This window comes from Tinamus guttatus, unplaced genomic scaffold, assembly GCF_059628265.1.
Source record: "Tinamus guttatus ecotype Peru unplaced genomic scaffold, ASM5962826v1 Tinamus_guttatus_pri_ptg000369l, whole genome shotgun sequence".
NCBI lineage: Eukaryota > Metazoa > Chordata > Aves > Tinamiformes > Tinamidae > Tinamus > Tinamus guttatus.
Window position 1 is genome coordinate 332,336 of NW_028288903.1, and position 141,498 is coordinate 473,833.

The window sequence follows — 141,498 nt, forward strand, 5'->3', positions numbered from 1 at the left end:
AACATAATAAAGTACATAATCTTTTTATGTTGCTATGTTACTTTAATTTCTAGACACCCTGAGAAATGTGGCAACTCTAAAGGAAGGATGTATGTGTGACTAAGGGTATGTTAAAGCTATCCTGAATCATACTTGGAAAAACAGTACCGAGATACAATGCCTTGAAATAGTAATAATCTGCATCTGAAGAAAAATATATCTCGGTGGATGTTCCACGGGTCAGTAGGTTATCTGCAAAAATACACAGCTCACAGAGGAAAAGATTCTCTGGAAAAGTGTACATTGGTGGATTCTCCACAGAACATATGTGTTATCAAATTAAAGCAGGATATTCTATGGGAAAGCTAACTAACCTTGCATAGGGATGACATATGTTAATCACATAAAGAATCATCAGAGTGGATCAGAACTAATAGATTGTGCCTATAAGACTCTAATACACATGACTAAGTACATATGACAGGGTAGACACCACTTTTCTTCAGAGCTGGGCTTGAAGAACTGTTCCCTCTCATATCCCATACTGTATTGCTATATATGTCAGTATTAGTTTCATAAGATTAAAGGAAAATGCGCTTTTATTGCTGGTTTTTGTTCTGTTACCCACCCCTTGAGACTTGGTAGTAATTTGGATGCAACAGAGGGATTTCTTCTGCATTATTTCCATGCTTGCAGATCCTGTGTCACACAATGCAGCCCTGAAGGAATATAAAGAACTAGTTTGGACCTACATTTCAACCCTTCTTTTTTCACTTTCTTTGCTTCTGTGCCGAGTTTTCTGGCCATCACCAAGACCCAGGCCCCTATTCCTGAAGGCACCTCAAGAGGCATTATCAAAAGCTCTTGATGCAGATTCCAGGACTCAGCATCCCTCCACAGACAAGCAGTTATAATTCCCCTTGGGTGTCTCTAATTGTAATGTATGGCTCGTTAAAGATGACAACAGAGTTCATTGAGCCTGCATTCTTGTGATTAATTGCCGCATACTCCTAATCAGTTGTTGTTATTTATACTTCTGCCTCTTTGCAGCTGATGATGCTGTGCATTTGCGCCATTCAGAGAACAGCAGAAGGGACACGAAGGGCATGTTTACACGGTGCAATGGAGCATGGCACGGATGTGCCTGAACTAGCGGTGACCCAAGCTGCAAGCTCACACCGCACAGTGCTGCGCTGTGCGAGGGACACTAGTCTGGGTCTTGGTCTCAGAGCTACAAGGAAACCAAGCCAAGCTCATAAGCTCTGCCTCTCAGAAGGGTTTATTAGACTGTATGGAGAGCTGTGGATACATCTTTTTTTTTTCTGCTTCCACTTCCAGAGCTAGTGCTGTCTCTAGTTGGTGAGCAATCAAACACAGCTCAGTGGAGACATTTCTCCATAAATCTGTCTGAGAGTTGGTACATGTATATTCTGCTATGCAAATATACATATGTACATATATACATACATATTTACATATATTAGATATCAGATTTTGTCAAACAGAAGCTAAAGTTTTCGTTTAAGTCTACCCAAAATATCTTTAAAATATCCTAGGTCCACTGATGAAGCAAAGCTGGATATTGGAGAACTTGCTGGAGAAAACTAAAAAATCTCTGAAAATCTGCTCCTGTTCATAAAAAGGAGTAGAAATTTTGAGGGTGCAAAGCTCAGTGGTAAGTTGCCAATATCAAGGCTGTAACTTGATCTCCTTTGAGTTTACATTTGTGTGTAAAAGATTTTGGGTTGTTCTTTATAATAGCAACTAAAGGGACAAGCAATGTGGGGGGATCCCCAGCTTGAAACCAAGAGTTGTAATCAGATTTCTGGAGAAGATGCAGAGCAGCTCTCTGTGTTGAGTATGTTGGATGTGAGTACAAAAATTATGGCACTGAAGTGATATCTCAGTTTTTCAGAGCCTTTGTGTGGGGAAACCACAAGCTTGCTGTGTTGCTATAGACCTTTCTCAGGTCCTCCTTCTCTTCTGCTTCTGTTTGCTGCACATCTGCTCAGCAGTCCTCCTTTTTTTCCTCAGTTTCAGGCTTGTAGTTTCAGCTTAGTGGTATTTGCACAGCGTTATTGCCCAGAGGCCTAACCCAACTTTGGCAAGTGTCCTACTGGCATGTTATATTAATAAGTGATTGGTTTTGTTTGCGGCAAGAGCAATTCGTTCCAACAACTGGTATCTATCCCACTTTTTTAGCAAGTACACAGATATACTCTGTCAGTAACATTAGGGGCCAAAATCTTTGAAAATAGAAAGGGAGGGACCACCAGCATTACTACATCTAACCCAACAGCCTCAGATGGCCATGGACAAGTTGCCCAGCCTAAGCCATGCACCCATACCTAGTCCCACAGTCGCAGAGACTTTCCTAGCTCCTCATGACAAATTTACATTTTTAGACATCTGACTGGTTTCCTGAAATTTTTGAGCATCCAAGTGCCACCGGCTCCAAGGGTTTAGACTTTTTAGTTATATAGTTTTTAAAACTTTGGACCAATCTTTTGCGTAGATGCTGCACAAAACCCAAAATCATGCAGATCAGGACCTTCAACTAATTGCATTTATGGGAATGAAGGTAGTGGAGGGCATGCCTAGTCTGCAGTGTGTTTGTTCTTCAGTATGTTTAAAGTATGTTCCTAGTTTTCACAGATATTTGTATTTGTCAATACAAGGATGTATCTCCATGGTCTAAGTAAGTGAGGCATTTTAACTGCCAGATTTCTAAACTGGGAAGTTTCAAAAAAGCCCCCAGACAAACAAAAAACTCTACTCTTGAGCAACAACAGCAAAAAAACAGTATGGGAAAATTACTTTGTCATCACATGCAATTTGCATTTTTAAAATGTGACTGTGGAATTTTACAGTCATTTGCATTTCGAGTCAGCAATTAGATTTAAAAACCCCACAACTGCAGCTGTGACAAGTACTCTGTTATGTGAAAAGCTGTAAACAATCCTCTTGTCCTCCAGTAATAGCCCTGATGCAAATGCTTTTTTGCATCACCTTCAGATTTTGCATCTTTGCGGCTGCTCCCTTCCTTGATAATAGATACCTGGAACACCTGAGAGAATGAGGATCTGAACAAGATTTGTATCTAATAATAAAAATTTGCTCTTGGTAGTGCACTTGAGCCTTTATCCACCCTGGAGCCACAGCAAGGCTTTTTTGGGCATGTGAGGTGGGACAGGGTTGTTGCTGCTGCCCTCACACTGCCCTTGCTGCCACTGCTGCCTGGGGTTTTACTCTGTGCTAGACCATAGAATGGACAGGGACAGTGTCTTGGCCACCATCATTACCTGCAGAGAGCATCTGCCACGCACCAGAGCTCCCTTCTGCGTGAAGGTGCCGGACACTTGGCATGGAGAGGACTGGCAACTCAGTCATTGAAGAGTTGCTCAGGTTACCATACTGCATGGCCCTTCTCCTTTGCTCTGCAGTCTGTTTCTTTCCTCTTAGGTAGAGCATCCCCCTGTTTTGCATGAGAATTGTGCAGAGACTACGAGCTGTGGGTTCACAGATTACCTTGATTTTTGGCAGGGACATTTGAGAAATTGGGTCCACATACAGCGCTGCAAGTGGAGTACCAAAAAAGAGAAGGGAAGGGCAGCCAGTTTTAATCATTTTGGAAATCACCATCTAGTATTCAGCTGTGGGTTTTAAAACACGTCTCTGCATAAGGAGGAAACCTTTGGCTGTGTGAAACACTCCTGCACTGCCTGAGCTTGCAGGGCACTGCACTCGGGGCAGCTGGAGGTGACAGCGATTTGCTCTAACTGAAGCGTGCTGCTCTACTTCGTGCTTTGTTGTTGTCGCCGATTTTTCCCATGGTGGTTATTAAGCAGAACATTTGTGAGCAATTTTTATGCTCAGCTGAGCTAGTGCAAATAGGTGCTTTGGTCTGCGCGCTGCCCTGCGCCCCTCCAGCAGCACTTACACAGGCAGCTCGTGTCACACACGTGCGACGGCTTCGGCTGCAAATCCCGAGACACTTCAGCGTTTAAAGTCTCCCCTGCAGACAACTTCATGCCAGAGTGTTAGTGTTTGTATTGTAATGGACTGTGTTAAACCTGAGCCCCGGGACTTTACAGAAGAAATGTAGCACCTTGAAAACTACCCGTCACCTGTAGTCTGGGTTTCTGTGCACTTCAAAACCTATTCTTGTTTTATTTGCCAGTGGGGCTTCATGAAAGATACAGGAGAGGTAGTATTTATTCCTCATCTCTGAGATGAAATGCAGGCTTTTATTACACCTTTAATTCAGAAGTTCTCCTGCCCTGTAGGTGCTGTTAATTCTGATGCTGACATCACAAGGCAAGTGGATAGCGTAGAGAGAAGAGACTCAGAGGCACAAAAGAAGAATGGAAACAAACAATGAGATAAGAAAAGAGGCGCTGACAGTGGTTATTAGGAGAATGTGTTCAAATACGGCAAAACAGAGGAAAAGATCAGATAAAACAAAGAGAATAGGGCATATTATTTTGTAATTTATGATTTGGAAAGAGGTTTTTTTTTTTTAAATTCTGCAACAGATCAGATGCTAAAAGAGTAATGGTGGTCAGGGGAAAGAAAAGCATGTTGTGACTAAAAATAGCTAAACTTGTTTGAGCTCAGCAAAGTAAAGGTTGAGAAAGATGTGATTTCTCTCTAGAAATATATCAGAAGAGTAAATGCCAGATAGGGAAGTGCTATTTGAGCTAAAGAACAATTTTGGCAGAAGAACAAAGGGGGGAAAATCAGCCATAAATATATTCAGCCTGGAAAGCTTTCTAACCATCTGAGCAGAGAGAAGCTGCAACCTCCTCTCAGCTGGAATCACCAGGGCAATCTCACCACCTCAGAGCTAGAGTTTGATCACTTCATGAAAAAGAGCGAATGACATGGCTGAGCTGACAAGGGACACTGACTCTATTCCTAATGTTCACGTTCTGTTCTTGAAAAAAAGCCAATGAAACTGGAAATTAGTGCAGAAGTTGATGGCAACCTTTTTGTTACAAACTGCAGGTACAAAGAACAGAATGCACTAAAAATGTCCATAGCAAGGTATTAGACCCTTCATCCAGCTGGCCCTCTAAAGCTCTTACAGTCATTTTTGTCACTAACTTTACCATGGAAGAAGGTGGGTTTCAGTAAAAAGCAAATCCTTCCATACTTGGCAACCATTTTTATTCTTATATTCCTATATAAGAATATTCTTTTATTCCTATACTTGAAGATGTTTAGCAGGGTTTTCAAGATCATTTGATATATCAGCTGGAGTTGAATTCCAAACTGGTCCCTTAACTTTTAAACAGAAATTCTTCCCAAAATGCTCCCTTCCCTGCCCCATGATGGTAGGTCCCCTTATCTGCCTGCATTTGAGGTTCTCACCCTTTCCAGCTGTCATGATTTCTCAGTCCTTATTTAAGTGTAGGAACTCACCATCGGACTGCCAGGCAGGTGTCAGTGAGCAGCAAGTGCAATAGGGATCAGGCCTTATTTTAACTTTTGTACATCTGAGAGCAATTTCTGCTCAAAACTTCCTCATTTCCTAGATGAGAGTTGCCTCACACCCCCGGGCTACTGTAGCCTCGTTCAACAAAGTCAGCACTTGAATAAGGTTTCTTTGCCCACAAAACATGTAATATGTTTACATTATTATCAAAGAACTATAATGTTGTCAATATTGAGCTCCAGAGATCATTCCCACAGGGCCTTAAAAGTCAGGGCTCTGAAAGCTTCAGTTTGCTGCTGATAAAGCTGTCCCACCTGCCAGAGATGATCCGCACTCTATTTTTTTGGAGTCAAATTTTTTTGGTTTATTGCTGCTTTTTGCTGTAAAGGAACAAGCCTATGTTTTGTGGACATTTGTGAACAAATGAAAATGTAGTGTGGCTATTTGCCTATTGGCAGTAGCAATGTACTCAGTTAATTTAAACTTGCACAAACTTCTGTCCCTTGTGTCTATTGCAATTTCAGGTTTTCCATCCTCTGGTCTACTTTGCTCTTTTCCATAAATGCCTTAAGTTCTGGCTTAAATTTTATGTAATCAAGTAAGATGGAAGTTTTCCATCAGTCTGGCTAGTATTAACTTTAGGCCTTAAGCAAAACCTGTTGAAACCTCCCAGAGCTCTTCTGTCTACTTTAATGGGCTTTGGATCAGGACTCTTGATAGCAGTCATTTGTTTGAATCTGTTCTAGTTTAATGAGTGATTAGCAGATGGTTTTTGTACTCTTTACCTAACAGTTGATAAACCAGAATGCATGAGGAGCTGTGTACTAAATAATGGTATGATTTTACAGCCCTCCAATTGCTTTAGAAAATAGATTTATAAATCATGCACATAAAAGCAAAGAATATTGACAAATTCTCTGCTATAAAAGAGGAGGCTTGCTGTGTTTTATGTGAGTCTCTCAGCAATAAAGTGTTGCCTACCATTGGACACTGGGACGAACTACAGTTCTTTATATATATTAGGGATCTTGTGTACCTCTTTTTTCTGATGCCTGTTATTTGAGGTAAATTATGTGTCTTCAGCACTCCAGCATGAATTCCTGCATCTTTAGGACCAGATTCTTATTTAAACAAAAACTTTTCACAGCGAGAGGTGTGCAAAGGAAAAAGTCCTTGATTTTCCAATTACTTGTTGCTATTTTTAAGATACCTCCCAATTCAAGCAGTGGTCCTAATACCAAAAGATACCAACTATCAGGATTTGTTCTACTCGACCTTTCTTGATATTTAGGCATCTGGCTTTCCAGCTCAAGTAATCAAGATGATAATTAAACCTACATCTTTGTGAATGTCAAAACTGTCATCTGCATTCAGAATGTTACAGGTCTGCAAGAAATGATGATCAAGAGAAATTTAGCATCAGTGAGGTCATTAGGAAATTGCTCCAGCACTGACTTAACCAAAAGCTGCCTTGTCGAAGCAAATGATACCTCCAGATGTATGCTTTATTAAATGCCTGTATGGAATATCATCTAATCAGTGTCATTATAAAATGAGAATGCTTTGCCGATGTAATTGCTGACAAAATAATGCTCAGATAGTAATAACATGTTACAAGTATCCTTACATTGTTTCACAATACTTTACATTATGTTGTATACACATTTATTATACAGATTAATTACTTTCCTCCTGAAGATGGGTATTACATTTTTAGTAAACCAAAACAACACAGACTCTGTCTGCTTCCTATTAAGAGAGGAAAAACTCAATGGTAATTCCAAAACAAAACAAAAAAAGAGTGCAGTAGTTTCTAGCTTGTAATAAGCAAATACAAAAGCACTGATTTCATGGGAAAAATATTTCTTTGGATTATTCACTTTTGCACTTAAAGTCAAGTCACAATTTTCTTAGGAAGACTACAGCCACACTGATTCCAGGGAAGCTCCTTATGCAGCTGATCCGGTGGCTTCTCAGCCTGCTGTGAGAGCAGCTCTGCTTATTTCTTGTTTGCGCTCCCTGCCACAAGCAAACTTCACGTGCTGCGACTGCAGCTCCCGGGCACTGTGCAGCAGCTGTGCGCACGGATCCCTCTGCATCCTGCACAAGTTTGCCTGGAAGCTTACGAGAATTAACACCCCAGATTTTCTCTTGGAATTCCAAAGCGACGGCTTTAAAGAGCCCTAGGGATGATCATTTATATTTCCCTTGATTATAAACAGAGTCTACAATGACCAAGGGTCTACCTGTGCAATGTGCTGTAGGTGCCCCTGCTTGAGCAATATGCTCTAGATGACCTCTAGAGGTCCCTTCCAACTGCAACCGTTCCGTGATACCCAGGACACCTAAATTAAATGTATCATGTAAGATTAACCAATTTTGGGCCCCTCTATCTCTCTGCAGTGGATGGCTCTGAATTTAGCAGCTCTGAATGGCAGACCTAACCAGGCAGCACGAGCAGTCCATAGCTGTCCAGATACAGGAAATACAAAGATGAAAAAAATGGAAATACAAAGCCTAAGGAGAATCTGGTGCCTGGAAGGCACTCACAGCTACTTGAGACCCAAACCATTTCTGTGACAGGAGGCTTCAGTTTTGAAAATGCAGTTGTCTGTAGTGCCTTTGCCCAGTCTGTGCATTGCAGGCTAAAGCCTAGAGCACTTGTGAGATGGGCAGTCTCGGCCACGTCCTGGGAGATTCCTTGGCTGGTGAAGTCCAGCCGAGAATTTCTGCCAAAATCGTCCAGCTGCTCAGCCAGGAAACCATCTCTGAAGCCATGAGGAGCCCAAGGGCCTGACTCCAAATTAGTCCCCTGGCTGTGTGCACTGGGAGAGGCCTGAGTGCTGCTGCCTGCTCGCACAATAATTTGTGCACATTAAATGTCCATAGGGCAAAAGAAAAAAAAAAAAAAAAAGATGGAAAGACCTCATTGCTCATAATTTTAAATACCTTCACATATGCCTTCATTACTGGTTTATGGCATTGCAAACACTTAAGAGAAGCCGTAAGCAGGAAGAATTTTGTACTAAATTACTTCTATCCCTGTGGACTGAATGCATAACCTGGAGCAAGATTTAAGCCTGGATGTAGGGAGGGACTCTTAGTTGCCTGGCAGCCTGAAGATTTCCCCATTTTTTCTACTAATTTTCAAAGGATGAGAAAACAGAGTCTCTAGTGGCAGTGCTGAAATTTTAGATGGAAGAAGTGTGGAGCTGCAGTCAGCTATGACTACTAGCACCTCTACTCCGTGAGACACTTTCCTAACAGAGAATTTAATGTCTGTTGAGGCGAATGAGAGAAATAAACCTTTGGCAGCACATCTACAGGCTTGAGCTTGGGGTCACCTGCAGATGGATACTCAGCCCTGTACAGTGGTAACCCAAACTCTGACATACGGTATGGATGTAACAAGGAGGGGAAGGCTGTAGGGATCCGACAGAACTGATTTAAAGCCATTAGAAAACCCCCAGTGCTCAGCCCCAGACACCCTAGTGTGTACATGTAAAAAACATCAGCACCTGGAGACAACTGTGCTAACACTCAAAAGCCACAGCAGAGAGGGAAATATATTTAAATACAGCATTAGAACGAGGTATCGTAGCCCCAGCACACATGCTGTTTGCCTGCATGCCGCCTGACAACCAGGATAAGAGCTAGGTAAGGCACGTTGTCCAAACCGATAACCCCCCTTTATAAATATCACCTTACCTAAAATTCAGCTAATTTGAACTCCAGGTGATTTTAAGGGAAGTAGTTGTTCTTTTATGCTATTATATATACCATGCCTATGTCTTTAGCTTTCAAGTGCAACAAGTGATGCTGTGTGTTTGGTAAGCTGCCAAAAGGTTGAATTTTCAGAAGAAATGTATGGCTGTACAAATTTGAGCATCATAAGCCATATGAACCACAGAAATGGAAACATTCAGAAACTAAAATCATCTTAGAAAAATTCATTCCCTGTAGGGAGTTTGAATGTACTCAGGAAAGATTCTTTGTTCCCCCCCGCCCCAATAAAAAACAAAACAGAACAGGGAGGTTTCAGGATTCCCACTGCTTTTAGTTCAATTTTCAGTTGTAGACCTTCCTTCTTTTACTAGCACTTCTCAGTATTTCACTGGGATTCTTTTGCAGGCCACGTTTCCGCTTGTGACAGTTGTGATTGTAAAACATTTACGGAAATAGATTTCATACTAAGAATCTTGTTTATGTTAAGACAACATCCAATCATTTCTCATAGATCTTGAAGCCTTTTAATGGAATGAGAGGTGCCTAAGCAATTAATCAGTAATATTTGATACATCAGCTCTAAAGTACACAACAAATATAGCTCTGACCAGATACGCCCAATCACAAAACTAAGCTTAGTGTATCGGTAAATCTCCCCAGCTGACGATTTGGGCTGGGCTGAAATAAATAGATTATTGGTATTATCTGCGATCTCAGAAAAGTTGATAGAACTAAATAGAAGCTTGCTAAAACCAGAGGGAGTCTTGCAATCAAATCTACTGTGCTGAATATTTTATCTATTTAAAGTTGTGTCATGTATCATTAGATACTGTGAGATTTAAACAAGTGCCTGACAGCTTGTTTTAATGCATAACACAGCATTTGGGTTTACAGACTCTGCTTTATGAATATCCTTTTGGTTTTAGATTTTTTTTGAGGTATCTTTCTGTTTTTGAGGAAGGGGATTACTATACTATTATCAAGATGACCTCAACACCTCTTCCCTATTGGAATCTTATCAGTATCCTAACTCCTCTAAAATAACTTAGTAACAGCTAGTAATAAAAACTGTAATGAACAGAATTTGCATTCCTGACCCAATTAGCGTAATTGAATAAGGGGTGGGTTGTGACTTATTTATTAATGAAAGAGACAAATGGGACATCACTGTCTTATTTGGATAACAAAAGCTCCTTTGTCTCCTACACTGGTAGAGATTATATAGTTTAAGATGAACTTTCTGCTCTTAACAGGTTATGCCCCAAACTGAGGGTAGGTTTGTTTGCAAATAAGAATCTTACCAAGTCAGTGGATGTAATTTTTCCCTCTTCCTTCCCCTACAACAGAAGCCACTAGGTCATATGGCAGATTCAGGCTTCAGAAATCCTATTCCTTTTGTGAATTAATTTGAAAATATTTTCATCTAATTTTTTAAAAATCTTGTATGACATTACATGACATTTAAAAGCTACATAAACATTAAAGTTTAGCCAAATATACAGTCATCATCTTTCCTGCACCCCCAGAAAACAAAAAGGAAAGCAATTAATCTTTAAATCCTTTTTAATAAATGAATATTCATTCATCAATATTTTCATAAAGCATCTCTTCATCATTCCATTTTACTGTCCTTCTTTTTTTTCCACTGCTGAAGAATACCAAAAATACAGAAATATGCCTGAAGCAAAAACGACTGGGTTTTAGTATATCTTTACAATGGGATGAAATCAACTTAAGAGTTAAACCACCATCATATTTCTACTGTTTATTGACCCTTAGGGCTATAACACAAGATAATTCCAGTTTTCTTTAATGTCTTTTACAAACAAATGATGTGTAAATGTTATTTATAGCAGTGTGAGTTAGAAACGAGTTAATTAGCTATGAAATACATCACGCTGGTGCAATTTGGTTGGAATTGCCATTTTCAGTCTTAAAGCCACCTATAGTTAAAATCACACACGGCAGTTAGCACAAAGTGACAAGAGCCAGAAAATGAGAGGTCAAGGCAAACACTATTCTTAACACATGGTTGTGTGTCCGTCTGTGTGTAAGAAGTGATGTGAGGACCGGAGGAAGGGAGTTGGCAAAAAAGGCACAAGAATGTGTGTTAAGGATGTAGTGTTAACCTTAAGTGAAAATTTCCTGGCGTTTTTCAAGTCAAACCCCTATGTGATTCTGCTCAGGGTTCACGCTGATTGTGCCCCATGGAACTTGGCTAGACTTGTGGGAATGAAATCTGATGAAAAAGGTGAAATGTCCAACTGCCTATTTTTGGCAAGGAGAAGAGAAGGTGGTGGTATAAAGTAGTGCTTTGTGAAAGGGGATGCAGGAACATGCATCTGGCTGTGCAAAGAGGGAGACAGAGGAACCTCCTCAAACATGTATTTATTTTCCCTCCCAATCCCGGTTCCTGAAAATGCCTAGTGCTTCTTTATGCAGTCAAGACTACAGTTTTTCCCACTTGCTTGAAAATCCCAACTGAAGTCACTGTTGATTTCAATAGAATTCGGAATACACATTTCTATCACAAATAAAATAGTCATTCTTTTTTTTCTTCTTCATATCTGACCATAGGATTCCAGGAGCCGGGACTTTAAGAAAAGTGAGAACTGTGATTAAACCATGAGTGTGAGACCACTGTCTTCCTGAGTCCCATTTTCAGCGTAGTCATTCAGAGCACTTACTGAAGGACTTGCTCCAAAATTGTTTTATTAAGGTAATTTTTCTCAACAAAAGCTACAGGTTTTTAAAGTCATTTTTAAGTCAGTTTTTTTAAAATTATATTTTGATATCAGGAAAAAAATGCTTGGAAAAAATTTTTAATAATTTTACTGAATATGTACATAGGGAGGGGGTTAGTTGTTCAACTATTTTCTTTATAATGGTGACAATGTGCTCTATAATTCCTTCACAGTTTGAATAGGCATTCGCAAGCTTGTAATACGTTACGGTTTACCAATAGGAGCTAATTCTGAGAAGTTTTCAAAAACCGCTCTTTTTTCTGCCCCAGCTTCGTGGGTTATTTTGAAGCTCTTCATCCTGCACCCTTATTTGCAGACGCGGTGCTTGCCGACCGCAGTCGCGCGTGCTTTGCAGCCGTGCGGCGACGCAGCGGGCCTGCAGCGCGGGTCCCGCACGCGTGGACGTGGCAGCGTTGCTACTGCTGCGAGCGCGCCCGGCTGGGGATCGCAGGTCAGAGCAGCGTGGAGCGCGCTGCTCCTCTTCACGGAGCAGCCCCGAGGCTGGAGTGACCGCGCAGACTTGCAACCCAAGACTTCCTACGCTGGCTTTCAGCCCACGGCAAAGTTTCACAGTTCAGCTGCAAATAGCTGGGGATGGAAACGACGGGCTGTATGCTGCAGCACCACCAGTATCAGAGCTTTACTCGCAGACAAACCAGGTATACTGAGAATACAGGTCATTACAGAGCCAAGGCGGCCGTTTCAGTTTCACCCCATCTGATTTTTTTTTGGGGGGGTAGATGCATATCTACACATTTTTCTCTCATAGATGTCTCTGGCATTCAAAGCTCTCTATCTGCCAAAAATTCCCATTGATTTCCACAGGAACTCTATATGCAGAGAACTGTCAGCTGTCAGGGCCACACCTGACATTATTAACTTTTTAGATCTATTTATGCTACTGTATCTGTTGTTATTTGTGAATGTACATGGTAGAAAGACCATTTACAAAAAAATATATCTTATTTTCTTTAGAAAGGTTCAGTTCCGATAAATAACAAATTAAGTTTTACAGATTTGAAATTGGCATACCTTGACAACTACAATCTACTAGGCTGAAAAAGTTAGAATCCTGGCGAGCGAATGACCTGGAATGAAAACAAAACTGGCCACATTCACATGAAGAAGATGTTTGAACATAGTTAATGCTGGAACAAGAAATACTGTTTGATATCGTTTGTGATCTGTGACTGCAGCACACTAGTTTTGTAAGTGTATGTGTATATACTGTAAGTATATAAACGAAATATGAAAATGCTCCGTTACTGAATCAAAGTTTTCAAAGAAGTGCTCTATTTGCTCAAGTCTAGAGAATAAAAAGTTGTAACACCACAGAAACAAAAAGTATGACATAGCATGCGGTCACGATAGCAAGCACAGAAAAGAAAAATATTGAGAAAATATACTTATATATGCATATTATGCAAACATATTTTACATTAACATACAATGTTATAAGAATGTTAAATGATGTGGATGCATGTTTAAAAAAGACTACATCTAGGTGGTTTCACGTTGAAGTAGCAAATAACCTGAGACATCTTCTATGCTTTCACTGGAATAACAATCTTTAAATCTATAGCAGATGTAGAACACATTGACAGTAGTTGAATTCTCAGCTAAATTACACTAAAAATGTGCTGTTCTCTTTCAAAATGACATGGCAGCTGGAGTCAGTCCAAGGGAAGGAAGATGTTCTGCACATTTACAGTACTTACTTACAAAAGATTCTTTTCACTGTTGTTGGACACTTAAAATGCTTGTTTGAAATATTATGAACATGTATGTGTCTCCAGAGACCTAGCGCAACACTCCTGTGATCAGCTTGCTTACTGCAGAAGAGAAAGCAAGAGATCACTAAAAAATGACGTCCGTTCATGACTGGGAAAGAACCTATTACAACATATATAAACTCAAAAATTTTAGTAAACAAATTTGGCTTGATGAAATTACAGTCAATGGACCTGCAATATAAATGACTTATTTTAAACTCAACAGTGTAGCTCTATTGTTTTATGATTAGGGTGTATGGCAGCATTTACAAACAATGTACTAAATACTGACTATATACACATTACATCTGTTTGAAAATTTCTATGACAATCAAGGTTTTGTAGTGAGAATATACAACACTTACTTTCTCAAGGCTTGTTCTTGGGTTGACACCTGCCTTTCAATGTAAAAAGTTCCTTTGAAGTGCATTCTATGATAAATTGTCCGTAACCTCAGAGTGAATGTGTGCATGTATGTGTGCATATATATACACTTTCCTTTCCAGTGTGTGCTTATATATGCACACAATTCTGTGATATATGTATTCACACATACATGAGTCTTCTCTACATAGTAAAAGTTCATATATATATATATTTTTATATATAAATATATATAAACTCTGCAGGCAAATAGTACTTCACTTGTAATTGAAGTCCTTTAAAAAAGTTGAGTCACTCAGTTAACATAGTATAGCCAGTAAATTAAGTTGAAAAGAGAAAATGTGAATGGAAACACCATTCTTGACCATCTGTCGATGGCATTCACATCTGTTAGATCAGGGATTTTTATTTTCAGTTGCGAAGACCTTCTTCGTAAGTGGGTCCTCTTGCTGTGGGTGCCTGTTCTTTCTGATGAACGCCTTCCCAGGCTTTCGCGATGTGAGCTTTGTTTTCTGTACTGGATTCCTGAGCTGTCAAAGGATATTGTTGAATTTCTGGCATCTGTGACACTAGTTGTGACCTCATTGCTTGCCACCTCGTTGTGGATTTCAAGTGATGTTAGCAAAATGTTTCCATGGGTGTCCACCTAGGGGCAAGAATAGAAATAGACATTATTTTAGAAGATTTGACGTGTACTAGCAAAACTTGAGCTTATCTAAATTTTATAAAAACATCTATTTTAGGAAAGCATGTATTCACTTTAAACACACGATAACCTTATAAAAAAGGGACTACTCAGCTGACTGAATGCAAGCATTTGAACACTTTTACAGTTAGGATTATAACTGTATTACCAGCACACAGTTCAAAAACCCATTGGGCATAACCAAGCATTTTCCTCTCCCTCTAAATGCAACATCTTTTAAAGGATGGTGCAGATTTCTACATGGCTGGTGGGGGACAGTAAGAGTGGTGGGTGGAGGGTAAGGCAAGGAATGTAACTGCCGGCTCTTCTACAGTAGGAAATCAAATTAAACCAGAATAGGGGTTTTTGTTTGTTTTTCCATCCAGGATTTAAAAGCAGATGAACAAGGTGTATATAAAGTTTGATAAAATCACAAAAACTGTTCTGGCCTGCTGAACATTTTGATTTTGGGAATCCGCTGAGTTTGTTCATAACTTGTGTGTTACACTTCTCATTCCAGAGAGTTTTGTGATTATGGTAATGCATAACTGCAGGGTCTTTACAGCTGAATGAGTGACCACGACCATAAAGAGCAATGAACTAAGATAGAGAAGAAAGCTGCAGAACTGAATCGTTAGCCCTCTTCCCTTCAAACTCGGTATCCAGCAGGAGCTGCACACAGTTTTGGAGGGCAATGTGCTGATGTTTTGAGTAAACACAAGGAAGCTCCTGATCATTTGGAGTCCTTAACAATTTCAAGGCAGACTCCTTGGCCCGCCCTGGGCATCAGTGCGGTAGGAGAAGCCAAGTTCTGGGCATGCCTCCTTTAATCCTGGAAGTTTCAGTCCTAGTGAGTGGCACTGACAGAACATCTCAAATAAGGACATGTCCATCACTACTGGGTAACTTCAGTGGTGGGGACCCACATGCTTTTGTACCATCTCTCACAAAACTGGTGCAGAGAGCAGCTCCAACCTTCCGGCATGAAAATGACTGATAAATTTACATTTATTTTACAATAAATGTTTGGCTGACTATTTTTGACCAGTTACTGAATGTCTGACTGTTCAAATGAACTCAGTCCCCTATGTCAAAAACAGATTGTGAACCATGGCATACACGATATCTTCCAGTTCTACTTATGCAATTTATTCATCAGTAATTTATTCTCCACTTTTATTCCTTAACACTTTTTTTCTAACCTGCTCTGTGCTGAGTTAAACATCTCATCATAGAAGCACCTGTATAAAAGTGATTGAGAAAACAGACTTTTACCCTGGCTTTAAGTTGGTACGGTCATCTGGTAGCAGTTCCTTTACAAGCTTTGTGAAACGCATTGGGAGTATTCAAACGTATGTGTACAGACATATATAGGTATTCATCTTTTCTTCAGCCCTGCTAAAATTCTGTAAAAGTGATATTTCTTTTATCAAATATAGACACCATAGTTTTGTTTTTTTTTTTCTCAGTGAAAGTCACTATGATAGTATATCACTAAGATCAAAATGCATATAAATGTCATAAGTATATATAAGGCTATGAACAAGAAACAAGCAAGTAGAGAAAAAAGAAAAACCTAAGTGTTGTAGGAAGCTGTGTGTTATACTGCTGAGTGCCTATCAATAAAAATAAAATATGTGGACCAAAATAATGAGATGAAGAAACCTCAGGAGTTATTAAGAGGAATTTATTTTTCCAATTGTTAAAACCCACTGGGTACAGAAGTATGGGCCTGAGGTTCGTAAAAATGAGTTCATGTTTTCGAGTAGGATCTGTAACCAGGGAATACACAGAGCTATAAAATACAACCTTGGGTACCATCATTGCTTACAGTGGTCTCTAAAAATAAGTGATTAAATAACTGATTTGCTCTGTTCTGTTTTTTTTTTTTTTTCTTTTAAGTTGGTACAAATTATGATCAGACTTAGCAGCACCATTGTGTAAAACATCTCTAAGATGAGTGGTTTTCTTTATGAAGCTTAGAACTAATTCTCTCATCCAAGCCTCCACACCATCACATGTCATATCCTTTCCTTTCTCCTCTTAAGCTCTGAGAACTGTAACATCATCTTTCTTTAACTTATTCAAAATGCTGGCAAAGACCATTTTACTGTGCTACTGCTCTGACAGTAGTAGCTGCTCTTTGCAGGTCCCTACACTCTTTCTTTTCCTGCATCCTATAGATGCCATCTGCTTATTTCCTGAGGACTTCCTGACCTCTCTTGATTCTGCCAGCCACCAATATACATAAAGGCATTAGCCTGTCCATGAGTACTTTGTCCTTCTATCCTGAGCACTGGATCTCTGTGAGGTGTCAGCTAAACGCCTGCACTCTGGAGGTGGGAAAACCTACGCAGCCATGGTTCTCCTGTCCCATTAAAGTATTGTTTTGATTTCAATTATTTAATCATATTTCATAGCCCACTTCGCCTTATCTGCCAACATTATACGCCACCCCACTCTACCTTCTGCCTCTGATCTCCCTTTGTACAAGTGATACTGCCAGTTTTCATTGCTAGTCACTGCATCTGTAAATCAAGCCTGAAAGGTGGCCAAGAAAGTTACAGTGATTGTGCAAATGCTCTGTTTGAACAAAACATTATGTCCTATGAGCTTGCATGACAGTATATACTTTCTCAAAATGACAAATGAAATTATTTGGAAATAAACATTTGAAAATATATTTCCTTATTAACAGACTGAGAGACTAGCATGCCAAATTCAAGGAAGAAGCAGACGGAGAGAAGAAGACGTCTGCAGAAACTGAAATGTGGCTTCTGGTCCAGAGATATTCTTGAGACCTGTTACTACAAATTATATTCATTTCTTCTCAGGCTTTGGACAGACCACCTAAACTCCTGACAAAATGAGAGCAACACGCAGTAATGCTTTGTGGCAGTCTTAAGGTGATTTTGTGAAGTATGAATAGTTAATGTATGTAACACGTTAAAAAGTATTTGTACATAAGCATGACTTCTGAACGATTTAAGCAATGATTTAAATGACTTTGAAAAGAAGACAACAACTCTCTCAATGAATAAAAGAAACAAACTGATACTGGCAGGATCCTGTGCAAGTGGATTCATGTTTGCCTGAAGGTACAAGCAAAACGCTCCATGACTGAGCATGAGTGCAGCGCAGTGGCTTTGGGCAAGCTGTACAGTTACTCCAGGTACATATTAAGAGAACTTAGTCACCCATCCTATGATTAAGAATATGACCAGTATCTACAATAAAACTGAAGTTTCAATCCTTGTGAGCCTTAGAATATAATTTTATAATCTGTCTCACAAATATCATTGTTTGTACACTGGAAATTTTCCCCAAAACATTAATGCTAAGCTTTGTTCTCGAACCTTATTAAAAATCGAAGGTGACAGTCTGTATTTAGCTGTCTTCCCCTCATGCCCTGAGATCTTACTTTAACCTAAGGATTTCCTTGTCATGTCTTCTCTGCTGTCCCTGGGCCTCCGCGCGATCTCCTTTCTGCCTCTGAGCGTGGCTCCACCTGACCCCCTTCCTTGCCCTCCTCCCTGCAGCGGGGCTCCACTGCTCACACTCCCATCATTTTCCTGACACAGCCCAGGGTTGGTTGTTTCCATGGAGTGCTTCCCAGCAAGCTCAGCGGAGCAGATGGAGACAGCTGAGCACCAAATCATTAATTAATTCCCTGAATCAGCACAGACCCAGATATGCAAAAATGGTGCTCTTATTTCAGAATCAATTTTAATCAAACCCCATTCCTCCCACCTCTGCATAACTGCAGTTCCTGCACTGGTGTGAAATGGTTGGTTTTCACATAATTCCAGTTAGAAGCTGAGAAGCATGAAACACTGGTAGACATTTTACATACATAAAAACATACATAAAAATACATAAAAAATACATAAAAAGGTTCCTTTTTGAAGGTTTGCCATTTCCAAACCAGACATGCTACAAAAAAAAAACAACAAAAACAAACAAACAAACAAACAAAAAACCCCAAACACTCTAGCCATCTAGCATCATCACAGAAAAATGGTCACTTATCTAATTGAGGCTAAAAAAGGTGGATCAATGAGATGCTCTCATTGAAACTCTGGCTTTACTCTTAGAGAAACGTGACTTCACCAATTTGCTCAACTCTATGCTCTGTTTGGAGTTTGTACTATAGATCTGAAACTTCGACAGCCTTTTTACTCCTGGAAAGCCTCAAATCTACTCTTTAATTATAAATAAAATGATACTGTCTTGTTTAGTTGTTAAGTATTATGTTTTTATAGAAATAAAAGAATGTCATTGAATACCATTCTCTAATCAAGGTAGAGTCTTGGAAAACTTCAGTTTTCAAATATTGAAAATACTTTGTTATGATCAGAAAATTACCATGAGGTTTGATTTACTACTAGATAGTGTCAAGATTATTTCAGGTTCATTTAGCTCTCTGTTTAATACTTAATAAATTTTAAGGAGTACTTTACAATTAAATTTATTTTTTTTTCCTGATAAATCTTTCACTCCATTCTACAACTAGAAAAAGGAACTATTTTGCTCAAACCCCATAGGTATGTTTACGAGTTCATCAATCCCAAACTTTTAAATACCATAGAAACACTTTCCATCATATAAAATAATATAAATGCAAATAGCAGCTTTCAAGAACAGCATGAAAAGCCGCCTCTGTAGGTAATTCTGCATTATTTTACAACAAAATTACTATGCAAACACATTATCCTGCAAAATAAATATTTCTTTAAAATTATTATAAAAAGGAAATTATTTCAGAAGGAAATTGTAATCTGTACTCCTGTTACTTCAAAGTTGTGCAAGTTGGCAGCAGCTTTGATCTTCTTACATGTAAATGGCTTTCCAACATATAAACTAGCAAGCAACTCGGCGTTAAGTGTTATCTGTGCCTAAAGCAAAATTCATTGACCATATTACTCACTAATATTTTTAAATAATCCAGAGCTGCAGGTACGACCTACATGATGCTGCAAAGTATTCTCTCTATTGAGTCTGAAAGTTGATACTTCTCCCATTACCAGCTTAATCTAATTGTTTGTATTAATTAATAAGCACAAATGAATGAAAGAGAGAATTATGCTGCTATTAGCCCAGTAAAACCTAGGGCAGCTAGCAGAAAGAGAAAGATGTAAAGATGCTGAAAATAAAGAAAAGTATGAAGAATAAAAAGCATAGGAAGCTGCATATTAACATTACTGATAACAATCTTAATAAAGAAAAGGAAATAAGTGTATGGTCCTCCTTAGTCCTGTACTTCATATCATCTGTGGATTCATGTAATGTGTGGATTGTACAATGAAGTGTATGTACCTTCTCTCTTATAGCATGTGGATTGGCACCATGCATACTTGCGCAATGTGGTATCAGATCTAAACAAGTGCACATATGACTCTCCAGCGCACATTGAATGCCCCCATCAAAAATGCTGCAGAACCAGACTTCTTCCCACAGGAGCTGTGTTTGTCGCCCTCAGAGATATTTCCCAAAACTTGGCACCTACTCATCACACTCATATTTCAAAAATATTCCACTGTTCAAAATAGCACCAAGAAAAGTATCCAGAAAAGATGAAGATGCACAGGAGAATACTGCCAGCTTTGCTATTCTCATATCTCTCATTTAAATGAATGATAATTCTACCCAGCAGCCAAGATTTTCATCCTCAGAATAAAATCTCACTTGTGAGAATCACTGCTATAATTAACAATTCTTTAAAAGCGCTAAGTAGATGTAAATGGCTTGGGCGTCTAATCTAAGTAATGCCTGATGGGAAGATGCTGCTTTAGCCAACAGTGGGAGTTTGAACTAGGGATCATCAGAACGGAAAGAAAAAAAAAAAAGGCAGTACTGCAGAACTGGAAGATCCTTTTTACAGAGAGTTATGTATTATTTCTGCTCAAAGGAAGCTCTTCCCATGTCTGGCAGCCACAGGGGTTTGAAGCTTGAGTGAGCCTGTGTGATAGTTACCCTCCTGATTGATACCCTGGGGCTGAACTCTTGGTCCCACCAAACGGAAAACGTAAATTGCCACAGCTTGAACTAAGAAACAGTATTTTTAGCAGGGGACTGGAACAAATGATAACCTCTGTGGACTGGCCCAGAAGGAGCAATGCCCAAAACACATGCTCACCAGCTGATTTGCCAGAAGCCTCTACCACAAGAGTGAACAAGTGAGAGCAGGATTGCCTTAGAGCTCTCTCATGCTGATTGAGTTGTAAATTAGGCTGTATCTGAGCCTTATTTAAAAACCACAATTTATGTAACAAATCTGAAAGTGCTGAGAGCTATAAGTGAAACATGAAACTACCAACAAAAACAGGAGAAACAGAGCTGATCTGAGAAACAGGTGACTGGTTTTCATGGGAAACACTTTTGCAGGCCATCCCTTCTTTTGTGTGACATTTTTTCCATACACACAGGACTTTAACTTAGGCACCAACGTCACAGCAGAATTTTTTACGAAAAATGAAGATCCAGTTCTTCCTAGAGTTCATCCTCACACATGAGCCTGGGTATTAAAGTTTTCAGTCCTAAACTGGTACACTAAAAAGTTCATGGAAAGGAAGAGTATCCTATGTGTGTCTCTAGTAACCAGGGTTTACTGGAATAGCTTGGAAAAACTCAGAGAGAAGTACTATTTAAAGTGTGTTATCCAAAATAAAACAGGATCAAAAAGAAGTCAAAAGAAGAAATAGCTCTGCATGAAATTTTCTTTGTAGTCCGTTGCTGATCCATAAATGAGTCACTTGCAAAGGTTCTCTTGGGTTTCATCTCATCACCCTCTTTGAATCTTCTGAAACCGTCCACTGAAATTCGAGTTACTCAGACATGCCTCAGTCACCTCAGGCCCTTCAAACAGGGCCACACATGAGAAAACAGGGCACAGTTTTCCTTTCCCTTTTGCTTTTCTTTGTCGTCTTGGCAACATGGGAACACCGCCGTGCTGGTTCACACGCTGCGAGGGCTCTTGCGCCGGGGGCCATTGCGCGCGTTGGCTTCACCACAGAGGCAGGGCCGGGCGTGAGGCCGCACGGGGTGGCGGGGACGCCACCAGGCAGCTCGGCAGCAGCTGGTGGGGCCTGCTGTCTCGCCGCACGTCCCGGCAACAGCCTGTCAGCAACGCTGTGGAGAAGTGAGCCAAGAAGCTTGTTTCCACCACAGCGTCATTTGCTCAAAACCAGACGCCACTGTGACATGAACAAGTTCATCAGGAAACAGTGTTTCTGCGTGTCAACAGTGGCTGTTTTGACCAGCAATTTTCAGATAAAACAGAATGGTAACCAAATCTGTGAATATTGTGGTCTTGAGCATTTCAGCTACGAAGTTTTCTGCTATCAAATAAGTAGGAAAGCATGCAAACCCCTTTTCCTACGTATATAAGAGCAGTGTTTACAACCAACCCTGGGAGCTTGCATGCCAGACTTCAGTCCTCTAATATGTAAAAAATGAACTGCAGTATCAGCTTTCATGTTGGTTTTACAGGTTTCCGTGGGCTACAGTGCTCCTGAGTGACAAAATCAGGACCTTCTCCCTTGTCCTTCTCCCCTTCTCTTTGCCTAAGGCAGAAATGTGCTGTCTCAGGTGCATTCCCAGCCTCAGCTACCTTCAGACCAATGGTCGAACTGAGGACCTGAACTCCAGGCAATACCTTGTGCTATCTTTGCTCTCTAAGATCTGCCTTTAAAAATAAACAGACTGCCACAGCCACACTGACTCAGGCTGAATGTCTGGACCTGATATAGCACAGAGCTGTTCTGTCATTACAACCACAGGTCACAACCTTGTTATTGCCCAGCACGGGCAATAAATGGAACACTGTTTATTTATTTGTTTGGTCCTTTTTTTTTTTTTTTTTTTTTTTTTTCCCTGATGCTCTGAGCTAGGATTCTAAGTTAATGACAAGTAGTTTGTGCACACAGTTCATATACAAGCAAATTGAATTACTAAAAGATAACAGCAATAAAAATCAGCCAAAAATGGTAGCCTGAGAAACTAATGCCATTTCTGATTTTATATTTGAACCCCTTTTCAACCTGCTTTCCGTCACAGTGAACATTTTGACAGTAACCTAATGGCTGAGTTACCTGCAAATGTACTTCCAGTTTGTTTGGTTTTTTTAAAACAATGCGGCTCAAAAACTTATGTTACAAAGTATTTCACAGGATTAGGCAGCTTGCCCTTCTGATCTGAGAGTCCATTGAAGCCCGAAGCCTCAGTGAAATGACAAAAACTATAATTTCATTGAGCTCACGCAAGATGATAGTCTAAATCTATGGTCTGAGACTCCCTCGCCATGTGACCCTCTCCCAGGACATCCAGATCCTTAGTCACAACTGTACGGTAAGAAGTCAGCAAGAGCCAAGAAGCTGATATTTCTATCAGTGAGACTGAATGATCTTCCAAGACCCACTGCAGTAAAGCTTGGAGACTGATGCCACTATTCCTCCTATAGAGCTCAGAGCCGATGCTATAGCTCTTTCAGGTACTTTCCTTCACGGCAAATATGTTAAAACTCTGTGATGACCACCTATCCTGCTATATCCTTGGGTGGAAGTATGGCATAGTACCTGGTGGGCAGGGCCCAAAACTGGTTTGAAACATATTTCCTGTTTCAGAGCTGAGGTCTCTGGAAGGCCTGATACCCATGTGATCTGGACTTTGTCTAAAGCAGCTCTGCTAAATGGGCTTCTCTTGAGCTGTTAGTACTGAAAACCGTAGAACTCATCCACTCTGAGCAACCTCCTCTGCCTTGGGCTTGTTTAGTGTTTCTCGAACAAGAAATTCAAATTAGACATTCTGTACCCACTGAATCTGCACCTTCTGCCAATTTTTTTGTTCTAACCTAATGTCCCTGTCTGTGTCTGTTTCAGTGATTGCAATGAAGCTCTATTGACTTCACCACCTCGAGACAAAAAAATCAATACATAGAATGGGAACATATCATGTAATTTATCCTAAATGCAAATTCACATTTATGCAAATATTCACATTCATTACTAGTATACATGTTTCAACCAAGTATAGTGAGTTCCCTTTCGTAGCTAGGATCCCTAAGCATGAAAGGATCATACTTCCACCTTAAATCTAGCGTGCTGAAACTGTATCTTAAGTTTGGTCTAAATAACGTTGATATTAAACCAGAAGAAAAATTCAGAACAACCCACAGTACTTCCGTAGGATGGTCCAGAAAGAAAAGGTTGCAAGTCAAAAGTGAGATAAAATGATGATATATGGTATGATCAGGTCTGGGATATACACATGACTCGATCTGGGTATGAAAACCCCTCATTTTCATTAGTTAGGTACTTATGCTTGTACTCATGCTTCTTTTAACTATAAACCCATCGATCTCAATATAGAAGAAAATTCAGACTTAGGGAGATACTGGTCCAATTAACAAGTCTTACACTGAATTATATAAATCATTTAAATGGATGAGATTTGCCAGATGGTTCTCATTGGAAGAACTGAACCTTAGTGCATACATCTGCATTACCTGCTTGCAGCAAAAATCTCTATTGCTTTCAGTTGTGATACTCTCTTTTTCCATCTGCTTTTTTATTATTATGATTATCTATTTTTCAAAGAAAGAGAATTCATTCTTCTTGCTAGCATAGTCCTAAGGAGTGCAGCCAACTGTGATGAGATTCTGGTTTCATAATTCAGTGGACAAAAATGAATTTATTCGTTCAAAATATATTTCACAGAGATGAGCTCTCAACAATCAGGCATAGTTCTGTATAATAGTTGCTATAGAGCAGCCAGTATATAGTTTGCAATTACTTCTGTGATATTTCTGTTTAATAAAGCAGATAGTAGTTTTATCACTGTGAACTCTTTTAATTCATAGATGACAGAAAAAAACAGTCTTGCACCACGGAACTGAATGGAAAAGGTCTAATTGGAATCATTTTAGCCACACAAAAAAAGAAAAAAGACCTTCAATTGAAATTGCCATAGTTTGCTAATATCATATTGTGTTGGTTACTCTTTTTTTTTTTTTTTCTTTATTTCCAAAAGGGAAAAAAAATGTGTTGCATTAACTCATCCTCAAGACAAGGAAATATGCTGGATTTAAATCAGCACTGTCCACTTCGCTTCAGAAATCACACAGAATCACAGAATCCCAGAATGGTTGAGGTTGGAAGGGACCTCTAGAGATCATCTAGTCCAACCCCCCTGCTCCAGCAGGGACACCCAGAGCACATGGCACAGGGTGACATCCAGGCGGGTTTGGAAGATCTCCAGAGAAGGAGACTCCACAGCCTCTCCGGGCAGCCTGTTCCAGTGCTCTGTTACCCTCACAAGAAAGAAGTTCTTCCTCACATGCAGATAAAACTCCCTGGGTTTCAATTTGTACCCAAATAAAGATTTGCTCTTAAGCTAAACCAAATGACCCATCTGGAAGAAATCTGTACTGGTTCTAAAACAGATAATGAAGAAGTTACTGGAGCAATCTGAAAGTTTCTCTAGGAATTATAATATTCTGCTGGCTTTTCACAGAAGCAGATGACAATGCTATACAGCTATGCAGGCCAATTAATTAGCAAGGTAGAACTAATCCCCATTCTAAATACATCTGCTCTAAGAGAAGGGAGAAATGTATGCTCAGATCCAGGATTCCCTCATGTAGGTACTTAGACCAAATCTTGATGAAATTAGATTTAGTCAAATAAAGGCTTTTATTTTCAAGCTAGCTGCACTCCATTTTCTTATTAATTTCTTGTCATGCAAATCATGCTCATTTAGTTTTCTGTATGCCTAAATATATTCTTCTATTTAAATTCTTAGGCAAAAAAAGCTAAAGTTTGCCCACAAAAAAAGGAGTTTGCATTGTTTTTATGCATGATTTTTCTGTTTCTTTCATACAATTACTTTTTTAACAGGAAGAAAAGAAAGATCACATATACATTAAAGAATCCTACCCGATTGCCTTCAAATTTTGCACGATCGTTGTTTGACTTCGCTGTTTTTTCTGCAAGTTTCTTCTGCCTTTGAGGGCCTTTTCCGAAGAAAATGTAGTTGACAAAGGCGTATTCAAGTAAGGCCAAGAAGACAAATACAAAACAGCCCATAAGATACATGTCAATGGCTTTAACGTATGGAATTTTAGGCAAAGTCTCTCTCAGGTGAGTGTTGATCGTTGTCATAGTCAGCACGGTTGTAATTCCTAAATAAAGAAATAGAAGAACGTGTATCTTACAAACCTAAGCAGAACATGCTTCAGTTTGGTTTTCCTTTTTGGCAAACTTACTTCCCTTGTCAATGTGCAGAAGTTTAAAAATTTGTGAAAGAAGTCTCTCAAGTGAGTCTCATGGCAAATGAAAAGAAAATAAAAGCTTGATGCATTATTTTATAATATTATAATATTTTATAATATTTTTTCCACATGATCTGTGAGAATAGCGAACAATGGGGCATAGTATCACTCCAATGAGTTAACATATCTTCATTGAAGCCAGCGTAGCTGTACTGAGCATCTGCTCCATGAAGACCAAGCTGATCTGAGATAGAAAGGCAAATAGTCTGTAAAGCACTAAAAAGGTGCTTGCAGCACCGTGGTAGCATCACACAATGGAGAAAAATTTTTAGGAAGTAACAAAACTCATGAGGGGACTGGATATACAAAGCCATGTGAACATATTAAGGGAGAGCATTTGCAAAGCCCACTACCTTGGCAAGAGATTCCTCTCATCCCATTTGAAATTTCTAACAGTTTAACAGCAGGTTGAAGTCATTTCGTCTATGGTAGATGGAGACAGATAGGCACTTCTCTTGAGCAGTTCATGCCATATATTTTATACACCTATTTCAGGATAAGACAATATGTTCTCTTCATGAAAAGGGACTTGAAACTAATTTTTAGATAGCTAGAAAGAGGTGAAATAAGCAATGAGGAGCAGACCAATATGCAGATTTGAAGAAAGAAAAAGCCAAGCAGGCAGAGCAGCATTTTTAGAGTGTCCACTGGACATTAACAAAGTCCCCAGAAGATCTATTAGGTATGTGAAATCCTCATTTATTTATCTAGGAATGGACATAGCATTTGAAAATATATTACAGAACTCTAATTTTGAAAAGCGGTAAAAAATCAAATTTATTATTAGTCTGCTTGAACATACAATGAACTGTAGATATCTGCTTGGAATTTTATGGGAATCACAAATCACAAAGGGCTGAAAACACTGATTTGTAGAGCAGTTCTGCATTCAAAAAAGATGCAAGCCATTCTAATGGATCTGCTTCTACTACAATTTTCTTTGATTCCATAATTATACAATCAGTTTCTACGTAGACAGTAAAATGTAGGCAAAACAAAAATTAAGAACAAAAGAAAAAATCTGGCATATTGGAAAGCACAGCTCCTTGTACCTGAAGACAGAAATAAAGACTCTCTAACTTAAAATCCATCTGGTTGTGTAAACAGTGTCACTCCAGGGAAGAGCAGTAGTAGCCTAGGAGTGTCTACAAGAGACATTTTGTATAGTTAGTAGGTCACGGTCATGAGGTTTCTAATGCTCTTCCTCTAAACTGTTAAAACAAGTGTCTGCTGATGTCTGATGTTTCATGGCTTGAAACACAGTAGAGCCACGTACAGCACAAGCTTACTTAAAAAAAAAAAAAAAGGGATTGTGTATAATCCATCCAACTCTGCAGTAAAATGAGGAGTATAATTGACATGTGAGAGTCACATTAGATTTATTTTCACCTAAAGAAATTTTGACAAACTCTCTTGGGAACCTCCCTGCCAGCACAGGGAAAAGGGGTGAGAAGGTTGTAGGACTGTGTCTTATATTATCACACATTTGCATCCCATGAGTTTTCTCTAGCCTGAGTTATTTTCTTTCACAGCAGGATTTCCTGCTATTGCTTCCTGCAAGGGATTCCAAGAAAAATAAAATTGACTCCTGTATCAGAAATCCACACATTTATCTGTTGACACACCTTTGGCATCTCACTATCATCCCACAGGTGCTTATCAAAGACTTGATCCACCAAGGGATTTAGAAGTCTGCCCAGAAGGTGTTGCAATGGCCGCAGTTTTGGTGCTGGATTGGTGAAACCTTGATTCTGAAAATAATTCCCTACACACTACCTTGGGAGAGTCCAGTGGCTCTTTGGGTAAAACACTAAATGCCGTGGTGTCTACTACTAGCCAAAATAAGAGATATCACCTGGGAGATCAGGAGATCCTGAGTTATACACTACAGGCACATGCCCCACCCATGGAAAGATGAGTATCTCCCTTCTAAAGATCATGAATTTCTTTCAAAGCACAGCTGGAGGAGAAGCAGGTATCATTTACCCATCATATAAAAAATAGGATAATCTCATGACTACAGCCCTCCCCAAGGATGGTAGGAGCATAAGATTATTTTTCCTCTTGCTCATAGGACTGAATTTAGGAACCTCAAGGGCCAAGTATAAAAAAAGATCTCACAATTTTGAGCACTGGTGCCCCATAATTGAAGGGTCTGAATATTTCTCTTGACATCAGCCTCAATTCATATTGTCTATGGCACAAAGCATTGGAATGAACTGTCCTTTGTTCTAAGCCTGGGTTTCTTTGCTGAAAGAACTACTTGGTTCACCCCAGGCTGGAGCACAGATAATGTGCACATCCAGGGACCACAGGCTGGAGCAAAACATGGAATTGAATGGGTCAGATTCAGGCTTTCAGAGAATACAGCCTTTCTATAGAGGCTGAGTAAATCTTGTCTCCATGTCTATGAGGACTGCACCAGGAATCCTTTCTCTAACAAATACCTAGGCCAGCAGGCCTTACTCTCCTCTGTACTGAGCTTTCCAGAGCCAACACTACCTTTATGCTTTGATAAAATTTCCTGCTAGCTTCAGTCTCATAAAACTGCCTATACAAAGAAGCACGGGATTAGATCTGTGATGCAGAACTTTCTAAAACCAGCACGAAACAATACAAGGCATTAACTGTTTTCTCAGAAGAATCTATTCAATATATTTTCTTCCTCTCCAAAGGATTTTCTATGAATTGGAAATAGAACATCTGGCATCCTGAGAATCCTTTAAATGTACTGACCAACTTTTTTTTCTAGTATCTGTGTTATCACAGTATAGCACTTGATGAACCAGGAACCATTGTGCGAGACAGAAATAGGTCACATTAGATAGTCCTGTTCCTTAAACGAGGGAAAAAATAGAAAAAAAAAAAAGTGAGCCTGTTGTAGGAGGGTGCAGCATTTAATATCTAGATGCTAGCAGATGATTCTGAAGTGTTTCCCTCGCCCCTATCATCCTGTAAGAGACCTGGGGTGGATCTTTCCTATCAGTAGCTCATTTATGAATATAACAGTTGACTGGATTCTATGCCCCACTTTCCATTAAGCTACTACATATCTCCAACCTGCTGAACATGCCTTAGCTGTTGTGTGGTAATGCCATATTGTGTGATATGTACTACGCACATACATACCAGCTAATTCTACAGAATTACTGTAAAAACTGCAGTTAAATTAATCTGCAATATTTCCAGTAACTCCAGTTTAGATATTAGGATGTAACATAATATTGGACATAGGTATAATTGTAGCTGCTCAGCCTGCTTTGGTATGTGGGATCTATGGAGTTAAGGAGTACAGAGATAGGTAAAACATATAGGCAGTCTTGCAGTCTTTGTTTGCTGTGGTACATATCAGAGAAATAAGGGAACTAGAGAACATGCTTCTCTCTTTTTTCCTTTTTTTAGAGAATAGAGCAGAGTCAGAAGTTATTATACAGTACAGGTCTAGTGTCAAGTTTCAGGTGGGAAGGTATGTCCTACTGGGAAACACTGTCTGGAGATCAGATTTGGGATTAGATGAGAAGCAGCAGTAGTCATAAGGATTACTTATGAATCTTCCTTGTCTATAGCTATTCCTTACTAGGCTTCTGTAACAAATGGAATATTTCCTACTGGATATTCTGAGGCTTCCTTCCCCTACCAAAAGGACACTTTGACCTGAAAAAGTCTGGGATTGGTCACCAATTTGTGTTAAATCCATGTTTTTCTGCTATGGGGTAAAAGGCACTTAAAGCTGTCATAAAAATGCGCTCAGCAAACTAGGCATTCTGAGAGTGAGATGGGATGTCATGGTCTGTAGCTGACGTGCTCCTGTGTTCTGATGTTCACAGCTAGCAGAGAAGACCTTGAGGTCTGCTCCTGCCACTCTAAGTTACTACAGTCCCAACAACTTGAGCCAGAACCCCAAGTGGAGGCTTGAAGCCACATTTTTCTTTCCACACTGAGCTGGCTTAGAAGTCCATGCTCAAACCCTTGGAGTATGATTTTGGAGCTGGCACCCTCACTGAAGGTACTGACAATAATATTAACTTTGATGAACAACTTTGATGAACTTTGAGCTGCTTTAAGTAGCAGCTATGTTCTTCTGTGTGGGGAGAACTCATCGCTTTTGACGCAATACTGAAGGACATGAGTTTGACATAAATGATTTTGGAATATCAAAACACTGACATCATGTTGCACTGTTTAACAACCTCCAAAGGCTACATTCAGTCTGACATTTTAATGTCTCACTCATCCTTATCACATACCAAGGGCAACTCTTGCTGCTGATGCATCATAATTGATCCAGAATGACACCCAGGATAAAATGGTGATCAGTATGGAGGGCATGTAGGTTTGAAGAATAAAATATCCAATATTTCTCTTCAACCTGAAGCTCAGTGAGAGTCTTGGATAGGCACCTAGGGAATGGGAGGGAAAACCAACGTTATTTATACTAATGAAAAGACATTTGCAGATATTTGTTTTCAGTTTCCGTAGAAACTAAAGCATGCATATTTTATTGGGTATTATGAAATCCGAGGAACAGCAGGGAAAACACCTTCACCGAATTTCTCCCTGGTATTAAAAGAAGCCTTGCAGAGAATATAGTGATGTCCAAGCAACCTGAATTTGGGAAGAATAGAGTATGTCATTCTAAATTATTGAACAGATGGGTGAGTACTGGTTAGCTTTAAAAACATGCGTCTAAGTCTTCATGTAAAATGCTTATCCAAAGAGATGATTTTTATGTATAGTATTTTATTTAAAGGATTAGTAGAGTTCCAAATATTATGTGCATTTTTTTCCATTTAGATAGAACAGTTATTCTTGACATGGTGATTTTTAATTACACTTGAACTACGAGAAATATGCTACATGAAGTGTTAAAAGTAAATTGCATTGAATCGCAGTGAGAAAAAACCTTCAATCCTGATCCAAAGTTGGTAACATCAATTAGAGCTGGACAGAATTTTTCTTTCAGAACTGTTTCAGCAAAAAATAAGAGAAGCAGGTACTTGAAATATTTCCAGCTATATATAATTCATAAATTGTTGCCATTGAAGCAACTAAATGATGAAAAAATGAATAAGCTCAACATCATTTTTTCCAAACCTTTCTAAACATAATGAAGCTCTCATTCTAGATGGAAGATAATTTCCTGTGTATTCTAATACACACATGTATAAGATGTGATAGATTAGATTTATAAATAATTAATAATTTACAAATTTCACTTAAAGTTATTACATTCATATTTCTGCATATGAGCATAAGAAATTACATACATTTATATATATACAAGAAAGATGGATGTCCTTCAGAAGAAAGAAGGAGTAAAAAACTGCAGCTTTCTCTTCATCATGTTCCTGACAGTTTGGTATATGCTGGATCATGTGACAGGAAAAAATGCTAGTTTTCAGGCAACAGGAGCACCCAGGGAGTATCAAATCTTATGCAACAACACTTGTTTGTTGTATCAAACACATTTCAGAAAAACTCTCACCAAAACTGTGAAATATCTGGTAGATGCACTTGTTTGTTATTTCAATCAATAATATTTTCTCCAGAAATAAATTGAATTGTTTTTAGTTTCACAAATAGATAAATATTGGCAGAGTAAAAGCAATTTATTTCATTATGGAACTCTGACTACAGTCAATATAATTCTTGCCAAAGAATCATTCAGACTTTAGTTTCCTTCTAACTAAACATGTTCATGTTCTGACTGTATCACTGTCTCATTTTTAATGACAAACTGTCTCTTTGAAATCACGTCAGCATCTTTGCTAACAGAGCTTAACTTTTTATTTGAGTTTTCTCATGAAAGTTTCCACCACTTCATGCCTGCAGACTGTGTAAATGAAACAGGAACACCTCCTGCCATGAAACACACTAAAAATTTAGCAGGCACGATCACCTCTTTACAGTAACACGTGTTACTGTAAAGGTGTAACTACATCATGCAGAAATTTCATAAAGCTCTAGTGAGGAAAATTACTTCATAAAATATACCGGCCATGGAAAGGATTTTCTACAAATCTTTTACTTTCAAAAGCCCTATCCAGGTCTGGGGAATACCACTGATAGAGGTGATAACTGGAAATTCCCTCATAAAATACTGCTCCTTCAACAATCTAAAGGATACATTCAAGAATATATGTCAGCTTCAATGGACTGATCACAGAATCAATGCCTCTTCTTGGGCTGTTCCAGTACCACTGAACATGGAAGCACTAGGGAATCTCAGGGAATGAAGAAAGAGATCATTTTGCTTCCAGCAAACTGGGAAGTCTGATTCTCAGACCATTTCAGAATAACTTGGTCTTCGTATAGTTCAACCTGAAACTGAAACGTGTACTCGTAGTCTTGTTTTTGTCAGACAGTTCTACCTCCTGCCACCCCACACAGCACAAATACCATGGTGCCATAGCCTTCCGTTATGTAGCTGTCCCTGAGACTACAGAATTTGCATTACTTTCATCTGCTACTTTTATGCTTTCACAGATGGTTTATGGGTCCTGCCTCCAGCCTGCCTTCCCTGCTGCCCTTCCTCATTTCCAGCAAGCACATGGCTCTGTGGAAAAAAAAAGACCTAAAAGAAGGAACACTCCTGTAAAGGCAGCTTATTTCCCCTCTTTGTCTGGATGACTAAAGCTAATCGAACTGGGTGGGCTTTCACCTGTATGGATCAAAGATTGTAAGCGCAGATCTTTCTTTACCTAAGAAGGAATCATCGTGTGTAATTTCTTTAATAAAAATGAATTTCTTCTTGTTGTACTTGGTGAGTACAACAATGACACTGTTTCTTGCTTTATTATGCATGGATAATGATTTGTCAATTAAAGCTCTATACATTTATAGATTAATTACCAGAAAATCCTAGCTGTTAACATTTCAGCAAAATATGCTTTTTGCCTAAAGAACAGTGGTGCTGGCCAAAGGTAAGATATTCTGCCTTTCCTCTCACATCACATAACATGTGGATGACTTTGGGATAATTTAAATAGCACACAAACAGCAGAATTTGGTCTCCAACATTTTAATCTAACTACAGAATTGAGAATGCAAACATGAAAACAAATACTTAATCAATAACTGAGCTGAAAATTATCCTTCCTTCACATGAATATAGCACTTGGTAAAAAGTAATTACTCGTTTCTGCTTCAATTTCATTAAAAGCTAGCAAGCTGAAATATCTAGCTCCAAGGCTAAATTGGTCTCTTGCTGTTTTATTCAAGTATAAACCAAGATAACAGAGTTGGTCAGTTACAGAATTCTTATATTAATCTGTTCTTCTGGGAAAGTTCTTCAGCTAATTGGAAATGTACTTTACAGACTGATCTTTCAGAATATGCTAAGTAATTAATTTTCAAACCTTTTAGGACTACCTTCCTCTTACAAACAAGTTGCTAATCTAGCTCTAACTGCAATGAATCTTGAAGGTTTTAGGCTGTATATTCTATTTCCCCATTCCTGCTCAGCTTCTTAGGATGCCTGTTTATCATTTAGGAGGGGGATTAAGATCAGAAATTGAAGAATTTCAGGTGTTTGCACAGAGGTATTTACATACAGAAGATGTCTAGGCTCTCAGAATAGACCATGGAGACCTAGATTTACAGCTATCTGATTCTAAGGATTCTAAGGATATGGTTCAATTACCTACATGCAACTATTTAATGCCATTTGAGATGCCTTAGGAGATGACTGAAGGCTAGGGCTTACATACTAATTAAGTAATTAAAACTGACCCACTGGACTAGCACATAAGACACAGGACTCTAAGACTCTTTGGAATGACTGCCTAATTGCTAAGCAGGATATGCCACAGAATTTCAAGTCATACCAGATATATATGCACAGGCAACTGGATAGTGTCCTAGGAGATATTCAGTTGATAAAATAGAGGTGTTAAAGAGCTGAATAGCTCTTTAGACTTCACTTATAGCACTGATTTGACTAAGGGCTTGATTGATGAATAAGCATCGTGTCTTAAGGTCTTAAGGTAGTGTGTATAGTCTTCAACTGCCATTAGGATAGCCAAACCAGATTTTTTTTTTTTTCACAGAAGTCTCATGACAATTACTTTCTGTTCATAGAGCAGGTTATTCCTGTGTTATTCTCTATGCAACATACATGGTCTCTTTTTTTCCTCATGGATTACATTTGTTAGACTTCCATTCATTCTGGCTACTTTTTCCTCGATTGTCTTTTTTTCGTCCACAGCTTCCTACTCAGCTGAGGTCTTAGCAGTGCAAGTCGGACTACTTGCGGGATGTTTGTTTCTTCTCAGACAAGATGGTTCTCAGACAAGTTCATGTTCAACAATAACCCTCATATCCCTACACACAAAAATACTACCTAACCATTTATTCCACCCCTGAATTTGGAAATGTATAATTAGCTGTATAGTTGTATCTTTACTTGCCCACACTGGCTGTTATAGTTTGTTTTTTTTTTTTTTTTTTTTGCTGTTTTTTCTTTTTCAGGTCCTTTTTGTCCATTGTCGAGATTTTTTTTAGCTCCAGTGCTAGGCTTCAGTATGCTTGCAGTTCCTCCAATATTGTTACCATCCCTCCCAGGTTTCTGTCATCAGCTATACTTTTTTTCATGCTTACCACTTCTTCCTAGTAGTAACTATGGGAACAGATTTTTCCATTTGCATAAGTTACACAAGATTATACAGTACTGCTCCTTCATGGAGGACAGGAGAAATAACTACTACAAAAGCAGTTTATGGCATAACTCTGAAGACTTCTTTTGGTTTTATACAATCAAAGTGAAACTGTATCAAAATCTGAAATTTTCACTAGGATTTTGCATGCAAGGAACTAATATCTTCCTTCAAGACTCTAATAATCTCAAAGCCATAAAAAAGAAAGAAAAAAAAAAGCATGCCAGACATTTTCTACAAAAATATATAAACATTCCTGATCACGAGGAACATAAGAAAGAAGGTTCTTGAGAAGAATTGCAAAGGGACTCTGCTGGCTTTATCCATCAGATTGACTGGCATCTTTCAGACTTAGTATTAGATGCATTGTTTTGAGAAATAAATGTGATGATTCCCTTGCATAGAAATATTTGTCATAAAAATTCATATTTCTATATGTTGTACCAAAACAACAGTAGGTGTAACATCCTGTCTTAAACAGTGACAAAAAATATATGCTTCAAAAAAATGATCCAAGAAACAGAGTAGTCTGTTCTCCATGACAGACTCTCATCCTGGTCCCTAGTATCAAGCATGAGATTTTATATCCCTCCAAAAATTTATTGTAAAGAAGTGTTATGATTCTGAATATTTCGTTAGCCATATAAACGTCTACCCCTAGTTGTTATTTGCTCTTCACTCTCTTTTGCATTTGCCTCATAGGTCTTTGGATGTTTTTTTTTCTCTGAATTTAACAGATGTCTCTCACCTTGAAATTACTAGACCATTTCTTTACTGAAACATTTCATACTGAACTAAAAAGTGGCTTTGGACTGTCATCAAAACCTCCCAAATAGGCAGTGTCATTGTTGTCATAAAAGATGCTTCACAAAACACCTCCAGTGCTGTAGAGGATCCTGACTACCAAAGGAGGCAAGAGCTGCAGAAGGGAGAGATACAGGATTAAAGTAGCTGTTTCTCCCTCTGTTAAATAAATAAAAGAAGCTTCCATTCATAAAGATAACCAAAAATGGCAGCAGTTAGCAATATCCCTTATATTAATTTCACTCCCAGCAATATTTATATTTTGTTCTGAAAGATAACTAGTGTTCTATGGGCTTTGAAACAGATGCTATGTCCAAGGAGTGGGTGAAGGGATGCTTACAAACATGAGAGAGCAGCGCTTCATTTGTTCGAGTGCCCTGGGACAGAGGGAACAGCATGCTTTCACTGTCTGGTTTGGACTGAAAATCTAGAGGCCCCAAACAACGGTCCCCACTTGCTGATAATCTTCTGTGTTGCTTTGTGCTTGTCACATATAGCAACATGTTAATAGGCTGTTGCCTTTATCAAGCACATAAATCCATGCTGTGCTTTATCATCTGAAGAGGTCCAAAGTTTTTCTTACTACTTTTTTTTTAGGGGAACAAGAAGGAGATAACCCAGGGATTTAGTTTTTAGTATCTTAACAATTATGACAAAAAGCACTGGCTAGGCATATACTACTATTTAGTAACATCAGTACAAATCAAGGTAAAAAAGGCATTATATTCATTGTACAACAGCAAAACAAACATGCCCTGAAAAGCTGTGTGGAGGCGTTCAAAAATATGTGTCTTTTTGACCTAGAATGCCATAGCATACTCTGTATGATCAGTAACCCTGTAGGCTACAGCTAAACCGATGATTCAGAGGTGAATGACTTCGTATTTACTTAAATCATAGATATTTAAGCGCCTGGTTAAGTATGACACACACACACACACACACACTCACAGACACATAGAAGGAAACACATAAAAAAAGCAGCAAGAAAAGCTTTTTCAAGGATTTCTGGATAAAGGCTTTATGAAGCAAGTAATTTCTTTAACCGAGCACTGCACACAGTGCAAAGATTATGTGTGATAATGATTAATACAGTAGTAATTGTTGTACACAATTAAGCACTGAATAGCCAAATGATAATACTTGCCTGTGGCAAAGACAACATTCTTTGACACCAGTCTATATTCCACAATAGAGAACTGAGGAAGTTCAATCCTTTCTACACCAGTGACTGCATTATCTCCACCTCTCCAATAGAACTCTATGTCATCAGTTGTGTAGCCATCTGCAGACAAAGCAGGAGGAAAAGGTGAAAAAAACAGCAGAATTTAATGGAGCTTCAGGCACAGAATAGGTGGTTTGCCATTTCACACAATTAAAGAATTAAAACAGCTGGAATGGTGTAGAGTATTTTAGTATGGCTGTGATGTGCTAGGATTCTGAGAAGCTCTCTTAAAGAGATGCTCCATTAACATCTACGCAGAAATCTGAGGCAAAGTACTGTTTTCTTCTTTTTTCAGAAGCATTCTCAGGAAATCCACAAAAGATGAATGGCCCCTATGAGCCAGAAAACACCACACATTACCACTTCTAGGGACTGCTGATTGCAATCTGCAAGATCACAGAATAGTGTGAATTAAGACATCACGTGCATCTAGAACCAAAATTCAAGTGCACTCTCATGCCAGTAATTATCAGAAAAACACAGATTTTCTGTGAATGCGGAAAAAAAAACATATTTGGGCAGATATTTTCCACTCTTACTAAATAGTGTGAGTGGCAGCATTTCCATTAGTTTCTGCAGTGAAGAACGCCTGCTGAATACAATTTTCATAAGAGCATAATAATATGTATTTTCTATATAAGACACACACCCTTCAGGCAGCCTCAGAAAAGGAGCAGGAACTCTGCAAGCACAAACATACATCTGAATATTCCACTTATAGGATATGACTAGGTTGAAGAGAGAATCTATTTCTGTGTAGAACAGAATTCCAAACCATAAACGGAGCCTATCTGAAGGCCCAGGGCGTCCTGCAGCAAGACCATCCATGCATAATAAAGCAGATCAGAAAAAAATGTATCAGTGTTTGCTCTCTTTAAAATGAGTCTGATTAAAGTATGAACATTCATTCTCTTGTGTTGAAGATAAGCATCTTCAACATGCCTCTGGAGCAATAAATTGCTTCATTCTGTCCTAAACCCTTTTTTCTATACTATATTTGCAAAACAGAAATGGATGAACCCTTATATATTAGAAACTGCCAAATAAGCAAATTTTTTTTTTTTTAAAAAGAATGCTAATTACATGATATATTTAAAGGTTAAAGACAGTAGTGTAACTATTTTACAGATATATTAAAGGAAAACTGCCCCACATCTGGACTAGGTTTACACACATCTTTGTACATACAGCTTTCTATTTCCAGAGTACAGTTCTGTTCATCTAACGGATATCTTCTCAAGTCCATCATACAAGCTGCAGTGGTTGTGATTCTGAAATACAAATATCAAACAAAATTGCTATACATCCAGCAATACTTTTTTTTTTCTTTCTCTCCAAAGTGAGGACTCTTTGAAGATTGGCTTGCAATAATTGAGAATCTGGTCCACAGTAAAACACTGTGTAGTAGCTTGCCACAAAAATAGTTATGTTCATTTCAATGGAACAACTTGCTGTAACTTTTATTTCTGTGACCAATCCCTTTAGGGTTCAGGAGACCAATCTGTGTGTGTAAATGTATACAAACATTTGCTGAGCTTAAACAGTATGACTTTATATAAGAAAATGAGAAGTGATAAAAGTCTGCTACAAATTCAAAATGATTCAAGTTGTGTGAAGAACTGATTTTATAGTTCTTTGTAGAAGGTTCTTTTGTGGTTTCTCTGTAGAAAAAGAGTAAGTAAACTGCAATGTTGAAAAGAAGTTAGGTCCAACAAAATGCTTTGTTTCAAAAACAAGTATAGTTCTCTTAAAAAAAAATAATTGCGGGGAATTCTATAATGAAGAGTCACCGTGAATTTAAAATTTTCCCCCAAAGTCAGAATATAATTTTGCTTCTTTTATTTTTAGTGTAGGCAATTTAGCAAAATCAAGATGAATTTGCCAAACATTTCAATATTGATGAATCTACATTTTTCACCCAGCTCTTGTGTGTCAAGAGTAAGAGCCAACAATACACATACACAATGAAAGCAATTACATTAACAGCTGCACACAGCATTTTCTTTTTTTTTTAAACTAATGACTTTATATATTTGTATTAACTTCTAGACAGATATAAACATGTATGCTAGCTCATGATTCATCTTCAGTATATTTCAGTGTTTTGCTGAATCATAGCCTTCATCTAGAGTATGTACGTTATTGTGTATCATTTTCTTCATAATAAATTATCTCCTGCATTTGACTAAGTCCATTCCTCACTGACCTCCTTCTGATATGGAAAAGACATACAGTCCATGCACAGTTAATTTCTAGCAAATTCCATTCTGGCAAAAATTTATGCTAATAACACAAGAGGAGAAATCCTTTAAATATACTGCTAAAAACGGAAACTATCATGTTTTGTCCATGTGTTTTCTCACCTCTGAAACTTTCTATTTAACCCCTTTAACTTCCTGTCTGACAGGCTCCTAATGTGGTAGACTAGCTTGAAATTCAGGAAGAGAAAATTGTTTAGGTGCCTTTCTTCAACTCTTTCATACTAAAAACGCTTGCTGTTATTATGAATTCCCTAAGCATTCTTTCATTTCTATTCTAGGAGAATTAGAAAACTTTAGCAGGTGTGTTATTTCAAGTGGATATCTCCACAAAATGCTCAAAGGAATGGAGTGAGATCACCAGAAGTGTTTCGTAGGACAACAGAAGATGAAACAGGACTGTAAAAAGTCCTTTTGCAAGAAAATACTGTAATTTCTTTGTACAGGGAGAGATAGTTGTATAACTCAAAAAAACAGAGAAGGAAAATCTCAAGGATCTGCTCTGTGGTTTAGCAGGTGGTTTTCTCTACACTGAATGATTGCAAATGCTCTTCTGAACCCTCAAGCAAGGTGCTAGCCAGGATTATTAGTTATGGAGATGACTGTCTCTCCAGCATTAGTAGCTCTAGCTGAGCCTAGAGTCTTAGAGGAGGAGACTTAAACTGAAATTTGTGAACATTGATAAACATATTAAATGACAAAGTTAGCAGTTATCATCTTTACGAAGCCTACTGATTACGCAAGCAATGAGTCAACTGATAATTGCGCTCCAAGTAAAGCGATTAGGCACACTTGGACTTTCTTACTATGAGATTTCTATCCCGTGTTTTAGTACATTCAGCTACACTGAACTAGGGCTCATTTAAGATCCTGCAACAGAATATGAATGATTTAAATTGATACAAGCGTGAGGGTGGTATGAGCAATTCCAACTGTTATGTTGGATAATTAGTTTTAAATACCACCTATGCATAAATATGCATTTATAAATGATTAATATGACAGATTTATTAAAAATAATGCAGCTTGCAAACTTGCACTCAACATATTAATTGCCTTACGACTTTTTAAGGAACAAGTTTTGATTTTAGTCTGTCCATGTACCACAGTGGTTCTGTTTGACAAATTGCAGCATCATAAGCTGCACATTCCTTCCAAGGACTGGCTTACGGTATTGCAAAATGTGTATTTTTAATTTCATAGAGACTACTAAAAAAAAGGAGACAGAGATAGATTTGGGTAGAAATAGATTTACCGTATTTACCCAAAGTAAGTTTTTGCAGTTCCCTTCTGAATGAAATCTCAAGCAAACAAATGTAAGTTGCACAAATGCTCACTGAAAGCAAACATTAATTGCTCAGGCTTGTGCATGCTTCTGAAAAGAGCGGGTTTATTTTTTTATGGGATGGGATGCTGCCTGGCACAGCAAGACAACAAGGTTTCAAGAACTCCTCATCACAGCACTGACAGAGAAACAATTACATGAGCCAGACAAAGATAAGGCTGAACACAGATACACATGCATTTTGGATGAAAGCATTACACAAAAAAAATTTTTTTGATTGTTAAAACTCCCCAGTCCGATATCTGTTCTCTGATATAGTTTATCTTATCTTTTTTCCCTGCTACTTTATTGCTGGACTGATAGCCTTAATTTATATTGATCTATTGCATAGGGAGGGACCTCATCACTGAAATGCTAGCTGATGTTGCTTAAACAATGACAGAAATATATGCTTACAATTTAAATCAATTTAAGCAACATAAATACTGTTTTGTGAAAGGGTCACAGCTCTGATGGCTAATTTGATCCTCTTTTCATTTTAATGCAGAAATGTGTTCTTCCTGTAACAAACAGAACCAAGTCCAGCTGCATTGTCTGACCAAGCACAACTATCCTCCTCACCTTGCAAACATCTCTATTTTATACACAGGTGATAAATAGGTGAGTAATCCCTTCAGATAAAAAAAAATCCTCCGCTCTTTTATAATATTCAACATTGAAGTGTCTGAGAACAATAGGTCTATATACAGCAAGCACACAGGCAGTCAGAAAGACTCTATTTTTGATCCCCAGCATATAAACGTCATTATCTCTGTTTTGTTCTATTATGTACAAATCGGTTGTATAGTCATATGCTTTCTGCATCGCTATGAACAAGATGGGCCAAAGTCAGGATGGTGCTGAAAGCAAAAAAAAACTTCCAGCAATGGGTCGAACTTCAAAAGGCCACAGACCTATTCCCCCATTTTCACAGACTTTTGATGAAAACAAACAAACAAAAAACCTATGAAAAACTAACTCTGGAAATTATTTTTTATTTTAATGAGAACCAGTGAAGTCTAGCAATCACTTTCATTATATGTATTTTTGAGGATCTGCTTTGCTCAGTGATGTAATGTATTGTACCCCCTAAAATTTGCCTTTTTATTCTTAGTGACCTATGTTTTGTGGCACATACAGAAACCTCCAGGTTCTGGTTCTCAAACCATTTTCTCCAGATAGCAGCTTGAGGCCAATGTAATTTGGATATTCAAAAGCCACAAGAAGGTAGGATAGCAGTAGAGCAGTGCAAAGTTAAAAGCTTTAGATCAAGGGAGCTAACATTCACAGATACTTTCTTCTTTCTTATAATGGTGTTCCATAGTTTGCCAAGATTTAATTTCAGACAGTTATCCTTCATTAAGCAGCCACTCTCCCACACATGCAGCAAAATCAGACCGTGAATATTGTCTGTGTCCAGAAGAAAGTAAATGGGAGAAAGATTGCCACATCAAGGAGACTGCAATCTGCTTGTGGACATTCACATTTTGCAGAAGAGGAATCTAACTTATTCAAATGTGCTATTTTATGACAAAGAATCTCCACCTGAAAGGCTTTAAATGTTTTTAGAGTGTGACAGAAAGACAGTGTACAATATACAATGTTATAATCACAAGAGTTCTAATCTCCATTTTTATTTCATTGCTTACGGGGTTCTTGATATAGAGTAAAGGAAACAAAAAGATCTTACACCATTTTTTTGATATTTAGGTATCTGCAACATTCAGTATTTGGTACAAAGTATACAAGATGAAAGCCTCATTCTGCTAAAAAGGGTTAGTTTTGAAGACATGATTTCCTGAACATACTGGGCTTCTTCAAAACTTCATGATAGATTGAGTCCGTTTTACTTTTTGTCTAGAGAGATTCATCTAAATGTAGCTCATATATACTATATAATTGGAGTTAAAGAGGTGAGAGGTCAAGACACAAGTCAGGTAAAAAAAATGAACTGCCGATAAAGAACAAAAGCAGGTAAAATGAGACAGAAAATATAAGACGTGCACTACTTTGCAGATCTGATTCATGTTTATACTAGGCCTTCTTTGTCGTGCACTGCCATGTGCAACAGTCTTGAGTATTATCGGTGCCTAAAAATACAAGAAACTTCCTATGACGTAAGTGGAGCTTACCCTGACGAAGACTTGTTTTGTGGGTATAGATTGAACCACTGAAGCAAATGGAAAAACCTATCTGAACAGGACATTTTGACACTGCTGAGCCTCCATTAAGATTCTTGCTAGTGTAATAAAGCTTATTAAGTGAAGGATTTTTGTCATTCCTAACCATAAAATCTATGAGAGGGAAAAAATAATAATAGGAAGCACAGGTCAAGGCTAAAATATGTAGAAAGTACGAGAATGTAAGGTCACTTTGTACCTTAATGCATTAAAATATAAAGCATTGCAGTGCTGGTCCCTGTTTGAAGGAACTACTGAAAGTATACTCAGTCATGTTTTAACTGGCTGTGTTCAATTAACCAGGGTTATTTGTGATTTTTTTTTTTATAGACTACAAACACATCAAAAGATGACATAAGCACCCATGTTCAGCCTTACTGCCTGTGTTTTGAATGAAATTTTCAGGTTTGCAATTAATGCTTGCCTTTCTGCTTTCTACCGCCACTGGGCTTCCCAGATATGGTGACTCTACATAAACAGATAAAACCTGACTGAAGATGCTCCTGGCAAAATTAAGAAACATTGAGTGTGTCATTTATTTTCTATGGGCATTTTTCAGAGTTACAGGGAAGGTTACATAATATGCTACACAATGTTTGTAATAACCTTGTACCAGGAAACAAATAACAACAACACATAACAATGGGTATGAAATTCTCATCATAAAAGTACAGACCTGAGGCCATAAAGCACCGTTCCATCTGGGTGAAGGCGAATCATTCGATTCTTCACAGTAACACCATGCACAAATGATTTCTTGTCATTTAAGAAGTAAGTGTCAGGCACCCAGAGTTGATCTGCCACTCGATTATCAAGCGTGAGGTTGAGAGGGATGCCAGCGTAAGCCAGTCTCTTATCTCTCCAGTACTGTTGAAAGTACATAGTCAAAGTATAATCCTGGTGAGAGGAAAATAAGTAATGAAAAGAGTCAATCATATTTTGCATAACCAGAAAAACAAACAATTCTTTCTGTTGCCAGCTAATCTTGCAAGTTTGGTTTTATGTATTTTTAGTATTTTCTTACAAAAAATATTAATCAAAAATAGTCAATATTTATAAGAGTTTTAAACTAATTTTAATAATTCAGGAGTCATCCTGGTCTAACCAGTATTAATTTTTAATTAATTAAATTAATTAATTTAATTATTAATCTTAAGAAAATCAGCCATTATTGGTATCTTTACCAATAAAAGGATACCAGTATTGGTATCCTACTCCTTTTCTTTCCATGTATTTACCCCCCTGAAAATTACCTGATATTCTGTTTGTGGAGTGGCAAACTAGTTAATCAACAAATGTCATTATTCTTCCCATTTTTAAAACTGAGAGATGAACTGAAATACATTCCAAATAATTTACAATAGCATTCAACATCACACCTGGAAAGATGCTATATCCCTGTGTGCCTTTGTGTGAAACTGTATCTCGCAGTGACATACAGACTTTCTTATCAACAGGCTACACCAGGAGTTAGACAAACAGTAAATTGTAGCGCAAGTCCTACAGGTGTCAGGGTTTGGTTTTCATGATTTTGTAAATAAAGGTCTATGTTGTCTTCTAAGCGCTCTGATAACTAATTTAAGAGCCTACTGATGGATATAGAATTTTACCTTTAAACATCTATTATAGAAATCTTCATTTCAGAATTTGTTAATTTGACCTGATCATGTCTCAAAGCTACACTGAAACACTCTGAAAATTGTAGACACTATGCCTCATTTGTTAACATCATGATAGTATATGAGAGTATTAAAATGCATGGAAATTTTTCGAAGTTAAGCATCAGCAAAACTGAAAAAAGTATGTGAATTTGATAGAAAAATTTCCTGTTAGAAAACACAAACCTTTGTATTTTCTTTCCCTCATAACTTTCAGAGTGTGGAAGGACATTTTCATTTTAGAAAACTTATTTTTTAATTCATGAGATAAAACAGGCTAACGTCTGAAAATAATACTTTCTTACACATGGAAATGGCTGTTTAAAATAAAGAAAATATTGGTTTTAGGTCTGATGTTTTACATGCTTTACAGTGAAAAAAATGAGGCTGTTAAGTACAGGTCATTAAAATCCCGATTTTCAAATTATAGAAGGCTTTAAACAATAAAACCCTTCACGAAACATAGAGAAATTTATGTGATCTCCAAACACATTTAAATATTTAGCAGCAGGTGTGCAAACCACAGGATACCTGCATTTGCATCTGCTTCTACAAGCTGGTGATACAAAACCCCTCAGGCTTGCTGCTTGTTTGGCAAAAGGATGCTCAGTGATTCTAAGTACGACTGTTGGGAATGGTCCATTCCTGTAATGGGTTTCACGTGGAGACAACCCAATTTCAGGCATTGATCCTGCCTGTGCTTCTCTCAACCCCTAAAGCCCTTCCTTGAAATCAAACGAAACTTCAGAATGCCTTTCACACTCAGAGCCTTTGCGGGTTTTCATTTAGTGATTCATTCTCTTTAATGAGGTGGCTGCTGTACCTTTAAGAAATCAATTTTAATTGCTTAAAAAATAAATCATTCTAGGTATCAAGGACGAGCTGTTCCCTTTTTAGGAGCAGTGAGAGACCTTTGAAAACAAAAGGAGCCACTAATGGGAGAAAAGGAGCTCTGTGGAACTGGCTGAGTGTAAGCTCATTCTTTAAAACCCAAATCTGACATGACTGCTCGGAAGAACTTGCTCCAGTCTTTTTGTTGAAAGCTTTCATGGGTAGGACTAATCGTCACTGCTCATCAGCGAGCAAGGTACGTGCCTCACTCCGTGCACATCCCGCGCTCCCATTAGCACATCAGGAAGATCACATCTCTCCACATGCTCTGGGAAACCAATTTTCTGACATTGATGCATTAGAATGAATATCCTCCACCAGTGCTATTTTGGCTTAGTTAAAGCTTGTTTCCATTAACATTTAAAATTTGCTACGTGCTTGGCTTTTACAGTGCTTTGCGCATCAACGTCAAGAAATTGGGGATTATAAAAGCAGTGGGCATATACGCAATATTCACTACATAGAAAGGCACAATGTATATTAAAGTAATCAAAATGAAGATGTAGGGTGCCACTGTATTGCACTGAAACAAGTGCATCCTGCTAGCCCTAAAATATAATGGAAACAGTACATTTGAACAGAAAAGAGCTTTAGGCTAGGTTCCTTCTTCCTTTGGCATGAAATAAAATACATGCTAACAGCTAATGAATGCAGTAATTAACTAGCTAAGTGAAACATACGTAACAATACAAACAGTACTATTCTGTCACTATATTTGTTTATTCCACTAAAATTTTGTTTTAGTTGACAGAGGAAGATGTTTACAATTTGCATGCAGAAACAGCACCGCCCAACAAACATGAGGAATTTTCAGCAACTTGACTGCAAAATAGACTTTCAAAATACTTCTTAAAGTACAAGTTTCACCAGTAGTTTCTCAGTTACCCTTCACTTCTTATTTCATCTTAAAATCTCTCTCTATATAGTAATGTGTGTGACTATTTCTGTGTACTGTAAGTAGCAATACTCCATCCAGTCACTTGACAATGGTGCCACACTTGTGAAATACCAGCTCCTTCCCAGGTCTTCACTCAGTATCTACTAAGCAAAATGCTTAAGCAACATCTTCTGCAACTCCCTGGACGTTGAACAACAGACACAGCAGAAGCAGAATATCTCCCAGAGCTGTCTTGTGCCCCAGAAAGCACACATGTTCCCGCACACCTCCAAGGATTGCTACGTATTTGTGCTCTGCCAGTCTGGCCTGCTCTGAAAACAATGTGACAAAAAGGACAAACGTGAACCATGCTTGCTCACCACCACAGCTCAAAGCAAAAGAAGTGGCCAACTACCGTAACAGACTCGTGCTGAAACTCCTTGGCTGTGCAAGGAGTGATAAAAGAATGAGCAGCAAAGATCAGCTCCTTAAGGTACTTCCACCAAAGTCACTACTGGGAATAAAGCTTATTAAGGAATGCTGACATTGATATTTTATTTGATTAGCTTATTTGGTAGGCTTTGTACATGCAAAGGAAGACTCCTTTTCTATATGTTAGAGGAAATGCTAAAAGGGCTTTGAGTGTGGCCTGGAAAAAAGCCACAAGGTATTTGGTAGGTAAGATGAGAAAATGCACTTTTACTCCTAGCTAAGTAGCCTAGGAGGTTTATCAAGGGCCACCTTCCTTCAGGGGAGCTTAAGATGACTAACTCAGATATAGAGGTCAAGAGGGTTGATGCCTAAAGCTGAGAGATATTAATCCCACTGCAGCTACTGTATCAGGGTGTGATTATCTGTTGGAGAGGACACATAGCCGCCAGCTTTAGGAAATTCTAACTTCTGCACAGAGCAGCAGACAATTTCCTCCGCAGCAAGGACCTCCATAAATCATGGTATTTATTTTCAATACAACATCATACCACATTCAAGGTCCCACTTCCCTAGCCCCAGTCCCTCACAGTATCAGGTGCTGTTTGGCTACAATACTAATAAAATCCCTCAAAGCCCTGACAGAAAGGCAAACATGGTACTTGTGGGGTACATGAAGAATACACTCGAAATGGGAAAAGCCTGACTGCACACGCCACAAGCACATTTTTCCATGGGCTGTCCAAAGACCTTAGAACTTCATCCTACAATGACAAAGAACCATGACAAATATCACTGACTTTTCTCTATCACTCCAAGAGATGCATCTCTGAGTGCGCTGCTACGAATTCAAGAAAGGCACACATGCAGGTTTTTTGTTGTTTTTTAAGCATAAAAAAAAACACAAATGGCAAATAATATTTCAGAAATCACCAAGATACCAAGGTAAAGAGGTATTACAACTTTGAAAGAACATAGTATGTCTGTCTCTTCTTTACGTGTATTAGTTGTGATTTCAGCATATTTTAAGAAAGAATGATCCAGACTCAGAAATAGCATTGCATGTGCTGACTGTATGAAAAAATTAGTAAGTATTTGCTATATGGTATTCTGTCCTCTTGGACTGAGCATATCATGTAGGAAATACAACTATATATTAACTAGAAAGGCATTTCAGACTATTAAAATGCATTATACTATAATATTCCACAGTACCTAATGCATAAACTATAGGGCTAATGATCTATAAATGCTGTGATATTAAAAGGAAACAGTAATTTGTTTTCTTTTACAGAGTTAGCTATTTTTACCTTTTATCTCCTGAACACAATAAAAGGAAAGGGAATTTAACACTCATTGTAATGAGTGTTTGCTCATTACAATGAAGTTAACAGCATTACGGGAACAATAATCCTCCAAAATGGACTATCAATGTTTACAGTCTTGGCTTGTTATGTATCAAGGATGTTAGAGTTATCTTTAACATTATGTTCTTCATAAAAAGCATTATATTCTTCAAAATGACTGATAAATGGAATACTATCATTGATAGTTTTGATGAAATAATGTTAATATGACAATTAATTATGAACAATTATTAATTCAAAATAAATAAATATATTGGAAATTATTGGAAACACTCAAAGCAACTTATGCAGAAAAATACTATTTAATTGCTTTGGAGGACAGCCTTATATCTGCTCAGAATGCAGATTACTGCCTTTGATTGTATTTGAATGTAAATTCATGCCCTTGTTTTCCTGATCTACAGAAAAACTTTTTCCATCAGCTTTTGGATGATTTATACAATTTATTTTTGATGAACTAGTAAAGATCATCCGATCACTATTTCAATAGATAAAAAGGCATATTGAAAAATCTGAGAACTCCTAGTCTCCTTATAGCTTCAAGGTTCCACCCCTTGCCTTCCACATAACTTCGAAATTAGATAAGGCTGCTGTAGAATAAGGAGCTATTCTTGAATCCCTGATATGACTGAGTTGCATTCTTCCCCATCAGCCCAAAGAGAGTTGCACAGCCAAACTCATGAACCCTGTGCTTTGGCTACATGTCTGTAAGTCTTTGCTTCTACTACATGCAGAAGAGACCTGAGAAACACTCATGCACACATATGCCATATTGAAAGAGGCCAACCTTAAGAAGTCCGAATTTACTAGCAGCACTATTATTCACTTGTTCTGAAGGGTTTGATGTCTTTCCTATTAGAGACAAGAATTACCTGTTTATTACTATGTTTATCTGTTGACATTTCAATTTGTCCAGCATGTCTAAAATACCCATAACTTAGCTAATAGGCAGGGAATGGAAAAGACTCGGCGAAACCTATCGTTCTGCAGAGCCTTTCACCAGAAAACTGCCCAGTGGGAAGGTCTCACTGAGAGACCACTGCGCCATGCCGCTCATGAGCGGCCTGGGCGAAGGAGACACTTGCACACAGATCCCCCCACCCACCCAAAGCCTCTAACGTTTCTCGATCTGCTTGTTTTTATACTAAAGATTCATTTTACCTTTATGATCTTGCCTCCAGCATCTCCTCGACACCACTCCAGGCCCTCCCGCAGTGACAGGCTGCAAGCAGGGCAGACAGCCTCCCTAGTGGGAAGCACTTCTTAGGCTGTGGTTAAAATACTGCTAAGAAAACGCCATACTGAACTACACTGATTTTCCTGGGACCCTTCACACGTATAGGTTGTCTTGGTATTTTCTACCAAACTACCGTGATTTCTTTTCCACTGAAGCACACAAGGTGGAGTTATAAACAGCTATAAGGAAATACTCGGCCTCCAAGAACCCACTGCGGGCTGCACGAGAAAAGTTTTCCAAATAAACGTACGAGTCCCTGGTAGGGAGGGCGGAAGGGGGGCTCTGCCCTCGCGTACCCTTTGGCGGGAGCGTTTCCATTTCCAGCTCAACCCCAGCGCCATCTCCGCAGCCGGTCCCGGCCGGCACGGGAGCAGAGGCAGGGTTGCCATGCCAACCGGCGCTGCTTTCCGCGCGGTTGGCATGGTGACGGGCCGAGCAGGCCGCGGGGAGAGGAGCTGCCGCCCGGCCAGCGCGAGGGCAGCGGCACCGGCCGCGACGGGAGCCCACGCAGCAGCATCTGCCCTCCAAAAGCAGGACTGCGGCTTCCTTTTTCCCTGCGTGCTCCTCTGCCTGGAGTAAAGTCTTGGGAACGCACCTCCCCTCTTGGTGCAAACTCGCATCCAAGTGGCGCAGGGCTCCTGCTGGCAGGAGAGGAGGCCTTGGGCGGCCCTTTGGTAAGCGGCTGCATCAAGAGGCAGAGGGAAGTCCCTGCAAATGCTTCAGTTCTGGGATGTAGCTCAGGACAAGACAAGTCCCTCTGGGCTGTGTGATTCCTCAGAGATGGCAGTAAGGACAGAATACTAGAATACTGAATATTCTGAATATTCCTTTTCTAAAACAGCACATCATATTCCTTTTCTAAAACAGTGCGTCATTGGTTTTACAACACTACAGACATCTCAGCAATCAGGTGTTTCTAAACCCCATGACTCCACGGCACAATCAAAGAAAATCTAACATGCACCTTCACATACTAGGGGTATCATACCCTCATGGGATATCACACCCTCACTGATCTGGTAGCAGAAAGCTAGCAAAAAGATAAAACTACTGTCTTGCACTTCACCCCTTTTCATCTTTTCAAAGGTCATGCGACAGGTTGCAAGGAAAATGCACTTGATGGCAGACAGATATGACAAAAAAAAAAAAAGTCACATCTATTGGAGCCACTCCTAAAAAAAAAAAAAGACAAAAGACAAAAATAGAAATGTCAAATGTTTAGACACTATGCTCAAAATAAAAATTTCAAAAGAAAATTTCAAAAGAAAAATTCAAAAAGAAATTAACACAGAAAAAAAAGTATTCCCCCTCTGCCCAAACAAACATACCACCACCAAAAAAACCTACTCATCAGAAAGAAAAACAACCTTAGGCTCACTGAGGCACTGAATTTGCTTCATGCAACACAAATTTATTTATTTTAGAGCTGACAGAACCTCAAGGAAACAGGTGAATTTAATGACCCTAATTGAAATCCTGCTAAAATCCTACAGGGGAACAAAATCAACCTTTATCAGCTGTCAGCTGGTTCTCACAACTGCAGCAGCTGACCTTAGTGAAATAGGAACTGACAGGTAATGGCTCTGCACTCCCACACGGCAGGGGGATGTGCCACCAGCCAGTCACAGGGCTGAGCTGCTGCCCTAAAATCTAAAACCTAGGGGATTTTTTTTGCCTGTTTTGAGACAGGGGTTTATTCTGTGTCTGTTTCAAAATAGGAGGGATTTCTCATATTTTTGCTTAGTTCTTCACATGAATCATAGAATCATAGAATCATAGAATGCTTAAGGTTGGAAGGGACCTCTAGAGATCATCTAGTCCAACCCCCCTGCATACGCAGGGACACCTAGAGCACGTGGCACAGGACTGCATCCAAGCGGGTTTTGAAGATCTCCAGAGAAGGAGACTCCACAACCTCTCTGGGCAGCCTGTTCCAGTGCTCTGTCACCCTCACTGTTAAGAAATTTTTCCTTAAGTTCCTATGGAATTTTTGATGTTTCAGTTTCCGGCCATTTCCTCTAGTCCTATCAGTGGCCACCACTGAAAAGAGACCATCCCCGTCCTCTGCACTCCCTCCCTTGAGGTATTTATATACACTAATTAGATCCCCTCTCAGCCTTCTCTTCTCCAGGCTGAACAGGCCCAGCTCCCTCAGCCTCTCCTCATAGGGCAGATGTTCCAGGCCCCTGATCATCCTTGCAGCCCTGCGCTGGACTCTCTCCAGCAGCTCCACATCCCTCTTGTACTGTGGAGCCCAGAACTGGACACAGTACTCCAGATGCGGCCTCACCAGGGCTGAGTAGAGGGGCAGGATCACCTCCCTCGACCTGCTAGAGATGCTCTTCTTAATGCAGCCCAGGATCCCATTGGCCTTCTTGGCCACGAGGGCACACTGCTGCCTCATGGTCAACTTATCATCCACCATGACACCCAGAATCTATCATGTTGTATCTCTCTTCAGCGTTACTTGAATTATCAATAAAAGTCAGAAGAAAAACCTGTTTATCAGTTATAAAAAGTTGACATAATTTAGCATATTTCTTCAGCACTTTGCTATTTCATACGCTATTGTGCATATCATTTCTTAAGTGTCTTCAAGATCTCCCAGGAGAGCAGGGCTGTAGGTACTAAGCACCCACAGACCTGTGTACATACAGATATGTTTTAAATATTGTGAACATAAATACATAGGTCCATGCTCCTATATTTTGTTAACATTGCACAAGAAAAACATCCAAAGTAGGAAACCAGTAAAACCAGTAAGGCAGTATTTTAGACTGACTAAAAAAAATCCCTTTTTGTTATTTAAAAAGCATCTCAGAGGTCATATGGCATAGTTTTTTTTTTCTTCAAGAGTTAACAAATAAAACAAAGTTCTGTTTAAATATAGAGAACTATGGAAAACACTCCTGTAAAGAAAACCGAAATATATATCCATCCATGGCCATTATTTTCCTTGAAAATAAAATAAAATTATTCCACTGTGGAGTGAGCTTCTTAAATTTCGTACTCAAACTTGTCCATTGTACTCACTTTGGGAAACATCAACCTTCACTGGCGTTGGGAAACATCAACCTTCACTGGCGTCCTCCCACCCCTCTGCCCCAGCCCCATCTCCACCCAACCTTGACCCACAACCTGGCAGCGGTGCCAGCTCCAGCCCCACCACAGCAGTCTCCATACATGTAAACTGCAGCTCACTGCTGACTTCTTTTGGGTCCACAATATGACGCGTTCATTTCCAACTACAGAAATAAACTACAGAAAAATTCTCTGTAATGGAAGAGAATTGCAAAGCAGATTAGGTAACTCTTTAGCCTATTTCTTTTCCTCTGAATAAGTAACTTATGTTTCTAGCTTCCTTCATTCTTTCGCTCTGCCTATCGCTAGTGTTAAATTCAATTTTCTGTCTTGCAGCAACAAAATTGGAACGCGTGGTAAGTCAAAAGGAAAACAATGTATTTGATAAAACCTCATTACTGCACATAGGCTAACCTGATCGCATGACAGTTATGCTCATAAAGCTCAGTAAAAAGCAGAATAAATGAGTAAAAGAAAAAAAACAGAATGGGTAAAAAAAAAGCTAAACTGCATCCAAAAGTAAATATTACAAATATACAAAACACAAAACCTCATGGACATTTTCATGCAGAGAGGCTTTCAAAATGTAGAATCTCACCCTACCAGTGCCCTTTTAAAAATTTGACTATCAGTGAGCTTAGAGGAATATGGCTTGCTAAGGGAATGTATTCTCCTCTGCAGATGATTTGAATACTGCAAAGACCTCCTATTAGCTTTAGTATTTAGTAATTGGAGAGTATCACTGTATAAATAAAGATGGGGAGGGTTTCAAACAGTTATGTTTTCTGACTTCTGAAGCAGCAAACAGGATGGTCAAATGATTGGCATGAAATGCATAGTTAATTAAAAATTTTCATTACTTACAGATTTAATAGCTGAATTTTCTTTAAACAGAATTTTCTGATGGCAGCTGACAGTCACGTGGACTTGTATCTACACTGCATATTTAGAACACAGCTGATTCAGTACTGGAAGATATGTTGGTTACTTTCCCCTTATCTTCTCTATGTGCAATGAGACAAATTTAACATGTGAAAATGTTGTTAATATATTTGAGAGTATGTTCACTTCAAAATAACAAAATGCATAAAGGGCTTTTGTGTACTGTGACGTTCTTTCTAATTTAGTACTGAATAAAAAGACAGAGCAAAATTCTTCTGTTTCCTTGGTAAGCAGGAAGAGCTTAACACTAAGTATATCCATCTCCCTTCTACAAAGTATTTTTTTTTTTTTGTGGCCTTGGCCTTCTTGCTGAAGATGGACCTCCTCTGGCTGCCACAGTCACTTTGCTTCCTATTGTAGCCTCTTTTCCCTTAGGCGCAGAGCAAGACCTTGCCCTTCTTGTACAGTCACATTGTGAGGCTGGTGCTCACTGCACTTCTCGCAGTAGGTCAGGTGCATTTTCAGCACATTCCCCATCTTGCTGGGAGCAGCCCTTTTTACTCAGCGCTGGTGAGGCCACATCAGGAGTACTATGTCCAGTTCTGGGATCTTCAACACAAGAGAGACATGGGACTACTGGAGTGAGGCCAGCAAAGGGCTACAGAGATGATTAAGGGACTGGATCAGCTCTCATAGGAGGAAAGGCTGGAAATTGCTGGGGAGCCTGCTCCAGCCTGGAGAAGACTGAGGAGGCAGATCTTATCAAGGCATAGAAATATGCATTGGTTGGAAGAGTTGTCTTCCAGCCTCAACCATTCTGTGATTCTGAGGACTGTTTTCCATTTCCTTAATGCCTACTCTGTTGTATCTGAATGTTTCATTTCTAGCAAAATTACTCATATACATCCATGGTAGCTGTACACACTGACTTCACTGGGGCTACTCAAGTTCAAAAGATACAGACTATGTATTCTACAAAATTCTACCTAACACTGGCACAGTCTTATAACCACTGTTAAATTACTCACCAATTCAACTATTATTGTCACGTTCCTCAGAAACCACAAAGCCCATTTAGAAGACAAGAAATCATTTTTCTTCAATCTCTACTCAGCCTTTGGGTGAACAAAATGTAGCTGAGTAAAAGAGTGTTAAAAAGATACATTATATAACATTGCTTTCAGTCACAGATTAGTATTCTACAGATGATTTCAATTATGATAATCGAATGGCCTCCTCAAATACAAAAATTTTTTCCTCCATCACCTATCTCAGCACTTGTTTCAGCAGTGCTTTTTCATGCTATCGGTAAAATGGGTGTTTTAAAAGATTTATGGAGTGTTTGAATTCATCACGAACTGGACAAACTTGTGGAACAAAGCCTACATAGCAAAAATAGGATTCAGCTAAAGCTGCTGGGACTCAAACAAATAGAATTTATCAGAGTGAGGGGTTAAATTAGAGAATATAGGAAAGCCAACAGGTGCAAAAGAAAATCTGGCTTAGGGTGATGAATCATAGAGGAGTGCAATCATATAAGCCCTAAAACTTTGAGAAAGAAAGGAAAAAAAAGAAGATGGTGAAACTTATTTAGGACACAAGTTAAGCTCATTCTGCCCTCAAAAAATAACATTTAAACATAGCAGAGAAAATAATTAACAAGATCAAATACATATATGCTGATGCTCAAACACTGGAAGTCTAAAAATAAGTCATAGGAATTAAAATTCCTAGTTTTAAGTGAGAATATTGACCTGATAGGAACATCAGAGACTTGATGGAGGAAAGCAGTCAGTGGAAAATGATGAAAACAAACTATGGAGAAATGAAAGAGTAGGCTGTACTTTGTATTAAAGAAAGCTTTGCACCAAAGAATGAATTGTATTGAATGTAACACAAAATGTCTATGGATTAAACCTCCAGGCCTACATAAGCTTTCAAAATGAATTATCACTGCCTCATCAGGATGACAATGGTGCCAGGGAGGTGCCAACAGAGATCTAAGAGACAGCAAAAAAACATATTAGTAATCAGAAACTTCAATCACCCCCACATAGACTGGATAAATGTCAGGTTGGGGTGTGACTAAACGACACCAAAATGACTGATTCATGGAGGAGCTTGTGGTGAAACCTGAAACAAGACAAGGCTTGCTCTAAGCAATGTGTAAGCCACGGTTCAAAATGTTGCTGTTACTTTTATCCTAACAGAATTAGATAAGCACCCTTTAAAACTAAAAAAGCTTAAAAATCCACTACAATTGTGTGTAATTTAAAAAAGTAAGCCACACAAATCAGGAAGATTCTTTCCAACCGGTAAAAAGATCGTTTATAGTCATCAACTGTAGAGTTAAACACAAAACTTTGAATGCTTCATGAAGAGATCGGTTCAATATTCTGAAAAGGTCAAAATAAACAAGCAGAATGTTAAGATTATTAGGAAAAGAAAGAGACAGAAAAAAAGAAAAAATCATTAAACCACTTTAGTATACTGCCATCTTGAATATTGTATGCAATTCTGGTCCCCATCTCCAACACGGTCAAGTGTAACTACAAAAGGTCCCAAGAACTGTAGCAAGAGTTATGGAACACACAGTACATCTCTAGTATAAATTCAGACCAAACAAACAGTGACTTTTCCACATGGAAAAGAAGCAAGTAAGAAGTATATTTTAGATATCTGTAAAAACAACATTGCAGAGGAGGCCAACAATTATTCACTGTTTGTCATCTGTAAGAAACAGCAGCCAAAGAACTTATCAGATGTCAGACTCAAAACAAATGAAATGATACTCTTACTTTCATCCATATGCATATGGATGTGCATGTTTAAACTGTGAAATACCCACAGATTATGTTTAACACCAAAAAAAAAAGTAGAGGTTCAAAATAAAAGATGAAAATCAGACAGGTTCACTGTCTCAGAAAGCCTCTGAGTTGTCTTGTGATTTAACACTGGGAGAATATCAGGGAAATACCAGTCCTATTCTTATTACTCCTCTTGAGCCTTCATCATTGGCCACATTTGAAAATAAGCTATAGAAAAAGATGGGTTTTTGGTTTAACTTATTAAGGCCAGTTTTATGTCCTTATCTTCTTGGAGCATGCTATTAAATCACTTACAACTCTGCTGTGCCACTCATGAGCTGATGGGCTTGTCCTGCAGTGTTAATAAGCACTGCTGCCATGGCTGACAACTTACTGTTCCAGGGGGAAAGGAAGTAGAATTTGTGTCGTGAAACACTTTACAATTCATTTTTGAATCAAGTGCATATGAAGATAATTTTGTACATGAGATTTTTGCAAAGAGCGTAAATATGCCAATGTAGAATATATAACTGCCTGTCAAAGTTAGGAAATTATTAGAGAGTCACTTCTTTAATGATGTTGAGTGATAGTTATGTTCATTTTAATTTGTCTAACATCTGCTCCTGGCAAATGTAAGCAGATGTGTCTAATTATTACCTTTCGATACTTGCATATGCATAGCATGAATAAGAATATGAAAAAAGTCAGATTCCTGTGAAGGAGAGGCAAGATGTCTTTGAAGCAAACAACATGGCAATGGAGCAAGTAACTGAAATGTCTACTTTATAGTTGGGAAGTAGGCAAGTAAACACATGAGATACATTACTCAAAGTGAAAATATTATTTAAAGATAAGAGATACATTTATTCTATGTGGAATTTAAATTACTTTGGAATTTGAAGTAGAATAGTGTTCTTCTAGATATATGTTGACTGATAGGGGAAATAGTCTTGAACCTATTTTCCTACTATAATCCAATTCAGATTTTGCATGTTTTGCACGTGTACTTTTAAAGTGCTTTTTATATTTTTAAATTAGGGAAAAATCCAGTTAATGGTACATTTAACCTTTTTTTTTCCACACAACACAACAAAGAAATAGATTTCTGGTCTTAGTTCATGAGGAAAAAAGAATTTTAACTTAAATCCCAAGTGATACTATACTCATATAACCATTTGTGACAAATACAAGTTATGACCTTTTGCATCTTCTGCACTCTGCTGCTCCCCACTCTGTGCATCCCCGAGCCCGGATCTGGAGAGCGCTACCTCCGGAGAGCGCTGCCGAGCAGCTCGCAGACCTGCTGCTCTGCCCTCGGAGGAGCTGTCCCCGTCACCTGGCTGCTGCTGCTGCCGCCATGCGATGGCCACACGGGCCTGGTGCAGACCTCCTGGCTGGCCTGTGGGTCTTGAGTCTGGGCAAGGGAGAAGCTCCGAGCTGCACATCCATCTTTCCAGCAGATCAGCGCCCGTCCTCTTCCAGGCAACGCTGCTGCTCTGGGCTGCAGCAGAGTCTCTAGATGCCTCGTGGTTATAAAACGTATTGCAGGAAGAAGGTGGGACAAGTTTTCAGGGCAATTTTATCAGGGTAAAAACCAATCTCTGTAAACTGGTTCACTAGCAAGAATAACAAATTAATATCAAACAAGTCAAGAAGCTGCATTACTCACATCAAGAATAAAATTCGTTAGGGTATTAATTGACATGCAAAGAACACACAGATTGTGGCAATAAAGAAAGAAACTTCTCACTTTAAAGTGAAATAAACTTTTCACTTTATATTTCAATTTGCAGATATATTCTATTACCCATTTAAATTTTAAGAACATTTGTTTCTCCATTATATCATCTGATGCTATACACAATGTGTGGATCAAATAGCTCTGTTCATTACAAAGTTAAATATAAAATCTATTACACAGTATAATACTCATAAATAATTTAAATTCTGCTAGATGAGAAAGGTCTACCAGAAACCAGTTTACACGCCAGTATACATTAGTGGACAAGCTAAAAATAATTATTCATTCAGTTTACTGTGTTACAGTAAACTTTAATTTTATTCTGTTCTTTGCAAGCAAATAATTTTTGAAAATAATCAACATGATGATCAGAATTAGTTTGTAATTTTTACTGATTAAAAATACAATTTTCAACTACTACGTGAAATAGAATTACCAAATCACTTGACTATATAAAACAACAACAAAAAGCAGTACATATTCTACACACTGAAACTAAATGTATGTTTGATTTGTAATATAGGATATAAACTAGTTTTACATCATCTTTCTTACATTTACGCAAGGTCATCTAACAAGGAATGCCTTCATATATATGGCCATCTTTTCAGTGTTGTCCCAAACGCCACAGATCACCTTCAGAATAGAAGCTGCTAGATGTTAAGCACATTAAAATATCTAATGCTATCTATATTGTCAGAAAATCTCTTGAAAAATCTAGTCCTACTAATGGAAATCAGATACATTTTATACAACTTGGTTTATTGGTTATCTTTTACAACTAACTGTAATAAATGTGTTTACACTTTTAAAAGAATTGACTTTTCTTTGAATCTGACTCTGCTTTCCAGAGGAGTGATTTATTTTACGCTATTTTTTGTAAGAATAACCTGACATGGTATAGCTATTCACAATGGCATAAATATCCCAAATGGATTGATCAAGTGGATGCCTGATAACGTAATAATCAAACACAAATATGCAGGATTTATTTTGCTTAACAGCAACTGATTGTACATGGATTGATATATGCAGGTAAGCAGGCTTTAAATTCTCGTTCTGTATTGCTGTGTACAAGAGCAAAATCGTGCTTCAGGTTGCACCATTTTGCATTTCCAGTACTATGGCTAATCTACTTAGGCAATACAAAGCTACTGTTTTAGTCAATCTCACCATTTAAAAAATAAGTAACTTTTGGTCATTCATAAGCTATTTGAAATACATGAATTGTGACCATTTGAAGCTAGCATTTCAAAATATTTACATAGGACCGTGAATTCTAGAATGCTAACTTGAGTTGATCCAAAAATAGCAGTAATATTGCTTTTGGGGAGTATAAGAATTTACTTACATATTTCTGTGCTTTCAGAAGTGGCTGAATTTCATTTGCTGGAATGTTCTTCAAATAACTATGGAATAATATATTTATATATATATATATATATATACAATACATATATTAACTATGGAATATAATATCACTTCAAATAACTATGGAATAGAATATCACTTATATATCACTTGTTTCCTATAACTACAAATAATTTTTATATTAAAAATAGGAAAGTAACCACTGCCTTTCATATGGCTAGGTTTTTATAAGTTGTCTTATGTTCAGGTCTTATTCCATTTACCATTGACAAATTACAGTGCAGTTGTTAGTAAGGTCTCTAATCAATCATGAAACCATACGCATTTTGTCTAGCTACAACTTCGCAAGAGAAAAACTGTTTCTCACAAAGCACTACAAATGAGTTGTAACTTCTAAATGAGCATGGGCATGATTTAGTTAAACTGTAGAAGGAACACCTACAGCAGAGATGAAAATGATTTAGGCACGTGTTCAGCTGTGATGAAGTCAAGACAGAGTAACTTTAGGGATTGTGCTCTCTCTTGTTTGGTATTAAAAGAATTTTTTTTTTTTTTTGATTATCACTGTCACATGATACCGTGTCAGGAGCTGACAAGTTTTAAACCAGTATAAATAAAATGAACACAGAGTGACACATATATGAAACAGAGATTGACACCGAAAATATTTATCTGTCATTTGCTTTCACCGACATCAAAAACAACAGCCACAACAAAAGAACAAAAACCTAAACCGCTATCCTTAAGAAGCTTGGCAAGTATTTCAATAGAAAGGAGAAACAATTTGGGCTTCCACCAAAGAGCTTTAGTTCCAGTGCAAGAACAGAATTCTTTCCAAAGTTGTTTTAGATGTACAAGCGGAAGAGTGATTCCAATAACCTAGGAGAATCGTTTTACTGACACACAGGCCTATAGCTAGATATTTTTCTGAGATACTTCTTTGTCCACGTCTTTCTGAAGGAGACAACTAAGCCTCAGCCTAAAAGTGTTGTCTTCTTTCCTCTGTCTATAAAGGGATCTTAGGTTCCCAACCTGGTGGCAAGCATTAGTGCTGCAGACTTCTCACATTAGGTGGGATTACCTAGATACTGAGGGTGCACATATCTCTGGACTAGAAAGCACAGTGTTAAATGAACTGAAACAGCAATGGGAGGGCATTTTTATTTTTCAGTGATTCCTACATACAATAACCATTCAGTAAAATATACATGGAAAATTTTATTATTAGTGTAATTATTACATTAGAAGAAATATACAGTGAGAATTCATCATAGTCCTGGACAAAGTCAATGGGTACATTAAGCATGCTACATTTTGACCAAAAAGGAGGAATGTGCTTTTTTTAGTAGTAGCAGAAATACTATAAGGGCAGCCCTTTATTCATGATTTATGTGTAATGAATCAAGTACCTTTTGACAACAGGAAAAGGTATGTAACATACCAGTGTCTGACAGCAGTTTACAAATGCAGATCCTGGAGTTTTAATTTAGTTATCGAGACATATAATGAAAGGAACCGAGTAGCACAATAAAAATGTACTAGAATGAGGACAACTGTGCAGCCCTTGAAAGAAGTCAAGGCACACAGATTTTTTTTTGTGCAGAGTCCTCATGGCAACAACTGACTTATTTCTGAACACAGGGGAAATTCCTGTTGTTTATGCACTGTGTGACGAAAACAAAACAAGATTTTCTATATACATATTTAGCTTGTGTATTGCTTTCTTAATAGACAGGATTGGACCAAAAAGCTCCAAATTCATGCACTGTCCTTTCTTATCAGAAAGCTAACATGAACCTAACTGCATGAATCATGGCACAATACTATCCACAAATAATGTTTTTTCAGTTTTAATGGCTAATTAATTAATAATCAGTATTTACAACATAGGCTTCAGTAGTAGGTTTTTAAAATTTGGTTTGGGATATCCATTATTTAGTACTACATACATGGAAAAGACAAGAATAAATGTGCCCAAAGGCTGTTTATATGCTGAGGTATTCCACATCTAATATTTTTAGTAAAACCTTTAGTTTTCACTTCAACTTTTGAGATTTAAGTTACCGTTAAAATAATAGTAAACGACAGCTTCTGGATGTCTGGAGCAAAGAAAGATAGTGTTATTTTACACTTACAATATAACAAAGAGTAAATAAATGAGTTCATAACTGACTGTATATTGAACTCAAGGGCTGAATCAGCTCCTTCCTAGAACAAGGCAGGAGTAGCAGGTGAAAACACCTCTTTCTTTCAGAATCAGTGACTACCATTTCAGACTGCAAAAAATAGAAAGCAGTAAAATGTCAGCTGACACAATGAATTTCTGTATAAAAGCAATGATACAACTTGGCTAAAGCTAGGGTGATATATGTGATAGCTGAGGGCAGTAGAGCTGTCAGACTGCTATGCAGATTTTATTGTATTTCTCCTCAAAAAATAGTAACACTGTTTATATTATGCTCTACAGATGCAATATCTTTGCTTTCGTTAACGCTCACCTTCCTATCAGCACTGTTACTTTGTCACTGCTGTAAATCGGCAATATTAGCAGCTGTAGAATAAAAGCGTATGCAACAGGATGTAATGACTTTGTTAACCAGTATTGGCATGTTCAATTAAATCAACTCAATTAAAATACTAAAGCACACAATTAAAATGTGACTTTATTTAGATTAAAAAAGAAAACAATGATAATCAAACTGGAGTGTCTGCCAAATTTCTGTCATGTCAGTTTTAGTGAAGTAGCAAGCACAAAATTCCAAGGGCAGACACACTAATGTTTCAGAGGATATTTAACATAGACAAGTGCACATCATTTGCGTCCTCATAAACACAGATATTTCTCCTTTGCATCTGGCCTCTTTTGGTAGGTTTTGACTATTATGTGATCTCTGTCTAACAATATAATCTGGCTGGAACTAAGTAAAAGATTGTGTGTCTGCCAAGCAATTTTCCATATAACAAAAACGCTTCATATTTTCCCTTCTGTACTCCCACACATATCTGTACCTATCCTTGATAACCTGTGGATTCCCAGTCCTTAAAAAAGCACTCAGAAAGTTTGTAGGAAAAGAAAAAAATCTATTTTAGTTGCAGAAAAAAATGACTTCAGAAGATTTTCATTGTCTTGGGACACATTCTAATATTCAAATTATCCTTGGCAGTTAGTTTGCCAATGTTAGTCTCACTGAGAGTACAGAAAGTCCAAAGGGGTCAAGCGTCACAGGAAGAATGGATAGTAAAAAAGTACCTACATGTTAAAGAACTTCTGCAAACTGGGCTCACAGATAGATACCACAATGAAGTCAGGATATATTTATCTAGTATAAAATGCTCATCTGACAATATTTATAAATAGTTTGACTACAAGTGAATTAGGTAAATCACTTAAAACTGATGCTTTCTCCCTCTGTCTTTTATAAAACATTTATACAGATTTTACCTATTTATAGTCTGTAAAAATTTAACATAATTGTTAAGTAAAACTTATAATGTCTGCATTGTTCCATAGATATGTATAAGACATGTCATTTCAAAGAATATATTCATAATTTTTTTTTCTGAAATCTATTTTCCAGAAGTCATGGAAATCTATTTGTTCTGAAATATAAATATTCTAAATGTGAGAAAGTCTGTTCAAATCTAGAAATACAGATGCTGATTATGAGATGAATTAACCTAGAAAGCAGGCTTTTTTAATTGAGCGAATTAAATAGTTAGCACTCATTGTACAAGGATTTCTTGGGATTTTATTTAGTGTCTCTTTATAGAAGACTCCAGTTCAGAATATATTGCCTTTCTGAGTGTTACTTATAGCTCTTTTAGTGTTCAAGTTTTTGTTTTTCAGGGCACTTGGAATCTTGCACCAAGACACTAGCTTGCAACCTTGTAGTACAGTAACCAACATCACATCTTTCAAGAAAAAGAACATTTTTACTATACTGGATACTTGACACACAATGACTCATAAACTGATCACACCATAACTTTAGGCAATCAGATTAAACACCACTCTGAACCTTCCGTTAACTTGCTGATTGCTTAATACGGATTCAAATTTTCCCACTCCCAACCATTCCACCTTGTTTTCTTTCTCTTTGTAAGTATCTTTTCTCTTTTCTTTCTTTTCCAAAATAGCAAAGTCTGTTATTGAATATTTGAACCAGTATCTAGCGAAGGCAGCATCTGATTTTCTAGGAATGGTACACTACATGAAGCTTACCCAGGATACATCACTGTATTTTACTCCTGGCGTATTGCTTTCTTACTACAGTAATCAGTCTTGGACCTCTCCTAAGTACGTGATCATTTCTAAACAGAAAGATCTGCTTGCATACTATACCGTGTAATTAATATCTGAATCCTAGCCAGTCTTCTCATTTGTTGTAAGAATAATGATTCTGAGTATTTACGACTTCCACTGTTCTTTTTCATGAATGTCGTGAAATAGAAAAAGAAAACATCCATTACCTGGTCAGAGAACACAGACCCTTAGACCCAAATTCATCCCACTGAATTTTAGGCACTTGAATGAATGAGAAGAAAAATTGCCCTAGATAAATGGAACAAGACAGGCAACACTAGAGGGCAATCTAGATCTTAGGCAAACTGAACTCTCTGGAAATTCATTTCTCTTTTTTCCATTGACTGTATATTCTGCCTAGGACAAATGCACTTATAACTTATGCATGCCACAAAACTTGATTCAATTTCCACAGGCATGCTACTCAACCAGGTCTAATATAGGGCTGAAAAAAGGCATCTCTCAAGTTAAGTATTTCAGAATGTGAATCAATGGTTATTGAAATCTTAGTTATATTCTTGTTATTCTGATTTTCACCACATAACTACAGAAAACATAATTCATCCAGTTTCCTCTGTTCCAAATTCTTTACCATTTTAAACCCCCATTATATTTCCGAACAGGAAGGAGCTGATATTTCCTTTTAACAGTTTCAGAAAAGAAAAAAATAACTCTATTTTACTTTCCTGCTAAATGTGAGTTTTCTGTGAATAGGAAGTATCAGCCATTATATATTTGCCACTCAAGAGAGTAACAAGGAAGATAACTAACCTCTTCTAGCACAATGTATGCCTCTACACTGGTAGAAATAAAGGAAGGAAGAACACACCTGCCATGAACTTAAAACTGTTTCTGGGAGTTATATTTCCTAAAGAGTCTCCAAGATTACTGGATAAACATTTGTGTGCTGCTGTCATCTTGCAAGTACACTCCATATTTTCATTGCAATGCAGTACACCATAAATTGTTTGTACACAGAATCATTAGCCTAATTTTTGTAGACAGCCTAAAGCCGTAATTTCCCATTTATTAGCAACCCATTTTGTATTTACTGCAAGAAAAATAAAAAATGAACAAACATTTCAACCATGAACAATTTAACATTATGGAACAAATTCAGACATACAACTAAACCCTAAATCCAACTCAAGTTTATTTTTATTTCCAGAATAGTAACCTTTGGTCTGTATGACTTATTAATCAAAAGGGCAAACAAGTATTCTCATACTTGAATCATAATGTGGGAGAACTGTCTGTCAATCTATTTTACTACAGCAGGTGTTAATAGGTGCTAACATATAGAAATAAATGAATTTATGACATAAAAAGTCATTCTCCTGGAGCTGGTGCATTTCTTCATTTTGGTGGCTCTGGCAGATTTTAGTGATCACAGCACCTTTTAATAGCACTTCTGTGCTGACCTGGAAGCTGATTCCCATGTCCATTTGATAACTTTGGGCACCATCAAGTTCCCAGTGGACAGGAACACGGTCCTCTCAGATAACTAAGACTTCTGCACAGGACTGCCAAACAGGACACGTGTCCTTCAGAAGACCAGCTCCCTCCCTGGGACTGTACCTGAAATATCTGCAGGTCCTAATTCACCAAAGGAGTATGCATGTCTATTAAAAAATTAATACAGATTTTAAAAAAAGGAAAAAATGCAGAAATATTTTAAAGCTACAGATTCTTTAGACTGAAATAGCTGAGTGAGCCACAAATCGGAGGCAAAAGGATGGGCTACAAATTTTCATGTCAAATTTCATGCCTTCTGTGTAACGTCTCCTACTTTCCCTTCTATTTTGCTAACTTAGTCATATAAAAAGCTCCTGCTGTTCTTTTTTTTATATCATTTATATATAAATGAGTCAAAGGAAAAATGAGATGGAAAATAACAAGAAATTCTTAACTGATTCAGCTCCTCTTTAGTCCATTTCTGCGATGCTCACTTGCAAGTCTTCTACCTAGACACGATGAAAATAAGTTGCCAGCATGGGAATTTCAACTGCCAAAGCTGTGAGACCTCCAGATAAGCAGTTTTTGGTAATGTAAACACTGATACGTTAAACACTTTCTTCCTGAATGGCATATTGCTGACACCTTCAAAGAGGGCAGGATTTTATCTTGAATAGGTAAATGGACCAGTTCCCAGTATCTCTGTGATGTACAGGAAATGAGTAGGTATATATATCTTCAGGAGGAATTAATCTCACTTGTGTATTTTTTTTTCTGTAAGAGTTACATGCATAGCACTTGTGCCTGTGCAAAAGCTGTCTTGTGGGTCAAGCTTTCCATTCTTTTTTGAAGTAAGAAGATGAATCAATGTATAATTTAATTAAATTGATTGGCCTCTGTATTTTTACCTAAAAAGAAATAAATTTAAGTATTCATGCAAATGTGTATCTCCAGAATTCAGGAGAGTTTACATATTACTGATCTCTTCTAGTGTACAAACTGGACATACACAAGTCCATGAGCCCTGATGGGATACAACCATAAGTGCTCAGGAAGCCGGCTGATGTCACTGCTAGGACACTGTCAATCATCTTTGAAAGGTCATGGAAATCAAGAGAGGTGCCTGAGGACTCGAAGAAAGCAAATGCCATTCCAATCTTCAAAAAAGGCAAGAAAGAAGACCCAGGGAACTACAGAGCAATCAATCAGCCTCATCTTGATCCCTGGAAAGATGATGAAGAAGCTAAGACTGGATACTATCTCCAAGCACATGAAGGACAAGAAAGGGATCAGAAGTTATCAGCATGGATTCACCAGTGGCAAATCATACTTAACTGATCTCATAGCCTTCCATAGTGGAATGACTAGTTGGGCAGATGAGGGGAGACTAGTGTATCATGTAAGGTTTTTGACAGTAACTCCCTTAACATCCTTGTAGGCAAGCTCAGGAACTGTGGAGTACATGAACAGACAGGTGGATTAAAAACTGGCTGAAAGGAAGAGCTCAGACGGCTGTGATTAGTGGTGTAAAGTCTAGCTGAAGGCTTGTAGCTAGCAGTGCTACCCAGAGGATAGTATGGAGTCCAAACTTGTTCAACTTGATGATCTGCATGAAGGGACAGAATGCACCCTCAGGAAGCCTGCTGATGATACAAAGCTGGGAGGAGGTTGATACACTACAGTGCCATCCTGCCATTCAGAGGGACCTGGACATGCTGAAGTCATGTGAAGAGGAACCTCATGAGGTTCAACAAAGGGAAGTGCAGGGAGGAGTAACTCCATGCACCACCACAGACTGGGAGCTAAGATGCTGGAGGTCAGCTTGCTGAGAAGGAAATGGGAGTCCTGGTGGACAAGCTGACCATGAACCAGCAATGCGACCTTGTTACACAGTAGGTCAATTATATTCTTGTCTGCATTGACTACATGTGTTGCCAGGAGGCTGAGAGAAGTGATTCTTCCCTTCCGTTCAGACCTGGTGAGGTCACACCTTGAGCACTGTGTCTGGTTCGGGGCTCCCCAGTAAAGAGAGACATAGAACTACCGGAGTGAGTCCAGCAAAGTGCTACTAAGAAGAATGAAACAGATCTCATATACAGAAAGGCATGTGGAAGAGCTGTGACTCTTTAGCCTGTAGAAGAGAAGACTGAGAGGGGCTCTCCTTGATATATCTAAGTTTCTAAAGACAGGGTGTAGAAACACTGAGGCCAGACTCTTTCCAATGGTGCCCAGTGATAGGGCACGGGAGGCTACGGTGACAAACTGAAATACAGGAAATTCTGTCTGATCATGAAGAAACAATTGTTTAATGTGGGGGTGACAGAGCACTACAAGAGGTTGCCAGAGTGGCTGTGGAGTCTCCATGCCTGGAGCAATCCGGATAGGGTTCTGGGCAGCCTGCTTTAGGAGACCCTGCTTGAGCAGGGCGCATCCCTGAAGTTGCCTGCAACACGCACCTCCATGAAGAAATCTATTGCGAATAAATAAAAAGAAGCAATCCTATGTGACATTAGAAACCTGGAAAAGACATTCAAACCATTTCTGACTATGTTAGCTTAGAGAAATTTGTTCAGGATAGATACACTGGATATATATATACTGGAGTTATAAACAAGCATGACAACGGGTCCTCTGTAGGCAAAAGTCTGGTATCAAATTTGGAAGTTTCCTGAAACAGATTATATACTGAGTTTTCTTCAATTGGTGGTTGCTGTGTGAGAGGAAGGAAAAGGAAGGAAGGAAGGAAGGAAGGAAGGAAGGAAGGAAGGAAGGAAGGAAGGAAGGAAGGAAGGAAGGAAGGAAGGAAGGAAGGAAGGAAGGAAGGAAGGAAGGAAGGAAGGAAGGAAGGAAGGAAGGAAGGAAGGAAGGAAGGAAGGAAGGAAGGAAGGGAGGGAGGGAGGGAGGGAGGGAGGGAGGGAGGGAGGAAGGAAGAAAGGGAGGGAGGGAGGGAGGGAGGGAAGAAAGGAAGGAGGAAGGAAGGAAGGAAGGAAGGAAGGAAGGAAGGAAGGAAGGAAGGAAGGAAGGAAGGAAGGGAGGGAGGGAGGGAGGGAGGGAGGGAGGGAGGGAGGAGAAACAGAAGGAGGATGGGAAAGAGGAGCTTCAGGTTAGTTATTATGATATGGCAAATTTAAGCAACAGCAAATCATTAACTTTGAGTGACCTTCAGTAAGATTCAGGTTATTATAGCGATACATCCAAGTAAAGGACAGTTCTGGAAAAGCATCCAAGGATAAGTCATTCGTTTCCCTAGTCACTCCTGTGCTTTCTCCTCCTTGCATGGGGTTTTCCATGCTGTCTCTGAGTGCACAGAGCAGGCTGGCAGAGAACTGTTTAATTTGAAACATAGTTGTAAAACCTCCTCTGTATCGGAGCACTTACGGACAGGAGGCAGTGACTGACAAGACTCAGTCTGAACTGTACCATTGCTTTAAAACACAAAGAAAACCCAGACCTAAGTGAGGTCAGCAGCAGCAGTACAGTTTGCCTCCCCATGAAAGAAATTAATGTACGAAGACTTGCTATACTGATACCAGGTTGGGTGGTGGTTGTGTTCAAGCATCTGTAGTTGAAATGAAGGCTTTAGGCAACCAACAGACACAATCACATAGCAGTGCACATCATCCACTCATGAACTGTACTAGGGAGAACCAAAACAAACAAACTAACCTGGAGGCAGGATTTCCTATGTTTTACGCATTAGCCACGCAATTTATTGCTATGGTTTCTTGGTGATCAGGTATGACAGCAGTAACACAAGGGCAAAATTAATACAGCTAAGTACATCAATTTTGGCAGAAGTATGCAAAGCATGGGATCAGAAACGGTTTGCTTTTAAGTAATAGCATATATTTATTTAAACAGCAGACAGATTTAGAAGGGTGGCTGTAAAACTGTACCTGAGCTTTTTTTTTTTTTTTTTTTTTCTGCTGAGATTACCCATCCTAAATGTGTGATGGTTTTGCCTTCTTTCTCCCTTCTTCCTCCTTCCTCAGAATTCAGAAGTTAAGATAGGGCCTCTTAATTGGTCACTGATGTTGACAGGTAAACCAAAAAGATAACAAATTAACAGTGTCTTTATTGACAATTGATCAAAAGAACCAATACCAAAGCTTTGGGAATCTCAAGATGGTTCTTCAGGGCTTGACTGTGCCTTTTCCAATGGCCTGTGTATAGAGTAATTAGTTCAGACTTATGATGCATTTCCTACTTATCACTTCCAAATGAGAAGAAGCCTTATTTTCACCAGCACGTGCTCTGCTGCAGACAGTTTATTCTTGCTGCTCTTACTGTTCTCTGCGAGTCAGATGTGAAGAAAGGTTGGAATAGAAAATCCATCATTTTCTTTTTTCCTACCCAAACTTGTGTAGGATAGTGAGAGCCACATGGGTCTTCCTCTGTCTCTTTCTTTGGTCCAGTGCCAAAATATATGAGAGACTGCCCACACTAGCATATGTAATCACAAGTTACATCTCTTTAATCTCCAATCTAGATTAATGGAAACTAACCATAAACTAACAATTAGAAAGGATTCCATGGGTATTTTAAAGTGTATCCTGAAATGTCTTTAAACTACTCCTATCTCCAAGGCTTCTTGTCCTACCTAAGTGTAATAAGGAAGTATTTGGAATGCTAATTCTATCAGCAGATGATTAAGACATTCACCTACAAAATGGGCTCCTATTCCTGCTCCAGTGACCATTGTAGCGTTACATACAAAGTACGCCACATAGGCGTACTTCACATAGGGGAGAAATATTGAAGGTTCCTATCTGTGAGCAATCTATGTTCGTGGTTCAGTCTTCCAAATGAGTCAAATCACATTTCAACAAAGAAAGAAATTGACCCTGGGATGTCAATGCATAGGATGAACATCACTGAAGGACTACAAAGTAAAATGAAACCTCTTCTGCTTCAATATTTCTGAATAAATCTCACTTTTTAGCAAAAAAGACAAATCGCATTTTAATCTATTATAAATAATATGACCATGCTCCAAAAGAAGCCTATAGAGACGAAACAGAAAATTAGAACGCTAACCCAACCAGTTTACAAGTCAAAGGATATATTAAAAAGACTGTGATCTTTACTGGCCTTTCTTTCAAATCCCATAAAGAGCAATGTTCCAAGTGTATGAAAAAACAATAACACTAAAGAAAGGAAATGGCTTGAAAAGACTCTCTGTGGCATCTTCATTTTTAACTGGGAAGTCCTCTGAGTTTATTTATATATTTCCACATGTGAGCTAATGTTAGTTCATGGTCTGTACCTGTTTCTCCCTGCTACTGAAGGAAGGAAGACAACTACTGCTTAACCAAGCCGGGATCCTCTCAAAAAACGAAAGCAATAGACCAAATGTCTTACTTGGGGCTGCTACATCACTCTCTGGAATTATCCAAAGTCGTCCTCTCCACTTCCCAGTCATGCTATTAAAATAAAATACTTCTGAGATCTGAAATAGATTCCCATAGAAAAGGATGTACAAGTCATGTCAGTTATGGAAATGCTACTTTGCTGGTTGTTTTCCAGTGGCACACAGTAAATCCCAAGCAAGTCTTACATAATCCTGCAGCTCACTCTCCCTTGTTTATGCATGTAATTATAGCTGGATAAACTGTTGTCAAGAAAATATACAAGACAAAAGTCATCCAATTTACACAATAATATAATTGAATTTCACAGTGAAAATGTATGCTGTTTGTTTTGTTTGTTTAAAATCATATGCCATACACTAACCTGCTCTGTCATACCATCAACTAGCAAAATGGAAAAGTTGAGAAGGATGAACTGTTACACTGAGTACTCTCTGGCTGAAACTTTTATTTGTGTGGAGGCCCATGTGAAGTCTCTGTGCACATTACATAAAACTATCGTTGAAAGGAAATAAGGAGAACAGTAAAAGAGGGTGAACTGAGGTTCCACCGTCTAGGTTAGCTGTTTGGTTTTGTTATTCTGATGAAGCTATCGAGTTGTTATAACAACAGACGAGAATCTTCTTGAGGGAAAAAAAAAGGAGAAGGAGTTAACATGTGGGTCACAGAGCATTTGTTTTAACTAGAGAGAGATTGAGAATGGTCACTGCCCCATTTTAATACTTTCTTAAGGGTCGAATTTCTCAATTTGTTCAACTTGAGGTTTTATTATTTATTGGACTCCATAATCAAATGTGCATGTCCTTCTCACAGCTATGTGACATCCTTTCTGGTCCAGCTAAGTAAAGAAAAACAGATGGGGATATTACCTTAACTAACCAAAATTCTTTAATTTTCTTCCCAACCATCTAGTCATATCTTTACCACATCTTTCTGCTTTTTGACTAACACCATGAGCAAACAGTAACATTAGTGATTTGAAAGCACTAGTGAGGTAAGGGAATTGATTTGACTTGCATTGAACTTGGAAACAAGGAAACTATTGACCTGCAAACAAGAATCTTCACTCCTCTTTATTGCCACTCCTCCTAACTTTTATTTGCAGTTTTTTTGAAAAACTCAGCAGAAACCCACCACACATACCAAACTTATCTTTCCCTGTAAGAATTATTAGTGCTTGGAAATTTCAAGCAGAAGTTTTTCTTTTGAAAGCTTGTATGAAAGAGAGAGAGAGACACTGACAAGGGGGATTTGCTAATTGCAGTCTTATTTTTAATATTTGAATAGTCTACATTTGTTTTGCTTACTCTTTTTATTAATTTGATATGTTTATTTTTTTAAAAAAATTGTTGATGTACCAAAATTCTGAATTGTAATAGGCTTAAAGTCTGAAAAATAATGACTAGAGAAACGCACTCATCCTAACCACTCAGAGCAGCACTGGCATGGGGAGAGTCCCTTGATAGGGTCCTAATATGAGTTATACAAGATTGGCATATAAAGAAGAGTGAAAGCAACCTGGATAAACATTACTATCTAGGTGTTTGGCATGCAGCATATATGTCAGTCTTTGATTTATATTAACAAACCTGTACATATAGATACAGAAAGGGTAACATCAATTTATGACAATTACATTATTTAAATACAGCAAATCTAAGTTTCTAAAGCCTTCAGGGCTCTACAGTATGTCAAACATTGTTATGTTCCCATGTTTATTGGCCCTTAAATGTGTATCCTAATTATGTAAATAGTTATATTTTACATAAAAATCCTCAAGGACTTTAGTCAGAAAGGGGACACACCTTCTGTATTCCCAAGTATATATCAGAAAGTGGAGTCTCAAATCTTTTGGGACTCTCTAACCCAGGACTGGCAAAGGACTAGAGGAGAAGATGAACGCTCGAGCTGCTATGAGTACAGCAATGACTAGATGCTTTCTCCCACTTACCAAATTCAAATGGGACATGCCTGTAACTTCTTGCATCACCAGGGAAACTAGAGATATTGTTAAAAATGCATTCAGTTCAGCCCAGAAATAAATTAGCCACTCTACACTGAGCTACATGTGAATGTGCTGAGGACAACTAGCCAGCTGAGTATTATTCATAGTTGTGAAACCTGCTCTCAGCATTCATAGCTGATAAGCATGGCCTTTTGGCTGTCTATATTTGTACCACTCTGCTTAGAGGGCTTTGCATTCAACTTAGCACTGGTCATATCATTACATCAGGCATCAATGCTTCCCCTTAAAACAGAATGAATGCCTGAAGCAGTTTTAATCAGTTTGTAACTGGAAATGTTCCATACAGGTCAATGGCTATCAGTTGTTGAAGTGTATATAATGCAATTAGCATGGGCTACAATTGCTATTTTTGACTTTAATAAGGCATTTTTGCTAAAGTCCACAGATTTCTCTGGAAAGATACTGAACTGTCTTTTGAATTCAGGCTGTAGTTGTGGCATAGTCCACAGAGGCTTCATTTTATGAACCATGAAATCTGGGCTGTTTAAAGAAATTCATTATGCACATATACTACTGGAGGGGGAGGGAGAAAAGGAGGCTGTTTGCTTTTCTTCAAGTCAATACTATCCTTCCTCCACAGAATTTAGGAGTTTCCTTTGTTCTATTAATTAATGCAAAGCATATAGCTAATAATTGAGACTTGGAAGGCATAAGACATGTTATCACTGTATACCCCTGGTAAAGCCCTTCATAGGCTTTTTGCCATTATGCCATAAGGAAAAAGAGTTGAAAAGTCTCAAATACCAACTGCTCTCATATGGACTGGATCCTTCTTCTTTCAGCAGAATCTTGAAACAATAGCTCGCAGTCTTCTTGGTGTCTACAGCTCTTTAAGTATTTATTTCATGAACCTAACGACAGCATCCTTCCTTCAAGCTGCAAGCTTCAGGAGCGCCTGCAAGCTGTCACTTACAGATCTTCCTCAGCTAAACCACTGCCTGGTTTCTCTAACAGTCTCTTTTCTTTCTTGCTAACATAGTAACTGAACAGTCCTGGCTCTAAGGGGCAAGTCGCCTAATTATTTTGAGGCAAACAAAACAACTTCTCCAGGCTATTGATAGAGGCTGTTGTTCTCCCATTTCATTACATATTTAAAGTCTAACTTCCACAATAAGGTAAAATTAGCACTCAAGCAGATAATTTTTAAAGCATCAGTTTGTAATGTAAAACAGACCAATTGACTCTTCCTTTGAATCTGAATTTTAACATTCCTACAGCCTGAATGCTCCTTGTTTTAAATGGCAACAGATTAAAAAAAAACAGTGAAATAAAACAGCAGCAAGCAAAAATGTTGAACTGAAACAGTATTTACTGCTATCGCTTATAAAAAAAAGACTCCCTTATTAAAAAAAGGAATATTAAATCAACACCTAAAGGCATAAGTTTAAATTATCCTGTATTTGTCAGCTATTGTACAGAGTAGACATAAGTGCACGGTTTTCATCTTCTACTGTTTATGCTCACATGCAAAAAGATGTTTGGGAAAAATACAAGCACAAATAATTTTACTTTTTATCGTTTAACTCTTTTACTGTTAAAATAATAGACGATTTTCTTATGTCATTATCATCTCAACACATTCAGAGAACCAAATCTTGAAGATCTCACACTGACATTCCAGTAGAAGTGGGTCAGGAGCAGACTGAAAACTTACTGATGACAAAGAGCTGCATCAAAAAAGTTGTGGACCCTTTTGTGTGAGAAACAAACACGTGAAGCGGATGAAGACATCTCCTCTTGTGGAGGTCTACAGGGCAATGCGACCAAATTCAAAAGCAAACCAGCCAGGCAAGATGGAGCTATACGCAGACGATGAAAAGCATAGAGCTGCTGTGATGAAACAGGGATTAGTGGAGGGATTCTCAGTATGAGAGTTCTGAGTTCAAACCTACAAGCACTCAAGCAAACTTACAAGCACTAAAAGGAAAAAAAGGTGAAGTCATGACTGAATTAAGCTGCCTGATACACACAGACAATTGGAATTATTTGGTACTCGTTATAAAAAGATAGAAATTCAAGCTAGTATCTTAATAATAATCCATGCTGAATAAATCTTTCATGAAAGACATTCAGTAAGATTGTGTGCATATAAATCTCAGCTCTTTCTCTGACCACTGGCCTTGTGAAATAGTTCCTGAACTACTCAACATAGGGCTCTACTGGGGAAAGCCCAGTCTGTTTTAGATGACCAGCTGTTGGAATTACAGACAGGTGCTTATTGACAGGTATCTTACTTCTTTACAGCTTTAGTCTAGTCCCTTTCTTGAACTCTGCACACTCTTTATGCTATTCGTCTCCTCCTGTTCTTGGCACACTTTGAAAGCTAAGGACAAAAAGAAGCAAAAAGTCCTTTAAAGTCCTTCTTCATCCCCAGAGCAAGTTAAGCAGACAGTTTTATGGCTCCTAATCTGGTCTCTCTACTTGCAACTTGAGATATCTTCTCTTGCTTCTGAAAGGAAAAGGAGATGAATTTGGACTAGCATCTTGACCCATTCTCCTTGTCTGTGGGTTGACAAGGCTACTTGTGCTAGTGCAGAAAACTTCTGAAACATTTGCTTTTCATTAGCCCTAATGTCTTGAGAAGAAAGGCATCCAAACAATATTTTTAGCCAGGTATGTCTACAGATATTTTGTGTAGGCTTAGATCTAATTGTAAACTTTCAAAAACCTAAACAAACAAAACTTCACTGCATTTGCACAGTAGGGAGGCTTCACAGGAATAATGAGTGTACTCTCAGTTATCCTTGTTTGTAATCAAGACAAAACTGCTAAGCTTCATAGCTAAGGTCTATTATATAAATTAACTTAAATAGTTCAAGCTGGCTTAATTTGTATTGAAAAAGTCCCATTAGTAAGTACATTCTTCAAACAAAAGTAATTCGGTATACAAGTGCAGGGTATATTTATTTGTATAATGAGTATAATTGTAACATCTGCAAAATGAAAACTGTGAGAAACATTCAGACAAACATGGAACAGCCAATAACAATTATCATTTCTATAGACATAATGGGATAACTGGTAGAAGAGCTCCTTCCTAGAGGATGAAAAAAATGGACAGCTCAGAATCTCTGCATCACATATCACTTCTCTAATTAATTTAGTAGTGGTTACAAGAGCAAGATTCACTACTGTATCAAGTGTGGTTAACTTATATGAAATACTTAGGACTGTCTAATGAAGCCTTAAAGGGCACATCACAAGCCTGGTTAAGGTTCCAACTCTGAAAGAAGAGCATTATTTTTTCTGTATATACACCTGTCTAAATAACTTAACACTTTCCAAAACATTTTAGCACATTCTTAACTTTAATCCTGGGAAGGGGTCACGCTGAGGTCAAGAAGCCAACTTACATACTCTATGTTGAACATATACCCAAGTAATCTGCTGAATAAGGCCTCAATTATACCCTTGTGAGGAAGCTCAGCTGGGAAGCCAAATTCATAGAGAATAAATTACCACTTTGCCCCTAGACATGGCTTCCCACAGACACAAGCAAAATTATATCAGTGGGGGGTGTGGAAAATTCTGCATTTGTGACTAGATAGGTGCTATTTTCTATACAATCTACAGAGAGAGATTACATGGCAACCCGCTCTTTTACTTCCACTGGCACTCTTAAGAGCCCTGGGCTTCTGAAATGAGCTCCCGAGAAGATCTCAGTCTGACTCTTCATGTTCTGTGTAATTATATACTTTTTCAGGATGTTAGCATCATGGTCTTTAATCAAATTAAAACTTGAAATTCCACAGAAAAAAACACTGAATGTGGATTTTATTCAGTATTTGATTCTTTGGTTGTTTGAAGAAATGGTAGTCAGAAAGATAAAAACTCTCTTGGAAGAGTGGGGTAGCCTCTGCTAATAATGCCTCTGGAAAATAACAAAGTATCTGGAAGCTAAGGATATATTTTTTTTTAGCAGAAATGATTTAATTGCATCTTGAGATGGGAGTTCCTCTTGCTGAATACTGTTTTCAATCTAGGTAAACAGTTACTTATTACGGTGTGTTTTATTAAATGATCCGGTGATTAATCAAAGGAGAACTTGTTTAAATAGACTGTTTTTGACCTAATGTCTTTTCAACTAACAACGATTTATAACATCACCAGCTGCAATAAAATATACACAAATATTTCCTCAAGAACACATCAGGAGAAACAAGAAGAAATATTCCGGTAGAGTTTGATTATCCTACATGTGCATATTTCATAACACTATTTAGTGATGTCAAGGTTATTGGGAATTCCTTATTCCTTCGGCACTCCAGTGTCTCTCCTTGCCTTTCTCTCCCTTGTGATAGTTTCTCTCATTTCTGACATGCATACAGTTTCCTCTCTCCCCCTACATTTATATTTATTCCCTCAGCTAGCTTCCAACCTTTCTTCTTCACATGTTGTCAGAGGTTAACTAGGCCACAGAAACTCTATTTACCCAGAGCGCTGCTTTGTCTATTTCTAGAACTCCCTTGCCACTTGCTCGTCTGTTTTGGCAGGGAATGAAAGATGCCTCTTGCTGCAGTTCCAAGTCCAGCTGTGAAACGAGCTTGATTACAAGCAAGCACAGAACTGCTCCTGTGCTGCTGAGGCCTACTTAGCAACCCGGAGTCCTACCTTCCACTGCCAGAGGGGCACCAGGTTTGGTTTCCAGAAGTGTCTTGCTATTCTTAGGAATCAGATCCCTTAGGCTGCCTCCCATCCTATTTACCCATAATATTGGCATGGCATTCACTGCTGTTACCTGTCCTGTGGATTAAAAAGAGAATATGTCCCTCAAAGCTATCAGTCTGGTTCTGCAACTTTCACAAGCAATAAAAAATATATTTTAAAACTGTACACACAGATACAGACATTCATATATATCTAAGAAAAATATGACTTTTTCAACTACTGATGAGTAGCAGATAGGTCAGCCCACATCTTTTAGGCATCTCAGATGATAGTATTAGTGTTTCTATTATCTTGAGAACCAAGGTACAGAGCTACCCTGAGGAGTTTTAAATTATTTTCTGCACATTGTATTACTGGGACTACAGTCTATTAGAAAACAAAAGTCATTCTTTTTCCGGCATATTCTAACATGTAAGAAGAGATCAAGCACATTGTGTAAACAAGAATTCAGAGAAAAAAAAGAAGATATGCTTGATATGATAATTTACCATAAAAAGCAGAAAGATAAAAAAAAAAAAAAAATATTTGGCAGATGCAGATGGATATCAAATTTTAGTTTACTTCCTGTACGAGCAAGTTCAATGTATAGTTCCCTGTGCTAGAGTCAGTGCACGAAACAGTTCGTCAGCTATGATAGATGCAATTGGGTATCGACTTTCAAAGGGTTGAGTTGACAAGGCTTGTCTACTGTTTGGTGACACAGGTCCCCAGGTCAGGATGGAGACAGGACACCGTAGTTCCTATCTGTCTTTTCTTGTGTACACAGTATCTTTTGCCAAAACAAAAGCTTAAATGAAAGCAAGGCAAGGCAGGGATGAAGAAGAGAGGGACTATAGGTAAAATGATTTTTAAAGGCACAAGTTTAGTCTGACCGTGTAGAACAATCCTGCAACTCGGAATTCTTAAGTTCCCTGAAAGAGAGTTGTTCCCTTGTGAGTATTTTGTAGATCACTATTCTGCTGGCAAACAGTACGTAACCTGTTAAGCTCCTACAGATGTTATATCTACATCAGAAAGGAAAGCTCTATTTTTAGCCATAAACAAGTTCTGGTTAAAGAAAAGCAAAGTAAAGCAATGGCAATTAAATCTAATAGCTGTGCACAGCGGTCCTGTCAGGCTGCTTCTCTATAGGTGAATTGTAAATGCAGAGGGACTAAAAGCCCTGTCTCTGAAGGAAATTGCACAATTGAGATTCTTCTACTGATTTGGTATTCGTAATCTGCTTTTTAGGGGAGAGAAGCTATGCATTTGAAATTTTCCTTACAATATCAGAGGAAACATTTCAGTAAGATTTTTGCCTTTGATCCTATACCATCTTTCTTTCAGAAATTAGAAATTCAGTGAGTTTAAATTTCTTAGAGCACAGTCTGGTACAGAACAAAGGAATGACGCAAATTTGTAGCCATTCACCACTCAACTCTTTGCTTTCCTTCCATTTTAAACATACTGCTGTTCTCTACTCTCCCTCTATGCTTTAGATCCTTCACAAGAACCCAAGCAGACAAACAGAAAAACTCTAACACAACAGAAACCATCTTGTTTCTTTTTCAGATACTGCAGACATTTTTTCACTAGCAGACCTTTTTTTGGCCCAAATTTGAGAGAGGTCAGTAAAACAACTTGTAAGAGATACGAGGCTCAGGATTAAAATAGGTGTTAATTATATTTTGTAGAGTCTCTGCACTTTCTGCCATGTTGCATCTCCAAAAATTGTCTGTTCTAGAAACTTCAAATGAATCTCATCTGAAGTGAGATGTACCATCAGAAGAAGCAGAAAGGCATTTTGGGATATTAGTTGCTGGTAATTAGGTAAGTAAGAAGAATCTTATAAGCTCTGAAAGATTTTTAAAGGATGTGAAATGACTAAATAAGATTTAGAGCCCTAATCCTTATGCTTAACTAAAAGCTAACACAGCTTCAGAGAAAACAACGGAGTAACAAGATCATTAAAATGGTGGAACTGAGCTCCGTTCCACCTGGTTTAGAGATCGACCTTTTCATGGCAAATGGCAAGGAGTTTTTTACAGTCTGCGGTACCATAAAAAGACATTTTTGGGACAACAATAGTGTCCAAATCTGATAAATTCAAGCTCACACTAACGTATAATGTTGTCTCAAGATCAGTATATTAGAGTTCCTCTTAAAATAAAAGGGTAGAACCAGTTTACAATCTGCTAACAAGCCCAGAATCTCTTAGGGTTTTTGGAGTCTCAGTACAGACTTTTTGGGTATATAACCAATATGTTTAACACTCCTCTGAAGGTGTTCTTCTTAGAGAGAAGAACCATTTAATATGATATTCTGCCCTGACAACAGGTTTGCTTAAAGATGACTATGACACAGATTTCATTTCTCTTTTGTTCAGCAGCCATACTCTCCTACTCAGTCAAACTCTGACAGTGAGGTATCTCCTTACGTATAATGAAGATATACCCACAGCTGTGATAGATGCAGATGCTGTGTTAATAGACACTCAGGAATTATGCCATATTTGTTGCAGCTTTGTAAATATGTAGGTCTGTAAGGAGTAAAGCAGAAATTATTATATGCAGACTATGGAAATACTGGGAGACTATGGAGTAGACAAACATGACTCTCCAAAACCTGGGGAAGAGGCAGGGAAAATTAGAAATTGTAAAGTAATACAGAGAATCCAGTGACCCATGTGAACATCATAGTGTATTGCACAGAAATTAAAGATTCAGAAAATAAGTTTGTAGCAAAAAAATAAAATGCCTTTATTAAGCTAAAGAAGGAATTACATGTTAAATGCAACTGAAACCCAAAGACTCAAATCATCACAATTCAAACAGCTCTATGACTGTCCCAAGCTATTCATGTGGAACAAGAATAAAACAGAACCTAATTCAACAACTCTGGGATGTCCCTTTTCAACCAGAAGAGAACAGGTCATTATCACCATTTTTCTTAAAAAAAGTAGAATTACTTAAACTCAACTCATACATTTTTATCCTAATATAATTCTGCTGGGATCCAGCGACCTCACAACTAAAGCTGTAATTTACAACAACTTGACTAAGGATAGAAAATGAAAGTCAAACCTCCATACTTATTGAGAACACTTTCATTATGCTACAAGAGTTACACACATACTATAAATGGATAGAGCTTATGTGAAATAATACTTGCATGTGTCTATTAAGTAATAAAGACAAGCAACCTGACCTTAAAATGTTAATTTAACAAAATACAATTGTGCTCTTCAGCCTGAAGCCAGTGTCTGGGAGAAAGCATGGTTACATAAGTAACAATAATAGGGAAAAATGGTTTCCATGCAACATTGCTAGATAATCTAACTGAATAAGAAGGTATTTTTAGTTTTCAAGCAAAATGAATTGTTCAGATGAAAGCATCACTCTTTCACTATATTCAGAAATTACTGCTAGTCGAACAGTCATAATTACAATGTATATGGTCTATTTGCATATTCTGCATAGGTTTGATATTGTATGTGATTCATTTCTTAAATGGTAACTATTATTAAAATATGTATCATTCTTCCTTGATAGTACTTTATTGCAGTAGACTTTATTTAATAAAATGAATAAATAGTAGCTTTTCTTTGTTGAAAATTGTATTGTTATGCAGACTGAACACAAGTCAGTGAGGATTCTGTGATATTAAAAGTATTTTTTAAAGACAGAGATTGATGTAATTTCTTTGTAAAGCAATCTCTCACAATGTCTAAAACAGTATTGTATAATAAAAGATTTTTTTCAGTTCAGCCTCTTCACCCATATAAAGATTATTTTGATATGCTGAATGTATGACACTTAAAAGCAATTCTCATCACAAGAGAATTCATGTTAATGACAATCATTGATTTTTATTTAAGCAGTGCTTTGGGATTAATTGAAAAAAAGTCCCTAAATGAAAAGCCTCCTAAACAAAGAATTTAGAATATTAAGAAGAGTTAAATAACAAAAAAAAAACAATGTGAACAGCATGACAGTGATAGAAGTCATAGTAGGGTCATACTTAATATCCAGGGTATTATCTTTATACATATATATATACGGCAGGGTGACTGAAGGAAAGAGACATGGGAAGACAGAAAGGGTCAGAAAAGGCAAAAGACAGTAACACATTAAGAGGTATTGGCATATGCAGACAATTACTGGATGGACTGAGAATCACAAGTGACCAAATTCCTGCAATTTCAGCTATTATTCATCAACTCGGCAATGATTAATCTCAGCCCAGCCCCACAGTTAACCATAGCATGCAGGTGGCTAAAACTAATGCATTTTACTTCACTTGCACTTTACTGTACTTCACAATTAAAAGATATGCAGGATTGTAAATACGGTCACCTTGGTTGGGCATACATGCAGATTCTTACTAAGTGTATTTTTTTACAATTATCCTCAATTTCTTTTTGTATACACTCGTGTCTAACCTTTATCAGTTTACACATTTCTACACATCTTTTATCAGTTATCATCAGATAACTTGAAAAATTCATATATATTCAGAGATAATGCAACTCAGTATTATCAACATGTCCTACTGGTAAAAGGAACAGTTATTTAGTGTAAGCATGTTTTTTAGAGACAAATAAAAATTCTGACTAGTTGGCTAACATAAGAAACGTGTAGATGAGGTACTTAGTGACACAGTTTAACAGGCATGATTTTGAAGGGCTTGCGGTTGGACTTGATGATCTTGAAGGTCTTTTACAACCATAAATTATTCAATGATAGGCCAAAAGCATCTTTTCATGATGAAGTAAAGCTCCCTTTGAAAAAGACTACGAATAGGACAAGAAACAAAACCAAGATATGTGCTATTGCCCTAATAGCATTAGAATTAAGATGGGATTTGGAAACGGAAATCCTTTTAAGATAAATTTTAGGAGAAACTTCAACCTAAAGGAGTGACTACTCTAGCAAAGCAAGCCTAAACAGAAAACTCCTAAAGAAACGGAATCCCAGTTCTGGGAAACTTTGTAAAGGCTTCTGGAAGTTGGCAGCCTGTTCTCTTATGTTAGCTAAAAAGACACACCTAAAAGAAACTTGAAATCATACTTCTTTATAGCTACAAAACCTTGCTTCAACTTTTAACTCTACTGTTCTATCATTGCATGCTGCCTTTCAATTGTGCTGATGCAATTACTGCAAAGCTTTTTTTGTGATGCATGTAAATCCAAAAAAAAACAGTAGCATGGCTTTAGAAGGCACAACACTGACCCAGGCTTGGGCCCTGCACAGCTGGGACACAGGAGACAGAAGTGGTTGGGGACACAGCAAAGCCAGCTTTGGCAGTGGAGAAAATGCTCATGATGCTACATCCTCAGCTCCTATAGGAGATAGTCTACTTTTCCTTGAAACAAAATGTCAATGCACTATCCTTAATTTTTAAATCTTTTCATGAATACTGCAATTGTTTCACTATCACTAAATTCAGAAGGCTAGTATATATTTAGTGACCAGGCACTGGCCTCTACTGAAGACCTGTTACAGTGGATTATTAAGATAATTTTGAATTCCAACTCACAATGGAGTATTTTTGATCTTCCTTTATTTTGCTTCATGTATGTTTTCATAATAAAAAATTCCTACCAACAAACTATAATTGATGGACCAAAGCACCACAACACCTGCAACAGCAAGATACTAAAACATCCTAGATATATAAACCATGAAGGAAAATAAGAATCAAAATAGACAAAAATATAACTCTGTTCATGAAACTGTAATGAAGAATAAAGAAGAATAAAGCCCTTTTTTCAATTCTGCAAAACAGTATTTAGAGGAATATGTAAGATATAGATGCAATATGTAGAATGCATGCATTATTTCATCCAAAAATCTATAGCCTCCAAGGACCTATTTTTAGTCTTCTGTTCAGAATGAAGGATGGGTTCAACAAAGAATATATAGCTCTGCAGCGCAAAGGAGTTTGACAATCACTTAAAAGAACTAAAGCCACAAAACCCCGAATAACCATTTTGTGAATGTGTGGACACCTTTTTTTTATGAGTAATGGGGCATTCAGAATTGTCTAATGCCTTATCTCCCCTGAATGTGTAATAGGCAAACTATTAGATCGATATTCTGCTGGTCTCCTGGGAAGCTTGGGAACATAAAAATAAAATAAAATAAAATAAAATAAAATAAAATAAAATAAAATAAAATAAAATAAAATAAAATAAAATAAAATAAAATAAAATAAAATAAAATAAAATTTTAAAAGGCAGACATCTCTTGGTGAATCTTTTCCTGTAAGTCTTTGATAGAACGTATGGCAAAAAATCAAGAAGTGTGTTTCTTTATGATATACACCCAAGATTTAAATTAGTAGCTGTAAATTCTTATTGGATTCTAATGTTATTCAACATATGTTTAAATAAGAGGGAACTGTTTGTACATTTTAGCTGTTTTTGGCTGGGGTCAGGCTGACCACTGCTTTGCAGATTGCTGGCATAGATTTGACCAAATGTGTTTGGATGGAGACTACTTGCTGCTTTAATTTAATTAAATTTCTCTACTCTTTTCTCCTTTCAATCAAGTACAATTTGAACATGAAGCAGTGAGAAAGCAATTCTTCCCACTAGCAAATTGCTTAAACAAATCTGATACTGCAGTATTAATAAAAAAATTGGCAATTGTAAGAGAACAGTTTTATGTTTAATATTTTTTGAAAACATGTTGTACATTTAAGGAATACTAAAAATTCTTCAAGACAGTTTGTCAGCCAGGTTACTTTATACTACATATTCTTTAACTGGCACATCCCCAAGCACATTGCTGATAACGCACAATAGCTGAAATCATTATGCCACTAACACACTTATGATGTTGGACCAAGCAGGCCGATTTCTATTATTAGCATTTGCCTTTTGATGAAAAATAGTAAGTCGGAATATAATTTAGTGCTACAGAAAAAAAATGAACCGATCATCTCATCTGTGGCATAATTCCAGTGAATATACAAGGAAGATTTTGGACTAATGCAATTCATCAACCGAATTTTTGTTGTATTATGTATGTCCACTTAAGTGACAATGACTTTATTTGGAAAAGTGCTGCAACAGCACCAAATAAGCAAAAAAAAAAAAAAAAAAAAAAGAAAAGAAAAAGAAAAAGCAGAAGTGTGATTAGCTGAGGTGCTTCATGAAACTTCAGGTAAATCTTTAAGTGTAGTAGACATTGCAATGCAGAATTTTCTCTCATTTTGCTCTTAGTAAAACAAAACTGCTCATTGGGAGAGGGAGGAAGGGTTTTGGAGACTTATATGCTGTAATATATCATCATTCTGCTGTGCTGTAACAATCTTACCTGTTGCTGTTCTGCTAAACTTTGGGTTCCCTGTTAAAGTCCTAGTGAATTAGTCTTCCTGCTCCTACCTTTGAGCTGGACTATATCTTTTTGTTCAATGCTGAGAAAAGATAAGTGCACGCATACATAGTTCTCCAAACCAGTATCTATGATAGCAGTCTCCAACAAATCATATAGGGTCACTGTTACCTCTTTTCCTCCCATTTTTAAGCAGCAGGAGTGATTTGTGAGCAGTATTCTCCACAGTGGCACAATGCAATTGCAAAGGTTTTGGCTTCTCCTACAACCTAAAAATCATCAACAAGATAAGCAGGTAACATAGCCAAGACTGAAGGAGGGCTCTTACCACTCTCTTATTTCCCTTGTGCACACATGCAGCCAATCCCAAACAACCCTTTACAACTAAAAAAGAAGAGAAGGATTAGTCAAATACACACATGTACTTGTATCAGAAAATATGGCACAAGTATTACAGCTAGTAAAAACAAATCCTATAAATACCACTGAATATTTCTTAATGTGTAGAATGTCCAATATTCTTTATGTTAAACCAAAAGGAATTTCTTTTTTTTTAAAAAAAAGAAAAATTAGGAGGGTGGGATAATAGGAAAAAAAAATCTGAACTCTTATGATTTTGCAGCCCAGAAAATTTCTTAATAAATACACTGAGTTTTGTTGCTTTGACACAGATTTAGAACAAAGGGTCTACCTACCAAAGTGAATAGAACAATAATTAGACTTATTACTGTTTCAGAAATCTTTTACTTTTCATAGTATTGATTAACTGCTAGCAAAAATTAGTTTACATGTCTCGCATGTTTATCAGTGATCTATGTCTCCTGCCCTCTGGGCAGTCTGGATCTCTTCAATTATATCTAGTAATTAAGAATTTTAATAACTATTAAAGTGATTGATATTTTTTGTATCATTAGGGACAAAGGACTTCATGGTATTTCAGTGTTTAGTATTCAAAACTGTCTATAAGCACACATCAGAAAAGAAAGAAACCTTCAAGACTGAAAATGTGGGCAAGAATTACCCTATCCTTTTTTTTTCAACTTGCTGAAGTTGCATAAGAAAATTGTATTGAAGGTAGGAGTCTTAATATCTTTATTTTGCTACAATAAGCCAAGTAATAAGTCAACTGAACTCTGTATACAGAAAGGACGATGTAGTAAGGATAGGAAAACCAAAATCAGATTTTCTCTCTCTTTCCAGAGTGAAATGTCATTTTGGTTTTCTGTAAAACACTGGTTTGCCATGAATAAGTTTGGAAGAAAATTTAAAGGAAAAATAAAAGAAAAAAGAAAAAGAAAAGGGCTCTGAAATACAGATCCCAAGCGGTTTGCTTTTATTTAAGTGTGAAGTAACTTTTTTTTTCTTTTTGGTAAATTATTTCTGTACAAATTTTTGAGTAATTTCCTGGTAAAATATCAGAGACAGAAGCACTATATTATAATTTACTGACTATTGATTTGATTTCAGAACCCACAGCAGTTCAGTGTGTGGTTGCGGAGAAAGCCACAGTAGACAGTGACAACAGGATAGAAATTTTAAGCACAGGAAATTGTGTCAGGAAAAGGGGGAGAAAAAGATGAAAAAGTTGAAAGAGAGTCAATGCAGAGAAGATGTGATGGCAAGGGCCATATCTGATTATAGTTGTGGCTAATTAAATATACAAGGGACAACACAGAGAACCGGGATTTTCACAACCCAGTTAAACTTGAGAGAAGCAGAAGCTCCGATACAACAGTTTTGCTACCTGATACATATTTTAGAAGGTCACTATAGAACCTGACCCATCATAAATACTAAAATCACAAGGAAAGCATATGCTGAGGCAACAGAAACAGCACAAGGATAGAGTGATCCTTCAATGTCATGAGTACTGATGTACAATAAATCCAGCGCAAATTCCAGAGCTCCAGAAGGAATGGATCCATGTCAATAATCTCATTTCTAATGTAAAAAAAAACTGTCTTAACTTGTGCAACTGCTGAACAAACATTGCAACTCCCCATTCCATCGGCAACGGGATGGCTGAATGGCAGAAGAGCATGACTTATAAATTTTACCTCTTTGCTGAGTAGCCAAGACAGCTTTTGCATTACAAACCTGATCTTGAGCACAAGCAGTGAACAAGGTAAAGTATACAGCAGTACAGATCAGCTCATGTATAGAGCAGCATCATGAAATGCTCTGTAAATATTGTTTATTGCACATAAACCTGTACAGGTGTCTGTGCATCTGCATATCTCATCAGCTTTACTCATTTACTGTCAGTTGGGCGCCCTCTACAACAAGCAGTCATTAAATGAACATCATTGCTTACAGTTCACCCCGTATTTTTCCATCTGTGGACTGGATGAGAATAGCTAACAGAAACATTTGCTACTGAAGATTTGCTACTCAGGTTGTACAGATCAGACTGATTAGCCAAACAAGCTTAGGAGAATTGTTTCCATGATGGAAAACTATAATTCATATCAGAATGCAGAAAAAAATGGGTTTTCTTTATATGGCCTCTTTATATTGAGGATAATAAATAAATAAATAAATAAATAGTCTGGTTATTTGAAAACTACTTCAATACTACAGCTGCAGTTAACAACTGGACTATCTGCCTAGACTACTGCCTAGTAAAGTACCAAATATTGACCAAAAATGTATTTCTTTACTAGAATCCCCCTTCCGCCCTACCTGCTCAAAATACTATTCACACAGTGCAACTCCCTTATATAGCTATAAAACTATAAAACAATAAGACATTTATTTACTTTGCAATTAAATTGCATTTCTCAGTAATATGTGGGTCAAGAGATTTCACTATATCCCATCTCAAATGCAAGATGAACACCTGCACTGTTACTACTTGCATACTACAGTATGGAAGAAGATTTAAGCAACACGACTGAGCTTTAGCTAGCCAGTCTCATTGAGAAGGAATGATGAATCCTAACATCTTTTAGATAACTTTGACCTCTTCCTTTTCCTGCATTTTTAGATATACTTATTATTCAAATACTGCTAGAAATATCTCTGGAAAACAGCTCTGGGAATATAGCTGAATATGGCAAAAGAGCGACAAAATTAAGAACTGCCCACTTCCACAACCATTTCCTTTTACACTCTCCTCAACCAGCAGAAGAGAAAAAACAGTTCTATGTAATATCCAGAGGCCTAATAGTAGACTGCGGAAATAGCTATTACTTATTTTCACAGAGCCTGTATAACTTGCTGCTTTCAGTCACTTATGGCTAAATCAAGTTATTCCAAATTAATCTCAAGAAGGACTCATAGTGCCTGTCTGCTGGACTAGAGAAGTTTTGTTTTCTGGTTCTGGAATTATGTAAGTTACAGGAATTTCATTTTTATAGAAGTTTCTAATCCTTACAGTTGCAGAAATACTTTAAAATGTGAACTCTCACTGCTCAAAACGCATAAAACAATAAAATACTTCACAAATTGCTTTTAAGATCTGATAAGCTCTAAGACAATCCAACTTTGTAATCAGATTCAACATGCTATAGCCATCATTAGAAATCTGATCTGGTAAATGGTAAAACAAAGCCTTCTGACCGATCATTCCCACTGAGCCCAACTCAGCTCCAACACCAACTCTGTAATTTATCAATAAATATAGACTACTTATTTCCCCAGCTCTATGCTGTGTTACGATTATGTTCATGTTACCAATGTGAGTTAGAGCCTGATTTATAAATTTATTAAAGACAAAAAGTGTCCAACTCTCAAAGACAAATATTAGTATTCTAGTATTTCTACATTCTCAACTATTCCCCAGGGCTATGGATCACACAAGCATTGATAAAATACATTTTATTCAATTAAGATACATATATCCAAAATTGCATTATTAGAACTCAAAAAATAATCTTAAAAATCTAAAAAACCTGAATGTTATAACAAAAGCTTTTCTATACATTAGTACTGACAAGCATCCACAAAATATTATACAAACCATTTTCATCAAAGCTTCTCTTGACTTGGGCTCTCCCGTTCTGACATTTGGAGACAGCTCAGGACTGATAAACTGATGAACTGAGAGCTTTAGATCCCTCCAGATGCTTCTTTTAAAGGATCTGCTGCTGTCTGTTTGATTTCATTATATATTTTAATACACAAGTGAAACTTCCCACTGTCTCAAGCTTGGAGGTGAAAGTTATGAGCAGTACAGAATGCAATATACTTCATTCTCAACCCGCATGCAGAAAACAAGTCAAAGAGGAAAGGAAAAATCCGAATGAAGGTGCACAGAGAAAAAACATAAGGCAGACTACATTATAAGGGCTGGAAGAACAAAAAACCTACAGAATAAACTGATTTTGGGGATGGAAATATAGATCTTCAAGCTAGCAAAAGTCACTGACTACCGCAGCTAATCTAACCCATTAATGACTTGAAATTGCTTCTTCCTAAATATGTGTCTGCTGGTACACAGTTTAAAAATTCCACTTTACTGTAAATCTGCTCTGCAGTCTAATATATCCCATTGACAAGATTTCTTTCACATTTGTTCTAAACCACTGCCATATAGATTATTTGTATAATACGTATGTATTAACTGCCTGAGTGACTCTGAATTGCTCTTTTTCTTTTCAGTATTTATATACTACAAGTATAGATTACCTCATGATTAGGGTGTTAAATTATAGTGTATCAGTTGATCACAGTAACTATTCTTGTGCTTGATCTAATGCCACAGAAAATACAAGTCAATTTGTCAGTCATTGAGAAATACTCCATTTCTAATTAATTACTAGCAATTACTTTAACTTTCTTTTCTGATCTTCCTCCAGAATAATATTCACTTTTTAAAAAAAATTTACAATAAAAAGGTTTTATGTGACACGATGCAAAATGACAGTTAATATTGCAGATAAGAATGACGTTGCACTAGAATTAGCGACATATAAAGACAATGTAAAGGAGAAATAAGGCCACACTCTTGAAATCCTTGACATATATTGAATTATATTTTTAAATTGACCAAGAATCTTGAAAACTTCATCCAGTAAACTTTTTCATGAATAAAGATTTTGCAAAGCATTTCCCCCCAGTCGTAATACCAAGCCAAGAGAGCACATTTTCCTTTATCTACTTCTACTTAGCAATCATTTAACTTTAGGAATGCATTTAACTCTGTTGACCATGCTATGCCTCACAGCAATGCCGAATCAATGCCTTAAAATATCACTGCCAGTTTAAACAGTTCTGCAGAACATGTCCCACTGTTTTCCATCCTTTCTATATTACTGTGGCATAACAGCACTATAAACTAGGCAGAAATGACTCCCATAAAAGTGTGACTGGCATTGACTGGACTTGGCCAGAATGCTGTCATCATCTAGACGTTTTCCAATAGATAAACCAAAAGAAGGTACCAACAGCCAAAATATAAATTCTGGGCCTTGCGGCTGCACTATATCTGAAGCTAAACATGTTTCAATAGTGCACAGAACACTAATAATGCTAACCTAGAGAACATACGACATTTCTTATATTTTTATGCCTCCTCCTGCTTTGTAGTTGGCATTTTCTTTTTGCAGAGGGGACAGTGGACAGTGCTGGTAGGAAGAGGGGAAAGGTGTTAAAAATAAAAATGGTTATAATATCCCATAGACTGCAATAAGGGGCACTGGTCCCCCACCAGTGAGTCCTCAAGGAATCCCCACTGTCAGGAAAAGTCCTTCCCTCCTCAGCCATGCAGCTCACACCAAAGGAAGTGATTGGCTCCTTCAGCAATTTATCAAAAGCATTAATTGCAAGACTGAAATATTCTCACTTTGGTTTAATGTAGTGGCTCGCAGGGACAGTACATATTTCAAACACTATCCAATTTCTAGAGGAAGCAGTAGATTTAGGATGGAAAGAAGAGTAATTTTTTTTTCCTGACTCTACAGTTCTCTATTTCTCCTTGATATAGAAAATAATAAAAACAGTAGGATAACTTTATCTATTCCCAAGTGGTGAAGCTGCGTGTGCTTTTATTTCCAATCAAGAACATGAAAAGAACATTTCAGACAAGGTAAAGTATTCTAGTCAGGAATCAGACAAATTTCTAAAATATGACAAAGAAAGGAAGAGAAATTTATGATTCAAGGTAATCAAGGTAGTGACTACTATGTTCTTTACCACAAATATATATATTTTTTTTAATTAACAGAGCAGAAAATGTATATGGAGTCTCCACAGAATATTTGGATCACTTTGGGAGTCTGGAAGTAAGTCACAGTGTGTTTAGAGGGTTTTTCCTCCGGTGGCTGCCGTGCTGCATTATGATATATAACATATATCTACATATAACTACAGTACAAGAACTGGCAAGTAAGCTTCATTGATACCTAGCATTATATATTTATTACTAACTCTGAAAGTATAAAAAACTGCTAAATAACTGGGAGAAGGGAGATGGTTAGAATTGCTATTACTTTTATCAGATTCTTCAGTAAAAATAATGAAAAAGTACACCTTAGGGTTTTAACCACAACATGTTGATAGGCAAAAGTCTACAGCTGCTTTTGAAATCTTCAAATGTAACAGTGAAATTATATGAAAGAAATAAAAAGACAAACGTGGTTCAGTACCACTTCTCTACCATTTGCTTACACTTATCTAATGAATTATTAAAATATTCAGCAACTCCAGTAGAAGGAAATCTATATCGAAAATACTTTTTTTTTTTTCTTATAATCTCATCCAAGTGAGTACTTGGAAAAAAATGCTCACAGTTGGAATGCATCTGGGAGGCGGTTCATTAGTATTAAAGACCTGAAGATAGGATACTCTTTACATGAACAAAACAGCATTAACAGAAATAATAAAAAATTTAGTGTTGTTTCCTTTGTATTACTTATTCCACTATGAGAACGCAGAATTATCCATGAATTTACCTTTCTAAAATGTTAATTGGATTTGCAGAAGACTGAGTGCAACATGGGACTGTACCTTGGAGGCAAATGACTACCTTATGCAGAGTAGTTCAGACATTACAAAAATACCTATGAATAGCTCAAGCAGAAACACTACCTGAACAAAAAAGCAAAATGTCATTTTGAAGAATTCAGTGACAGCAGTGTTTAGAAGAGGTAATGAAACAATTTAGGTAAAATGTTCCAAGTTTTTGTTTATTTCTAAAATTGTGAGCTATCTTAAAGAAAAATCAAATGGCAAGAAAGGTGACTAATGGTCCATTAAGTAATCAACAAGTCACAAATAATTATGAGCTTGTCTAAGCACTATTATGTGAATAATTTTAGATTCATTTAATACTAACATGCACAGAATACTGGTGCTCTAACACACTGATTAAACGACAGTCAAATTAAAACAAATAATTTTTACATCAATATACTGTAGTAGCTGCTATACAAACATTTCTGCACTTGGGATTTCTGCCTGCCTATTTTATTATATCCTTCTATGAACTGATTTCAAAATCAACATACTTGTAAAATAATGATCTTAAGATATGTTTTCCCCACATAAATAAATAATATAGATTAAGTGATACTATGCTGACATTTCAGATACAAATGAAGAATATGCAACACCTGAAAAATAAAATAACCTGAAAAAGATGACATTCTACAGAGAAGTGACTGATTAGATGATACACAACGAAGTTACCAAATTAACCATCTGGGGCTGTTTATGATGTTCTTGCAGGAAGGCATTCTGCTACTGGGCTCCCTCTTGGTTGTTATAAGCAGTCCCACTGCAAGTCAGCACTGGAAAGTCCGTGACTTCTAGAAAGGCTTTCAATTTTGGTTAGACTATTTATTTCCCTCCTTGCTATAACTCACAAAGAAACTACATATGTTGCTGAGAATAAAACATACATACTATCTGTGGTACTGTAGGAATGTAACAGAACTGATTTAAATAAATCTTTTCCGAAATAAATGGACAAATTATGACTCAAACAGAAACACAGCTTCTATTTTAGAGCAATCTCTGAAGCAGAGCTTTTGCGCCAGCAGTAAGCATTCTAATGAAATGACACGGTCTTTACAAATATGGTATCACTGAATGCACCTGCAGCTCCTTTTGTGAGCTTGGACTGCAAGCATGACAGCAGGATCTCGAGGAGTATGAAATTATCACAGTATGGCTCCAGTAACACGTCTGTCATGAGAGTCTGGGGCATTCTGTGATTTCGTTGATAACCACGACCTTACCTAGGAATTAATAGCCCGGTATAAACATGCATCAGTTAACAACTTTTAAAATCCTAGTGTAGACAAAGTACACTTAGCTAGGCTCCCCTCCAGTTCAACCAGCACGCTTTTTAATGGCTTTATCTGTGCACACACTGCTAGCTAATATAACCAGTCACAACACCACACCTCCTATCATAGACTTCATCAGTCCACAATTTCTGTTGTCTGCAAATACGACTGTAGGTAGAATTTATGCTAGAGCCTGACAACTCCAAGATTCTTCACAAATGTATTTCAGAAGGGGTGGAGAATGGTTAGGCACCTGTGACTTCTCTTGAACTATCTGATAAAAAACTTTTGCTATAATAAAGTCTTGCATCGTCTTGAAATAACCCACTAGAGAAGATTCTCAGCAGGTGATCACATTTCAAGAGAATGAGAAAATTCTGGTCAGGATTAGCTTCTCTCTTCTCTGCCTGCTCGTTGTTCTCCTCTCGCTCTTCACAGAATCCCAGAATGGTTGAGGTTGGAAGGGACCTCTAGAGACCATTTAGTCCAACCCCCCTGCTCAAGTAGGGACACCTAGAGCACGTGGCACAGGGTGACATCCAGGCGGGTTTGGAAGATCTCCAGAGGAGACTCCACGACCTCTCTGGGCAGCCTGTTCCAGGGCTCTGTCACCCTCACAGTAAAGGAGTTCTTCCTCATATGGAGATAAAACTTCCTATGTTTCAATTTGTACCCAAATCTTTATCTTAGGCTAAACTAAATGACCTATCTGGAAAAAATCTGTACTGATTCTAAGGTAGATAATGAAGAAGTTACTGGAGTGAAGAATATGAGGAAACACATTCTTAGAAGTTAAGGCTGTGTTTCATGGAGAGGTCTGTGAGTGCAGTGGGAATCACCAGCCCGGTCTAGTCTGAGATACCTCCTGGGAACTCTTCCCAGCTCCAGAATGAGAGCACGTCTCAAGAATGCCCTGACCACCGGTGGGAACAGGACTGAATGGAGCAGCACTGCTCCTCCTTTCCCAGCCTCAGCCTCTGCTGCACTTGCTCCCAATGCAGGCTCCGAGGATTCTCCTGGAGGGAAACACAAACACCCACACAGAGAAGAAAGCACAGAGCTCTCCTGCTCATTTGGATAATTGGGGACCAGGACTTTGGGAGACACCAGGGGCATAAGGACAAGGCTAAAGATACATGTCACCTTAAAATAAAATAAAATAAATAAATAAAGCCACAGAATTATTTCCTCTTTCCTTCAAAAGTATCATACTTTCCCACGTTTTAATGAACTGCATAGGAAGTACATTGCCCATCTGAAGGCAAAATTTAGTCCCTAGCTATAAACAGTGTTCCATCCTAAATTTCATGACAACTTAGTTCTGAAATGTCATCCTATAAAAAAATACAGATTTTAACAAGTTTCAAAACATACTACAGTTTCTCTTTTTAAAGTTTGCTGAAGTCATCAGAAACTCTAATCTCAGGGGACATACAACCCTATACTTCATATGATAGAGTTCAATATTGTCAGCAAAAGGAGCTTGAATAAAATAATCTCAGACATAAATTACTCCATGACTCACTATTCAGAAATGTTTGGGTTTTCTCTTTCTGATTTAGTAATAATTTAATTGAAATATTAATACAGAAGGATTTTTGAGAATTAGTGCAATTTAAAACACCCAAACCATTGTTTTGAGATCTTACTGAAACAGTTTAGAGAAGAGTTCAGAGTTTTCCCCTTTTCAGCAGCAGGCAGACTCACAGTGCTTTTAATGTTTGTAAAGTAAAGTTATGCAGCAATCACAGGAAATGCTGGTGAAAACAAGCAACTTCTGGAAGTCTGAATGTGCAAGCAGGTAGATTTCACTGTAGTGTTGGTGATTAATACTGGACAGCTTTAGGAAATTAATTTAGTGACCATAACGAAAGACTATGACAATGTGTTAGTAAGATGTTATTAAAGGCATAATTTTCATGGACAAACATGACCATGTATGCACGTATCCTTCTTTAATGAGCATTTTGGCTAAATACGCACAATCATTTGTTCATATCCCTTAGTTTAAACATTAAGAAACCATCTGGAGCTATGGATATTCCTGAAATGAAAATCAGAAAGTCTGAGACAGGGAAGTATTTACTTAGCATCTACTTACCAGGGAAATATCTTTTTTTTATGCTATTCTTTAATCATCTGATACTGATCACAGTCAGAGATATGATACCGAGCTAAGAGACATTAGGTCTGAGCTGATACAGCAGTTCTTCTGTCAGCCTGGCTATTACTGCTTCTCTTAAACATAGCAGGAAAAAAAAATGAGAGTAAACATGATTTCTGGATCTAGTCACAAATTAAGTGATGACTTAATAACATCTCAGATGGAGATGTGATGCAGTGCCGCAAAATGAAATGAAAATTAAGCCAAAAAAATGGGAGTCAGCCTGATAATTGGATTATCTACACTGTAGTTTAGATAAGGATATGCTTTTTAAGTAAATCTCCCAGTCGCCTCCCCTGTTTTGGAGCACACGACTTTACTCCTTTTGAACAGACACAAACACAAGAGATGGTACCCAGGACCACACCTAAAGCTTCAACTTTAAATTGTTATGCAGTCCTCAGAACCAAACTATAACCACCACTCCAGAGTAAACTCCAATCAAAAGCATTTAAGATGGACATTAAGCACTGAGCACCAACTGCCTCATCCTGCAGATCGGCACCTATTGGGCTGCACTGTAAAAGCCTTCGTGACCAAAAACTGGACTGGATCTCAGGCAAACACCATCTGTCACTGGTCTGCTGAATAAGCCCAGATGGGCTTCCTCTTTTCTCCCTGACTCCTCATAATAATAATATTTACTTCCTCGTATGGAGCTTTGGGAGCTACCACTGAAAAGCATTATTTCAACAGCTGCTTCAAATGTGTGCTAATATTATATTCTAGAAATCAATTCACTTACAAACTTCTAGCATTGTGCCTCAGTTTTGTAAACTACCTATCCTGTGCCCAGGTACCACTTGCCAAAGAGACGCCACTTGGAAGCAGACGCATTTGTGTTAAACTTAATTTGCATTAGATCTTACAGACCACCTCAGCAGTTCAAAGATCAATCTGTAACAAGTAGCTCTGATTAGCTTTGTGCAGGAAAGGCATTCTTTTAATGGAAATCTTGGGTTGGTGCTGCAAATCTCAGCCTGCTCAAGTCTCCATTTCCATATTTCCAAAATAGACAGTTTCCCACATTTGTTAACATAAAACCTGCAAAGTAATTCTATACAGCATTAAAAATAGATACCTGGCCTGATTATTATGTGTCAAAAAGATTTTTATCTGTGTTAACTTTATCATCAACTCTTTCCTTTCTCACACATGCTCAATATCAAGTATTTCTTTGAAGCACTGCAAGAAAAATGGAAGAAAAGTCCAGACCACAATAAGGCTCTAACGTTGCCAAAGATAAAAAGCATATGGATGATGGAATCAACCCAGAAGCCAAACAAAGCCAACTGGAAACCACAGCATACAGGGGTAATTTGCCAGTTCACCATCAGATATATTTCTGAGGCCTGTGAGTCCTGAGTCATGTATTTGCTTCAGAAAAAAAAAAAAAAAAAAACCTTCTGGAAAAACTAAAATGCTAACATCACTGCAGCCACAGCCTTTTGCACAGAACACTACGGGAAGTTTTATTAACTCCTGATCTAAATCCAGCTGGGAATTCACCTTAATTCAAAAGTTTGACTGGTATGCCTTGGTAGAAACTTTCTATAAACCTCAAAACAGTACAGCCAGTAACATATGGTACAAAAAAAAGCAAGGTTTATTAAGGCTATAGGTCACGATAAATATTTCTCAAAGAGACTCTATGCCTATGTCTATACTAGTGAATTGAACACAACCAGAATATTAAACATACTCTCTGGCACTGAGGCCATCTGGCAAGAACATCTCGAACCCACAGTATTAAACTTTGTCACCCTCCAGAAAAGGGTTGCTGTAGGCTGGGCTGCTGTAGGCTAACAGCGTATCAGAAACTGTTCCGGCCTGTGCTAACTCCTGAGCAGTGTCTGGGAAGCGTTTGCACGGTGGTTGGCAGAGGCCAAGGCTGTGCCAGGAAGGATTTGAAGAATTCACCAGTGCGGTGCACTGAGCTTCAATACTCGGGGACTTTTTTTTAATGGTTTAATTTACCGGCCTACATATAGCCTATTTGCATCTGTGCCTGTGTGCCTGTATGTATTTGCCCTGTGCCTTTCTGGTGTAGAAGTGGAGAGTAGTGGTGGGAATATATAAACATGGAGGCATTAGGGGAAATTCAGTTCCTTGGGATATTTTTCATGCTCTGACAATAACTGTTGGACTGTGAAGTGTTTAATAATTTCTTTGGGATGTAGAGTAACTCAAAATGACACTGGGACTCTGGAGATTACTGAATAATTAATAAAACAGTTTTTCTCCCCTTTTCTCAGTGTCTAATGTCCTAGTTTGTTTATTGCCACAAACAAAGAAAAAAAATTGTGTTGGACCTGCTGGTAGATAACAGACACTGAGCCAGCCAACCTTATTTATTCAGCCTCTGTATTTTTCATCTGGGGATTTTGCTTTAAAAGAATTAATAAGACAATGTTTTGAAAATGTACTGACCAGCTCTTCACCAGGTAGAGCTTACAGTCAAAACAGCTGAAGGGAAGAATGAGAAAAGTTGTTTTAAACCAACATGCTGTTCCCCTGCTCCCAGACTGAGCTGAGATGGCTCCCACTACGAATTGCAGCTGAGTGAGAACTATTCAAACCTGACCCTGCCGACTCCTCTGAATGACAAAGGGAACACAGTGCACAAAAAATCCATCCTTTGCTTTTCTTGACAAGCTTCTGTCCATATTTTACCTGGATAGAAAGGTGGCACAAGCACCAGGGAGGTGTTTCTAAGACTGTTTTTATTCCCTTCTGCCCAAAGTGAAACCCCAGTTTTTTTACTTAGTCTGTCTCACTGACTCCAAAAAGAATCCAGCTACTTTCTGGATTTATTGATTAAAGGAGCCCTTTTTCACACATTAAAAAAATATGTAGCTGTGTTTGTTAGACAATATATCAGCATGATTCATGACTGAAATTACAGTTGCTGGCCACTAAAAGGAACACTTAATAAACAACAAAGATAAGCTAGAGACTGATTAATACAAAAGGCCACATCTTAAAGCACATTAGCATTTCAGCATTCCAACTAATTCTTGTAAAGTTAAGGACTCCATGAAACAGTTTTATCTACATAAAAATGAACTGAATACCAGCTGCAGCTCTACTAAGTGTTTTGCTGCTTTTAGAAAAAATAAGGCGGAATTGTAGCAAAAACTCATAGAGGTTTTGAAAAAGCACAGGCAATATTTGAAAACAATCTATTATTTTTTTTCTAAGAAATAAAGATGCAAAGTGTTTTCAGAATTTAGCCTTCTAATTACATACAGTTCTTCTGCCTTAAACATGCCCTGTGCAAACCCACAGCGTCGCAGCCCCTTTTTTTTCCCGGAGATGCATAAGAAGATAGAATATCTTAAGATATCTTAAGATAGAATGCTTGGACACTTTTTTTTTGAAAATTCAGTTTATGATACTAAACTACTTTAAAATTCTAGTCGTGAAGGACTGTGTGTCTGTAGCTTTTGTGCCACTGCATGCAGACACAACAGGGTAAGCTTGTGGTCCTGGCATTAGGATTAGTGCTGGACTGCTTTGCCTCTGTTAGTTTATGTGACAGCTGCCAGGCTATGGGCTGAAATCTGTTCTCTTTGACATCACTGGAACTACACTGTATGTATTCCTGTATGTAACAGTCAAATTTGGTGCTGTAATTTCCCTGGAATGGAAAATGTTTTATTTCAAAGGCTGATATGACATAATATGCAAAAATATTCTCCTTTGGAGTTGTTTCAGTCAATCAGTAAAGCAAGTGTTTCGGAGGAAAATTTAAATGGATGCTCTTAATCAGGTTGCAACTACTCCTCTTTATAGGTAACTACCTACCAGTGATTTCTGTGAAAAACTATAAACATAACTTCCATTCAACTCTTACACTAATGTAAAAATTGAACAAACCCTCCTTTCTCTTTTTTCCATGTTTTGCACCTCTGTATTAGAAATATTCACAGTTCATAGCATGGCAAAATACAGCAGAAGCAGAGGCACAAATAAACTCGACACAGATGTGTTTTTTTCACACATCTGTGGTCACGAAAGTCTTATGAAAATATCTGTCCCTTTTGCTACTTATTTATGCAATCATGCAAGTGTCTGTTGTTCTAAGTCAAAATAAATAAATGAATATGCCATACTATAACAGTATCATTAAAAATAAGCACTGTTTTCAAACAAAGAAGTAAGCCTGTCCTGACAGCCATGGCACACTGGTACAAAACCAGACACAGAACATGATTTGAAACTAAAGGCTGAACAATGAGGCATGGAAGCCAATCACAGGGAAGAGCGTCTTGAACACCATGCAAAAGCCTTAACAGAAATGGTCTAGTTGTGTGGCAAGAAGTGATTTAAAAAAAAAATTAATCACCCCTCTGACAAAAAAAAAATAACCAGAGAGTAATAAACAGGAAGATTCAGCAAGGATCAACAAGGAGGAGAAGAGGGAAACATACTGCTGGTCTCAGTAGAAGCTAAGGAAGAATACGGTAGCAGTGACAGATGACCACAACTCAATGATGGATTGAAAAGTAACGCTGACACTTTTATCCTCTGATTGCTTTCATCTACACCACATGTAGTCAATTCTTTGCATCCTTTATTTCTATATATTTAAAGACTTATCATTCATCTACAAAAGACAGTATTTTACTTTGTGTCCCCTAGAAGCAATCAAATACATCCATCTTCTAAATCTTCAGCATTGTTACTGCATTACTGCTGTATTTTAATTCAATTCCTCGGAAGTGATCTGCCATTAATGATACACTTACCATAAGGCACCACATCATTTCATCATTTTCTTCCCAGAACAGGGTATTTCTTTTCTTTTTTAGACAGCACACCTTAGGGAAAGGACTAGACGAACAGTGATCAGAAAAAATGCAGCCTCTTGCTTTAAAGCACAATAGATGTAGATAATCAAGAGCCAAGAGGGAAGAGAAGGCACAACTGAAAAAGATTCCTAAAGAAGTCACATGAGATTTAGTCACTCTCTTGAACTATTGGGAAAAAAAAAAAGGAACTTAGAGGAAGGTAGTAATAAATGATTATGACTTTTGTCTTAAAGACAGCTGTTCAGTTAGCAGCAGCAGCCAAATTGTATTTATCTGAGTGGAATAATGCTTTTTTTCAGCCAAATTATTTTGCACATATAGGAACCTTTGTGCCAGCAGGTTACTAAATGACATTATACATTTGTCTCTGTGTGTAAATTAGAGGAAAAAAAGACAGGATTATAAATGTCATCCTTTTAGATGTGACTAACGAAGGAAAGGTGTAACATCGTAAGTGTCTATGCTAAATTATTTCTTTAGGAAGGCTCTACAAAAGATATCTTCTCACCAGAGGCTGGAAATATTTATATATATAAATATTTATATATATATATATAAAAATATAAAGAAACTTTGCTAACGGATAACAAGATTACGCAAATTTGTGATTTCCCTTTCCAAATTTAAGCATCAGCATGCCATTCAAAAGGCAACTCATAACCCACATAAATGGATATGCTGGGAAATACGTACCTACAATTTCAACCTTGATGCAGTGCTTTACAGTCATGTTAATAATATATGAGCCTATGGCTAAAGTGGGTCTTCTGAAAAGATAAGCTGATCAACTATCTTTAATGCATTTTCTAATTCCCTGTCCATCCCTTACTTCGTCTCTTTTTTTTTTTCTATTTAAGGGGAAGGGTTTATAAAAAGAATTGCAGATGGATAATCAACATCTTCTTTTAAATAGCTAATCTATTCCCAAGCTAACTCAACCAATTTTACAAGAAAAAAAAATGGTAAAAATGCCAAAGGAGACACCATTTTCTTTGATTAAAAGGAAATAAAGTATTTTCTCCTTAAAAATGATTTCCCTTAATCACCTATCCTTCATCACACAAACACAAGCACTGCTAACACCACCTCTCCCTAACCCCGTAACGCTCAAGGTCCAATTGCTTTCTCTATCACAAATAGTAAATGACCCATCTATCTCAACTAGGCAATTACCTTGCACATCAGTTCTAGGTGGCTACTGTAGACAACTTGGGGGATTCAGGCACTTTCTTTAGGTTGTTGATGAAGGGAGGTATGTACTCAGGAAATCCACTATAAAAAGACTGCATTTACTTAAACTGAGAAACCTCCACCTGGATTAAAATGTGCACTGACTGCCTATCATAGCTAGGATCCCACCTCAAGCTCCTTCTCTCTTCTACATTACCAGCTAGGGCACGAAGCCAGGCAAGACCAAGAGACAGAGCTTGTCCCCAAAGAAAAAGTTCATGAGAGCAGCTTCTCAGTCTGCAGGGAGTATCTGTCTGTGCTTTTCCTTCAGGAAATATATTCTGAGGAAGAAGCAGAGATCTCAGGCAGCAGGCCAGAGACAAGAGGATGTGCAGGTGGCATTCACCTCACTTTCTTGCAGCAGCCTAACTGTCAGGCATTTGGCCTAAGCCATGCTCCCTGTAAAGAGAGTAAAGAGGCAAGTCCTCTATAATAAGGTGTCTTCTAATATGGATATTGTGAGACAGGAAGGATGTATCATGCTCTGGAGTCACATCTCCCCACGAGCAAGGGAGATCCACCAAATCCATAGCTTTCAGGAGTATTTTTGAAAAGGAAGTTGCAGGTTGCATCTATTCTACAAGCTCTACAAGCATTTTGCTATGTAAAATTTTGACTTGTTCGGGAGTTACTTTTGTTGTCCAAATACAAAGCATACTTAATATGATTAGAAAATGCTGGGAAAGGGTATGTATCATTATATTAATAGCCCAGGAGGTCAGAAGCTAAGGCGCACCAGTGCTGGTGCAGAGAAACACAGACATATCACTGCATTATGGTTTGGAAAAAGGCAGACGTTCATCTTTTGAATCTTGATTTATTACAGAAGCTACTCCTTTATTTTGTACTCTCATCTTGAGCTGGTAGACTTAAAAATTAATTAAATGGATTTTTGTACTATTATTTTCAACATTCAAATTTCAATGCAATTTAACAGTTAAAGCAGCATTAGAGACCACTGCTTGTCCAACTCCCTCAGCAATCCCACCAAGAAAAGCAGCGATCTGCTTACAAAATAGCTTTCGTTTACATCTCCACGAGTTTACATTTTAGCATTCTAAGCCTGGCAGATTCAATCTCTTCCTCTCCCAGACAACCTCCCCACTGAAAGCTGTGAGAGGGACTCGGCTTCGTTGCACAGCTGCAAATTGCTCCTGCACAGGGAAGCCCTCAGCTCTGTGCCAGCCCAAATGTAAACCCAGTGGTGGTTCCTGCCCCGCGGACCTCACAGGGCACAGGAATTGCACTGCACCCACAGCATTTGATTTACACTTGAGCAAAGAGATCGCACGCTAAGCACTTCTATGATGGGTAAGTACGCATTTGAAAGGGAGATGTTAAAATATCCTTGATGCAATCAAGAAATGGTTGTGACTGAAGAAAATAAACATTTGACTGAAAAAAAAACCTCTTTCTACTAACCAGAGGATAAACAAAGCATCAGAGCATAACGGTGGAGTCATCTGACGTTTCAATTAAAAGACAAAGGGATTTCAATCTTCTCCTCAATACATTTGTAGTCACATGAATTTAAGTTTGTTTTTAAGTGTTATCCTCTGTGTCCAATATACATTTCAGCTCAGGAATTACACAGAGTCTGCCTGAAGTACCTTGATAGTTTAAAGCAGATGATATAGAATTTTATTTAAGTCTTACCTGCTGGGTACTGTCACTAAGTGCTGCTAAAGATCATCTGTGTATCATTTCAGTATACTCTTCTACGTAACTTCAGAAAGGCAGGGTAAGGTGTAGCTAAGAACGGGTGGCATTCACCTCAGCATTATCTAAAAGCTGAGTACCCTAAGAGAGTAAGTTCCTGTTGCCCTCCCCATTTCCCTAAACACTTCCTAAACACTTGTCTCAGACCATAGAGAATTGCCTTATGGAAGTGCTTATCTCTCTCTTAGAGGAAGTCTTGATGGATGCTGGTCATATGTCAGACAACGAGTTTAAAGATTTGTGAAACAAATGATATTCAAGTGCCTAACTCCCACTGTTTTAACTATCCCGGACAGAGCTCTGTATTGACATAACATCACAGCTTCCTGCGACTACACTAACTGCACCAGAGGTACCTCTGGCTTCTCTGCATAGTGCTGTATTGTGCCACGTAGACATACCCATCAACTAATGAAAATTCAGCATTCATATTAGTTTAAAGAAAAAAGTCATTAACTGTTATGGAACTGCCAATTACCCAGTGTAAGTGCAGACCTCCCAGCACAGCTGTTTTACCTTCCCTCTCTGCTGTATGCAATATTACATTCATAGTGCAGGTTACATTATCACAGCAACCTGCAACCAGTTCCTAACCACCGAGAGAACAAATCATTTTCCCAAAATTATTGGTTCAAATCCGTAATAGTGAATAATGAATTAGACATGCCTAGACTTAGGGATTTTTTTTCCTTGCAATCCATGTAGTTATAAGAAGTGTAAAATTCAATTACAAATATTAAATGAACTCTCCTTTTGAAATGATTCTTCTTCCAGCTATTTTTTATGACTCCCTGTCATATGGGAGGAAAAATAAAGTTTGTCCTGGATAAGCTAATACCCCTAATGGCAACTAAAGATTAACTCAATATCTTCATCTGAACGTTTTATTATCCTTCAGTATAGATGGGTTGCATTCAATACTACTCAAGTTAATTTTTTTTTATATAATCAAAGTCTGATTAAAATAAAAATTGTAAGGAGGAAAGTATTTTGCAACTAAAGAGTTTTGTTACTTAGGAAGTCTCATGCCACAAATCACAGAAAATCACAAGAGGATGATACAGAAGTATTAACACACATTTATTCTTTTCTACCCTAAGCATCCACTACCAGCCAGTCTCAGTCAGGATGATGGGCTGGATGGATCTTTAGCCTGATGTGTCATGAATATTCTGATGTTTGTATGCTCTTTTCTAACAAACATGAACTTGTCTGTGGTGCCTTTATTAAATTGTTGCTTTCTGTATGAGTACCGAGTTATCTGAATAAGCATTACTGCATCAATAAAAATATTCTCCAAATAAATAGCACTCTTTCCTTTCTCTCTCTTCTTCTGTCTTTAGGGGAATGGGAAAAATTGCTGCTCATAAGGTGGATATAAATCTATTCAATTTCTGTGTTTTTTTTAACACCTGTAAAACGCAAGTCAGTATACTTCATCAGTTTAGCATTCTGAAAGGCTGCCAACAAAAGCAAAAATTTACTTATGGTTAAATGCACAGAAGCCCTGATCATTCATTTTACTTTTTTTAATGACTGCTGTATTGTAAAGGACTTGCATTTACTGCCTGCAAAAATCAATACAAAGGCACCAAGAACACTCAGCTGCACACATGTCAGCGCTTAACAGCCTGGCATATCCACATAGAGCTCACCAATATTACAAAGGACCTACAGGAGACCCATCATCTATTGGAAAATCATCAGGAGACTACCCAGGGCATCTACAGCTGGACACATTTGTGTGTGCACTCAGCGGATGCCACAGTCAGAAATATTAATTGAATTATAGCACAGATTCACAGAAATACAGTGTGAGAAGAGATTTTTGAAGTAGCAGCTAAGTCAGCCCTTACAGATATGAAATTAAAGTCATTGCAGGAGCCATTTTTCTAGTCTCTTCTTGAAAACTTGCAATACAGGAGATGCTAAAATGAATTTATCTAACTGAGAAATAATCTGCAATGAATTGATTAATATCTTCAGATCTTTCTCCTACTTGTGCATTCTCTAACCGTGGACTTCCTGCATTTTTGAAAATTTATGTTCTCCTCTCTCCATCAATTATTCACTGTTAAAAACAACCATTTACTTCAACATTGCTTTATACACCCTGATTTCTAATTATTTTAATTAGAAACATTTGTTTCCCTCTTCTGTAGTTTTTTTCTTATTTACACCCTTCCTAAAAGCTGGTGCAAAAACACTTGGCACAGCCTTGCTGCTGAGACCTTGCTAACAATGGATAGAGAAGCCCTAGTGTTTTGTGAATCCCAAACCTGAGAACAAGATGTTCCTTTTTGCAACTGCATTTGACTTGCTTTTAGACTCAGTTCCAATAAAACCTCCACATCCCTTTTTGCTGTCCTGCTGCCTAGCCAATTCTCCCTCTTTTCAAGTACTGGTTTTCTCCTTCCTTACAAAGCAAAACACTTTGTGCTTGCCCCTACTATTACCCTCCTCCTTTAGGGCCACTCTTCTAATTTGTAAAGATCATTCTGAATTTTCATTTTGTCCCCTAAAATGTGTGTAATCATTCCAGTTTGATATCAGCAAAGATGGTAGCTAGTTCATCATCCAAGTCAGCTGGATTTGTCTAACAGGCCCATCGCCACCTTCAACAACAGTTGCTATCCTGTCTCAGCATAAGCAAGTATTTCTTCCCTTTCACAGCCAGATCCCTCAGTACCACTGGAGCCACTTTCCTCTGTATGAGTGGACATTTACCATCCACTTGCTTGCCCAGACCAAAGCTGTTCTTTCATGACATCCTCCACTACAAGTACTTCTGTCCCTCCATCAGCAGGAATCATCAAAAGCATCCAAACCACATGGAACCAGGGAGATAAAGAATGAGAAGAGCAGAAGGAGCAGGGCAGGTAACTGTGCTGCATGGGAAAAAATGGATAGGGCCAAAACAGAGCACCACAAGGTAGGATGATATTGTCTCTGGCAAGAAGAGGGCAGGTAACCTCCTAAGAGAAACTGTGCTCTTGGAGCAGTACCACTACTTTCCTCTCCCGGCTCTTTCTTGGTGGCAGCATGCTGATGTTAGCAACAATTTCTGTAGGGCTATGTTGGCCTGTGGAGATGTTTCCCTACTCAGTAAACAGATTCTTAAGCATCTGTATCTTAAAACAAAAAAGGTAATCTGAAGTGGATGCATGTGTGCTGTAGACCTAGGAATCACTTGTTAGGTCTCACATGAAAAATCCTTAAACCTCAGTCTTTGTGACTTTATCTCTACATGCTTGGGCTGTTACTTCATGCTCATGAGTTGGGCTCACACTGACAAATTATTCATAACTGTAACGGAGTCCCAGAAGCACAGGTTCCACAGCAGATGAGTTACTCGAGAATAAAGACTTCTGTTTGTAAAGACTGCAATATATTTCATTTTCTGATTGTAAAGTATATCAAAGCAGATATTTTATACTCTTGTAATTTGTGATCAACTTACAAGCACTGGAAACAGATTTTCTTTTAGTTAGAAAACTTCTTTATTTGCAATAAAAAGGATTATGTAATCACTCTTCTAACCCAACTAATGTCTCCATCTGAATCTTTAAAGTAAAATATGCCATGCCTCAATTGCTGTTTTTTGCATTAGATTTTGTTTTTAAAATATTGAGAAAGTAGATGTTTATTACAGGAAATACAGGCCAAGTTACCCCTTTCCTAACTGCAACCAACTGAAGACTAATGCAGTTGTCTAGGCTTTATCCATAGCCATTCGGAAAAGATGAACAACCTTAAAAGATGAATCCTTCCATCTTAAAAGTAGTTGTCCAAGTACAAGACCTGTGATGATTCAGTGCCTCCCTCCTTCTAATCATTCTAGATGGAAGCTTGATGAAGAGTTTAGACTAGACACCTAGGGGGTAATTCACCCTCATCTAAGCATGAGCATTACGTGCAATTTTAGATGCACTGAATCTAAGACATCTGTCTGGGGCTGGCAAGTATGGCTCCAGTCCTATGGCAGATCCACACACTTCTCAAGGGGCAGCTAGAGTCCAGTTGTGATACCTTGGGACATCTGCAATATCTGAGAAGCACTATTTAAGTGTCTCCTTCATCATAAGATAGTTATCTGAACTCCATCAGTCATATTGACTAGGATATGATTCAATTATTTAAAATTTAGCACTTAGTAGTCATGTCTAACATACCTGCACAAAGCATGAACAGATGAGGCACAGGATGTGTGAGAGACATACAACAATTATGACTGGAAATTGTGGGGCAATTATGATACCAAGAGAACCAAAAAAATGCACTAGGCCCCTTTATCTAAGCAATGAAAGCCTGTCTTGGACTCCATTGGCTACAACTGCAGAGTTTAGGTATTCAAATGACATTTAGACATGTAATTTTATACATCTCAAGTTTAGATGCACTGAACCCAATGACATTTTTTAGACACTTATCATTAGACAAGATGAACGTTACCAACAGAGATATGGGGTATTCACCAAAAAACAACTATTTATGCATCACTACCTAAGCAGTGCAGACAGTGTTTGTCTCCAGTATCAACTTTAGTTGATTTTACAGCAGCAACTAGAGTTTGTCAAAAAGATGTCAGAATTCTTTTGAAAATCAGCAAGTACCCAATGAAGCCCATATGCCTACTTCCAATTTTATAATGAAGCACATGTAAAAATAAAAAGTTACAGCATTAGCATAGAACAGATTAGATCTTTTTCAGAAACAACAACTCGTAAGTTTTATGGTCTGACTTTATGTCAAACTAATTTTCTGAGTACAGTATTCTCAAAAACAGCAGGATGACTGTATAGCCAAGGATGCCTCCTGGGTTTTGTTGGTTTAATTTTATTGAACTTAGAGCCTTTGAAACACCTTGGATCATCGGCGCTCAAGTCCCCTCTGTACACAAAGAGCTTATAGACAGCAGTATAGGGAGCAGTAGCACCAGATTTCTGTCTTACAGAAGATCATATTATCCCCTGAAAAACATGATCTCTAAGGAGAAAGGTTCATTTTTTTCCCAATCTCCTTGTTTTCTCTATCCACTTTTTAGTTTTACCTCCCATAAACTAAAAACCACATCCTAAAATGACAAGAAAATGAAAGCACAGCATCTTAGTCTTCCAGCTATAATAATGACTTCAAAAAGAGAGTTGTTTGGGGAATCAATATATTGATTATTTAACTTCTGAAGGATAGAAAGCTATTTTGGTCTTTGGAAATTATATGCCTGGAACTAATGTATTTGATTCACAGACCAAATGTTCAACAAAAATTGCAGTAGAAAAATTCACAATTTGTGGATACTACCAGATCACAAAGAGGCTGACAGACTAGTAAAATGCATGAGAACTATTTCTTTTTCAATTTACCTCATCTAAGCATAACACATCTCTGAAACACAGAAGATACAGAACACAGTCAACAAAATTCATGTGAAGTGATAAATTCTATCTGACAATAGCAATCTTTTATATTCCTTTTCTAAAACAATATATGCTATTTTTTTCACTATTATGTCTGATATTATTAGTCAGCATTTTGTCTGGAGATGCACATTAATGTCTATTTTACACATATTTACAGCATTTTTAAAATCAACTATTGGAAGTATGCTCAAAAATACTCAACTGCAAAATTTATAAAATGGGCATATAATAATGGAAGATATGCATAATGATAGGAAGATAAGAAAATGCTATAGACTTATATGCATGTATATGAAAACACACATATATATGTCATATATAGGTCATTAGCAGCATGCAAGCCCTTCCTTGAGAAATGCACTTACATTCAGATCATAAATCCACTGTTCCTACCAGATATATTACTCAAAGTAGAAATGTGAAAGAATATTATTTCATAATTATATATTTTTGGTATTATGTAAACAGTATAGCAGGGTAACACACTATTTCAAAAACGTTACTCAATACTTTCAAGATGTTATGAGATCAAATAGAAACTGCTGCTCATTTAAAACTCTTTAGTAAGATGATTTGATGCTGTGCTGTCCTGATAGTTGCATCAGTCCACCTGGCCCAGATTATTATTTTTGCATCAAAAGTTAAAAAAACGAAAAATAAAAGTTAACTTTCATGTAATCTACAGAAGATGCGTTTTAATATGCAATATCTCTATTCCAAGAAAATAGCTACAGGTTGTACATATGCCAAAGGATTTTTAGCATTTTTCAACAGAAACACTAAAAATACACAATTTCAAAAAAAATCCTGAAAACTTAAATAAATTAATAGTTAATAACTAAAGAGATATTATATATGAGCCTACATTTTGATTAAGACTAGAAAACAGTTAAGATACAAACAGCAATTCTTGTTACAAAGAATTGTCTTCATAACATTGAAAGCTACATTACAAGCTGCCCATAAGGCAGAATAATAAAATGTACTGTAATATTTTTATTTATATTCATAAAATTGAAGAATGCTAACCCACTGGTTATTTTATTTTTAGTATAGACATGAATTTTAACAAGCTAATTTATGAAAGGTTACACCAATGTCTAGCTTTAAATCTAAGAAATAAATGCCCTTACTAACACAGTTTACAGACAGAAATTCTCATAATACTTTTCAATACTTAATGAGGCTAATGGTCAATGCTAACAATATCTGCCTGGAATTAAATAGAAGAATATGTCAAAGATTTAACTTTAGTTAGTAACCAGTATGATGTTCAACATATACGGCTCAGGTATCTGAACTGATTGTGACTTTCTTCCTGCCATCTACTGCCTCCCTGAATGTATAGTTCTTCTCATCCTTATTTACTCAAGAATCTACTAAACTAAGTGAAAGAAAACAACTTTGGCAGCTTTTGAATATAGTTGTGTTTAGTGGAAGACTTCTTTCAAGGAGAGGAGAGACAACATCAACTGAAAGTCCATCTGTAGCAAGTTCTTCACCAACCAGAATCACTTATGCCCATTTTCTGTCTGAAGCAAATCAACCCTATTTTTGTAACAACAGGTTTGTAGCAAATCTCTTCAGAAAAACCTATTTGTTTTACCGATTATTTTTCAGACTTTGCATTGCCGTGTGAAAATGACTTCCTCGTTTCTTTAGAGCTCTGCTAACTGATGGGAAGCAGCGGGTATTAAGCTGTGGCCAAGCTAGAAAATCGCAGTAATTGTTACTCCTGGTTTGAGAAGAATGGAGGGCACCTTTTGTCTTGAGGAGGTCCTGCTGCATATGGGATCTAATTACCCAATCTAGCAGCATAACACTGACCAGTGTAATTTCTTACTGTTTGCTATGTCCCTGGTACGTGTGTTGGCAAAGTTATTATCTAGAGATTTTCTCAAAACTGAAAAAAAAGAAAAACAAACATACACTATATACCTTCTCATTTTCTTTCCCAGTCTCAATCTCTCTGTTTCCCTCTGATATTTATGGCCTATGTGACACTTTACATATAGAAAATGTTATATAAATATTACTTCAATCTCTAATGCAGTGCTTCCCTGAAGCATGGAGTATAGCCAAAGCTAGGGAGGTGACTGTGGAGATAGTGAAGTCAGACTTCTGAATTACTCTCCAAAGCCTCAGCTTTAATTTTTATTGAGAATCAATCCTGCAGATACAAAAAAAAAGACCGATCAGTGGAATATAAGAGATGTCTCTGCAGCTGCCTGAATTTGCAGGAAGCCTAGAATAAGCTGCCTTAAGCATTAACTTCTGAATGACTAAGGCGGTAGACGTCAGTGATACTTCAGTTACAAACAGGTAACTGTATCTCTGTTAAAAAATATTTTTAAACCATTGGAAGTATAACAAGAAGTTTGTACCTCACAGTTTTGGATAGAATAGGCGAAGGAAGCATCAAGATTAATGAAAATAAGCAGAATATCTATAAAGCCACACTATCCAAGCTGGTAACACTGCAGCAGTGCAATGGATTGGAGGAGCGCTAGATCTGGTGTTAGTGTCATTTTTACTAAAGGAGGATGCAGCTTTCAAACGTGCAGATTTTTGGATTTTTTTAATATTGTAAATTTAACTAGCCATTTGCAGAGCAGGTTGATCTTTTTACCTCAGGCTGCCAGGAAGGAGGAACCTGAGATTTAGGCGGGAGTGAGCAATTTGGTCAAAAGACCTGCTGAAAAACCCACCTCAGACTCAGGATTAGGACAGGAAATCACAACCCTTGCTCGTAACTCCAAGTATGAAAACTCTGCTGCCTTGCAGAGCTCGCTGCAGGAACGCGCTGGACACAAGCGCTCCTCTTGGCGCATCTGACAGCCTCAAAATAAGCACCCTGAGCAGCACGACCCTAATTCCCCCCACGCTGCACAGATAATCGCGCCGGCTCCAGGCTCACGGGTAAAGCTTTTCTGTCAGAGCTGCTCCTCCCCAGGCAGCCCGTGTCTCCTCCACCCGCGGAGGCAGCGCGACTGAGACCGACCCGGGCCCCCGCGGCCGCCCGCAGCAGGAGCGAGAAAGGAAGAGAAAAGGAAACAAAAAGGAAAAAAAATAAAAGGAAAAAGAAAAAAAGAGAGAGAGAGAAGGAGGAAATGGGGGGAAAAAAAAGAAGGGGGGAGGAAGAAAAAAAAAAGGAAAAAAAAAGAGAGAGAAAAAAAAGGGACGCGCGTCTCCCGGGAAATAAAGTTTGCAGGCAGCGCTGCGCTTATCCCTGCGCCCAGCTCTGCCCCCGCTCGCCGCGGAGGGTGCGCGGGCGGCGCAGCGGCCCCCCCGTGCCCCGGCGCCCCCCGCCGCCGCCGCTCACCATGTTGACTTCGGACACCATGTCGATGCTGGCGATGTCGATGTTCATCCCCACGCACACGGGCGGACCTGGCGGGAGCGGGGAGAGCGTTACCCGTTGGCGGCCGTTACCGGCGGCGCGGCGCCGTGAGGGGGGAAGCACCGCGGCCACGAAGGCGGCAGCCCCCGGCGTGGAGGGAGCCGGGGCGCCGAGCCCGGCCGGGGCAACTCACCTCCGAAATCGGGTCGGAGGCGGATGTCGTAGCCCTTGAGCAGTTTATCCACAGTTTCTTTCACGAAGGACATGTTGCCGGGATCGTTCACGCTGTGGGGGCGAGAGAGACGGGGGGGAGGAGGGCGGGAGGGCGGGCGGGGGGTAGCGGGGCAGGCAGGGGAGGGCAGAGCCCGTCAGCTCGTGCCCGCGGCCGGGCGCAGCCCGCGCCGCCACCGCCGGGGCACTTCGGCTCCTACCTCTGCGCGCAGCAGACCACAGCCACGAGGACGGGAGCGGAGAAGATGCCCAAGAAGCTGCCTCGCGCAAAGCCCCTCATCCCTCCGCTCCGCTCCGCGCTCCCTGCCCGCAGCAGCAGCCGCCGCCGCGATCCGGCTGCCCCGGCTGCCGCTGAGGAAGAGGCGGAGGCGACAGTCCCCGGGCTGCCCCCCTCCCCCCCTCCCCAAAATCCCCCACCCCGCTGCCCCGAGCCCGGCGGCCCTGCGGGCACCGCGAGCCGCCCCGCAGCCGCCCGGGCCGCCGCGGAGCGAGGGAAGGCGCCCCTGGCCGGAGCCCGGCGCCGCCGTGCGCGCCGCCTTCCCCCGCCAGCCGCGCACGCAGCGCGGGGAGGGAGAGCGCGAGCGAGGGAAGGAGGGAGGGAGGGATGGAGTGGCGAGCGAGGGCGCCCTCCCTCCCTCCATCCCTCCTTCCTGGCGGCCGGGGGAGTCGCAGGGGCGGGCGGGCAACGAACGGCGCCCGCCGGCGGCTCCCCCGCAGGGGCGCCCGCTGCCTCCCCGCGGCCGCCGTCGCCTTCCTCGCCTCGAGGCCGGGAGCCCCCCGGCAGCGGGGTGGTCGCCCACCACCGGGCCGAGCTGGCCCAGCGCGGGGAGCGCCCCACTTGCCCACCCGCATCCCCAGGGAGGGTGGTGGGTGCTGGGCGCACCCGTGTTGGCCAGGGCTGCGGGTGCTGGGCCCGGGTCCCCATCAGCACCGCCGTGTGGGATCCCGTGGGCACAGAGCAGGACCTCGTGTGCAGACATCTCCACTGTGGTACCCGAGAAGACCCTGTGTGGCCAGGGAGCCTCTACACAGCCCTCGAGTGTGTGGGGCTGGACATTTAGCGCACAGCACAATGCGGGGAGACTGAGCGGGCACCTAGCACGTGAGCTGCGAGAGCTGCACGGTCTGGGTCGCATCGCCCGTGAGTTGTGGGGTCCTAGCTTTGCGTAGGAAATGCGTTGGGCTACGCTGCTGTTAACATCCTTTCAGGTTAGTAGCCCTTCCCTTAGGACCAGTTGGCCTGGAGGCAGGAGCGTGCTGGTCAGGCTCTGTTGCCTTTGCAGTCCGAGCTGGCTCCTCCACAGAGCTCATGTGGGGACCTCTTCACATCGCTCTGCTGGCAGCAAAAACCTGCCCTCAGCCCCTGCCTCATCCTGGGTACATGCAATTGCAAGGTTGTTCACTAATCAAGAGGGGAAAAAGCAAGGTCCTATTCTTGCACTTCTTCTCTTACCACTTGTTTTTCCTTCTACGTATCCCCTTCCCATGGGAATACAGCTGGGAAAAGGGTGCGCACTTGAGAAATGTTTTGGTCTTGTGTCAGGGTGAGGAAGTGTGGGTGGCTTCTTATCTCTCCTACACAAATTAGCTAGCGTGATCCATCCTGGCCATGCTGCCATTGCAGTTAACACTAAAAACTCCAAAAAAAGCAGAAACAGGCCCCAAATGTTTTCAATACAATGGGGAAAACCCATAGGCCATGAGAAAAATCACAGAGAAACTCACTGCTACCATGTTTTGTGAATTCATTACAAGTCTTGCAATATTTTGTTTGTTTAACAGTGCCATAATTACTATGATTATGAAGTAGGTGAAAGTCTTAGTTTCATTTAAAAACTAATAAGGCACAAGATGAAAGCTCTAGAGCTGTGTCATCAAGCGTAAATGACTCAAGGGCTCAAAAATGGAAAGACACTTAATGAGAAAAAAAAAGCTATATATAAGTGATCTGAGGAACCTGGATCCTGATTTATTTATTTTTTAAATGCTATGGATGGACAGTACTGAACATTAATTATTTAAAAGATTTTGGAGAAAGTGAAGCTAGGGAAGGGTACCAACTCATTCCCAGCTCATTCTAACACTCCCCTTGAGCATTGGAAGAAAGTGTTAATAGTGAAGAACATAAATCTTATGAAGAATTAGATGTTGAAAATCATATTTAAACGCTAATAACTTTTCTTAAGTAGTTTGTCTATTTTATAACAGAACTAAAATATTTTAGAGAACCCTACTTCTGATTAACGTGCTATTCTGGCACTTTGGAAACGCACCTGAGGTACGAATGAATCAACAATGCTGAGGAGTATATCATATTTTATCACTTCATTTTAAGTAGTTGTCTGAGCTATCAGAGAAATGATCGCCATTTGTCTGTGGGTAGTTGAGAGATAATCCAAGTTGGTGCTGATGGAATAAGGAAGCAGTTAGGGGGTTATGGAGCATTTGTTCTTTGGGACTTTGAATTCAATTTGGCTTAGTAGTAACTGAAAAGCATTATGAAATGAAAAATGTTAATTGAATTTCATGAAAGGTAAAAATCATCTTGATATCTCAGTGATGTGGCATTTACAGTGAAAATGGTGCTTTGGGAGTTGTTTATAGAAAAGACTTCGAAAGAAGCTTCTGTGGCACAAGTCTCAAACTAAGAGTCAAAACAGTGCAGAGTATTTAAGGAAATGACAGGAGCAAAGACACTGAGCAGGAAGATGCTTAATGTGACCAGTAGGGAAAAAAAAGAGGTCAGAGAAAGAAAACCCTTGTGTTGTCCTTAAGTTCACAACCTGTAATCGTCTCCTGAATTTAGAATCCTGCAATTTTCCTTTCAAAAAGCAAGTCATTTCAAAACGTGGCAGGAAGCAGTCTGGGCTTTTTATTTACTAAAACTGGGCTTTTTATTTACTAAAACAGACAACTCAGTTACAATATGTAGGTTCCAGATGCAAGAAGACCCAAGGATGTATCTCCTGCAGTCAGCCCAGACTATGGGATCTGAGGTTTTCTTAGCTGTAGTTCGAAATAGTACACTTCCCATTGAATAGTTAAATATCGTGGGTGGGAGAAAGAGCTCACATGGCTCTGTGGCCTGGTAGTTGGGCTCTTATCTATGAAGTATAGGCAGTTCGTAGATAAGCAAGTAATTCAGGAATGAGTTGTTGGATAAAATAATGAAACATTCAGTGGCATAAGGAATGGAGCCTGATCCCCTCCTTCCCTAAAAATCCCTACTCATTTGTCATTCTCACTGTTTTTTCTTTTTTTTTAATATAAGGTTTCTGTCCCTGTTGAAATTACTGTGATTTTTAATGTCATAATTCAGAGACTTTAATTCATTATAGTAAATAATGTACTCTATCATATACTGTATTAAAATATACAAAAATCATTAGGTACTCTGGTGAGTGTGCCCATCTCTGGGCCACTAGACAAGATCTATGCTTCCAATCAGATTTTGATCAAGGAGGTAAAGGCAGAAATAGTGATATTCTTTTCTTCCTTAGGATCACCAATACTGATAACGGTCACTGCAGAAATGGTTAAGTGAAATCCAGGAAGGCAAACATTATGGGTAAAGGAAGCAAAAGGACCATCCTTGGGCTGATGTGTATACATGTGGAAGAATACACCTGCTGAGTTTACACATGAAAGAAACCTGTACGGTAAGTGGTGTTAAAATGGATTCACTGCCTATATCTGTTTTAACAAGTAGTGGTGCTATTCTGCAAGGCAGAACAGCCATCGTGGAGGTCATGCCATCCACACTGGCAATTTTGGTGTGTTTTTACTCAGGGCAAGTACTCTGGTCCCGTGAACCAAATGCTCATCAACGACTTGACCACATTCAGGGGGCTGCTGAGTGCCTTTTTCACCTTAGATTCGAATGAAAGCAATCCAGTTCAGATGCTGTGAGACAGCTCTGTGTTGTGAACCAGAGCACGGTGAGCAAGAATGATAAAATGATTTGCTTCACAAGCACAGTTGCGATCTGCACTGAAATGCTCTGTAGATGCTCCATCATCTCCTTTCAGGAGCTAGAGCTGGAACCAAACATGCGTTTCCCTTTTTTAAAGGGTAGAAATTTTTGAAAGTAGTGGGAGTGGAATGAGTGGCTACTTAACATTTTGGATCAAATATCAGTTTGCTTCATCGTTGTCAGTACTAGTGGAGATACAGAAGAGGAGACAATGATGGGAAGATTCAGAAAAGAAGGGAGGTCTGCTTACAACTGCAGCATTTATGGTGCTACCACTGCCAGTCCCTAGGAGAAAGTGACTTGAGAATCAGGGAAGAAGTATTTGATCACACTGTGCGATATATCACTAAGCTGTTACACCGGAAAGTGGTGTTGAGGGTTTCCCTGACAAAATGAGCATAACCCAACTTACTGAGGTCAGAACCACTTATGAGAACATTTTTGTTTTAATTTTCCTCTCTGGCTTGTCTGTCATTTAGCTGATTTTGACAAAGATCCAGGCTTACCCTGAAGCAACTGCAATCACAGAGGGTTCAGAGATACAAAACAGAGATAGATAGAAACTAAAAAATTGTAGGAAGAATTGCTACTAAAGCTGGAGTGATGTCTTTGGAGGAACACAGTACATTAATCTTCCTAAGATGGGACTCATGCTTCTGCTTACCTATTCTGCCTTGCAGCAATTTTACTAGCCTGCTGGTTTAACCTGCTGAGAAGGTGTAATTAATAAAACTTGCTGAAAAAAGACCTAAAAATCTACATAAAAATTCTTGATTCTCTTTTTTTCCACAGATGTCTTCTGTTTTGCTCTATTTTGTTAAATCACAAGTTCAGGTCCATTTTTGCCACAACACTTTTAAACAGAAACTTAATATATTTTTTTTTTGCAGTAAGCTCAACCTTCTTGCTTTCCTTCCTACAGTATATCAGTAGAAGCGGAGCTTAAGAGTGACAGCAGGATGCTAGGGAATAGATATGTGGTATCAGGGCTCAGGGAATACTCTCTACTTTGATGGCTTAGTATGCTGCAATCTGCCTGTTCAAATAATAAGCAATAATTGTTCGACGTACTATGTTAGGAAAGCAATAGTGTATTTGCCTATTATGCATATTTATCCAAAAGTGTATTTGCTGATGTTGAGTAATATTTTAGTTGATATTCATTGTCTGCATTTCTATCAGGCAGATTGAAAACAAACTGTGTTGCATGAATCCATTTGCTTTGGTTGCATAATTTTCTGATTTTCATTTAATTATAATGAAATATTTATGTTGTTATGCCAAAAGTTCTGAAAGAGTAAAGCTCTTAATATTTTAGTGGGCGACATAAAGGGTAAGGTATTAATCAATATGAGTAATGGGGACAAAATCTGCCTGTAATGAGAAGCTTGACCCAAAATGTTTTGAACTATTGTTTAATCTTCAGCTGTTTTTTTATTCTTATTTGAGAAATTCAAGAAATGAGCATTTGCATTATCTGAATGAATTTAGAAGAGTATTCCTGCAATATTCTATTTCTTATGAGGCAAAAAGCTGTGGATTATGCACATAATGAGTCAGACACATCAAAATAAAAATCCATTGACACTTTGGTAGAGGAAGATATAATCACAGCTCTTTATAACTCACATTTTCTCATCCTAAAGATAAATGATTTTTCACTGAAATAACATAAATACATTAGGGAAGCCTGTGGTGCCTTAGAAGCACTATTCTTTAAGTATCTGTCCTGATGAAAACACTGTCTGTGTTTAGAAAAACAAACAAGTGATTTATGATTTTTTTCAACTGTAACCGCATTTGAGAAAGAGTTATTTTACATAGGACTTTCTTGTTAAGAATTTCTACTTGAGAGCTTTGTCAAGAACATTATTATCTTCAAGAAACAGTATGCGGCAGGTTTTTATTTCAAGTTAGATAAAAATAGAAGGATATAGGACACTTCTTTCTGTTTTCATATTTATTCAATAATTTTATGAATATCATTCGTAATTATTGTTTATGCAGTTTTTACTACAACAGTTAGCATTCCAAGTCAAAACCAAAGCCTCATTGTGCAGGACGTTATACAGAGTAAGGAAGACAAGTGTAAGTTATTTAAATTGGTTATATTTAGTATTATGTAGATTTAAAGGATGAGTAAGTCAGAATTCTAACTAACTAATGCATCTGTATAAGGACTAGCTCAAGCACTAGAATGTTTTTTTTTCCTGGCATCTGCATCCAAATGATCCTCTGAATATTAACACTGAAAAAAAAATGAAAGATAAGGAAAAAACATTGGAAGAAAAGGCTTTATATATGCAAGCACTCCTAAATAAAGCAGGACAAGCAATAAAAAGGAAATGGAGTGAAATGATTTGGCATCGATCCTGATTTGCTAAGATTAGGAATAATTCTGAAAGTGATAGTACAGAGTAATAATGGGAAAAAGCTATGAGCAGTGAAAGTCTGATGTATATCTTGCTCTTGAGAATTATGTTTTTGCTTATTCTGAGAGGTGGCTTTAGCAAACAGTAGCACATGAAGAAGGAGGTAATAGGAAATGGTTCACAATGGTATATAGAGGCAGTATTCCCAGTTCTGCACTGCCAAGATTTGCCACTGCAGTTGTGGAAATGCTGCTGAGTCTTATTAAATGCATCCCTCCTTCCCAAGGATGTACCCGCTAGCCCTTTTCTCTCATTCTCAAAACACTGATGGCAGAAAGAGCTCATAACGCAGGGCTCAAGATCACGGGGCATATTCCCTCTGTGGAATAAAATGTAGGCTAAAAGTTGGCTGTGCAAATGAATTCCTTTGTCATATTCACTATATAGAAAGCGAAATCATTCTGAGGTAGATACAGAATAGTGTGTATGTGTATGGTGGTCTAAATTATTCCCATTTTGCTTTAATTCAAATATTATTTTGTAGTTCAGGACACATTGTGAATATTTTAAAATATTTGTTGATAGTAATTTTTAATATTCCTAAAAGGTTAAACTTCCGTTTACATACAATAATCATATTTTAAAAGTAATTCTTGTTACTCACCTTGTATCATAAATTGCATATAATTTTTTGTTTTCTTCAACTGCATTCCTGAAAAGAGAGAGAAAGAGAGAATATGATTTACATGTCCTATGTCTGTTGCCAAAACAAGATATAGTTTAGGGCATAAAAGGTTTTTCAGAGCATCACTGTAGCATCTGGGGATGGAAAGAAAAAATCTTTAAATTGAGTTGTCCAACTTCTGACATGGTACAATTGTAATACTCTTTTCGAAATTGTCTAAGTGGATTTTACTTGTAAATCCATGACTCTATTGACAAGAAATGAAAAAGGAAAAAAAAATGGTCGCTTCTTTGTGAAAGGCATAATAAAAATATTATGCTTTCATGTTAAAGCAATGTGAATAATTTCCAGGAAAGATTTATAGTTGATCCAAATGAACACTTTCCAATGTATTTATTTGATTAGTTTTTGTCAGGTGAAGTCAGATAAATCATTGTGTTCAATCTAAGATGAAACCTTATCTCTGACATTTTGAATACTTTAATGTGTGGTTAAACATTGAGATATATTCAAAAAGAAAGATTGTAAATTTGCATTTTAAATCTGTATTTTTGAGCTTTTTCAGCTGAAACCCATTTGACTTTGTGGAATACAATTTGTTTTTGGTTTTTTTTTTTTTACACAGAAAAGAAAGTGATTTTTGTCTGAAAATTTCTGTTCAACTGCGACAAAGGGCTATCCTGCCACTGGTTTAATGGGGAGCAAAAGGAGATGTTGACTGAAATGTGTTGGCTTTGCTGGTATCTGCAATAAAATATAAGTTTTATCTAAGTAGTTTCTGAGAAAGCGCGATGAACGTAAGAGGCACTCCATAATAAGTATTGATTTGTATCTTACAATCTGATTTATGCCTCTGTGCATTACTCTACCTGTCTCCTTAGAAAAGTTAAAGAGCAGCAACTAAAAGCATGGGTAAATTATCCTGAATTTGAATGCATTAAGCTCCACTTATGTCAGGAAGGAGAGATCCTGGTTTTGGTCCCTATTCCTGGTGTGGTTATATATTTCACATTAAATATGCACTGGGTAAAATATGTTAACAGCTTAGTATTGTGAATGCCTAGGCACTTCAGAGAAAGCTGTGGGGCCTCTCTCATGTCTGTGGATCCTATTGTAATGGCCAGTCTCCTAAAACAAAACTGGTAGGGTGGGTAGGGCTCAGGTTAGATGCCACCATCTAGTCCACTCAAGATGCCCTGAGTTACCTGCGATGCCTGTATGGAGCTGTCAGACGTGACACAGGTCCTCTGCGAGACCCACAGGTAACTGGAGCCCATGTGGGATACTGTGGAGCATCCTGATGACACTAATTACTTGTGTGTGTTGGCTTCCCAGAGCCTCTCCAGTCAGATTCCCTGCTAAAAGGACTCCAGGATTTTTGTACACAGGATCCCTTAACTGAGCTGACTAGGTCTCTGTTGATTTAGTGGAAGCTCCCGGTTCTTAAGTAGACATCTGACATGTACATCTAATCTTCAAATAAATCCCACCCCAATCTTCACAATATCTATTTTCTTTTCATACTCTAGACATCAGGATTCTCCAGCTTTTAATTTGAAAATCACAGTATTTCATGCCTAAGACTATGTATAAGCATATATATTTTGTGGTTTGATTGATATTCTCAAGTACAATTTTGGCCGGTGTCCATCCCATTTTGTTGTCCTGCCCACCATGACTCAGTAAAGATTGAGTAATTTCTTGAATTCAGCAAAGGAGAGACAAGGAAAGGAGAGGAAGAACAGAGAAGGGGCAACTTGAACCTCAGCAGTGACCTAAATGTGTCCCTTGACTGTAGTCACATAGCTTGTGTTTGTAGTCACACAGTCAATACTGGGAAGAGAAGATGCATTAGCTTTTTAATAAAGAGTCCACGGCCATTTGCTGCAAGGTCTTGAATATATACATTTGCAAAGCTAGAATACAGAGAGCCCCTGGAGCATGCCCAGCCTATGTTTTCCCCAAGAATTATATCCCTACGCATACCCAAAGGAGATGCAGCTCACCCTGTGGCAGTGAAAATTGGCATGGGTTTGATAGCAAATTCACTATGGGTGGGAGAGGGCCCCACTTCGAAATTAACATGTATTATAAATAAATAAAAAAAAAAGTGCTGGTTTTAATCCCTTTGGTTAAGTAAACCTTAAGACCACAAGAGACTCCGCCAAATCTAACAGTTTCCCTAATACTTTAATTAAAATTTTCAAGAGTGCAAAACATCTTGTATGGCCACATTAACTATTGGCATCCATCAGCAAAAATGCAATTAGTAGGCTAGAATTAAGTTATGTTCTTTCTAGAAGAAAAATGATAACTGCAAAGGGAGATCAGGAAAACAATTAGGCAAATGAAACAGGAAAGAATAAATATAATCTTTTAAATGTTAAAAGTTCCACAGTGGGCTTCTGATCAGACTGTTAATGCTCTCCTTTTTCCCTTCTCTTACAAAAATGTGGACGCGTCTTGATGATGAAATTCTTACGTTTAGAAGAGTGGTGAGATCCTTTAGTCTCTGCACTGAACAATGCCTTCTTGTGAATGATGAGTAAATTGAGTTCATCACTTACAGAAGTCTCCTAGTGCTGCTGTTTGCATAACACCAATAGCAGACAAGCTTCTGAAAGAATTATAAAAATAATTCTCCCATCACAAAAGCACCACATTAAATGTGTTTATATTAAAAGCACTTTGTTGTATATGAATATCATTATGTAATTGATTATTCTTATTAAAATGCCTTGCATCCTTATCACAACTTTAATAAAAGAACAAAACTGCTTTGAATATTATACATGCGCTTGCCTAGAGCCACTATTAAGCAAAGAGGTTCTGTGTGCAGCCAGGCAATCCTTGATGGTAAATCAAATGGAGGGCATATGGTTTTGGTATTGCTTCTGGTGTTGTTTTTGTAGATAGAAATAATGTTTTGCATTTAGCATTATTAAAGTAACAAAAATAGTAACTCCTTTTTTCCCTTTTTTCCCTAGCTCCACTGAAGTCACAATCAATATCATACAAGAAAAGATACCATGAAAAACCTGTATGAAATTTTAGGGTTTCCTGAATTACAAGATCACAAAATGCTGTTCTGTTTTAAACCAGCCCACTTTCTGGATGATACCGCTTTCAAAACACCATTGAATGGGAGTCATTGGTACTGATGCAGGCATAAAAAGCTAGTTGTGTACGTCTGAGCCAGTTGCCATACATTATTTTAATAAGCAATGGAGAGACAAAAGCAACTACAAAGTCAGAGAAAAAATTAAGAGGGTAGATGAATCACCCTGCACAAGTGCCTAATGGCTATGATGAAGCCTGCACTTAGGTAGACATTAACTTTCAGGTGTCTAAAACTGCATGAGATAAATTCTATCCATGGTGACTTAATGGGAAGTCAGGCTAGATCTGTTTCAGTACATGGAGCACATTGCCCTCCATAAGCATATCCAACCAAGATCTCTCATATGTGTTTAAGTAGGTTGGAGCACCATGAGGAAGGTCTCTGCTAATGGAAGGTAGCTGGCAAACAGGGAATCTGTTATGTAATGTTATTACTACTCTTATGCTAGAATTGTTAGTGATTTTTAACTAAATAGAAGTTAAAGTGTAGCTTAACATAACTAAATTTAAATGTAGCTGAACATAGCCAAATTAAATGTAGCTAAACATAGCTAAATTTCTTCACTTTGTGGCACACATTTAAATCTTGCAAGATAATGTATTAGGATAAATATCATAGTCACTTGAAAATAATCATTAGGAGAATGAAATATGGTATCTGCTTCTTGAGTAAGGCCAGGACACAAAATGATGCCAGTGAATCATAGGATGTTTAGCAAATGCTCTCTATGTTGTGTATCTAATAAAATGACTCAGCATAAAAATATAGTTAACAAGGAGTAATATTTATAGCTCAAAAGATAATGCCGACAATACAAAAGTGAGCTATTTCAATTCAGATTCCAAAAATGGCTAAGAGAACTCCACTTTTTCTTTTCTATTTTTTTTTTGATACTCTGCAAGGAAATCTACACACCTTGCACAAGCCCTATAAAATAGAAAAAAATAATAATGAAAAAGATGTTAAACTGTCTCTCCACGGGCTTGGAGAATGCCCACCTCATTATATCTGAGCCTTTTCTTATCTTGAAGTGGAGAAAACTCCTTTGTTGAACTGACTCAGCATATACAATAGAGTGCGAATTAGGCATGGATTACATGGCTTTGGTGCAATAACTATTAATTGTAATGCTCAGATGCCAAGCTTTGATGTATAACTTCCTCCTGGCACTAGATGCCTCTGGGCTTTCACTTCAAGACTACTCAGCCCACCTTGCAAACCTTGCCCCAGGAAACCTCAGGAGCAGTGAGGTACCCGTGTTAGTGAGTCAACAAAACTGCCTCTTTCCCTCCTCCAAAGAGGTTCAACCCATGATAACAGGCCTAGGTATTCCAGGGCATTATTGTCACGCAGTGTGATAGGCACTAATGAATATTATTTTTAGTACCTACAAGCCTATCAAGAAAAGTAAGAAAGTACAGACTGAAATGCTAAATGCAAAAAATAGGAAACCATGTTTAAAACTCCCAGGATATTATAGACACAGTTATTGAATTATCATTGCAGATCTGCTGAAACATCAGTAGGTAGCAGACGATGAAGATTTCTGCTATAAAAACAAGTCACATGCCTTACTCTTATTTTTTAAAGTAGAAATTAAGCGACGTGAGCCAAGTTTTCCTAAATAACGCCAAAGATATTTATGTATGAGAAGCTTACACTACGTGGCTCAAGCTGAAATAAATGTTTCAGTGAACATGATGATTTTAAACATGATTTATTCAAATGTTATGTTAAGTAAGCATTCAATCTGCTTTTATGTAATGCTGATGCCCAAGTTACATGTAATTATGATGACATTACAACATCCTTGATCTTTCATAACCTCTCTGGAAATTCATTTTTCCCAGCATCAGGCTCCACAGACAGTATGGAATTGACAATGTCACATAGTATAAACAGTTACAGAACAATACTTTTTGGGTCCAAGTCTGTGAGAGCTAACCAGATTTGACTCCTTTTGACATCAGCCAGAACTGGAAAGTTTAGCATTGCCCAGAAACATGCCAATAAATTAGCAAATCTACAAGCCCTTTCATTTGCATTTGAGAGCAAGGTAGGAAGGATGTAAACGTGAAATGAGAATATGTCAAGATCTTCACTTCTATTTACTGACACTTTAAATCTAGTTAAAATCCAGTAGGTTTTATGCCATTAATTTGGTCTTCAGAATTTTTAGTGCACTTCATTTTAATGCATTCTGCCTCTAAATATGAAAGTAATAGGCATAGGGGATGCTAGGAAAGTACACGCAGCAGTGGTGTGTAAATTTGCCACTATTCTTGTGAAGGCCTGAGAGTCACTGGGGATAGCTCAGCAAAAGGCTCAGTTCCATGCTCAGCAGAGGGCAAAGAGGTAAATGCATGTGAGGAATAATCAGGGCAGTAATAAACCAAAGCACCATCAGAATAGTATTGTATAAATATGTCATCTACCCACATCTTTAAACTTTGAGAAGTTCTCCCTCTCAAAAGGGATGAGAATTATCAAATATATGAAAAACTACAAAAAAGCTATCAAAAAGAGCAAGAGGGAAGTATGAAATAGCGTTCTTAGGAGGAAAGAGGATGGTCACAGACCGTGACTCTTAAGCAAATGAGGGAAGGGATAGATGTATATGAAAAATCACAAACTACACACATGATTATTTGTTACTACTCCTACTATAAAAAACAAAGGAGCACTAAGATGATCACACAGTGGATTTAAAGAAAGCAAAACACAATCCTTTTTCTCACAATGCATAATTAAATTGTGGAACTCATTGCCAGAGGAAGCTGTGGAGGCCAAAGTTATAAATGGTCTCAAAAATCCATTAGACAAATGCATGAAAGGGAGGTCCGTCAATGGCTATTAAACACAACATTCTGAATGCACCCTCTGGCTGAGGAAGTCCATAAACCTTAAATTGCTCGAAACATAAAAGGTTATACCTGGGGAAGAATACTTTTTATCTGTCCTCTTTCTTATGCTTCTCCTGGAGTATGTGCTACTGTCCATTGCCAGAGGCAGGACAGCAGGCTACACGGATCTGTGGCTTCAGTCAGTGGTTGATGTGATCAGCAATATATGGCTTCATTTTTTTCTGTGAACCAGCACTAAAATAATTAGCAGACCTCTAAATATCATGTTGTTTTCATTACTGTGCTCCACAAATGAACTGCTACTTTTTCTTCTCTTTTTTTCAAGCCAGTCTTACTTCACCACCAAAATTCGTTGAATTGCATATTTTAACTGTTGTTGTTCCATCCGCTTAATGCATGCTAGGATGATCAGAAGTTTGACAGTGTTCTTTTAGCCCTCGTGAATTATTAGAGTGCTGCAGTAAACTGCATGCATTTGTTTGAGAAAGAGAAACTTTCAGATGCATTTAGTGCTCATAAAATCGTGTAGAAGAAAAAAATCTCTGCACTTTCACAGATCAGAAAATGTGTCCATATTGTAAAAGACCTACTAAATGATACACTATCCTGCTACAAGACTTCTGCACCCTTCCTGGGAATTGAAGACTGATGCCAGAGGAATTTCTGCCCTAGAAAGAAGTTAATTCTCTCAGCTTCTTGTACTTCTTTTTATTCTTTTACTTTTTTTTTTTTTATCTTCAAAAGGAAGATTAGTAATCTAGACAAAATAAAATTGCCTTCATGAAAAATATTTGATGCCAGTTCTAAAATGCTCACGCCTGACAAGGCCCGATTCACTCACAGGGATTAAGGTTTTCCATGAAAAGTTAATGGGGGGCAGAAGAAAGCCCTGAGTTCTCATCCTTGTATCCTAGCAGGCATTTCATGTTATTCACTGACCTGTATTATGAAATGCAGAGGTTATCTTGACCCAATGTTGTGACAGTTTTGAATGAAAGTAGGTGTTGCTAGCATGCTGTGTGCTGAATTCGGTGCTGCTGTAAAATAGCTGTGCCAATGAGCACATGCATTTGACAGGGCCCTTTAGGTACCTTTCACGTACTTTTACTGGCAAAAACTAAGGTGCCCTTGGTCTCCGAGGACATTAGGATTCCTGTGGATCATGCCCTGGGTTCTGTAGACAGTCACAGAAAAGAAAAAATGTTCTTCTTTGTTCTGTTTTAAAGTACAATCTTCTGGAAAAAAAAAAAGGAAGCTTTTCCTTTAAATTCTTGAATAGTTCTGTTTTTTAAACAAATATATCATGAGGAAGAATAATTTTGACCCGCTCAAACCCATATTGTGCATATATATATATATATAGTTATAAACAAATAGTTATGGTAAATAGGGTTAGGACATACCCATACACACAGAAACACGCACACACGCCTTGCAGACTACCTACTTGTACAGACAAATTCTGTCTCTAAATTGTGCATAGAAAAACAATCTTCAGATGGGAAAATGTGTTTGATTGGATGGAATAATCTGTTGGATATATACATGATAATACTTTTAATAAGTTACTACCTGATTTGTAAGTACAGATCAAAATAATTATTCTAAGTGATCTTTAGCTCTCTCTGTTGTTTAGATAGGAAGTCTTTATAAATTCAAAGCCTGCCAGGCCACAGTGTGTCAGGAAACTTGAATTTAAGAGCCCAGTCCTAACATTTATGTTCCTCGGTTATGTTTCAGAGCTGGTTACAGCTGTTAAGAATATCTCCTTTGGGACTTTTAAGTGCATTATATCATAGCCTTAAGATGTACTTTGGTTTATTCGCAACTCTTCTTTAAACATCAGAAGTTTTGAATCAAAAGATCTCTGGTAACAGAGGGTAACAGATGGAATGTATCTCTTCATTCTCCCTAATTCACATCAAGTGTGAGGGTGAAAGAACTGTAAAGTGTAGTTAAATAGTCATGGCAGTCTATGAAAAATTGGAAATGTTCTATGAAATGGAAAACATGGAAATGTTCTTTGCCTTAAAAATGAAACAGAAGAACTAACAGCATTTTTATTTTACTGGTTTCGAGACCTGAATATGTACCTTATTTGGTAAAAAGCATTTAAACTGCCCTGAATACAAAGTGACATCCTGTCATTTGTTGCAGGATTGCTGTATACTAAGTTAGTGTGTTTAATAAGGCTTGGTGAATTTTTTTGCTGCTGAAACTTTTGTTTAAAATGCAGAATGAACTTTCAGTGACACTGGAATATTCTGAGCTCTCAGTTTTGTTTTTTCTAAAAAGAAAAAGATTTTTTTTTCAATGAAATTGTTTGTAAATTTTTATTCAAAGTGATGTTTCAGAGTTTCCTCCCTCTTTATTTTAAAATACATTGAAGAACTCTAGCCTGAAAACAGACTGCTGAAATCCAGAACACATTTTTCAAGCCTAAATTCTTCTGGAGTTTTATAAATAGTTCCAGATAAACCTGAACTATTTTTTATTGTCAGTAAACCAAAATAAAAAGCTCATTTATTCATACGCCTTCATTAACTGATATTCAGTCTGTGTTCACTCATCCACTAGAATCTCTAAATCACCTAGTTCATCATCATCTGTAGAGATTGCATTGTGCTTACAAACTGGCTAAAAGGTTTTAGTATAGTTTTTACCACTAACTATATTTGGCATTTTGCTTTCAAAACTCTTGGATATTGTACATTATTAGCCAAGTGCAAAATACGCATTGAGGCATCTGAAGCCTCCGAGATATTAGGTATTCATCTCCATTCAAGAATCCCATTTAAGGAATATGTGGCAAGCACCATGGAGTTAAATCATTCATTAATGTCATGCCATGAGTCTTGGTTACGTTTCCTTGTCAGATAAGGAAGAGGATGCTAGTCTCTTTAACAGACAATACTTTGTTCTAACCTCTAGGAAACACAAGCGGTATTTTCCTCTCTTGAAAGCAGTTCTATATTCAGCAGTGCTTTAGACAAAATAAATCAATTAAACATCCATTGTATAGTACTTCAGACACTCTAATAACCTTCATTTTGGCATGCATAACTCTTACTTACAGATTTATTATGCATGATTAAATATAGATTATTTTTTAGCTCTAAACTGCAGATTTCTAGAATTTAGGAGTTGTAGAGAAGCTGACTTCCTACTGAAAGCTGGGTGCTATTGAGAGCTGTTTTGATCCTTAGGTAAATAAGATATTAACTCTTCTATTAGCTTGTCAGAGTTTGCCAGGCCTTAGGAGGGTCTTTAGGGCTCCACATACCTTCATGTAACCACTCAGTTCTTCCTCTTTTCATGGATTTGTAAGTACTAGCCCTCTTCTTATTCACTTTCCATGAGTTTCTACGGGATATTTTGGTCTGATTCAATATTTCCTTTATTACATGCTTACAACTGTACAGAGATTTAGCATTTTACTGGGTGTTTTTCCTTGTATACTTAATAGCAGTCTTAAATCTGAACAGAAACTTTCAGTAGAAATGTCCATTATGAAAATAAGCTACAGTTCTCTGAACCTTAGATCCAATTTTCATTTTGCTTTAGAAATCAATGTTGTTCTATGCTTTACAAATTATCTTGCTTTTCAGTCAATGCATACAATTTAATAACTTTCAGAATGCTTAAAGCCGCATTCTTCAAAACTGTAGCAAATTGAGCAAAACACACAGGCCATAAGCCTTAATTCCTCCCTTAATATGATCCCTTCACCATTAAATGAATGTGCTACAAGGCCTCTATGGCACTAGTCCTAGACCAAAAGAGGAACTAATGGGGCTGGCATCTTATGTAGTTTTTATGTAGTACGTTCTGACATCTTTTCCAGTTTCCCTCCTGGAAAGATTAATCTAGCTCTTGTAATATGAATTATTTATCTTTTTTTATTTCAAAAAAGTATTTCTTTCTAATCTATTTTCATTGACTCTTATGCATAAAATCCACTTAGAACAGTAGTTAAAAAGCAATAATCCTTAGGAAAAGATCAATCTGTTATGAGTAACAACTTACTCTCTATTTTCTACTAAATTAAGGGGATTATATCTTAGATGTGAAACTATAGGCCAGATTGTGCCTCACACAAACATGCCTGCTCTGGAGGTTATGGCAAGCTGCTCAGCCCGTTGGGAACCTCATGACGTAGAGCAGACGTGCGCCAGATGCTGCACCTTTCCAGGGCCAACGGCACGTGCTGCTCCATATGCTTGGCCAGGGTGGAAGACGGCAAGGTGGCATCTTTCCATCTTGGAGGACGATTAGTAGACCAGGAATGGGAGGGCAATGCAGATGCAGTCTCGGTGAAATGCTGACGCTGTACATGTGGTATGACTTTCCTTTGGAAGAGAGTGGGAGCACACAAACACACACATACACGTGTGTGTGTGTGCCCACAAACACACACACGCACAAACATCACATGATTTGGAGCTGACCTCCTTGGTCCAAGGGCCAGTTAGCATTAGGTTATAAGCTTGCTTATGGACTATCACTTATGGATACTTACAGATTAAAAAAAAAGTTCTTAGGACTCTCTTTTTTTTCATTCTGTGATAAAACCATAAGAGTGATTAGGCTCTTATTCACATGAAAGTGTGTAACACTAAATTTGATGTGACTTAATCTGTTGGTAGCCAAAGAACACCCCCGATAAAACTGAGAAGTGCTGATGGGGTCCAGTTGCTTTGCCCTGAGGCCCAGAAACTGAGTTTGAGTAATACCATGAGGTAGCTATTTCTGTTTGTTTGTTTGTTTGTTTATACATATATATATATATATATATAGTAGGTATTCTGAATGATTCAGTCCTTTTAAATAACATAAAGAATTGTTCAACTTTCCATGTTGCCACTGAAGCCTGGTCTTCCAAACACCCTCAACTCTCAGTGGATGTCAACATAAGCACTTATACAAGAGAACATAAAGAATCAGATCCTTTCCCCAGTAAATTATTTTCTTTAAAATGTAAAGCTTTGTACAGCCTATTTGGGCTGACTAAAAAAGCCACAACTGCTCTTAGCTGCCCCAGGCTGAGTTTATGTATTATTCTAATCATGAGCTTGCTTGCAGTGTTGGCTGACTGCTCCACATTACAACCAGTTGTGGATTTGAGGCACATGGAATGTAGTCTCCCTTCATTGAGGTTTTTCTCTGGTTTCACTATGACTTTTTCAAAGTACATTCTGCCATAGAAAAGATGACAGTAATCTCTTTCTTCTTAGTCTCCTTCCTTGACACCAACAAATGGACATCACTGTTTCAAATTGTTCTTGATTACAAGCAGCAGATTGCTATTCCAGGAAGAATATGAGTTTTAAATTAGCTCCAAGTACAGCCAGGTTACAATCATTCTCATGTATTCCAGCACTGAATTCTTTACATTTAGCATGGTCCTTTCTGAAATTTGTTGTAATTATGTTTAGTTCCTGTTTCTCAATGGTAGTGTTATTTTAGTGGCCCACATTCTTCATGATTGATCATGTCAGGAGGCTTGGCCGTTGAGCACCATCACCAGTTGAAGGAAACATGACTTTTTCAACTGACCTGCCTTTCATTGAAGACCCTATGTGAAAACTCACATTACATCCTATGTTTTCTACAGTATAGGTGTCTCTGAAGATGCCAGCAGGAAACACTAAACAAAATATATTAAAAGAAATTCAGAAGAAGCTAGATTGCTTCACTGAAATCTCTTTTACACTCATTCTTTTCATGTGCAAACTATTTTAAAAAATAGACAGCAGATGTTTAATTCATAAGTGATTAGAGGTAACATCCAACCATGACAGTAATTTCGTGCCTATTGTTTTTATCCAGCTCGCAGCCAGTAGCACCATTTTTAAGGGAAAGGTAAAATCTTGAAGGACAGTGTGTTGCAAACATTTTTCTAGTGAGTGAATCACAGTAATAACTTTGCATATGGGTTCAGTTGTACTGAATTCACATGCTCAGAATTAATCATGTGCACAGTTCATAAGATCAGAGCCCGTAAAAAGACATTTATGGGAATAATTTGCTCCAGAGCGTCTACTCATGAAGATTCTCAATGTAAGTAGCAAGAAGAAATGCTTTTCAAATATTACTTTAAAATATTCTTTGGGGTCATGTTTCACTTCATTTTATTCAGTACATTCTTATTATCCTAAATGGGTCTCAGTTACCACAAACAAGATTATGAAATATATGTGTAGAAATGTATACGGGTAAATTTCAGTAAAACATGCTCCTTTGTTAGGCACATTCAAAGCATTATATCACAAGTATTATACGGTGAATGATTCCTTTTTATGTTAAGATGACTTCAAATACGACCATTTTAATTTATTATGTCCAAATTTAAAATCAATCATCACCTAGTGGAATGGTGCTATGACCAACAAATCTGGGCAAATTCTGTTTTGGCAGAGCTCAGACATATGCTCCTTATGTATAAGACAGTAAGTGTGACTTCAACTATGCTTGAATGAGCCCTATTGGGGAACTGCTGCTCTGACACACTCTATGTTCAAATATGAAATAAAGAATGACAATACAGATATCTGAACAAAGTACTGTAAAGGGACATGCTTTTCTCAGATACGATAGCTCTGATCTAATAAGCAGTTCAATTGGAGGGTAAAGATGCTCAGGCTACTGTAACAAAGTTTACTGGAAGCTTTAGCATACCACTGTGTTCTTATTGCTTTCCTTGCTCTTCCCAATAACTCAGGCTACTTAAGTCTTTTTGACCACTGCAATGTTCTATTAATTTATCTATGAAATAAAGTGTATTTTTGTAACAAAAATTAAAGTTAATTTGTCCAAAAAGGAGACCTTTGGGGGAATTTTTATTATATATGAAGACAGCGTGACTATATGAAGAAAAGCAAATAGGTCACCTACCCTGCAGCTGATTTGAGAACCCAGAAAAAGTGCCACACAAAGACAGGAGCATGATACTGTCATCAGAATAGGCTTAAAAAAATGAGGACACATTTCTCTTTCCTGATTTTAAGAGAGAAATAATTACACATGAAAAATGGACACATGTGCGCAAATGCTATTTTAATGAGTCAAACTATTGTGGCAAGATGCAAGTTACAGAAGTAATTACATGCCTGCACAGAAGAAAATCTCCTTAAAACAAGGAGATGGTGGTTGCCAAAATTAAGTGCTTTATAGATGGAGAACACTAGTATCTAAATGGACTATCAATTCTAAATTGTACTTTCCTGTACATCGGTATTATGTCTTGTTTTCAATTGTCTTTTTTTTTTCCAAGAGCCCCTTCCATTCATTGTAAAGCAGAATGCATTGTCCCTAATGAAAAAGCAGCTGCTTAGTACTGTAGTCTTCACCAGCCAGTTAGTACTACCTTGTTTACCACACTTCCAAAGCCTGCAGTAAATGCAGATTTTTTTTTTATGGTCTTTCTAGGCCACTCATCTCTGTAGTATCTGCATGCCTCAAGAACATAGATGAACTTATCACTACCGAAAAATAGAAGACCATTATTATTCTCATTTTACAGCTGAAGAGACAGGGACTTGCCTGGAGCTACATAGTGAATTAGTGGTAGGGCAAGGATTAAAATTCATGGCTTACAACCCTGTGCACATTACTGTGGACCACAGTGCCTTGCTGTCAGAGGTGCTGAGACTCCACTGCGTCTGCTGGCTTCATCTGCTGTTGTAAGTGCTCAGGTTTGGTCTATAAGCCTTGGGCAGTTCAAGCTGGTCATCCATAAAATAAGACACACAATTAGTAGTCAACTGCCAGAATATTGGGTTTATCGTCACGTTAAGAGACTGATACTCGGGTCCAGTGTTTGCACAAAGATCTTACACCTGATTCCCTCACATCTTGGTGAATGTCTTAGCTACTGGGTCACTGACTGTTCTAGGGAGGGTAATTTACCTTTCCAGAATGTGTTGTGTTAGAACTCAAAAAGATTGTGATAAAAGCATTGTAGTTTGTTTTCAACAAAACAACACTTATGGGGAAACACATTTACTCATAAATGACAGGCTTGAGATGTCTTTCTTCTATTTCATTTTTCACCTGAAATCCATTCCTTTCTGCTGTCTAAAGCATACATAGAAGTCCATCCCAATGCTGTCCACAACAAAAGCATCTTACTCACAGCTGATAGTTCTTGATTTGTTCTTTTTAATAAACTGGGAAAACAGCAAGGATCTAGCTGCAAACTATACAGCATGCACTGGGATTTTTTAAATACTTTTTTTTCTCTTTGAAGGTATTCTTTTGATCCTCTTCTTTGCATCTGAAATGCCATTTTCACTGATCATGCCCACTCTTTGGGCACTACCTCATATACATGAAGATGCTGGAATTAACGTGTGCAAAAGTTCTCTGGGTCTACACATGATCCTATTGAGGCAACCAGGTAAAGTTGCTTGCACACAATCGACCATCAGTCTGTGATTCATTTAAATATATAGCCTCAAACATGAAAATAATTCTCCAGTTTTCATTAGCTCAATGTGAAAGGCATGAGAGACATTAGAGTAAATCGTGCTCATCTTACATCAGTACGCAGTCCTGTTTGTCCAAAATTTGCAGCCAGTGAGGGTATTGTGAACCAGAGCTGAACAGTATGACTGAATCTTAATCCAGGGCTTCTGGGGTCTATTTTGGAGTCTGGATCCTCAGCTGTCCAGCCTGAGGACCTGGAGGGTATGCCACACCTTCCTGCAGCCCACTTGCTTGCTTGCTTCCTTCAGAAACTTTGACATAGAAGTCAAGGGAAACACTCAGGACCCAGCACTGAGCTTGAATCTGCTGCATCATGGGAGAATGTCTTAAATATGCGGCTTTGAGAAGGGTGTTCTCCCTCCCAGCAAAGCATTCCTTGGCCATGGCCAGCATGCAGGTTGGTATCTCCTATCAGCCCTTGACACAGTGAACACTTAAGCATTTCTATAAAGTTGAACAGCCTACCAAGAGAGACCAAGGGAAACCTATTCAAAGTTCCCTTTGGAACTTTGGAGATGATCCTTGAATCATTCTTGGAGACGATAGCTGCCCATCACAGCTCTTAGTCAGACAGCAAAGGGTTAATCTGGGTTTCTCACTGTCAAGGGGAATGTTATAAGCACAGGATGTGTGTCAAATCCTGACAGCCATTCTTAACTCCTTTTCCAACTATATCTTCCTCTTCTACTGAATTACTATAGATAATTTTTAGAAATAATCAAAACAAAATGCTCAATATCTCCAGTGTTCTACTCTATTCCTTTTTCTTTGGCTAAAACAAATTGCCAAATCTTAGCCCACTTAGCTGCACTTGCTTCACAAGCAAGCCACCGGCATTTTTCATTGAATAAATTATTTGCTAAAGGAAAAAAAAAACCCTACTTAATTTTTATGCCAAATCTCATTCTTCAGATTCAAATAAACTCTCGTTGACTGAATCATAATTACTGGGTCACACTTGAGGCATAACCTCACTGATGTATGGGCTTAGTTCCATTGCCCTTCACTTTCACCAATTTATACCACCAGCAGATCTGGCTGTTTGACTGTGGTATATATAATATACTTTATTAGTTATATTCTTATCCATTCTTCTGTACTGGAATGGTCAAAACATTTTCTCACAAAGCTGTAGGACTGACATTGCCTGTACTCATGCAGCATATTACAATCTTTGCTGTAGTTCAATCCTTTACACTTGTCACCTTGTAGTATTATGTATAGGTCATCACTAAAACCCCACCATTTTCAGACTGTTTGTTTCTCCTTCTTTTATTTATTTATTTTTCCTAAGCAGTACTTTCCAATTTCTGAAAATGTTAATTCTAGATGGAACAGTTTAAAAATTCATTTTTCTTGAAATTTTATTAATTATAGCACTTGAATCTATATAGCAGAAGTCAGCCTTAATGGGATTTGGAACTGCAGAGAACATTTATTCCCAGCGAACACTTGCCAATGAATTCAGCCTGAAAAGCAGTATATTGCAAATCCCAAAATAAATGTAAGTTGTGTCTACAGCTTTCCAAATGGTATGCATTAATGTATTTTTTGTAGCAGTAGCTAATTACTATAGTAAGTTCTTAGAGGGTGACTGAAAAGCATTTGCAGAATTATAAAAGTGTAGAAACTAATATTTTTGGATGTCTTTGATAGCTACCTGTGTTGATAAGAAACAGAAATAATTAATTCCGTCAATGTGCCCAGCACACACAAACAACACAGAGAAATACAGTAAATATAGCAACTATAGCAGCCAAAATAGACCTTCATCAAAACAGCTTAAAGCGTGCTAATCTAATTTTACCTTACCATTGACATTGCCAAAACTCAGCTGACAGATACACCTGCAATGTTCATATATGTGTTGATAGACATAAATATTTATATCTTATAACCTGTAGAGAGGAGAAAGACATACATACATATGTATGTTTAATAAAATTTAGAAATGTACTGTCAAATAGATTTCAGCACCTCTTTTCTGTATTTAATCAACTTATAAGCTTCAAATATGTTCTTCTTTAACATCACTAATGTACATTAATTTACCTATATTGTCTATGAGTACACTCAAACTCCATCTGCTTTGAACATTTCGAATATGCATTTATTGAAGAATTTATCAATCCCTCAAACTCAGTTCAATGAATTTCTATGTTGTTCCTTCTAAGATTTGTTCTGCCTTTCCTGTTATAAAGAAATTATATGTATAGTAGCATATGCATAAATCCTTGATTATTGATGTAGAACTCGTATGCTGTAGCTTAAGCCTGATGATTAATTCTTCTTTATGAAACACATATATACAAATGAATCATTGTGGTTATTCTCTGTAAAGTGCTTTATTACCTAGATGCTTCAGAAAATGGAGGAAGCTGGCTTTTTGCTCAACTGTATAGTTAAAGATATATTTTCTCCTCAGAGCAAGTGCTCTGTGTAGTGCACATTCTATTTACATGTACCATGTTACCGTGTACCTTATAGAAAAGACGATCTGGAATGACCAAAGTCTTAGGCCTTAAGGAACATACACAATGTTATTATTATTATTATTTTATAGGTATAGATATAACTGTTACTCCAGTTGGCTGAAATGCTAACCAGTAAGTTTAGCCATTTTAAAGAAACAAGTTAAAGTAATTTTCATGAACATAAAGTTTCAGATCAGAGGTTTTCTAAGTTGATGCTCACTTGTGTGCTTTAAAGAATAAGTTTATACAGAAAACTAGCATTTTGTATGTGACTGTATATCACCTGTGTTTAATGCAGAATCATTTACCTGAACACGTTAGTGACAAGCATTTTGCATGTTCAGAAAAACAGCTATTTGTCCTCTACATTATTATTGTGTTCTGTACAAAAGTATGGTTTATATATTTATTAAATTTATGTTTAAAAGTTAAATTCTGTGGAACCAGAAGATCTATGGACTATTGCTTTCAAGACACAGCAGCTGCCACTGCTGAGCAGGCACTCAGCTTGACAGAAAATATTATGTACCTCTGTTAGCTCCATATACATTTAATTTTGACTTCTGAATACACCTGGTTCACACTAAGCCCTCTAGGAAGCTTAAGTACATCTATCCGCACTGTCATTCTCACACTACTAGTACAATATCCACGTTTTCAAAGAAGGGAACCTGCAATCCTTCCAACTCCAAGATGGGCAAAAATGTGCATCAGTACCTCTGTACCCAGTATTTCCATATATATGCACAAAGCATATATATGTTTTATATATATGTATATATAAGTTAATTTGGCCCAGCCCTGGACTTCAAATCCAAGAAATGCTCAGGTTATACATTTTGATGGGATAGCATGCCTATTTCAAATCTGCTTGTACTTGCATTGCCAGTCTCACTAGTCCACAATCTGATCTCTGTTAAAAACGCTGTGTCAACACAGGGCAGATTCAAGGTTAGATAACAGCAGGTGCTTGTTTATAAAGATATAACATGCACAGAGGAGGTGACTTGCTGCAAAGTTCACGGATATCCAGAAAGAACAGCCTGTATTCTCACGAAGCAAGCAGAAAACAAGCAAGAAAGTCACACTTTATACCACTCCTGGGTATTTGGAAAACACTGGACAGAAATTTATGTGCTGCACAATGCAGGAGGGAGTACTGCTAGGTTGTCCCTTCTGTTGCCAGGACCTGAGATGGTGATCTACAAGTTCACTACATGATGCATGGTGGCAAATCCCTCTGACCTTCATGCTGTGCATCTAAAGGGCAGGCTTTGGTAGCCTCTGCAGGAACAACAAAGAGGTTCCTTATCTGACCCTGTCAAGAATGTGAAAAATACTATATTTCTTTCATCAAAAAAAAATCTGTGTTTGCCCTCGAGCTCTGGCTTTGCATTGTTACCACTGGGTGTTAAAGAAATTAATTCTCTTTCAGGACAGAAACAAGATGGACTGCTACGAGTGAACTACAAGATCCTGTCTGTGTGCAACGCGTTCCTGAAAAAGCCCAGAAAGGCCAATCCCAAGCTTAAACCCTACCCATGGCTCTGGACCTTACTGACCAGTTCTAGACTTTCAGCACTTTCAGTCTAGTACCGGTACCTTAGATGAAATTTAAACTCTGTAAATCTGGACCAAGTAGGCTAGTCTGTAAGGGGAGTTTGATTTATAAGGATGAAAGGGATTTTAAGGAGTCAGATGACAAGGAAGTTTGGAGGAAAAAGATGAAAACTTCTTATCTAGGTGCAGAAGGACAAAGAAGTCAATGAAAGCATTGGACACAGTCCTTAACACTAGTCCAAGGAATCTAAGACATTACGGGAGATGGATAAATGTTGAACATTTCCTGCACTGCTTGAGTTATCTCTAGGTATTATTTCCCTCATCTAGTGGGAAAAATGTCTAGTACCAATCTAAACTCATTTAAATTCCTTGCCAACTACTTTTGAGAAACAGGGTTGCCAACACGCAGGACTCCTTTTCAAAGTAAGGACCTCTGTTAGGTATAGTATCCAGAATCACTTCCAGAAACACTGGGAAATTTACAGCGGCCTCTAAATCCACAACAACCATGTCCTGCTGTCATACCCTCCATGTCCAGTCAGCTGCTAGTTCAGTATGTGGAAATAGATTTGCCTGTGACAAATAGGATGAACTACCAAACAGATAACTTGGCCTTTCATTCTTCTCTAAATGGATTGTGTGCAGAAAGTAACCTACATGGGATTAGCTTGAGATGGCATTTTTTGACTTTTGAACCTAAAGACTTGGGAAACACAACAAACACCACAGAGAATCCACATTGTCATGTTCTGAACATCTCACCTTTCACAACCAGATGGATTTTTGGTGGAGCAGCAAGGGCTATGACATCTGCTTCTCCCACTGGTACTACTGAGGTATTTTGTGCCACACTAGAGGCCTTACCAAACATCCCACTGTGTTTCACAAAGCTCTCTTAGTCTGCATTGCCACCAGGATGCTGGGCACAAACCAACCAATCAAATGCTATATATTAAAATGCAATTCTGTCTGCAGCATGGCCTGTCACGCAAGGGAAATGCATGTCACTGATGATGTTTTATGGCTATCCACAGCACTGTGGAGATGGTATGCATGAGTGAAGAAAAGGCATTTAATACCCCTTCTCATCACTCAAAGATGCATCCAGTGTTTCAAAACCCATCAGACTGCCTGTCACATCAGCAGTGTTATTTGTACCATTTCACTAGTAGATAAAGTTGGGAAATTGTTTGGAAAAAGTAATAGACTATTTAACAGAGTGACACTGTATGGTAGCTCACAGAGTCACACCATAGTTGAGGCTGGAAGGCACCTCTGGAGGTTATCTAGTCCCAAACCCCTGCCCAGAGCAGAGTCAGATCAAGCAAGTTGTTCAAGGCCAAGAATGGTCCGGTTTTAAGTATCTTCAATGACGGAGACTTCACAACTTCTCTGAGCAGCCTGTGCCAATGCTCAATTACCCTCACAATAAAAAAAAAATATATTTTTCTTATGTTTAAATGAAATTTCCTGTGTTTTAGTTTGTGCCCATTGCATCTTGTCTTGTCCCTGTGCATGACTGAGAAGGGACTGGCCTGCTCTCTTGACACCCTCTTGTCAGATATTTATATGTACGGATGAGATCTCCCCTCATTCTTCTCTTCTCCAGGCTGAACTGCCCCAGCTCTCTGAGCCTTTACTTATAGGATAGATGCTCCAGTCCCTTAATCCCTTGTAGCCTTACTGGACTTGCTCCAGTAGCTCCATGTTTTTCTTGTACTGGGAAGTCCAGTCCTGGAGCCATCACTCCAGGCGAGGCTTCACCAGGACTGAATAGAAGACTCTGCTTTGATCTCTGCAAACACTGAGAAAGAAAGGAGCGCAAACAACATTAATCCATCATTCAGATCCGGACTCTGTGTTGAGTGGCCCAAAGTTGGTACTAGCTGATGGTTATAGATTCACATAGTGACTGAGGACTTTGGACTGCTCTCTGCTGACAAAGCATTCACACTGACATTCACACTGACAGAATCACTGTCCCAGGTTCTGCCTTTTGTGAAGTCTTAGCAAAGAGGCCAAAACCAGAACATTTCAAGAAAATAGGGAATCCTCTCCACGTAAATGCCAAAAGTGAAATATTCTGGCAGTAGAAAGTGCCTCCAAAAAGCCAGTCAATACTCACCACATTTTTTGTAGTTCTGTTGTGAGAAGAAGGAATGATCCTAATAGAATGGTGGAAATCACAGCACAAGCTGCCCCTATGGTTGGTTTTGTGCTATGTAGAGGCAGTTCTAGCTCATATACACTCATCTCCGCAAATGAAGGAATGCTACAAAATGGCAGAGGGAAGGGGAATCGCAGAGAGGAACAGTGCCAGACTCCTCCCAAATATTAAAGAAAATAATGTGTGAAATGCCTATGGTTAGGTTATGTCAGCTTTTGCTAAATACTGGCGCATTTCCTTGACTAGAATAAAAAGCATTTTTTTCCACGTACGAAATTCAATGCATCCTTTAAAACTGAATAAAAGGAGGGTAAGAATACAAATAGGGTAAGTATGACTCACAGGATAGCATCTGAAAAAAAGCAGGCAGCGGAGGTCATGTACGACGCTGTTGCCTTCAAAGCCAAGATCTCTCTATTGCTTGTAATAATTTTAGCTCAACAGTTCAAAGCCACCATTGCACAGCGACCTGGGATGCAGATCTACGCTATTAATGTCTGACAAGCTCTCAAGAAAGGACCTTTGCCCAGGAGTTAATTCCTTGTATTATAAACAGCATGTTTCGAATATATCGTGTCATTAGGTATAATTAGCTGGCAAAGAGAAGCCACCCTGCGTTACACCACTGCCATCAAGACAAAGGCTGCAGGAGAAACCAGCAACGCTGCTACAAGCCATCAGATCCAATTGCTTGCCCGCATAACTCCTGACCAGCTATGTCTAAGATGTGTTTTCCTCCCAACCACTTTATTTCCCGTTCGTTGTATTTAAAGCACTGCACAATAAACGGGTGATTTCCAGCGAATTGACTCGGTGCTTTCTTTGACAAATTAGCTATCGAGTTTGGGCTGACACTGTTGCAATTGCCTACACACGGTCCCGGCCTCCGCAAAGGAGGCCGTGAAGGCCGCAGTATTCGTGCGCCACCACCCGCCCCGTGCCCACGTCTGTGTGTGCACAGGCTCCCGCAAACGCACCCCGCTCTGCTCCCACAGCGCTGGAGCTGCCAGGAGGGTTGCGTGGAGCTGTGATACCCTCTAACGGTGCAATAACAAACTGCATACATCTACCAAGGTTGCCCACCTAAATAACAGTAAAAATGCGGACTGAAGAAATGGGTCTTGCGAGTGGATACTCTCCATGGCAAACACGACTTCCTAAATTAAGCTGGTATTTATCAAGCGCTCTGTTTTGCTGAACATGGCACTTTTTCATTTAGTTTCTTTAAGTGAAAGTCAACATGTGGTCTAGCATTTTGTTCCTGTTTTGTTTCTCAGAGACTTAAATAATTTTGCTCTTTGCTTTTGCTAAATGAACCTGCAGCATATGTCTTTGAGGAGGAGATCTGACAAGTTAAAGAAATTAATGTTAGGTTCTGCTGCGTGGTAAATTGGAGCAAGCGGCTACAGACATGCAAGTTTCACTAGTTCATGTGAAAATTCTAGGCCAGTATTTCTAGGGTTTGCTGCTGCAAAATTATTTAAAGATGGTGTATTTTTTACAGCATCACCTATACAGAGATATAAAAAGTTCATACCAGATAAAGAATCCAAGCATAGATAAAAATCTGTTTTAAACATTCTTAGGCAAGGGCATTACCATGAGAAACTGCTGTCATTTTGTACTACTTTGCTTAGATATTTTTAAACCCGTGGAAAGCTATTCTGATAGCAACATTCATTCACAACTTCGTATTTACTGAAGTCACTAAGGTGCAACGAGGAACAATGTATGTCATTGGCTCTGCATTTAAAATCATAAATCATTGCTTGAACACCTGAAAAGAGCTAAGTACCACAGAAAATGAAGAAATGAAAATTGAAATCTGTAAGGGCCCATTTCCAATTCAAACCGTAGGGATCATCATGAACTGGATACATAGGTAGCAACACTCTCTATGGCAATGAGCTACGTAATCTATATTGATCTCGGTGGAGGGATTAATTTCTTAAAGCTATTTTTTAAGGAATACAAGAAAAAGACAAATGCCTGCTTGATCCATAACGTTGCTTGAAAGCCTGACATTATCTCGTTAGATCTGTTAATTTAATATCTGAGTTCGGAGCATTATTCTAAAGGACGCTTATGGTGGTATATATTTAAATTGTATTTATCATATATAGTGCACACATGTTACAAAATGCTGTGCGCCTGAAGGAATTCAGCAGAACTATGCGTCGTCAATGTTCATCTCAGCTCTTTGGCATCACTCAAAAGGCACCGGGCGTTTTGTGCCTGCATGTGGTATAGGAACTCCTAGCAAGCGCAATGCCCTCCCTATACGCAGGCACGGGAGCGAGGTGCCCGTTCGGACGGGATAACACACACATCCACCGGGAATCCTCCACGCCACCGTATGTCTCCTGACAATTGCCATTTGGGACCGCAGTAAGGAACAAGTGGAAAGAGAGAGTTGGCACCGCGGGCACGAGCCACCACTTCGACATTCAAGAGTTACAGAGGCATACAATGGGTCCGTCTGCCATAGGAGCATATATATGTACATGTATATATATATTTATCTGCGGGTGCGCGCACCAAGCGGAGCCGGTAGCAGGGTGCTATTCGCCCGGCCGGAGAGCAGCAGCCCCCGGGCAGAGACTGCGGCTCCCGCGCCTCCCCCGCGGAGGCTGCGCGCCCGCGCGGGCGGTCGCGGGAGCGGGG

At 38.2% G+C, this 141,498-nt stretch overlaps 1 protein-coding gene across 1 annotated transcript; it reads right to left on the minus strand.

The window, feature by feature from the left end:
- Nucleotides 1-12,621: 12,621 nt before the first annotated feature.
- Nucleotides 12,622-111,448, minus strand: LOC104566094 (gamma-aminobutyric acid receptor subunit beta-3). Its single transcript, XM_088530387.1, has 9 exons — nt 111,329-111,448; nt 111,091-111,182; nt 110,880-110,947; nt 43,175-43,395; nt 37,925-38,007; nt 36,659-36,796; nt 30,301-30,453; nt 25,659-25,903; nt 12,622-14,688 (listed from the first exon to the last, which is right to left on the minus strand). The coding sequence occupies exons 1-9, from the start codon at nt 111,406-111,408 to the stop codon at nt 14,338-14,340; spliced, it is 1,431 nt and encodes a 476-aa protein (XP_088386513.1). The 5' UTR covers nt 111,409-111,448; the 3' UTR covers nt 12,622-14,337.
- Between the last annotated feature and the right edge of the window lie 30,050 nt (nt 111,449-141,498).

Excerpts from the sequence above, each read along its gene's own strand:
- LOC104566094 (XM_088530387.1), bottom strand. The coding sequence starts at position 111,408 with ATGAGGGGCTTTGCGCGAGGCAGCTTCTTGGGCATCTTCTCCGCTCCC. Across the intron at positions 111,183-111,328 it reads GTGGTCTGCTGCGCGCAGAG|CGTGAACGATCCCGGCAACA; the intron begins GTAGGAGCCGAA and ends TCGCCCCCACAG. Across the intron at positions 38,008-43,174 it reads ACGGTGCTTTATGGCCTCAG|AATCACAACCACTGCAGCTT; the intron begins GTCTGTACTTTT and ends TTTGTATTTCAG.